Source organism: Perissodus microlepis, chromosome 5 (assembly GCF_051167445.1).
Source record: "Perissodus microlepis isolate ML-2025 ecotype Zambia chromosome 5, ASM5116744v1, whole genome shotgun sequence".
NCBI classification, from domain to species: domain Eukaryota; kingdom Metazoa; phylum Chordata; class Actinopteri; order Cichliformes; family Cichlidae; genus Perissodus; species Perissodus microlepis.
In genome coordinates, this window is record NC_140465.1 from 24,906,270 (window position 1) to 25,050,448 (window position 144,179).

Sequence of the window (144,179 nt, forward strand, 5' to 3'; positions counted from 1 at the left end):
CTTTCTCTCTTTTAACATCTTTGTAATATGCCTTAAGTGTGTGTAATGGAAGACAACAAACTATTCTTTTCAAAACTATTTTCTCAAAACTGTATATTTAAAATCATGTGATGTTACTGATATATGAATCAAATGACTTTGTGACAACGTATTTCAGTTTGACAGCTCTTATTACAGCAGCAGGTAGAGTATGTTGTCTGTCAGCAGGAACCTCATGACTCCTTTGGAAAATATTAACCATAATAATTAAAATAACCATCTTGAGCCTCTTGAGCATACTGGTGGATGATGATGTGGTGTAGGGGCTAAAATGGGGGGTGGCAAAGGGGCCACAAAGCAGAGCAGCAGTGGCACTGTAAACCAGCGAGATGGGGGAGATGGGTTTGTTTTTACCTTATATACTTTATTTCCGTCTATATTTGCACCTTTCATTAAATCATTGCTCCAATTTCCCTTGTTACAGATAATAATGGGCGTGGCTCTAGATTTTTTTTACAGTACTCTAAATTGGGTATGGTTCATATTATTGTCTGATAACACAATTCTTCTAGATGTAATAGCAAGAAAGATCTTGTTATCAGAGAATATATGGCACTGAAATTAATGGTTTTCAATTTTATTGAAAAACCATAATAATCCATCCCCAACCACAACTGGTTAATGATGAGCAGATTGAAGACAAGACATCCTGTGGAAGAGAGCCAGAGATTAATAATAACTAATGATTAAATACAGAGAGGTGTAGAAACACATATTGAGTGAAAAGGGTGAGTGAAGAAGAAACACAATGCATCATGGGAATCCCCCAGCAGCCTAGACCTATTGCAGCATAACTAAGGGAGGATTCAGGGTCACCTGATCCAACATTAACTATATGCTTAATCAAAAAAGAAAGTTTTAAGCCTAACATTAAAAGTAGAGAGGGCGTCTGTCCCCCGAATCCAAACAGGAAGCTGATTTCACAGAAGAGGGGCCTGAAAACTGAAGGCTCTGCCTCCCATACTTTTAAATTCTCTAGGAAACACAAGTAAGCCCGCAGTCTGAAACCAAAGTGCTCTAATGGGGTGATACAGTACTATAAGTTCATTAAGATAAGATGGAGCCTGATTCTTCAGGACCTTGTATGTGAGGAGCAGGATTTTGAATTTGATTCTGGATTTAACAGGGAGCCAATGAAGAGAACCCACTATAGGAGAAATATGCTCTCTCTTTCTAGTCCGTGTCAGTACTTTGCTGTGCATTTTGAACAGAAGGCTTTTCAGGGACTTTTTAGGACATCCTGATAATAACGAATTACAGGAGTCAACTAGCATCAACTAGTTTTTCAGCGTCTCTCTGAGAAATGGAAAAAAAAACAGTCGTACATATTTGTTTAATATCTGCATTGAAGGACATATTCTGGTCAAAAATGACTCTCAGGTTCCTCACAGTCTTACCGGAGGCCCAGGCAATGCCATCCAGAGTAAGGATCTAATTAGATACCTGGTTAGATTTTTAGTGCTGAATACAATAACCTCAGTTTTATCTGAATTTAGAAGCAGAAAGTTAGAGGCCATCAATCAATCAATCAATCAATCAATCAATCAATCAATCAATCAATCAAGGCTTTATTCGCCACGTGCAGGTTGCCCTGCAGTGAAATAGGACCCCCCCCCGACCTTACACACACAACACAGACATCACATGGGGATACAGGTTGGAGATCGGTAGCGTTACAGAAAAAACACTGAAATATACACTACAATGGGAAAGTACAAGAGGAAAAAAAGAGACGTCTACTCATGCTGGGCTCCTGGGAGGACAGCATGAGAACAGGAAACAAAAAAACTCCTCTGCACAAAAGAGCACATAAATGTCCACAGCACAGCATTATGGAACACGTGACAAGCCACAGGGTCGGGTGGGGGGTGAGGAGTAATCCGAAGCAAACACAGCAGCCATCCTGCCCAGCGCTACCATTCCAGTGCGGACTCAAACCCGCCGTGTTCCCAGGAGGGAACAAGCATCGAAGGCGTTTGGAAAGGGAGGGGGGATGAGTGTGTGCATATCAGTGTATATGTATGTGTGTGCGTGTCCAGAGTTCAGCTGAGACAGTGTCCTTCGCCCTGCCAGGCTAAGTAAACAGTCTAGGAACAGACTAAACACCGTCGTTATCAGGGTGTTTTTGTTCGGCGCCAGCTGCAGTCACAAGGCTCCAGCCTTGTGACTGCAGCTGGCGATCATTTAAGACATTCCTGCAATTTAATTAATTGCTATATGTTATCTGGCTTCACGGATAGATAAAGTTTAAGTGTCATCTGCATAGCAGTGAACATGTATGCTATTCCTTCTAATGATACTGCGTAAGAGAAGCATGTATAATGTAAACAGAACTGGTCCTAGCACCGAACCCTGTGGAACTCCATAATTAACCTTAGTGTGTGAAGAGGACTCCCCATTCACATGAACACATTGGAGTCTATTAGATAGATTACATAGATACAAACCACTGCAGTGCAGTACCTTTAATACCTACAGCATACTCCAATCACTGTAATAAAATGTTATCGGCTACAGTATTAAACACTGCACTGAGGTCTAGCAGGGCAAGCACAGAGATGAGTCCACTGTCAGAGCCATAAGAAGATTATTTATAACCTTCATTAAAGCTGTTTTTGTGCTGTCATGAGCTCTGAAACCTGACTGAAACTCTTCAAATAAACCATTCCTCTGTAGATGATCAGTTAGCTGTTTGACAACTACTCTTTCAAGAATTTTTGAGATAAAAGGAAGGCTGGAAATTGGCCTATAATTACCCAAGACAGCTGGGTCAAGTGATGGCTTTTTAAGTAATGGTTTGACTACTGCCAGCTTGAAAGCCTGTGGTACATATTTCAAATTACCTTTACACTGGGCCTGATTACAATCATAATTTTTTAACTTTTGAATCATTTATGACTAATCATAATTCCATTTTCATATACTGACAACATTATTTTTAATAGCTTAGGTTAAATTTCAGACATCAAGACTTAAGGCAATCTTAAATTAGCTGAAATTAAAACATCTGAACTGAAGATGAGACCCGGTAGAAATACACAGTGGAATTATCGGAAATCCGTAACAATTCGTTTGTAGCCATCCAGAATGCAGTTTCGAGAGGAAAAAATGCAACAGTGGATATTTGAATCTGAACGCCCTATTCAACATGTCTAAAATGATATTCATCCTACAAGGAAATAAATTACAGATATCTTCAAAATATTACCAGTGTTGCTATTAAATGTTAAAACTGCTTGCCATGGCTACAGGGGCCTGTGCATGTCTAATAAAGGGCTTATATCATACCAGTAATGTATATTACTAACACATGTCAGTTTCAATCTAAACAGAAAAAAAAATGCATCATGCCAATTATTTCACCAATCTTAAGTCCACCGCCCACAACATCCTGAGAGGCGCCCTGATCACAACTAAAAACACCTGTGCCTGTGAGTGCAGCCCTCAGTACTTAATGGATTTCAGCACTTTTCCAGGTCTAGTCTGGAGTAGCACATACCTTCATTGAACCACCTGTCCTGCAGATGTTTTTAGGCTAACCCTAAACATGAAATACAACTTCCAGAGGTTAAAAATCAACAGTAAGGGTTAGCATGATAAATCATAACTACTGCATAAATCTAACACACATTTTAGTTTTTCTACAAGCAATTGTCATCGAGGGGGAGCTTTCTGTACACCACTAGTAACATGCAGGTAAATATACTGTTTCATGAAGCGATGTGCTATAGTGAAATCAGCATTATATGATTAGTCTTGTTACAAATTAATTCCTGTTTTATTCTGGTCACAGTTTTTGTTGCTCCACTAAAGTGGTTGAGGGCCATAAACTGGAATTATAGTTTAAAAAGGAATGGTATTAATTGTAAACTCAGATTTACAAAGTCAGTAACAGTGACCAAGAAATGCTATATGAATTCTTTGAAATATCATACACGAATCACACACAGGCTGAGGAAGAAGACTTCTGGGAAGAGAGTTAATAGGATCAACTGATCCTGTTTTATTATCAAAGCCATTTAAGATTATTTTATATTTTTAAAGCAAAATGATCAATAGTCAAACTCAACTTTTTAAAAAAAAAAAAACGTAAGTCGTTGCCATGGTAAATGTATCTAACCTGGTTTACAATTCTCTGGGAGATTTTGAATTTTTTCCACTAGGTTGTTTGACGGAAACATGTCAGGTAAATTAAGGCTTAATTTAAGAATAAACTGCAAATTCCAAGAAGATTACATGAAATGCAGTACCTCTGTTTACTCAGTCGCACAGCTCTGGTTATAATGGACACAATGACATAACTGCTCTGTTTGCACTTAGCGTAATCACTGTGCCTGTAGCCAGCTATGAGGTCACTGATGTTTGGACATCAGTGAGCTGAAGTGCAAATCAAATGTAAAATTTTAAAAAAAGGAAAAAATTGTTTGTCCCTGCATTCTTTAGTCTTCTTTTATACTTTAATGTTTGTTAGTTTGTGTCCGCTGTGCTAATAATGAGTTGTAAACATGGGCACAGGCATAACACCTTGCTTTAAGAGCATTTCTTGTATTCTCTACAGCAATCTGCTTGTTTCTGATCTGCCAGACTACAAACCATTCTGTAAGACGTTATGCTCTTATCTGTAACAAACGTTTAAAAAAAGTGTCCTGATACAGTGTTTGCTATTTGGCTTTTTACTAACATTTAAATATCTATTAACAGCCAGGGTTGAGTTTAAATCTGGAAAGGTTTGGACATATATAAATAAAATACTGGGTCTTGATTTCAGCCCCTCAGTTCATTCTTGAAATAATATAGTTTACTCATTTTCCCTTTCTTCTGATTGGCTGCCCCTCACAAACACAAGCCTTGAGCAGAAGGTGGGTGTGGCCTCTATACTTATACAGAGGCGATCGTGGCTCAAGAGTTGGGAGTTCGCCTTGTAATCGGAAAGTTGCCGGTTCGAGCAGTCTCGGTCGTTGTGTCCTTGGGCAAGACACTTCACCCGTTGCCTACTGGTGGTGGTCAGAGGGCCTGGTGGCGCCAGTGTCCGGCAGCCTCGCCTCTGTCAGTGCGCCCCAGGGTGGCTGTGGCTACAATGTAGCTTGCCATCACCAGTGTGTGAATGGGTGGATGACTGGATATGTAAAGCGCTTTGGGGTCCTTAGGGACTAGTAAAGCACTATATAAATACAGGCCATTTACCATTTACAGCCAGAGCCGTGTATCAGAGATTACCATGTTCATTTTATGAAGAGTAACTGAGCATTTAGAGCAGGCTGAAACCTGAACCTTTGGCTCAAAAGGATTAGTCCTCATTTCTGAAGACTTTGGCCATGCATGGCATAGTACATGCATGAGAGGAAATAAAAGACAGTATGGTACACTCCCCCATTACGGAACATATTTTCAAGAGAAAACGATTACAGTCCATCACCTTCAAGTAGTCATCAGTGCTAATTCTAAAACATGCCCAACACAAACGCCAGAAATTGAGGGAAAGCCGACAGCAGTGTCACACAAAGTCCAGTCTGTCTCTGTCATAAGAGCTGCACCGTTTTTTGTTTTTTAAAATAAACTTTTAAACATTGTCATTGTTCAAAAGCTGTTTTTCAGTATATTCAGTCCTGCCCAGTTCAATAATGTCAAGGGAGAAAAAAAAACTCTAAGAATGAGGGGGTTCTTCCCAAGGGAAGGACCTATATTAGAAATAAAATATAAAATTGCGTTAATATTAAATATATTAGATAGAAATTTCTCTTTCACATCTTTTATATTGTACTGATGATAATTCAGATTGTTGAAAAGAACTGAACAGGCATCACATCCACCTGTTTTTTTGAGGGTTTTTTTTTTATAACAGTTCACTCCAAACTTTATTTACAGAGACAGGGTGTCTCTGTATTCTTTCTGTCTCCAAAAGTTGATTCTGTTCATCTGGACGTAGCATTTTGTGGGAGAAACATTTCGTCACTCCTCCAAGTGACTTCTTCAGTCTCAGCTGACTGCAGGTTTCACCAATCTTATAAACAGTGCATTTGCATAATGACTGAAACCAGCCCACTGAAGGAACAATGGGCTGGGAGGTCAGTTCCTTAATCTTAATTATGCAAATTCTCATGACCATTGATCAACAACCACTGACCAAAACCCACTGATCAAAGACCACTGATCAATGGCCATGAGTACCATTCACAGAGAGTTGGGGAATGGCTGCAATCACAGCATTGTAAGATGGTGAAAGATGTACCCTTGGGCCCCCTCCTCGATTCAGAGCTGGTCTTTCCCTTTTCACGTAAATGGCCTCCTTGACTCCGCGCTCAAACCAGCGTTCTTCCCTGTCCAGGATGTGTACATCCTCATCCTCGAAAGAGTGTCCACTGGCCTGTAGGTGTAAATAGACTGCAGAGTCCTGGCCTGACGAGGTGGCTCTCCTGTGTTGTGCCATCCGCTTCGCCAGAGGTTGTTTGGTTTCCCCGATGTATAAATCCTGGCAATCCTCCTGGCACTTAACAGCGTACACTACGTTACTCTGTTTGTGTCGGGGGACCCGATCCTTGGGGTGGACCAATTTTTGGCGCAGCGTGTTTTGGGGTTTAAAAGCCAAAAAAAAAAAAAAATGCGTCTCAACTGCTCCGATACTCCTGACACATATGGGATCACTACAGGTTTTCGCTTGGGCAGCAGTTGTCCTTCTCTCCTGGATCGACTGGAGCTTTCTTTTGGCGCCTTTCCAGCTTTGACAAAAGTCCAGCTGGGATAACCACATTTACTCAGGGCCTTCTTGATTTTATTGATCAGTGGTCTTTGATCAGTGGGCTTTGGTCAGTGGTTGTTGATCAATGGTCATGAGAATTTGCATAATTAAGATTAAGGAACTGACCTCCCAGCCCATTGTTCCTTCAGTGGGCTGGTTTCAGTCATTATGCAAATGTACTGTTTATAAGATTGGGGAAACCTGCAGTCAGCTGAGACTGAAGAAGTCACTTGGATGAGTGGCGAAAGGTTTCTCCTACAAAACGCTACGTCCAGATGAACAGAATCAACTTTTGGAGATTTACTTTCCTGGATGATTGAGAATGCATCAAGATGTATTCTTTCTAGCTAAAAATAAATAAATAAATAAATAATTTAATAAGCTACCATCTCTCCTTTGGACTTTTTAATGTCTACAGTCTCAGATCAACACAGCCCTGCCCTCCAGCACATGAAAGTGGTATAGTATGATGTGATTCCATATTAGCTTCTTGATGAATGTGGGTTGTTGGTATTGAGCCTGGTTCGATGTGCCCCTTTTTTAACTTTGAGCACCTGCCCCTACAAACATCTCTGCACGGCTCTGATCTCAGGACTAACACAGACAACCATTCACACTTATAGCCAATTTAGAATCACCATTAACCTAAGATGCATCTCTTTGAACTATGGGAGCAAGCCAGGCTACCTGGGGAGAATATGGCAAAATCAACACAACTGTGTGGCCATTTTCAAATGGAGAAAATTGCACACTGACGCACACACTGACTACTTCCAAATGGACCTGTGCACTTTCATCAGGAATAGTTTGCACATTGTTCCGCTGCACCCTTTGCTGGCTTAATGATGCAGCAGTCATTCTGTTATTTACTAGAGTTTATATCAATGTGTAGATCTTTTCACTTATTTAACTTAATATAAGACAAACTTTTATTAATCCCACACGTGGGAAATTTGTTGGCTTAGCATAAGAATACTTATATGCTTTTGATTAAAATAATGGTTGTAATGTATCAGCTACTTCCATTGATGTAAGATTTTACTCAGATCCGTCCTTATGAGAGACTTGCTCCCAAATACACCAAAACGAGGGCACAGTGCTATATCTCTCATTTGTTTACCATATTTAATTGTTCGACTCATTATGTTGTATGTCAGTAAGATTTGCACAATCATGCAAATGCTTGTGTTTCATTTTGTACAAATGGGAACAGCCTTTTCAGCAGGGATTGGAGGCTTGGCTCAGCTCCTGCAGCACGGATGTCTGCTTTGGACTTTGTAAAAGGTCAGGATACAGTCTAGTTGCAAAAGCAGAGTTCCAAGCAGTAACACTGAGACGAGTCTCCAGAGTGTCACACAGTTCAAAAACTATCAAACACTGCTGATATCATTCTCTGGTTTTGTCTAGCATCCATTACAGATGTCAAAGTTAAAATAAGCTTTTAAATAAAAACAGCATGAGGTGTCTCCTTTAACTGGTCCTTTTTGACAACATTCAGTTAATAGGTTGCCAGCGCCTGCTTAAGCTGCTCTTCACACCACTAAAATAATGTATTGTTGAGTTAGGACGGCTAACAGCTGTGCTTGAAGTTGGTCCAAAAAGTAGTTGTTGCTGGATGACCTGAGGTAGCTCTGGACCTCAGCACACCAAACAAAGCAGCAGATGTTTTGTCTTTGTTTAACCTTGAAGTCGAAACACACTGTGAAGTTGCGGGCTCTGTTCACACTGTTTTTCAAAGTTCGGCTTGTCTGTTCCTGTTTGTCTTTATTTTGTTGTTGTTTCCTTTTGCGCCTACATTTCTTTTTTTTTCTTTTTTTTTTTAAACAGACTGTTTGTTCTGCATTTGTGGTTCTAATTTCTGAATTTTCCTTGAATGCAGCACATATTCTCACGACTGAATCGGTCTGTTGAGCAAAAGATATCATTTTCATTTTTTCTGAAATTATACTTTGGCTTGTGAGTTTAGCTTTCCAACATTAAGTGATCATGATAATCGGATCACATGACTGATATACAAGGATTACTCTTACCCTTCTGTGCCTTAACAATTGTGCAAGAAAATTGAACTTTTAATATTTAGTCTTACTATAATACACAAATCTCTGTCTGTCTACAAATGTCTCCTACATGATCAGGAGTTAACCAACCAAACTTGGCACACAGATGCATCTTAGGTTCACTAAAGTGCTGTGAAAAAATATTTGCCACCTAATGATTTCTTCCTTTCTTTTATTTTTTATTTTTTGCATCTTTCTGATCTTCCTGGTTGCCATTTCTGTTTCTGCTGTATGCCCCACAGCAGTGAATGCACATTAATGCTCATATGTCACAGCATGAATGCACAGCTAGATTAGATCTCCCTGTTTCTGTATGTATACTCCAGTTTCCTGCTATAATCTCTAGTCATTTATTTCTCTGTGACCTATAATGGACTAGGAGCTTATCCAGGGTGAACCCTGCCCTTTGCCCTGTGTCAGCTGGGATATAGGCTCCAGCACACATACACATAAGAAAAAAAACAAAGAAGGCATATTTTTAGTTTTGTATAACAATATATTGGGGGGGGGGGGTTGACATTGTAACTGTAACTTTTTAAACCATTACCTTACTCTTTAATAGCCTTTTTTTTCCAAACAAGCCTGTAATTACAAAGTGTCTAATCTGCAAAACTTAAACGGCAGGGAAGCTTCAAACCTGCAAACTGAACCAAAAGAAGTTTGCGAGTTTCTCAGACTAGCTTTAAATATGAAAAGTATTTTTAAATGGAGCAGAAATCAACCAGATCCCAATCCACTGGGCACAAGGCTGATGGAATGGTTTGATTATAGGGCGGAAACAAGAGTTATAGACAGCACTGTTGGAATAAAAGATGTTTTCAATAAAAAATAATGCTCAAGAACAAAGTAAACCAATATAGAAATGACTGGAAAAGGGTTTAGCTGTTACGGGCCATGAAGTGCAGTGGCAGGTAATCTAGAAATGACTGATGATACAGCAAGTATAATTTGACTCTATGAACAAACAGCCGAGAGGCTGCACTTTACTACCAGGTTCTCGGTTTCCAATAAAAAGGCAGCTGCACAGTAGAGAAAACTCATGTGTCACCACAGCGGAGATCAAACAGCAGGATGTAGAATACGATGCTTTTAGGAGAAACATTTTGGGATCAGCAGGGTGGACTAATTCCTGCCAAGCGTCGCCATTAATAAAGTGAAAAATACCCACGCGTGCACATCAGAGACAGTTTTAAAAAGACAAACTTCAGGAGTTATCCAGAGTATTAAGCTAACACAAAATGAAATAACCAAAGTCATTATTCATTCCTTTTGCTAGATATTAATTAGTTTAATGATTGAGTATATTATTTTTTCCATCGAGTAATCAGATAAGAAATACTTTTATCTTATTAATGAGCAATAATGAATAAAAGAATAACAGACAAAAATGGGTCTTTCAAATTGTACTGCTCATTGGTTTCCATGTTCACAACTGTAATTGCAAAACTGTAAGTTAACTACATACAACATATCTCAAAAAACAGTTTTATTGTGTTCACATGCCATATTAAAATTGCATTTTCAAAGAATATATGTTCTTAATTCCAAAAATAAATAATCAGAAGTACAGATTCAATTAAATTAAGGCATAAAATAAAACAGCCTTTAGTCTTTTCTTAGAAGGCTTCCTTTCATTAGCAGGAGAAAAAACAGAACCGGACATAACGGTATCTCCTCATTGAGGCACATTTGGTGTGTGTTCACGTGCATGTGTTTGCAGAGTAATTTACTCTATTCAAACTGACGTCTTCTGTTATCATTATGGATATCTTCACATGAGAGTTTTCAGAACAAACCCTGACCTGTAAAGTGCCATTTGCATTTTTCAGTTAATGGACTTTGTTTGCCCGTAACCTGAATGCAAGCTTTTTATATTTCTCCTCATAATGTTCTTTAACAATCAGAGAGAAGTGTATTAAACAAAAAGAACCTGGCTGTGAGGTTGAGTTTAAGTCTTTGTTATGACATTTTTTTCTAATGGTAGGGTGCCATAAAAGAGGCTGTCTGCTTTCCAATGTTTTTTTGGCTGACACAAAGTGGAACGGCTTAGTACAAACCAGAACTGATGGCAGCCAAGAGCTGGAACCTAAATCACAGTCATTTCAGTTTTGTGGAAAATGTAAAAAAAACATTGTCAAGGATTTTCTTGAAACCTGTGTAGCATCTCTATTAAAAGTTGAAAACTCATTTTAAAAAAATAAAAAAAATAAAAAGACTGAAGCGGCAGAAAAAGCAGATATACAACATCAGATCAGACATATGTTATTATGATTCTGTCAGTTTAACACCTTTTCACTCCATACCAGCATAAGTGGTGAGTTTCATGGTTGATCAGTCATTCAGAGAAAACAGGTGATCACCTGACTGGAGCTGAAACATAGCCAAGAGACGGTCCGCACTGTGGGCAAAGCATCAATTTTTGTCAAAATACCAAAATCCATCAACCAAAGTTCTGCTGTTAGTTGAAAAACTGGCAAGAAGCCTTCAAGATCTAAGCTTAAAGTGAGAGCCTTAAAGTTCAGCTTGACCATTTATCTTTCTGCTTGTAGAGAAAATATAAAACAGGAAAATTAGAGCATGATGATGGGATACTTGGAATAGGGATCCTTGGTTTACAGCAGGGGTGTCGGACTCCAGGCCTCGAGGGCCGGTGTCCTGCAGGTTTTAGATCTCACCCTGGGTCAGCACACCTGAATAAAATGATTAGCTCATTACCAGGCCTCTGCAGAACTTCAAGACATGTTGAAGAGGTCATTTTGCCATTTAAATCAGCTGTGTTGGATCAAGGACACATCTAAAACCTGCAGGACACCAGCCCTCGAGGCCTGGAGTTTGACATATGTGGTTTACAGGATTCACAAAAGAATGTATTTTTAACTAATCTGGCCATGAACCAGATGTGCTAGAATGTCACTGATTATAATTACATATTATATAATAATAATCTGCAACAAAAAGATGCATAAATTAGATTTTCAAATTTAAAGCATTTTACAACCAAACTTAAACTAGTAGTAGTTTTATTGTCTATCCCTAACCAGGTACTTTTCCCCCATACCAATAAGTTATGCTAGTATAGTTATTATAATACTAAAGGCTCATTAAGATGCTTTGGTTGCATAAATCTAACAAAATAATTTAAGTGCCAAACCTGACCGAGTAATTTTATTTCAAACAAAGACATTGTGGTTCCCCGACCTAACCAAACAACAATGTAAAACACAACTTGTCTAACAGTCACACCAAAGAAAGTGTAAAAAAATTATTGGACTCATCCTGGCTTAAAACTGTTGTATCTGCTGTGATAGGCAATATGAGTTGATGGTACTGTGGTTGTATTTGCACAGGTATCTGGCTCCACAGAGTGGATGGTTGTTCATATGCAACACATAAAGATGTGTTTCCATGTGGTCCTCTTAAGAAAAACAACAACGTGCAGTGATGGTGCTGCACATAGAGATGGTGCTGCACATAGAGATGGTGCTGCACATAGAGATGGCAGAAAAGTGGGTTTAAACAGGAAATGGTTCAAGAAAGTGTGAAGGTGGAAAAAAATAACATCAAAGACCAAAAAAGCAACATTAAAAGTAGAGACAAGCTGCAGGAGACAGTTTTTAACATTCATTTTTTTCTGTCTTGACTTCTTCAAGCTAAAGGACCACCAATAATGCAAACACAGACAATAATAGCCCACAAATGAGTTGCTGTTCATATTTTTGACGCTGCATCGATCCTTCTAAAGCTCGGAAGGATCGATGCACTACACCACTCCAAATGTCAGCGTTTTCACGTTTTAAAACTGGAAAAACTGAAACTCATATCCAGGTAGATATGAGTTTCAGAATTATTCAGTAGTCTGGTACATTTCATTTGTATTTCACAAATTGTTGCATTTTAATTCATGCATCACATGATATTTTATATATCTGTTACTATTCAAATGTTTTATTATTTAAAATTTAAGACTCATTTGTGCATTCTGAGTAATATGAATTTCTACCCCTCAATAGTAGCATTGATACAAGCCGGAGACTCAATGGATACTCAGGCTCAGTCTTGCGTCTTTTATGAATGATAGTCTAGTACGCAGTCCAACATCCTGAGGAAGGAATCTGTCTCTTTAGCCGCTAGCTGACTTTGTTTACCCACTTGCCTCTAAACATGTCTTTCTACTGGAATATTGTGGGTGTTTCAGTGCCTGTTTGCCAAAAACAGCTGCCTGCCATTCCTGCCAGAAATGAAGTTGAGAAGAGTGCTAAGCCTGAGCAGCAAATGAGCCATAAAACCAAATCTAGGCGTAAAAGTAGTTTAGAAGTGCTTTAAAGCTGCAGAGTTGATGATGTTATCATCATCAACTCTGCAGCCAATTCCCTCAGATTTCAAGGCTTCGCACGAGTTCTTTTACATTACACAAAATCCTTTGATTCAATCTCAATATCAAGTGGATCACTTGAGAGTTCAGATGAGACATTTCTTCCAATCACTTAAAGAAACATTGTCTGATGTCTGTTTTTCCACATTATAGACATTAAATGGAATAGCAAAAACATTCTGTCGTGTCCGTAGATGTCCTGGCGCACTTGATTGTTTACAAAATTATGTTACATGTCCTCAGGCAAGAAGGCTGTATAAATCCAAACAGATGACACGGTCGTTTGTTCTGGCAAAGGTAACTCCAGACCACGATATGTCACATTTATTTTCATCAGGTTCTGTTTAAATTTATGAGATCTGTCAGAAAAATAAAACAAATGTATATCTTTAAATAACTTACTGCAGCTGTTCTAAACATACAACAATAATAAATATGATGAACTGGAAAAAGAAAACAAAAAAAGGACAGCACAGAGGACGTCTAAAACATGCAAATCAAGAGGCAAAGCGAATTTTCTCACAGCCACCAGTTTAATCAAATCTGTGCATCGTTACTTCCTGTTAAAAGCATCGATTTTTTTTCTCCAACCCAGAGGTGGTGACTTTATTGCATGTTGTATGTAGATCAAGGACCGTATACAATGCTGACAGAGCTGGGTTGTTTTTTTCTTTGTAGTCAACCACATTGTGGTTCAAGAACCGTACTTGCCACTCAACAAAAATACTTCACTACAAGTAAATGACCTACATTACAAAAAAAACAAAACAACCGATGTCGGAAAGCATATTGGTTCAATTTATAACAAACATTGAAAGTCAGCACATTTTTATTTATTTATTTTTTAGCTGGACAGCGTAGGTATGGAAAACTGTAATCTGAAAAGTAACTGTAGTTGTCAGACGAATGTAGTGGAGTAAAAATTGTAATGCTTCATGAAACATTTAAGAGCTGGCCATACTTTCTGGCACCTCAGCATAATTGTGATTTTTTTCTGTTACACATCATTTGGTGTGATGAAGCAGAGCATCAGGAAGAGCATCCGTTTTTATTCACTATGCTTAGTCATAAATAAAATGTTTTACATGACTCAGGATCTCATGTAACCTTTGCACTTTTGCTCAAACTGAAGACTAAGCAATGTCACATTTTTTAAACCATTGCAGCTCTTTTAAAGGGCTCTAAGGAGCTTGGAAAGAAAAGCGTCTGGAGGTTTCACCTCGCATCCGAGAAGCTTCTTCAGTTCTAAGAGCAATTGGTTGAGAGTCCCAGATTTACAGTCCTATTGGGAGTGTCTCTATGGATCCTCCGCCTAATCACACAAGCCAATGTATGAAAACGGGTGCGGCTCACAATCAGCCAGGGTGTTTGCAACCCACACCATGTCTTCAAGAGACTTAAAGTAGTCCAGATGCTTTTCTTTCCAAGCTCCATAGACTACAATGACCTGGATGACTGAGAACCTTCACAGACATTTTAAAGGGCTCCTTTTTTCAGAAATGAAATTCATGATTGATGAGAGGATTCCTATTAATAAAGCCCAATCATAGGCTGCAATTCAGTCTTTGGAAACAATGGAGAAAGAAGGGGCTTGCTTTAATCTTCTACCGACCCTTCTCCTTAAACAAGTATCCAAATAAAGTCAGAGAGGAGCTGGATCTGATCCCAGGCAATAATGGACACAATGCAGGCTTGACCCTGAACAGGCTGTCAGTCCATCATTAATACAGAGAGGCAGACATCCAAACACTTCTACATTTAGGCCTGAGGGCAATTTTGAATCACTGATTAACTTAACATGTACATCTTTGTTGTAGAGGAAACCAGAGCAAGCTGAGGAAGCCCACACAAACACATGGTTGCCAGCACTGTGCTAACCACTGCACCGCTTTGCCACAGCTTTCACCCTCTATAGCCAATTTGGTTGGCTGTGGCTAAGGAGAATATGATTCCTACTTATTAGAAGGTTGATAGTTCAATCTCTAGATGAGTCTGCATTTGTAAGACTGCTATGGGTGGTCTTTAGATTACAAAAGTGATATACAAATAGCTATTTACTGTTTTTCCTTCTGTAACTTTGAATTTTCAACTCACTTCTGTTTAATTTTACACCACAATAAATTTGTAATTTTTTCGAGGAGAAACTCCGCTTACTCTTTCTCAAAAAATTCTTATTGCCTAATTTCTCAACAGCTTCAAAATTAAAACAATTATTGGATAAGCAGAAGAAAATAGATGGATGGATATTGCAATTAAACCCTATCACTTATGTCACCTGTTTACATAGTGACCACACCTTTTTCACCTTTTTTTTTTCCGCCCCTATCGACCTCTGTTTTGATCTCAGCTCCACAAGCTTCATGACTGCGTCTCGCTGGAGTTTGATGCTATTATGTTGACAAAATCTGTCCGCAGATTCAGAGAGACTTATAAACCCCTGTCAGAGTACTCAGAGCTGCCTTTGTAGGAGTTCCAGCAACAATGTGTGTTTCTAAGACCACATGTCATAATGACACGCTTAGATTCACAAGGGAGAACAATGATAGCAATCACAAATCCGAAAACACACCAGTTTGCATAGTTTGGTAAATATCTGTCGCAAACATTTTAATTCTAATAATCCAGATGACTGGAATTAGCATGTCATTTTTTAAAGATTTTTTTTAGGAAAGCATTTAAAAAACTGAAATGCCCAAAATGTTTTGAATGGAAAGATGTGCTAGTTATTCTGGATTATCCACATACTTCAAACGTAGCGGTTTTCGTTGGAACTGTATCCTCCAGAGGAAATAGTCCATGAGAAAACTGCTGTGTGAAAAACATCTTATTCAATTATCATGAAAGGCAGAAGCAGGGTGCTTCACAGAATAAGAACAGCATAATTACAGGGATAGCATTAATCTCTGCACACATGCCTGCTGCCTGGCATCTGGTGTTGCCTATTGTTCGAAGGCAGTTCCTCTTTTATTTAATTTGTGGTCTTAAAAAAATCCAGTGACATGGGCTCTGATACTGGGTTTTAATATTGATGAAATATAGAAAAATCGAAGACGATTCATCACAAAAAACTCCGACAGGAAAAAAACAACCTGATTCTCCGTTCTTTTCTAAATCTGCATTGTTAAGATAGCTTCCAATTCTTCAAAAATAAAATAAATATAAAATTATGCCCAAAAGATCAAAACATCACATCATACCAACATTTCCAAAGGTGAATTTATATTTATTTAACATGTTATAGAGTACTTACACTGCCACCTGCTGGTGAAATCAGGTTAGTAGCTAAAAGAAAAATGTAGGTGCTAAACGCTAAAATAACAATAATAAAATAAACACATGCAAAGCTGAACTAAAGCTTATTTCATTTGAGCAACAATTAAAGCCCTTACCATCTCAACAATATAACACAATAAGCATTAAAGGAAAGCATTTATTCTTGTGGGTAAGTCTTCTTCCAATTATTTCTGCTCTTTTTCTGTACCAGCAACTGTTAAATCTGCTAAGTGTTATTAAAACTTTTATTCTATCTGGTAATAATATTTGGGCTTCAGAAGAGATGCATCTGTACATCTCTTTAAGACCACAAATGCTTTGAGAATCGTCTTTCAGTTGAATCACCCAGTTGTAAATAGTTTACAATTCTTTGATGTCGCTACATTTCCTTTTTCTTTGTGTTAGAATTTGCAGAGCTTGTGACTTTGTGGTGAATTTCCCCTGCTGGTCATAACATTGGCAACAAAAATCAGTGACTGGTTAACCTGCGATGAAAGCTTTCCCGGCTTTCTTCACAACTGTTGGATTAAAGCCAGACGTTATAAAAGTATTGAAAAGTAGAGCAAATCAAAATGTGGGACATTGTTTCAATGTGTGGGATGAGGGACAATGGGTAAAACTGTTCTTTAGTCTCACATGAAGCGTGACAGCTGGTGGGTGTATATAAAATACTTTATTGTTAATCTATCAAATACCACTTAGTAGAAGAGCAACATATAAATTTGTTACCCAGGAAGTACAGATACTTGCAACTATACAACAGGATAAAAAAAAATAATAATAGTAAAAATATCCAACCATGCAATAAAAGTAGAATAAGCATATCAGAAGTAGAGGGTGCTTTGTGCATTGACCCAGGGGATAGGTGTCCTCATTAGTGCTTCTGAAGTGCTCCACTTTCCCTAATTTAAATCATTGAACTGGAATTCTCCACCATATATGTGTTGTTGGCATCTTTAGAGCATTTTCATGGAGTTATCTGCCAAATACTCTGGCCTCCTGTAAGGTACAGACCACACAGGACGTTTATGCTTCAGTTTTGGTTAAGTGAAATTCTGGCATTTTACCAGACTGTTATTTGTACCAATTAACAGGTATACATATGTGCATCGCACCCTTGGAGGCAACATGCAGGCATTAGCTGTAAACTTAGATCAGCTATTTACCCCAAATATGGTCGCTTTTGGTTCAACTGAATAAAACGTATAAACCATTTCATACACACTGAATTCTTAGCGTGAGGTTTACTTTGGAGAGGGCTTTAGTGTCTCTTACTGCTGTGTGTTTTATCAGTCCAAGCTCGTGTTTTCAGAACAGTCTATATTCCAATAATATCTCAAGTCATGTGTTATCTTGTGTCACAATTTGGCCTCGAGAGAGATTAAGGTCTCCATAAAACAGATTTAAATGAGCTCTTCCACGCCACTGGAGAACTTTTTTTTTTTAAAGCAGATCAGGTGAAACCTCAGGAGGCATTCAAAACAGCAGACTGACATTATACATGTTGAGCTTCCTTCATCCCCGTTTGCCCCAACAATCACCTTAAGGTCCTTTTATCCTGCCTCTTGATATTTTTTTTTAATCCAATCAGTCAAGTGACTCTGAAAATGATTTAAGTACTTAAATCTGCATTAGGTCTGCTGATCTGACATCTGGCTTGTGTTGTGTCAGCTAACTCAATTTTATGTAGTCTTTTTTTTTTTTTTTTTATAAACGTTGTGACTGATGCCTTGAGGACTTGTACAGCAGACGATCTTATCTGGATTTTCAGCTGGTAGGGAGCATGTTTGGACTGTGAGGCCAGAGCACAGTGTCTTTCCAAAAATTCATCATGTTATAATATAAAACAACTGCTCTGCAATGATGTCCATTACTAGCAGGAACAAAAGATTTACCAACAAGATAGTGGAGCCAACCACAGCTGTCAGACTAGGCACTATTGCATTCTGCAAATTCACCTTTAAGTAAAAGACCTAGAGAATGACAGGCACTGAAGCAGTTGAAAAGGGGGGGGGTTCTATCACTTAAAAGTGTTTCAGATATGCGATTAGCACAAGAGCTGTCACTGATTATTATATTCAACACATTACATATATTTAAAATGACGCAGAAGACATTTTGTGAGACTCCTAACTACACTCATTTTTTGGGGTTGGACACCCACACCCCAGGTCCCCCCTTTAGCCTGTAAGAAAATTTGAAAATTTTAGAGCGAATGCCTGTGGTTTAGCTGTGCTCGGGGCAATGAGCTGCGTCGGGATGTGGATTGCTTTAACTATGAGGCTTGAATTTATTGTTCATTTATTTTTTTAACTGGTCATTCCTGCCAACCTGTTAGGAAAGATTATCACAGTATTTATGCCATACAACTAAAAATTTATTTAAACCTCATTTAGGTCACAAGCAATTTATCTGCTAAGACCCTAGAAATATGGACAGGAGTTATACCACAGACAATGGTATGAGGACAGTTTTATCTTCATTTGGGAATTTTTTAGCAACCCTATGAAAAAATCCTCAGGACTGTAATACACACACACAAGTGAAGAATTTTTTAATTATCTGCTGCTCTACTCAAACATGGTAATACAGTAGGCTATCAGTTGGCCAGAGTGAAAAATGTACTTGTCAAATAAGGCAAAAAGGACTTGTTGCTTTTACTGTATATCAATCAATCGCGCTTGTGTGTGGTAACCCTCCAGACTCTGAATGAGCCAAGAATAACCCTAAAGGTTTGTTTCAGTTTAGTGAAAGATCACAGCATGGATTAAACTAAGAACTTTGTTATGGTTAGAACCTGCTTTGTCATAGCTGCAATATTAAACACAGATAAGGTTATGAAAAAGGCTTAATATCAATTTAAAACAGGCAACGAACAAGCCATCAGGTGTTTCAGCCAAATGTTTTCTTGACCCGACCTTTCAACCCAATATAAAAAGTCCCCCCTCCAGAGAGATGCATAACCTTACAACCATACGAGGAGAAAGAATTCAGAGTCGGCATGTTTTTCCTTTTTGTTTTTTAATCGTCACTTGGCAGTTTCAACATTAATCCATCACTTACAAGCAGGTAAAGCCTGCATTGAGGCTTTAACCGTTGAGGGGAAAAGACGGGCACTTCACCTTCACCGTGATCCATTTACACCCAGCATTACAAGAACCTGACTGGCCATAGTGCGTAACGAAAAGAGTTGAGAAGGTGGGGCACTGCAAACACTTTGGCCCTTCGAGTTGAATTACATTAATTACATCAAAAGGAAGAAAATGAGGCATCAAAAGGACTCCTAAATCAGGCAAAAACGTTACGTGCTTTGGTGGTACTTTGATTACTTTGGCTGCGGCTTGCCTCTTGACTTCAGTGATTAGTCTGGATGAGTGGTTATCGCTTCAGGACCGATCCCAGTTTTTTTTAAGACAGCTTGAGTGCAGTTTTCAATTAAGTGCTAACACATGTCATTATTAGTGTGAACACACTGGAATCAGGCCAAACATTTGCCTGGCTTAAGATGCGGGAGAAAAACCTGCCCCATCATGTTCCACCTTGAGCCGCTATGAGACAGAGAGAAGAGTTTAGATAGAAAAGCATGAGGATTTGTTTTATTCCATAAACAGAGAGGGAATGACAACCAGCAAGAGAAATTCTCTTTAACAGCAGTAGCACTTGATGGCGTTTTGGAAGAGTATGGGCGAGAAAGAGGAGAGATAGCCGAAGAGTTTGGCGTGTGTTGGTGTGTCAGAGCAGAATAAGACGAGATTAAAAAAAAAAAAAAAAAGCTTCCACAGCTTCATACATTTATTCTTTAAAAAAAACCTAACCATTTAAAGCATTTAAATGGAAGCTTTGGTGGTAAAATGGCATCCACCTAAAGTCTAGCTTCAACCAGAGGCGAGTCGTTCAACGCTCGCTAGTTAGCAGAAGCTACCGTTAAGGGTACCGTTTTCAAACGTCAGCATCACCAAATGGATTGCCAGATGCAACTTGTGAATTAATGTCTTTAGCATTTCATTTACAGGCTGAGGGGAAGAAAAATGTCTCTGTATCCCTGAATCACTGAGCTATTGTCCAGCCTAAAACCAAACACAGCACCCAGAGTGCAACATGGTTCAAGTGCTCCCACCCTCCAAACACCAACACCATTCTGGCCACACCTCTTCCTCTTTCTTCTCTTCTTCCCCAGACTTGCAGGGGAGCTCAATAACGATAGTGGTCCGGTTTGAAGGGCCCCTCGGTGGGCAGGCCCAGGTATTTGGCCTGCTTTTCTGTCAGCTTGGTAAGCTTCACTCCCAGTTTATCCAGGTGGGCAGCTGCCACCTCCTCATCCAGCTACAGGCACACAAATAAAGAATAAATGAGCAAAAACATGTTAAATAAAGATTCCAGTTATTTTTCTTTTTTGCCTATTCAGTTTTGGGGTTTTTTGCATTTATCCTTCATGCTTTAATGTCTGCCTGAAAATATTAACAAGCAGAAACTTAGAATTTCAGAAGAGATAATTTGTTTGCAGTGGTTATTTAGTCCCAGAGGTAATTTTTGGTCACATCTTAAGATATAATAAATTACTGAATAAAGGTATATAAAATTGCTCTTCACTCAAAAAAATAAATAAATAAAAATAAATTCTGTTTGAAAATCAATGTCTTTACACATCTAAAGAAATTTGACTTAAGAAAAAAAAAAAGATTCTAGTTTAAGTAAATATCTGACATTTCCTATTCATGTCCAACAAAGTGCAAAACAGATACAATGCAAGTGCTGCATAAGCATAAGCAGTATTATCACAGTGTATGTTCTGACCTTCTTAGGCAGGAAGTAGACTCCCAGAGGGTACTTCGCAGTGTTTGTCCACAACTCAATCTGAGCCAGCACCTACAGAAGAGAACTTGGATTTAATAAAGACTACAAAACAATTATAATGTCATCACTTTGTTTCAAAGACTTTGTTTCAAAGTTCCAAATGTTAATAGAATTCTAGTGTTACAGATGAAAGTTTACAGCATACATAATCATTTTTTTCTGTAGCATCGCTGACTCAGCCTGAGTACCTGATTGGTGAAGGAGTTGCTCATGACAAATGATGGGTGTCCCATGGCACAGCCCAGGTTAACCAGCCTGCCCTCTGCCAGGACAATGACGTGACGACCGTTCTTCAAACGATAGCGATCAACCTGAGGAGTCGGAGGAGAATCAGCAGCTGTGCAGGGACAGTTTAGACATAGCAGGAGACATCTGCTCATCCTTTGTGTTGTGTAACGTCTCCCTGTCCTCGCTTAGGCTTTACCTGAATATTTAGCCAGCTCCTACAACTACACATGTATCAGGGTGATTAAAAAAATGACAGCTGCAGTACATCTTATGTTAAGCTGTTGGTGGGAATAACTCTGAGTCCCCAATGTGTTTTAGAGTCTCAGTGTAAACCACCACCAGTTTCTTTCTGCCACCTTATGACACAGCTGCAACACCAACAGTTGGACTGTAACGCCTCAAGGGGCAGTTAAAAAAAAAACCTACCCCATATTGGGGTTTTTTTGTTTGTTTGTTTTTGTGCTTGTTTTCCATGTGGAGAACTATTTTGGCCACCCCCCCTCATGACTAACACACAAAGCAACAGAATACAGAACACTTCAACATTCACCAACATCCTATTAACAGTAATGCCATCTTAATATACATTTTAGTATATACTCTATAACCAAAAACACAGAATTCTCTAGAATCTTTAAGTAGCTGTCATTGTTCTTACCTGAGGCTTGACATTGATCTTCTCAGCAGCATTTTTGTTGAGCCAGCTGACATCAATCTCACAGTCAAAGTGTCCAATATTACAAACAATGGAGTCATCTTTCATTTGCTCAAAGTGGCTGAAGGTAAACACATTGACTTATAAGCCACTTTTTAAATGTGTAAGAAAACTCAAAAACAATTAAACTGTTTGAAAGACATGAGAGTTGGTCAAACATACTGTCCCATGATTATGTCTTCACAGCCAGTGGTGGTGACAAAGATGTTTCCTTCCTTACAGGCCTCATCCATGGTTGTAACCTCATAACCTGCAAGACAGAGGAGAAAAACACCGTTTCAATTACAGAAACCTGTTTAAAAAATACATTTTTTATATATATATGTGTGTATATGTATATGTGTGTGTGTGTATATGTGTATATATATATATATACATATATATATATATACATATACATATATATATATATATATACATATACATATATATATATATATATACATATACATATATATATATATATATATACATATATATATATATATATATATATATACATATACATATATATATATATACATATACATATATATATATATATATATATATATATATATATATATATATATATATATATATATATATATATATATATATATATATATATACATACATACATACATACATACACACATACACACACACACATAAAAAAAAAAAAAAAAAAAAAAAAAACACCCATCTCGCCCCTGCGGGCGGTTTATCCTTCAAGCTCGGGTCCTCTACCAGAGGCCTGGGAGCTTGAGGGTCCTGCGCAGTATCTTAGCTGTTCCTAGGACTGCGCTCTTCTGGACAGAGATCTCCGATGTTGTTCCCGGGATCTGCTGGAGCCACTCGCCTAGCTTGGGAGTCACCGCACCTAGTGCTCCGATTACCACGGGGACCACCGTCACCTTCACCCTCCACATCCTCTCGAGCTCTTCTCTGAGCCCTTGGTATTTCTCCAGCTTCTCGTGTTCCTTCTTCCTGATATTGCTGTCATTCGGAACCGCTACATCGATCACTACGGCCGTCTTCTTCTGTTTGTCTACCACCACTATGTCCGGTTGGTTAGCCACCACCATTTTGTCCGTCTGTATCTGGAAGTCCCACAGGATCTTAGCTCGGTCATTCTCCACCACCCTTGGGGGCATCTCCCATTTTGACCTCGGGACTTCCAGGTTATACTCGGCACAGATGTTCCTGTACACTATGCCGGCCACTTGGTTATGGCGTTCCATGTATGCCTTGCCTGCTAGCATCTTGCACCCTGCTGTTATGTGCTGGATTGTCTCTGGAGCATCTTTACACAGCCTGCACCTGGGGTCTTGCCTGGTGTGATAGACCCCAGCCTCTATGGATCTTGTACTCAGAGCTTGTTCTTGTGCTGCCATGATTAGTGCCTCTGTGCTGTCTTTCAGTCCAGCTTTGTCCAGCCACTGGTAGGATTTCTGGATGTCAGCCACCTCCTCTATCTGCCGGTGGTACATACCGTGCAGGGCCCTGTCCTTCCATGATGGTTCCTCGTCTCCCTCCTCTTTCTTGGGTTTCTGCTGCCTGAGGTATTCACTGAGCACTCGGTCAGTTGGGGCCATCTTCCCAATGTATTCTTGGATGTTCGTTGTCTCATCCTGGACTGTGGTGCTGACACTCACCAGTCCCCGGCCCCCTTCCTTCCGCTTAGCATACAGCCTCAGGGTGCTGGACTTGGGGTGAAACCCTCCATGCATGGTAAGGAGCTTTCTTGTCTTTATGTCAGTGGCTTCTATCTCCTCCTTTGGCCAGCCTATTACCCCAGCAGGGTACCTGATCACGGGCAGGGCGTAGGTGTTGATGGCCCGGATCTTGTTCTTACCGTTCAGCTGACTCCTCAGGACTTGCCTGACCCTCTGCAGGTACTTGGTGGTTGCAGCCTTTCTAGCGGCCTCTTCATGGTTCCCATTCGCCTGCGGGATCCCCAGGTACTTGTAACTGTCCTCTATGTCTGCAATGTTGCCTTCTGGTAGTTCAATCCCTTCAGTTCTGACTACCTTCCCTCTCTTCGTTACCATTCGACTACACTTCTCCAGTCCGAACGACATTCCAATGTCATTGCTGTATAGCCTGGTAGTGTGGATCAGTGAATCGATGTCTCGTTCACTCTTGGCATACAGCTTGATGTCATCCATGTACAGGAGGTGGCTGACAACTGCTCCGTTCCGTAGTCGGTATCCGTAGCCAGTCTTGTTAATGATCTCACTGAGGGGGTTCAGGCCTATGCAGAACAGCAGTGGGGACAGAGCATCTCCTTGGTAGATCCCGCACTTGATGGTGACTTGTGCTATGGGCTTGGAGTTGGCCTCTAGTGTTATACGCCACATCCCCATTGAGTTCCTGATGAAGGCTCTTAGGGTCCTGTTGATCTTGTACAATTCTAAGCATTCCAGGATCCAGCTGTGGGGCATTGAGTCATAGGCCTTCTTGTAATCAATCCAGGCAGTGCACAGGTTGGTCAGTCTGGTCTTGCAGTCTCGGCTGACTGTTCTGTCTACCAGTAGCTGGTGTTTTGCACCTCTGGTATTCTTGCCAATCCCTTTCTGTGCCCCACTCATGTATTGACCCATGTGCCTGTTCATCTTAGCCGATATGATGCCTGACAGGAGCTTCCATGTAGTACTGAGGCAGGTTATTGGTCGGTAGTTGGATGGGACCGGTCCCTTCTTGGGGTCCTTGGGGATCAGGACCGTTCGACCTTCGGTTAGCCATTCCGGGTGTCTCTCGTTAACTAGCAGCTGGTTCATTTGTGCTGCCAGACGCTCGTGGAGTGCAGTCAGCTTCTTCAGCCAGTAGGCGTGAACCATGTCGGGCCCTGGTGCTGTCCAACTCTTCATACTGGAGACCCTTTCTTGGATATCTGCCACTGTGATGGTTACTGGTCCCTGTTCAGGGAGGTCGCTATGGTCTGCCCTCAGATCCACTAGCCACTGAGCATTGCCGTTATGGGTTGCGTCCTTCTCCCATATGCTCTTCCAGTATTGCTCCGTCTCCAGCCTTGGTGGTGCTGTTCTCTTATTGTTCCCTTGCCACTGAGAGTACACCTTTGCTGGTTCTGTGGAGAACAGCTGGTTTATTCTCCTGCCTTCTATCTCTCTGGTGTACCTCCTCAAGCGGCTGGCCAAGGCTGTGAGTCTTTGCTTGGCAGTTTCCAAGGCCTCAGGTATGGACAGTTTGCTGTATTTCTTATGCACCTTCTTTGCCGCACCTTTCTGCAACTCCGTTAGTTGGCTAACCTCCCTCCGTGCTGCTTTGATCTTGCTCTCTAGCCTCCTTCTCCATGGATGGTACTGCCCCTTGTGGCTGTTCAACTTGTAGCCAAGCATCTCACTGATCACTGCTGCCGTATTGTAGATCAGTTTGTTAGTGTCGGTAATCGTGGTTGTAGGTATCGTCCGTAGTGCTGCATTAACATCATCTAGCAGACCTTCTGAGGGTACTTCACGTAATCTTGGTAACCGGCTACGGGGGATCCAGGTTTCAAGCTTGGCCATGATCCTATTTCTCAGGTCAGTTCCTCTCGCACTCAACGATCCTTCTCCTATCGCACTTGGGGCTATGTACCCAATCTCGGGTGGGGGTGATGATATCTCCCCCCTGACCTGGCGTCCTGACTCCTCCTTGCCGTAGCATTTATGTTGTACCTCGTCAATCTCTAGCTGTGATAGCAGTCCCTTCTTTCGAATGTTGGAACACTGAGCTACTAGTTGTTTCGCCGTCATACATATATATACACATACATACATACATATATATATATATACACACACATACATATATATAAATATATACACATACATACATACATATATACACATACATACATACATATATACACATACATACATACATATATACACATACATACATACATATATACACATACATACATACATATATATATATACATATACATACACACACACACACACACACACATACACACATACATACATATACATATATACACACACACACACACACATAACTGCTAAGTTACTGAGGATTACCCCGTGCATGGGGCTTTTTTTTTTAAATTTTATTTATTTTAAAGGAAACATATATAATATGCAAGTTTCCCAACAGGTTAAAAATGATTGCTCCCATTATTTAAGTATTGCACAGTTTTGTCATCCTCATCTACCTTCCATAGCAGCCTGAAGGGCATTGATGGGGTCAATCTCAGTGACGATGACACGAGCGCCGAATCCTCGCAGAGCCTGGACACAGCCTTTACCCACATCACCGTAACCTGCCACCACTGCAACTTTACCAGCAATCATCACATCTGTGGCTCGCTTGATACCATCGATCAGACTCTCCCTGCAGCCGTACAGGTTGTCGAACTTACTCTGTGGGTGGGAAACAATGTTATTACATGGAATAAAGAGGCTGTTCCAGACTGAAATGAGGCAGAAGAATACAAGCTGACAGGTTGGTGTTATTAACTCGAAATCTAGTTCAAACTCATTCAATTAGCCATATCATCACTGTATACAAAGTAATTCACCTCATAAACAGATAATATTTTACAACTACTCCATTATCTTCAAATCTATAGGATGGAGAAAAATAGATCACTACATAAATATTCACAAGGTCACACATTTTACAGACCAATTCAATCAGGCATATTTATAAACTACTTAACATATTTATATTTCCATGAATGAATAAGTCCACTAGCAAGGATGTTTATATTTTTATACGTGATAGGCTGGAGATTAAAAAGCTCAGGATTGCTCACCTTGGTGACAGAGTCATTGACGTTGATGGCAGGGATCTTCAGTTCGCCCTTTTTCAACATCTTGTACAGGTTGTGGACACCTGTAGTGGTCTCCTCCGACACGCCACGGATACCTAGAAATACAAAATTGCTTGAAAACCTGGAACTTTATATAAACTTTGACCGTGACAAATAAATCATGACCACAACTGGTCATGCACTAGACTTATTATAGATGTTTTCAAGCCACAAAAGAACAGTAACAAATAATGTACATAATAACTAAACTCTCAGTGGTTTGGTGTACCCTGTACATAGTTTATAGATTTTTTTGAGAATTTTGGCCATAACCATAAGCAACTGCTGGCTATCACTGAGAAATTAAGGACACTGCATGGTTATACAAAAACAATACAATCAGTCAGAAGGGATTCACACTTTGAAAGAACATTAGGTTCATTATTTCTAATGAACCTAATGCCGTTTTAAAACAAGACCTGAAACTAGTGAAAGATACCATAAACTCCTCTTGAAAGGTCATATATCAAGTGACCAGTAGTCATTTTTGCATCTTCAAATCCCACCAGCAGGAATGAAAGACATATTTTCCTTTATGTTTTACCATAGAAGTGCAGGATTTTTTACTGTGGTGAAAAATGAACACACAATGAAGAAAAATGTTCACAAACAACAAATAGAACATTATTGGGACTTTGAGGGTAAAAGTACCTCTCTCACTTCTTTAGTTGTAAAGCCACTATTATTCTGTATATACATGACAGCTGGATTTTAACAGGATGTTTGGTCATGCAGTACACCTTTGTGTGAAACTGTCGGTGGGAATAACTCTGAGTTCCCAATGTGTTTTAGAGTCTCAGTGTAAACTACCACCAGTCTCTCTCTGCCACCTTATGACACAGCTGCAACACTAACAGTTGGGCTGCAACGCCTCAAGGGGCAGTAAAACTACGTGCATTAAAGTGCAAAAAGAGCTTGAGCCCCCACCCCCCCTTCCCGTTTTAGCATTTTCCCACTACGCTTAAGATAATGGATCATTGACTGGAAACAAGTCTTGCACAATACCAAGAGCAAAACTATTGTAATACCATGAGCAAACAAGTCCAAGAGAGTTCTACATGAAGAACTTAAGAGCTTGGAAAACTTGCATGAAAAATAAGAATGCTTAAAAAAAAAAACAAAAAAAACATCAGTGTTCATATTATTAAAATAATGTGTTGCAGCTGCTGTATGCAGTGGCCAAAAGCTCAAAGAAAGATTGATTCATGCAAGATTTCTTAAGAATAACAATAGCAGCTTCATTTTACACCGTGAGTGTAGGTGCATAAAACCAACCTGCCAGCAATTTAGGGTACTTTGTGTGGACCAGGTTGGTGAGGTCTCCTCCATCATCCAGGATCATGTTGAGGGGCTGACCATCTTTGAAGTACAGGGTCTGTTCAATGCACCACACATACTCCTCATCTGTCTCACCCTTCCAGGCATATACTACAGATGGACAGAGATATATTTAGTAACGTGCTTTATTTCTAAAATTCAGGTGTGTATATTAAAAAGTCCTGACAGTTTTGTCATTTATTTAAAACAACACATGGTGCTTTGGAAAGATCTTAAGAGCATGTACTTCCTCCTAACTGTCACTTCCAAGATTTAAAAAAAAATTTAAGAATGCTTGCAGAAAATGAGTCAGTTCTGAGACTAATTATCCAATTCATTTTTCAACTTGTCAGTGTGTGTTACCTGGAATGCCAGCCTTGGCGATGGCAGCAGCAGCGTGATCCTGAGTAGAGAAGATGTTACAGCTCGACCACTGAACCTGAGGAGGAAGAGTGTGGGTCAGTTTAGGCGCAAAAAAATGAAGCTACAATCACACACACTAAACAGGAAATCACCACAATCTATGAAATAAATATTTACATGAACCCAGGTAACCTAGCTGTTGATGAACCTCTGTGCTAATTGATTTTATAAACAACGTGTAAAGTGACATGTTAATAAATAACAGCTTGCTGGCTTTGAGTGCATTTGACTGGTTTTCTGGCAGGATTCTTACTTGGACAGAAATGTGTAGATAACGGAAACCAAAGTCCAACTAAAGCAAGCTACAGCACACTGTGTACTCAACTGTCGGTGGGAATAACCCTGAGTCCCCAATGTGTTTTAGAGTCTCAGTGTAAACTACCACCAGTCTCTCTCTGCCACCTTATGACACAGCTGCAACACTAACAGTTGGGCTGCAACGCCTCAAGGGGCAGTAAATCAGTCACAATGACATGCAATGACGCCTGGTGAGAAAATCATTCAGCACATCTAGATAAACTTTAGCAGCATTCGTTGATTTTTAACTTGAGATTTTCCAATCATCACATTCACCCTTTCATAATGTAACATTGCATAATAAATCAGGGTAGGTTTTTTGTGCACATAAAACATGATTTTTCCTGAAGTCAAGTTGTTAGAAATAAACCTTAAGGCTATTACCTTATGAACAAATGTCACTCAATGCTGCCATCTACAGTTCAATACACTTACTAACAGTTTTAAATATGCAAAGTTGACTGTAAGTCAAGTCACCACCAATGCAGACAGAGTAAAACCAATTCAGGGAAGAAGAAAAAAAAAATGGGGAGGGGAGATTGTTATTTGCTCTCTACTAGGTCTCAGGGTGCAGGTTCTTGCAGGACAAGACCAGTTGTGGTCAGAGAGATAAAACCAACATGATAACAAGATACCACGGCCTTGAGGCACACAGAGGGGGAGAAAAGCCAGACTCCAGATGGGTTGTACCAATAAATGAATCAATTAATGTGTCCTCTACTGTAGTTGTCTGGAGGGTCTGCACAGTCTTATCGAAAAACAACAAAAAGGATTTTGACAGATCTATATGCATCAACTTTAAAGGGACCTACAGTTTGTTCTCAAAAAGACATTACTATGTCTAAATGCATAAAGTAAGAGGGCATATGTGCCCTTGCACAATGTAGGCGAAGTTACTGGAAGCTCTCTTGATAAATAAATACTAAAAGGCAGCTTTTAAATGTCACCTCAGCTCCGAGGGCAGTGAGGGTCTCGATGAGAACGGCAGTCTGCAGGGTCATGTGGAGGCAGCCGGCGATACGGGCTCCCTTTAGAGGTTTGGACTGACCGTACATCTCCCTCATCTTCATGAGGCCAGGCATCTCGTTCTCTGCCATGTCGATGGCCTTACGTCCCCATTCAGCCAGGCTGATGTCAGCTAGAAAAGAGACCGCAGGTTGTCAAAAGGAGTACAAAGATAAAACTGATTAATGCAATAAGCTTGTTCTCTGGTCTGGCATTCTCAGGTGGATGTTTTTTTGTCAGGTAAAGCCTCATATATGCATCAGACTTGGTCTGTTTATTCAAGTCCAAAAGTTTAAAACTTGAGTGTTTTTCTTTAAGCAAAACACCTGTTAACATAAATAAATAAAAAATAAAAGACAGTCATAACATTCATACATTATTTGTCTGGAGTGTTCCATTTTTCAAAAAGAACTAGTTGGGGGGGGGAGGTAAATGCCTAAAATCAGCAAATCAGCAACTCTGTTGTGTTTTAAACTGCAGTTTTACAAGTCTCAAAAAGGCAAATCTAATAGTTTTAATTGTACTGTCCAAAATACCAGCAAAATTGTGTGCAAGTTTAGCACCCTGTGCATACCCAGTTTTGTCTGCACAGATTTCTTATATAAAATTGTATAATCTTCTCTTTTCTAATAAACTTGTTGTAGGTGGAGAATTCACATGACCACAGCTGTGACATAACAGATTTGCACTTTTGTAGGTTTGTCTCTACACTCCCTTCTTTCATTTTCATAACAGCTGCTGTTGTACAAGTTGGCCACACTGAGGAAATAAAATCATGTCATGAACGGCATGCAATAGGGAAGTGTGATTATCCTTTTCAAATTGGAATGAGCCTAGTAATCTTTACAGAGAGCACATAAATCTACAAAAAGTCTGTTTGTTCTTGATCCTGTTTCTTTGTTAGCACTTCAGCCTCTTGTTGCTTTGTATGAAGTGCACTTTCAGAACAACCATGTGCCTATATTAATATCAAACCATTCCTACAAAGAGTAGAATGTGTCATGTCATGTACATTACATGTAAAATAAATATCATTTCTGACAACTCAATGCATAAATATTAGGATTCAACAATGAGGTTATTCAAAAGTGGAGCAGTTCTTACACCGAATCTGATACTTGTCTTTGCCACAGACAACAGTAAATTAAATCTTTGGCTTTTGGAGGGTTTTTTTTATTATTATTATTTGTTGCTTTTACCATTAAGAAAGCAACTAAATTTTTAAGTGTGTAAAATGTGTGAGGGACAACAACAATGATGGCCAAGTGGCATTAAAATTAAGTTCACTGATTTGTTTTCCCTACAATGCCATCTGCATATTTGAAACCTACCACTAGTTAAGACCTTATTTATACACCTAATTTTTCTTGCTTTTAGTTTTAGACTTAAATACACAGCAAAAATTCCAGATCTATAAATACATTTTCTGACCACTGTCATAATAATTTAATAACATAAGGCAGCACTACCAGCCTTGCTCTCAGAAACATGCTGCTTTGGCTTGTTACTGTAATCATAGCTGCCGACCCACTACAATAGCCTTCTGGTTAGGGCTGTGCAATAAATCACATTTTAACTTCAAATATAAACAATACATTAATTTTGAATGCTACAACAGAAAAACTAGTTTTGCAACAATTCGTTGTTTCAACTATGAATACACCTTTTTACTTGACAATGGCTTCCCCATAAAGGTCATGAATCTATTTTTTCTGTTTAGTTATAATTAGTAGTTCAAGGAAATAAATTAAAACGTGCATTTCTTCTTTCATAAGTTTATTAAACTTACCATTTCTCCAAACTTAATGTAAATTTGTAAAAGAATTGTTATTTATATATAATTACTGACCACAATGACTGTGTTATGATTTTTTTTTTTGTAATCAAGCAGCACTTGGGAAGGCAGTGTACAATACAAAAGACCGTACTGATTAAATGTTTGTAGTTAACTACTGATTAACCATTTGTAATTGTACTTGTAGTAAATGAGTGTTATTGCATATATTATTATATCACAAATTAACAGATTCGGCTATTGTGTTAAAACTCTTGACCCTTGGATTGCATGCGGACTTCGTCTCATGCCTATCAATTAGCGGGACATTGCCTAACAGCTTCTGTTTCTAGTCAGCTGCAGAATATCATCCACGACAGGTGTGGTTCACATTTGGTGCATTTCAATAGACCAATTGTCCATTTTCATGGCAGACATAGAAGCACAGTTCAAATTTATTAACAGCGCATTTATAGCAAATTGTGACTGAGAACCACGTCTAATTCGGGAACAAAACTATCAAAACAAACAAATAAACAAAAAAAAACTGTATTCCAATAGAGAGGCCTGACATCAACATTAGGCAAACACCACGTGTTGTGCTTCCGTTACTAGTTTGCAAGTCGCATTCAGTGTAGCATTGTCTATGCCTGTTCTTGTCACTCACGCAGAAACTGGCGGTGAAGCGCAAGTCATCACGGGAGGTGCAGTTTACAAACACAGCTCGAGCCAAGGGTTCTTAGCGACTCCGGTTCCACTGATAGACTACAACTCCCAGAGGCTTTGGGTGAGCTTTCTGTTCACGGAGCAGCCCATGCCCGATGCAAGTATGGCTGTTACATGTCGATTCATTCTCAGAAATGAATCAAAGTATGCTTTATTCACATACCGGGAAAAGGAAATCTAAAAGTTTACTGCTAAAATGACTAAGAAACACCAACAAATTAACTGGACAGCTTGCTAAACTGCGGTAATAACATAACACGTTTCACCACATGCTAGCAAGTTAGCAGTAATAGAGTCCAGAAAGCCCTGCAAAGTCTGGGATAAGTAAAAAAAAAAATTAGTCTTAGGCATATAAAACATTTATTTCGGCATACGGTTGGCTTCTATACTAAATTAAACGCCTATGGGAACCGTTACCCAACCTGCAAACTTAACGCATTACTAGCTAACTAACCGCGAACGTGCTTAGCTCAACTTGATATACAAGTACGGCAGAAACAATAAACATTGACACTGACCAACTTTGTAGGGGACTTTCTCAGACATGGTTGTTTTGTGGTGTTACGTTCCGGTAAGGTTGAGAGAAGCGGCAGCCTGGCCGACGGACAGAGGCAGAGAGGGAGGGACGAAAACATGACGGCTCGGTTTTTATCGTCGAAGCCTCATCCAGGCGAGTTCACTCGACAGGGCGACTAGAACGCGCTTCTCTTTTGAACTCCGATTGGTTGCAGCAGCTCCCGCCCCACGCGTAAACGACTTGATTGGGTAACGGGTGATGTGGGACGTCCAGAGGTCTTGAGGCGAGAAGGTTGAGTGTGTAAGCAAGTTCAGGCTGGACTCTGTTGGTGGTTTCCTGGTTTCTAGATAAGTGACAGTGTAAACTACTTTATCCGCGTAATGCCGACTGCGAAAGTTGAATAACATTTTGCACACAGGCAGATGCTTCACGGTTATTCCTACACATACTGCGGTGTTGGATGCAGTGGTATAGAGCATGCCACCACTAAGACGTGTTCTCTGTAGTGACAAATCATGCTTCTCCGTTCAGAAATCCAATGGATGAGTCTGGGTTTGGTGGTTGCCAGGAGAACTTGTCTGCTTTGTGCCAAGTCTAAAATTTGGTGGAGGGGGGATTATGATGTGTGGTTGTTTTTCAGGAGTTGGTCTCTGCCTCTTAGTTCCAGTGAAAGGAACTCATAATGCTTCAGCATACAAAGACATTTTCATGCTCCCAACTTTGTGGAAACATGTTGAAACAAGAAGGGGTCATCCCTGTTTCAACATGACTGCACACCAATGCATAAAGCAAGGTCCATAAAGACATAAAGAGCAACTTTGGTGTGGAAGAACTTGACTGGCCTTCACAGACTCCTGACCTGATAAAACCACCTTTGGAATGAATTAGAGCTGTGAACCACACCTTCTGATCCATCTAAATTCACAAATGTACTTTTGTAAGAATGGTCAAAAATCCCCGAAAATACACTCCTAAACCGTGTGGAAAGACTTTCCAGAAGAGTTGAAACTCTTATGGCTGCAAAGAGTGAGGCGACATTGTATTAAACCCTATGGGTTAAGAATGGGATGTCAGTCAAGTTCGTACGAGTGTTAAGGCAGGTAAGTGAATACTTTTGGCAGTGTAGTGTATTTATCCCACAGGTTTTTGAACTTTTTGGTTTATTCACACAATATTTTATAATATTTAATTATTTTAATTAATATTAAAAAATGTAATATGGTTAGGTAAAAGATGTGTTTTTTAAATGTTTTACTAATGAGATCAAGTGGTCAGTAGGATCATATGTATGCTTTGGTTCCTAAACTTTGACTAGCTTTCAAATCCACCGTAGTCCTGACATCTTTGTTGACATTTAAACCCTGCACGCTATGAAAATGTGTGAGATGTTTCCTTTATTCAGTTAATTACACTTTAATTTGAAAATATGTTACTTTCATTGTATCTTGTTGTTCAGGTCTATCTTTTTTTAAAACAATATTTTTATTAATTTTAATTTTCACAAACAACCCTTAATTACATAATATAATATGGTGTACAGTTCACAGCAATAAAAACAAAACAAAAACAAGCAAACTGAACACAGAACACCAGTTCAGATCCATACTAACAATACCTGGGGTCCCAGTAATAATATACAGCATGAGAACTCAAGAAAATCCTTGTAGTGAGACATCAGGTCCCACGTAGTTCAAGTGAAACAATCTGTCAGGTCAGTGGAGCCACCCAGTGTATTACAGCCTGTAGACTGGATTACCCAGCAAGTTCATACAACCACTCCCAGACAAAACCAGGAGTCAAAAGTGTTTAACCACTTCAATTGCCAAATGCTGCGTGTCAGAGAAAACGGAAATTGCCCGTTAAAAGTAGGGACACTAGTATAGGCTTTCAGACAGTGTCATCAAGTAGGCACTGATAGTCATGCACTTGGTTATTAACAGGAAAAAGGCCATAGCTGTTCAATCACAGATTGTGCATGGTTCACTAGAGGATATTTACACAACCGGAGCTGGAGAAGCAGTAATGGAGGACAAACAACTGAGCCATCTTTGTATTGTGAGGAAAACAAATTCCAATAGTGCAGATTAGACCTGATTAAGCAGCTTTGTGCTTATGCGTGCAGAGAATTTGACTGCAGTTTAAAGATACGTTAGGTCTAGAGTGTGCTGGATTCATACTATACAATATTTGTTTATGATAAGATTTGTCAGTTTAATGTTGTGAGAGCCATACATTTTTGTTCTGACTTGGCAGTGACGTGACAGTATGCACTGGTCTCTAAGCAAGGACCTAAGCACCTTCTGTAGCTGATACTATAGTTTTGTTTTGTTCTGGTAACATTTAGTGCATGTCTACAGTCCTGTATAATTTGTTCATGTCATGATATAGGATGTCTGGGATCTCTTGGTATTTGCCTAATGTATAAAACCTTCTTTAAAGAACTATTTAGGTGAATAATTTTCTTCTGTTTTGCACTTTCTTCCTGTGATACATCCAGATATTATGGATGATTCATTTTGCATTTTGAGGCCTGTATAGTAGACGCAGACATGTATAATATAAGGTGACTAGATAACTGGCATATAAAAATACCACTTGATTTCATTAGCTTGTGACTAGATGAGTGGCTTAAAAGCTCAAAGAACATGGCTGAGGTTTAATCTTCTAACAGATAACCTTGTGAAAGGAGGCCAACAGCTGTCACCTGTATTGTGGGTTGTGTCCAGATCCAATCCAATCCGGTTATCAATGGATATCTCATATTTTCAGTAGCAGTACTGCGCCATTAAATGTCTATGACACAGAATAACAGGTGCAAGCATTATAACCCTGGATGTTTTATCTGTTTTTTTGGTAATTCACTAGAGAAAACTGTAACATTTAACATAACAAACTTTTGTTTTTTTTCAAGTTTCATATCACAAAGTGTGATAATTTATAACATATCAAAAATCTCAGTTTTACCAACATTTTGATACCATACTCATTTTCTAACCCCAATTCCTTCTGTCATTTTGCATCATTTTCCAGTGTAAAGTTCAATTCAATTTACTTTTATTTATACAGTGCCAAATCACAATAACAGCTGCCTCAAGGTGATTTATATTGTTAGGTAGACCCTACAATAATACAACAGAGAAAATCCCAACAATCACAGGACCACCTCTGAGCAAGTGCTTTGGCGACAGTGGGAAGGAAAAACTCCCTTTTAACAGGAAGAAACCTCATGCAGAACCAGGCTCAGTGAGCAGTGGCCATCTTCAAATCAAATCAAATCAAATCAAATCACTTTTATTGTCACATCACATGTTCTGGTACACTGGTACAGCGCATGTGAGTGAAATTCTTGTGTGCACACTACACAAGCAACAGAGGTGTGCAAAATACAAGAAACATAAGGAAAAAAAACAAATATAAGAGCAGGACTGCGACCGGGTGGGGAGAGGGGAGGAAGACATGACAAAAGACATCCTGTGGAAGAGAGCCAGAGATGAACAATAACTAATGATTAAATGCAGAGAGGTGTATAAACACACAGTGAGTGGAAAAAGTGACTGTTGAAGAAATACTCAATGCATCATGGGAATCCCCCAGCAGCCTAGACCTACTGCAGCATAACTAAGGGAAGATTCAAGGTTACCTGATCCAGCTTTAGCAAAACGGAAAGTTTTAAGCCTAATCTTAAAAGTATAGACAGTGTTTGTCTGCCGAATCCAAACTGGAAGCTGGTTCCACAGAAGAGGGGCATGAAAGCTGAAGGCTCTGCCTTCAGTTCTACTTTAAAAAACTCTAGGAAGCATGAGTAAGCCTGCAGTCTGAGAGCAAAGTGCTCTAATGGGTGATGCAGTACTATAAGGTCATTATATAGATGGAGCCTGAATAATCACAACTTTGTATGTTATGTGCAGGATTTTGAATTCAATTCTGGATTTAACAGGGAGCCACTGAAGAAAGTGCAAATGAAAGAAAGCAGTCATACATATTTGTTTAATGTGCGCATTGAAGGAAACATCCTGGTCAAAAACGACTCCAAGATTCCTCACAGGTAATGGTAATGCCATCCAGAGTAAGCATCTGGCTAGATTTTTAGGACTACATACAATAACCTTAGTTTTATCTGAATTTAGAAGCAGACGGGTTGTTGGTGCTTCTCACTGTCACCCAGCCGTCCTGTGTTCCCGGTGGAGAGCTAACGGTGCCTACGCTACCTTTGGCTGCAGCGTTTATAAGGGCCTGGCTAGCTACGGGTTTTTCGAGGGTGCAAAGCCAAGTCTCCAATTCAGTGACCCTGGCCTCCAAAGCTGCAAATAGACTATATTTATTACAAGTACATTTGTTGCTAAAGGGGGCTGAGCAGTAACTAAACATCTGACACAAAGACCAGGAAAGTGCAGCAGGGACAGGTGAAGAGGCCATGCTGTAAGCGAGTCACAAAAGAAACAGTGAGTGAACACTGTGAATATAATTAGTGAGTGACTCAACAGAGAGTATGATTTGGATAAAGTAAGTGAAGATTACACTATGAAATAAGACATTATCTAGAAGTTTTTAATTGGCTACGCTGACAACCTACACAAAAACAGAACAGGAAGTGACACTCTATCAGAGTGAGTCAACATAAGTGATATATTTTTATACTTAACAATTTGGAGCCCTCAGTGCAAATTGCTAACATGCAAGTTGCATTTAGGCTCAGGAGTTGATCCCAAATACATCTGTTGCATGCATCTGTGTAAAGGTTTACCTGCATGGTAACTAAAAAGTTAAATATGATTAACACAACATAAATACACTGAAATGGAGTAGAAGGCAGGCAGTGTGCTGTGATACATGTACCTCAAACTGTTAATGTACTCATTGTTACTGCAGTCAGGTAAAATGAACAACTTTTGAGGGAAGGCAGGGTCTCCACAGGTTTTAAACATTACAAAACTGGACAGGTTGAAAGATGAAGGGGAAAAATAGAATGGTGACATAAACTCCAGATGTTTGCTGCCTGAGAAATATATAAAAGGTAAACTAATTCCAATACAGCAGTGCAGACACATTGAGTCTCAACTTTATTAAGATAAAATGTATGTAACCTCCCACATAAACAACAGTCATGTCTGTGACATGGAAATTTTTCAATGTCCAACCGTATTTTACAGCCAAGCTGAGCTAAGATGGCTACAGGTCACATTGTGGTTCTGATATTTGAGGTAAACAGAAAAAAATTATATATATATTATATAAAAATAAACAAAAACAAGCATTGGCATATGCAAGTTTTATTTCCCCGATTTTATTTTATTTTATTTACATGTAAGGATTGGGGTTGACCCATTCTTAAATGCATAACAACTGAGCATTTTTTCTAAAAGTTTCACCTCTTAATTAAAATGTGCAAATTATGTTTGAATTACAGGAGAAAAGGCAATCATGATCAACCCCAATTTGTACACTGAGAATTCTGTTTCCCCAAGAGAAAGAAGGACATGTAGCTGCAGCTATAAGTCAAGGGACAAGTGAGCAGAACTTGCTTATGTCACATTTGTAATCAAGATGACCAACATGGAACAAATGCACCCCATGCTTGTCACACAGTGCTGAAAAATCAATTCGTACTACAGGAGAGTTTAAATGGGGTGGGAATCTACCTCACCATCTTAATTTGACTAAACAAGAGGTCATTGTGTCAAGTCTCAAAAAACATCACACTCACACATCATCTTTAAATTCAACCAGCGTAGGACTTCAGATATAGTCACTGTGAAACCACAGACAGTACAAGGTATCAGGCACAAACGGATCCAAGGTGTTGTAGTGTGCCCTCTGGCAGCTTTACTGGAGTAACAAGTTGACTACATATTTCTGAATGACTGGTCATGAAGTTAGAGCAGCCTTATGTGTGCTTTTTCAGAATGAAGACCGGACTAAGCAGAAGCAGCAGAGGCTTTGGTGTCCTGAATATTGGTCATTATTACGGGCATAGCTACTAATTTGTAAGACTGAGGAAATGTAAAGAGTGCTTATGAGAACTGAATGAATTCAACTGCAGTTTGGCAAGTTTGAACTTGTTGTTGTAGGGCTGACTGATCTGATTTACTGGTTTTACTGTTACTGCTATCACTGGGTGATCTGTACCATTTGCCCTGCATGTTTGGCCCTCAGTACCCAGTTTGCTTGATTATCAAGCTCAGGCATGGTTTATTTTAGTGTGTCCCAACCAGCTTAGAGGTGTAAACATCTGGTTTGATTCTTACTGTGCACGAGCACACAACTCAAATGCTTTCAACATCAGCCATGTCCCTGGAGCACATATGACACATTGTCCTTTCTCATGCCCTAACTGAAAAAGGCACAAAGCAAACAGAACCAAAGATGCAATAGTGTTATGAAAGACTGCTTTCGTTGGATACAAGCAATGACATCAAGCTAAGAGAGTATAGGATAAAACAAAAAACAGAGATGGAAAGTAGTGGAGTAAAATATGAGGAGCAGCAAACAAAAAAGCATAAACTGTGTAGCACTAGCAGTAAATCATGCTTGGTAGCTTATGACCTCTAAAAAGCTTTTTTTTTTGGTGGTGGTGGGGTGTTCACCACATGCCGTTATTAGTAGGATGCAACTGATTAGATGACCCAGATGTTTTTCTTATTACAGTTCAGCAGACAGAGGGACGAAGACATCAAATCTTGGATCCTTCCATTAAAGGATTTAATGTAGTTTACGACAGTAGCAGGTCTGTAATTTCACAGTGACGTTTAATGAGAAAGGCCTACACGTTTTAACTTTTCTGCTGCTTTTGGTAGCAGCAGCAATGGCTTGCTGTCATCTTTGTAGAAGAGCTGAGAGATGACGATGCAGGAAGCAGAAAAATGATTTATTGTCTTTTTTTTCACCCCCAAAATGTGTTGAATTTTCACATTCGAAACAAGCCTTTAAGCCTGTTACTCCACACACCCTCCCAAAAAGTATGCACCCACATGCTCATACACAATCTTTGATACATAACCACAGGCTGCAGGGCATGAAGTTATTTTCCCTCTATGCCCTTTAGAAAAAGAGGAGTGCACAGCTGGAGCAAAGAGATTCATTCTGTAACATTAAACTGAAAAGAAAAAAAAAAAGCCCGGGTTCATTTCTTTTGAAGTCATAAAAATATGTGCACAAGTGCATACTTCAAAGTTGGGGTATGGTTAGATATTGGGAAGTAGGCTTTAAGACAGAGCAGCATGCCAGCAGCCAGCTCAGCAGCCTAGAGTCCCCATCTCTTTTCCAGATGCCTGGGATCAGTCTGGTAGCAGGGAGAAGGCCACTAGCTAGCTAGCAGGGCAAGCCAGCTCAGTTAGCCGCCCAGGCCTCGAGGTCTGCCATCTCGTCCTCGTCTTCTTCCACCTTCTTTTTGGCTAAAAAGGAAAAAAGAAAAACAACATTCAATTTTAATTTGAAAAAAAGTATATTTTAGTCAAATGGATGGTGCACTAAACTGAACTAAAACTAGTTTTGCTTTTTTATGTACCATTATACCTGGTTTGGATGGAAGTGATGTAGACGGTACACTGGGTAGATTTTCTGTGCCTCCAATCTCGAGAAGATTTTTGTCCAGCTCTTCCTGTTCCAGCTCCTCCAGCTCAGCCATGAGTTCATCCTAAACAGAGAAAAGAACAAAATGAATCAGATTTATGTAGATCAAAAATAACTAGACAGAAGCCATTTAGTAAGACAGCAGATGTAAGATATGTATATATTTTCTTTACAAATCATTTAAGATCTCAGTTTTATTTTCTAAAAACCAGACTGAAAGAAAAGCATTTCAACCAGTAACTATCAGCAGTGGCTCCAACTCACTGCTTAAATGAGGCAGCAACTACAGAGACATTATAGGAAAGAGGCAAGTCACTCACTGTGTAGTCACATTGTCACAGTAAAAATGTAAGTAAGTGTGTTTTGACTTTTTTTATTAATGTTTTCATGGGACACTGTATCTATAATTACTGTAACATTTTGCTGTGACATTCGTTTGAAAGAAAAATCTAAAACATCAGCCTAAATTTAGGCTTTTAGTTTCTGTAGGCCTCATGTTTTTTGTTGTTTTTTTTCTGTTTTGCTCTCACCTCATCATAGTCTTCCCCAAAGCCAACTGGTCTAGAGATCACATCTGAGATTTCTTGGGCAACCTCCTGTTGTTCTGTGATTTCTGCCATCAGATCGTCTACTTTGTCGATGTCCCTGTGAAACAGGTGAGTCAAAGATGGCATGTAAATGTTAGTAAATATAATATAATTATACATTCTACCACCATGTAGCCGCTAATAATAGAAAAAGAACTAAATTTACACTGCCAAGTACAACACACACGCACTTTTTACTATAAATGAATCTGAGGGCACAAATCTGAAGAAAAGGGAAAAAAGGAGGAATTATTGAAGGGAACAAAGAAGGGGAAGCAAAATGGAGAAATAAAGTCTCATGACAGAACATACGGGGAAAAGTAAAAAAAAAATAAAAAAAAATAAAGAAATAACAGAAATCCTGTGGCAAATAAAAGCTAGAACAACAGATAAAAAAATGAGAAAAAAAATGATGAAATAACAAAAGACTCTTTTGAGATACTGCCAGAACTTCTCTCATACATGTTTTCGTGTGCGGCCTTCATCGCTTTAGCTGCCATGGCCATGTTCTTGAGCACTTCTGTGTTAGTGTTGGCGTTCTCCAGAGCTTCCCTCTGGAACTCAATAGTGGACAAGGTTCCGTCAATCTGAGCCAGCTGCTTCTCGTAACGCTTTTTCCTCTTCAAGGCCTGTAGAGCCGCTGGACAGGAAAAAACAAGAAGGGGAAATAAACTTAGCTTAGAAAGCAGCACAAATGCTCACCAGTATTCTATTCTTTTTTTAAATTAAAAAACAAACGAAAAACGAACAGTACAAAACATATAAATGTTGCTTATTTGCCAAATACTACTGTGCAGGCCTTTTTTTTCTTCCTATACACAACTGATCATGAATCACAAATGGGATCGATAAAGAATTTGACCTATAAGCAGAGTCACTATTGGCTAATCGGTATCATTGAAACCTTATCACCATCCCATGACATCCAACATTACAATCAACAACGCAGCAGCAAAGCTTGCTTTGTGCTGAAGTGCAGTAAATGGTTTCATGCTGTCATCACGAAACAAGACTCAAACAGATAAAATCCTGTTTCAGCCAAATCTCTGCATGAAGTCACAACATGCTTCAGTCAGAATTTTTAGGTTTGTAACTCACTGAATTTCAGCAAGTCCTGCAGCTCATCAAGCTCACATAGGCCCGGATCAAACTAAGTTGGAAAGCACAACATTTGGAAATCCGGTGATGGTTCTTTGATTAGCTGAGAGGATTAAAAAAATAATACATTTATGTGTGTGAGTATAAATGTGTATTTTGGTTCCTATGTTCTTCAAGGGAGTGGGGGTTAAATACAAACAAACACTACAGCCACACACCTATACTGGGAATTCCCCTTAGGTGCTTACATAGGAAATCACCTTAACAATGGAGCAAGTGAAACTTACAACTGACTCAAATCTGCTGAGTCACAAGGAACTAAGAAAAGAGGTCAAAAAATTTCAGGACCTTTTTTTCCAAGTGCATATCAAATTGAACTGCACTTGTACTGGAAAAACAAAACAAAACATCCACATGAAAAGCACACTCAGCAGTAAACACATTCATATCAATTCAAAATGTTGAACAAAGTTGTCCAAATGTGTTTATTACTTACAAAACAAAACTGAAATGTTGCTGTTGTACAATTACAGCAGGTTTAATACATATTACAGCTCAGTTTGATCTCAAAATCTGGTGATCACAGATTTGTGAAATCTGAAAGAGGTCCTGCACTATTTTATAAATATAAATTGAATGAATGAGTGATTGATTTAATTATTGAAATACTTACTAAGGGCCTTTCCAAGAGCCTCAAAATTATAATTAATGTCAAACAATCTTAAAATTATTGAGTATATTCAGACTTTTTGAACAAACTACAACTGATGCAAAGTAGAATAATCCCTATAATGGAAAGGATTTGAGATTTTCTTTGTGACACACTAAAAAATTAATAATTTAAAAAACTATTCAAGATTTCTGCCCATGTATTGCAAGGCAGGAAGCATGATGGTAATTCTTCTTCTTCCCAACTTTAGCTAATATATCTAATTAGTCTATTTTTCATTGTTATTAGTCATTTCATATTTAGTCATAGTATATCCTAAATTAAAGTAAATATAATCATATTGCTTCTATATTACATTATAAGGAACCGTATAAACAGGAAAAAATGAAAATAAGCCCTTTCCTCTTAGCATTTTTTTCATTTCCGAGCTAAATAATAATGACAACAATAACATCCATATTGGACAATTTCTAAGACATGCTAAATGTTCCTCTAAATAGCAGAAGATAACCACATTAATAGGTCAAAATGTCCACATATGAGAATGTTTAGGTTAAAACCATTAGTCTTTCTACCACCTGTATAATTCTATTCTTGGTCACATTGCCCAGGAAAAAAAGGGCCTCCGATACCTTGCATATACATCTTAAATTAAAGTTATGCATACAAAATAAAACAGTAATTAGTACAATACTCAAGATTTAGCACAATACCAACATTTTCATATATTTCTCATAGAATCAATTCTAACAGTAATCTGTGATTCCAAAAAAATCTAATTTACCCCACAATAACTTTAAATGTCAAGGTAATTGTTTAAAACTCTCTAAACTAATGACATTCCTGTCAGCTGCAGGTATAGTTTGTTCCGGTGCTAGTTCACAATTCTTAATTTGTCATTATTAAACTGCTTGTTTCTTTTTGCGGTTTGAGAGTGAGGATGAAGTGGGTGTGGTTTGTTTCTAAGGTTACGTGACCACTGTTTCTACGGTAGCACATTTACATACCACAGCCAAATATAATAGAGGTGGGGCTGGTGTCTAGATACTTTTAATCGTTGTTTCACAATAAAAGAAAAAGGGAAAAAAATACCTGTTACTTTTACATCTTTACTACTTAACTTACAGATTAGAGTAGATGAAGGCTCTGCTTAAAGGGGGATATTTCTTGCATATTCCTCAATAAATGCACTGGGAGTGTAAATCAGTCAACATACTTTAAAACCATATAACTGTTAATGTGACAATTCAGTTTTATGGGCTCTTTTGCATGAGATACACTTTGATGATGATGATAATGATGGGTAGTAATCTAGAGTTAGAGGTTTATGCAAAATGTGAATGTAATATTTCCTCACTTTTGAGGAAAAAAAAATGGGAGAGGACAGCTTCAGTGCAAGACAGGAACTATTCATAGTATGCAATCAAAATATGAAGGTTTGAATACAAAAATTGATTATATGACACACAGACAGCAAGGCTACATTTTACAGGAACATTTCACCACCTGTCCACCTCTTTTCTTTGAAAAGCCTGTCAATTATAATCCACTAAACCTTGCTTCGTGGCCACAGCTGCCATATACCACCAACACACACACATCCACACACATGCACACCTTTAGCAATCTACTTTGTGCCTGGCCTTTTCCACTAGCAGCCAGACAGCAGCTGACAGTTTCCATTTGATCAGATTATATCAGCAGCCGGACCTATTCCTAGACTGATAACATCATTAGCCAACATCACACAAATCATTATCACATTATGTGGGTTGCAGAAATGCATTCAGACTCCATGTTTCAGTCTCAGAGGTCGCTCTAATTGGGTGACGTTTTGCTTTTCCTGCCACTCTGCTTCTTTTTAGTGACCATCAGCAGTGTTCATGCAACAAGTACAATGTCGAGTCCATTTTGGTCTATGGCTACTTCAATGAAAAAACATAAGTGTCCGTGTGGAAAGCGACATCCTGAGTATTATAGACGAGACGTGGTGAATTAAATCACTAATTCTTCAGTAATGTTAATAGGAAGAAACATCCATTTAGTGGTAGGCTGCCAGTAAACCAAATAAAGAAGTAATAGAAAGTAGAAAATGTGGAAGAAAAAGTCAGAGGTCCTCCTTGAAGTACAGTAGAAAAATGTAAAACCAAGCAGTGAAAACAGTGACCATGAATCTAAGAGTGCAATCTTGCAGCTGCCAAGATTACAGCAGGGTTGGTATATTGTCATGAGGAATTTATGTATTGTGTATAATCAGTCACCCCAAAGATAGACGGAGACTGACTTATGGGATGAACTATGTTGAAAATCAGGTTTTGGAGATGGAAAGATTTTTCCGATTTAGATCACACTAAGAATTTAAAAATTACTTTTAGGTGACAAGCTCACAGTGATAGTAACTAGTGTTAAGCCAATAGTCTACTTTCTGTATTTGCAAGCATGTAAGGATCTGCTTGGATCTTCGCGCCATGACAATCAGATCAACCTGTCATTTGTCTAACTGTTCTACTGCTACTCAGTTTTGCAGGCACACATGCGGTTGACACCGTTTAACTGTAATGGCTGCACAGACATTCACTCACTCACTAATAATTATGTTCTTCAAATATGTATCCATTTGATATACTTATTTAAAATCACAGTATAAATTTACAAAACTGTGAAAAGTCTGTCACTGTAATAGGAAGGTTACAGAGAAGATAAAGATACTAGTCTTAAAAAAAGTAATGTATTTAAAATGTGGATATAACTTAAAACTGTAACAGCGCATACTGCGGTATGGGAATGAATCTATGACTGACAATGCGCTTTATATGGTTACATGCCCAAGACTGAAGGGTGATATACTGTAGATTAAAAAAGGACACAGGGCTAAGAAAAAAAAATGGACAGAAATTAATTGTAAGGTATGACCTGTTCCAAAAACAGCTCCAGGCAAGGCTTCCATTTTATAAGACAAACCCAAAGTTTGGTGTTATTTAGCAGTTTGTTTGTTTTTTTTAAAAAAGACACTGTCTGTCAAGAGAAAACAATATGAATATGTTAGGTTTTGTAAATATTTAGAACAATACCTGGATATATATGCATGCAAACTTAGTTACCCTCATAAACATCAGTTTAATATTTGGCTGCCGGAGTCTTCGAACCTAAACGTTACAAACTTTTTGTCTCTTGTTTATTTCATTCCTTAAAGTTTTTTCCCCCCCTTCAGTTGTTTTATACGTGCCAGCCAAAAACTAGACATTTAAATATGGAGTCTTGTAGCCGGGTGGACAGACTTGTTTTCAGGTAAGCAGCGTTTCAACTAACAACTTCCCTCTTCCTTCTGTTGAGTTAGCCTCAGGCTAACTAAGAAACTAACTAGCCATTCTGACAATTTCATTAAATCCGACGCAGTTTACGAGCTTTTCCTCACCTCGTTTGTTTTTCGTGCCGTTTTTCTTCGCCGTCACGAGCTCCTGTTCAATTTTCTTCTCTAGGAAATCCTGTTTTTTGGCCAACATCTCCTCGGTCTCTCTGAGTCGCTGAATAGCCTCTTGGGGTGTCGGCGCTTTCCCACCCTTACCCCCGCTTCCGAATATCTTGTTAAATAGCGACATGTTTCTAGCTTAAATGTAAACTTTAACTGGTGGGTTAACCGTAGATAAAGTCCGCTGACTTTCTGATACCACTCAGGTAAAAAAAAATAAAATGTGCGTCCCTCCCTGTTGCCGAGGCTGTTGTTGTTTTTGTCTCTTCCGCTTTCAAAGCAGGCCTCGTGATGTCATTACGTCAGCGTGACTCATGCGTGGAACTATGGGGAATTTCACAGTTGAGCAAACTAATAAATGCTCATTGTGGTTATTACCAGTCAGACGTTACATAACCTGTTTTAAAACACTGTAATTGGAAAAGAGTGGTTAACACATAGAGACAGGGAGTCATTCAGAATCAGATTCATATTATTTATGGGCAATTTAAAATCATCAGTTAACCTAACATGTAGGTCTTTGGACCGAGAGAGGAATCCAAAATACTCAGAAAGAGCCGATGGAGTAGTAAGAAAATCAAAACACAAGAAAAAGCTCGTTCCGTCTCATTACTTCTGGTAATATTGGCTAATTTTGTAGTTACAGTATTCTGCCTTTGCGGGGCAGTATTGTGACACAGGTGCAGATTTATCACTGATTTTATGTTAGTCATTTTATGTTTTTGATGCTATTGCAACTTGTCAACACAAGAGGGAGTAGTAACGCTACTTGGTACTGTCTCAACAGCCACTTAATCAAGGTTCAGTGGTGCTCAGGTGTGATGAGATGGGACCGAGGCAAACGTTTCTTTTTCTTTTTTCTTTTTTTTAATCTTGTATCATTGTGAATGAGTGGATATCGTCATGTATACACTCCACACCAGTTGGTGGCGGTATTGCACCATTTTGCTGTTTGCCAACCGCCAATAAAAATATAAGGAAGAAGAATCATCATGCATGGTCTTGTTAGATCCTTTTGGGATAGTCTAAAGAAAATTTACTATGCAAAACCTGAGCTTGATGCAAGTGGTATATGGACGTTGTTGAAATTAGAAGAATAAATAATACATTGGTTTTTTTCAAGGACATTTTCAATGGACAATTAATGGACAATTTTGTAAACCACTTGTCATCTCATCATCTGTGGTAATTGATCTTCAACTGGCGAAAGTTATGCCCCACGCTGAGTCTGAAGTCAGAGTTGTGAAAGATTTATTTGTTTTATTAATGTGGAATAGAGTCAAAGAGACAATGAAATATGCCAAATATGCTCCAGTCATTAGTCATTTATTAGGTGAGACAACAGTGGCCGAGGACTTAAGTACTCAAATACAAGCTATAAAAGGTCAGCCCAAATCCTTCAAAAAACTACGCCTCCCATGACGCACTGTGCTGTACTTTTCCAGCTGCAGATGTGAGTGACCTGAACGCCAACCAATCATGCCCTGAGTTGTCTGAGGAACAGGAGGTGAGGGGCTAACCTGAAGGGAAAAAAACCCAAAACCTGTCAGATACATGAGAAAGATAGATAAACAGATAGATAGCCAGGTCATACATGTATGTATTTTTCTGGAGAGGTCAGAGGTCGTGTAGTCAGGTGCTGGGGAAGCTCCACTTTGACTGCCTTCTTCAGCTTCACACTTTCCACCTCATACTAAAATGCACATAAGAAAGAAGTTAGATCCACATATGTGGAATCCGGAGACCTTAAACAATATGAATGTTGTGTTTATTTAAACATTTGATTTGTAATTTGTGGGACTGTTTGTAATAATTAACTGTATCTAAAAGATAGGCATAGGCACTAAAAAGTCACCCCCTTTTCCGTGATATTTCAAGCTATGTGTGTGTGTGTGTGTGTGTTTTAAAAAAGATGGATCTGACTGAGAAATCAAGGTTGAAAAAAAAAAGCCTAATGAGAGAATGCAATCTGACACCAAATGAGAGGGGCCCCTTTACTTTAGTTTTATTTGATGTCCATTTAACTGATGTCTGACTTGAGGGAGTATTTCTTGGAATTTCTGTCAGTTTTTTTCCACATGTTGTGGACTAGAAGGGGATCTATGATTGTACCCTAACCAGTGGACAGGTGTTAAAGGTCCTGTGCTCCACTGGTCACCCTTCATTCAGTAAAATGAGTGGTGCTATCTGTGGTTGTCTTTACCTCCTTGTAGGCTTCAGACAGGAAGCCCCACTTGTTAGGCCAAACTTCAGCCGAGTGTTTCTCAGCCTTTACATGCGCTTTCCTAACACACAAATACAAATATGTTTGGTTTTTTTTTAAAATCATATGTGGTACCCTGCATCATACACCAGTGGAAAGAAACAAGTCGTTCTTCTAGTTTCAGCACTGTCTGCAAATCCAGAAAGAGCTGAAGGTCTCACTCCAGTCAGAGTAATGACTGCTTTACATGCCATTGCTCAAAGAAGACCTTCCTAGTAACTCAGCAGATATGCAAGAACATATTTTTTATAAAATTTGAGTAAAATCAAACATAAATAACATACTGTGATGATTTACCAGATTTCATCCTGATGCACATAGTTGATGGGTTCAGATGTTCGCTGCGGCTCTGCCATCTCTCCTGACCAGCGAGTGTTCGTGTGTCAGACTGTGTGGCCTCTTTCGCTCTGTCCAGATAATGTTTCATCTGTGTGTAAGCCTTGCTGATAGGCCTGTTTACTGTGGTCATGGAGACAGGTTTCCCTGACACATATACCTCTGCAGTTTTCTCTGTGTGCGTGCGGCTGTGTGTGAGTGTGTGTGTAACCCTGGTGACAGTGGGATGGATGAAGCCTTGGAGGGTTGCTGCAAGCTCAGACAATTTCGTTTTTAGTATCATACTAGGTTAAGCTGCTAAGTAGCTAACATGAGCATGCTAACATTCTCAAATAAAATGCTGTTCTTGCAAAGAGCTAAAGTGACCCCAGCGGTCTACCAAGAAGCCAGATTAATAAGCTAGTGAGTTACTGTATGTTGGAGTTAAAGTAACCATTTTTTGTGTCACGAAAGTTTTAACTGGCGTAATCACTAAAGTAACTTAAACTGAACACATAACTTGTTGGGAGCAGGTCACGTTTAGAGCAGAGGTGTCAAACATAAGGCCCAGAATTTACCCAGCAAAGAATCCAATCTGGTCCACTGGGCAGTTTTGGACTATGTGAAGAAGAAGGGGATACATTTTGGACTTAACTGTATTTTTGTAAGTTTTACAACTTTTCCTGCTGATAAAGACCGCCCCCATGGCCATTTATACCACAACAAAGTAATTAAATAATAGTGTAATTGAAGTGTTTCTCTCTGTACTATATATATATATATATATATATATATATATATATATATATATATATATACATATATATACATATGACTTATTTAAAAATTATTTTTTAAAGAATCCTTCAGTTTGTATAATTACAGGACAGTCTGGGCAACCAGAAACCTTTTCTGTAATTTTTACCCATTTATCTCTTATAGTTTAAATACAAAGAGTCATGCTAACAGACTTCTTTATCATGTAGAAAAACTGAGATGCACTCTAAATGTGCTGTAGTGGTGTAATGGGGAAGGCTTTAGGACTCAGTATCCAAAAGTCTGTAAACCCCTTTCCAGATGCCCGTCTCTTTGCACCAGAGGGACCGAGAGCCCCCCTTCCATGACCTGGCTATGTACATCTGACATTGGCCTGAAAACAAAAGTGCCTCATTGAGGTAGGCTCGGGAGTTTCTCCAGTCTGACAAGGCTGTGAAAAATGGACAGAGATATGCTTCATAATGGTATCCATGGTATGCGTGCGTATCTACGTTAACTCCCTGTACTACCTGACAGTTGGTATCACAAGATTAGTCTCGAGACCTAGTTTTCCTTCCCTGCGGGCTTGCCTCAGCTAACCTAAGGGCAATACCTTGAAGGGTAACAAAGGACATGTCTGGTGTTTGAAGAATCCGCTGTTTCAACTCTCTACGCAGCATATCATCATGAACATGTTCAATAAACTAATCCCTTAACATTATATCACTGTGGAGTTAGCCTCAACTAAAAAACTAACAACAATTCAAATTCCCACACAGTTTACAAACTTATCCTTAACTGTTCCCTAACTGCAGACAAAGCCTGTTGACTTTCTGATACCACACATAATATACAAATTTATTATCATGCTGGTTTTTATAAGGCTTTATAAGAAACTTGAGGAAAATGGTTAAAATGAGTGGTAAGACCTCAGACCTGGAAACAACTCTAATGGCCATCTTTTACAGTAGTGATAACAGAGCTTCGATAATATTTCTTTATAATATAATAATATAATATTTCTTACTCCAGCCAGTGACATTTAATTGTATCAATAATGAAGTCTCAATCTCAGGGGTGCACCAGCAAGGACATCTGGCATAAAGTTCTGCCAAATTAAATACCTGCTGTGGTGATTACTCATGAAAAGGAACAGCTAAAACTAGCTGCTTCTTCTTCTTCATTTTACATATTAGTGTTTGTAAAACTGCACTGACATCAATGCTGTTTTTACTTTCAGGGTTGAACTCTGTTTTTTAACATCTGCCATGTTCATTTTTATAAGAGAGAAAACAAATATGCTCAAACTATACATTTTCACAATTTATTATCAATCGGTTAGAATTTCAGATGAGTTTTACATGGTGCCATGGACCCCCGCCTCTCCACAATGCTCCGAGAGACAAAGGCTGCCACACCCAGGCAGTAAACACTTTTACTTTGTGTGAACAGAAACAGAATGTTAACATGACAGATTTAAAGTTGGAGGAAAACTTTAGGTCTGATATCCAGCTCACGTTTCATCTCCTGCACCCCCCTGTCTCCCTAAAAGGAGATGGCACTTCTCACGTCACCATTCTAGGTTGGTGTCTGGCCTGTAGACTCAGAGAAGGGTGAAAGAGGGGGGAAAGAGAGAGAACTCCAAAACACCTGAATTTATAGACATGCTTTGGTCTGGCCTTAAAGTTTTGTACCTTCTGGTGCCACCACCAGTCCAGGCAGACACTCCCCCTCAAACTCCTCAGAGAAGAGGCTTCTCCCTGTCATATTTGTTAGTGTCTGAATGTAACAGTTGTCACAACCCGGCTCAAAGGAAGTGCCAAGCAAGTGGGAGACCACACACAGGCTTTTAAAGGCTGTAAGATATATTTAATGAAAATAAGGTGAAGAAACTTAAACACAATTGAAATGATATAACAGCCATAACTGAAGCCTCAAATAAACATGATGGATGCCAGGCGGAGAGAGACAGTCGCCCATGGTTCAGTCAAGATGTCTTTATATGCTGGGACTGGCCTTCTCAGGTGTGCTGCATCTATAATTGGGTCAGCTCCATCTACCTGCAAGAAACAGGTAACAGAAAAGCCAAAACACAAGGCCAGCCCACTGGCTGTCACACAGTTTAAATCCCAAACTATTCTGCAATACATATCTGTGTGCAATAAAGGATAAAACATAACTGTGTGATACAACTTTTAAAGTAATTGTGTAATATAGGTTAATGGGGGTAAATTCTAACAAATCAAAAGTTTATATGAACCAATTAAATACACTGAAGCTTTTTAACAAGAAGCTCATACAGCAAAGAATAATAATTAAACTGTGTATTTAATTACACAAAGTCAGAAAGTCATTACTGAACAATTACCTAACAGCTTTAACTATTTGGACATAATTTTTCAAGTTGACTTTCACATTGCAAGCTCACAGTGACCGTAATGGTGTCACTTGTTTTATGTAGCTGCATACATAAAACAAGTGACATGCTGTATGGTGATTAAAACTGAATTTAACTATGTCACATTAACTGTCACTGACTGTAATGTTGCATAAACATAAAGTAAAAATTTTAAAGATTCATCGATCAAGGCTACTTTTTAAATATACAATATACTTATCAAAGTTTTCTTCTATGTTGAGTTATTTAATTTTGTTTTGTAACAACTATTAGAGATGATTTATTAAAAGATGATATATTAGTTTATAGAGAACCAGAGAATTTTGGATCAGAGGATTTTCTTCTGTAATAGATCAGTCCCAAAGACAAAGTTAATGCTCCAAAGAGCAAAGCACAAACTCCTCCAGCTAGATAACTCCTTTCAGATGGTCTCAAGCAAGAGTCTGCAACAAAACACCAACAGAGATATTCATAACTGTTAATAATGCAGTGCTTAAATAAAAAAAAGGACTCTGTGAATTTATAGAAAAATGCAAACAGCACATGACTAAAATGATCTTGTCTGTCCTCACCCCAGTAAGAACTCTTGGGCTCCTTTAGGCTAACATGCTCTACCGTACAGGTGACTCTGTCCTCGGGGATAGGTGAGCACTCCAGATAAGAGTGAACCTGATAGGTACAGTCTCCATTTGTCATCACTTCACTTATGGTCACTCCCTCAGTCACTTCCTGTCCATTCAGGTACCAAGTCACAAGGATGTGTTTGGGGTAGAAGTCATAAACGCTGCACACGAGTATTGTGTCATGGCTGGAAGTGTGGTCTCCCTCCTGGAGAGTCATGCTGGGTGCAGCTGAAATCAGAAGGTCAACAGCTTTAATGATGAAATTCATCATTCTGTAAACCAGCGATAAATAACTGGTTATTTATTTTAGTTAATCAATGTATTTGTTTGTAACCAGGTTAAAAATATCATCTATTAAAATGCTTTGAAATATTAAAAACATATTAATAATCCATATGAAATAATGATGGTTAATGTATTTAGAAAATGTTTTGAAATTCCTTAAAAGAGCATTTGCATTATATAGCGTTCATTTGTACAACTATCTTGTTTTATTGTGAAAAGCTTTGAAAGAGGAAGTGAATGGTGTTGTGCCTGCTCTGAGAGATCTTGTAACGGAAAGTACGAGAACTTTCTGCAGGCTTGTATGACTGGACTATCTGCTCGAAGGGTCTTTGTTGATGCGCACATTTTGCAAACTGTCTGTGAGAAGTCACATTTTTTCCATTAGATTTTGAAGAAAACTCTGCACTTCCAGTACTAACAGTACTATCTAATTTAATGTGTTTGAATATTTACCTATGTTTTCCTGAACTGCGTTGAATACTGCATCAACATTATTGACACAAGTCAGTTGTTTCTCTGCTTTTCTCTGCTCAACATCAAATTTGTCTTCATTAAACTGAGATGCTGTGATTAATCCAGCCGGCGTGAGGCCCGTCCACTTGCCGACTGTGCTGTTGTACTGCATCGTAAACTCTTTGTTAAAATACCAATCGATCAGATACTCCACTGTCTTCGGGTCTCTGGAGTGCATAACACAGCAAAAGTCAGCAAACATGAAGTAGCCGTCTTCATCAACAGAGCAATCTGAAAGGAAAAGAAAGAAGTGCTGTAGAAATTTACTACAATCAAGATTTTCAAGCTCAGCCAACCCTCAACAAAGTTTCCAGCCAAAACAGCTTCCTCATATTTAAATCTGAACTGTTATCAACCTGGTGGTGTTCCCTGTAAGAAGAGACAAGTTCTCTTTCTTATCAGTGAGCTGGTGCATCTGTGCCCTTGAAAAGCAGAGATTCAAAACTGTTTTTTTGCTGCTGTGCTCAGATATTCTCACATTGGATAGAACAGGTTAAATCCAAGTCACACTCTGTTCAGTTTATTATGTTCATTAATGAAAGTCTGATAAGAACAACAACAACAAGGCTCCCTCTGTGTTTTAATAGGAAATTAGAAAATCTTCACACTCAAACCCCTTTATGTTGATGTAACGTACATCACGAGGCTGACCGTTTCCTCATTTTATAGATTCCTGTACACAGTGGCATTGTATTCAGCTTCTCTTAAAGGTAATTATGGAAAAGTCTGTCAGTGTGCATCTGAATATGGCATAGAAAACATACGTAACTGCCTGAGCCGGACTTTTAAATAAAATATACTTTTCACTTTGTACTGAGAAGCTTTGTGTGAAAAGGCAACATTTCACATCATGGCAATGATTTTTTAACCCAGTCTGAGTGAGAGGCCTGAATCACTGTCAGTTCTATAGTCGTCTCACTAACAAAGAAATACTATTAAGCCAAGAAGCTGTGCAAAAAAGTTTCTTCGGATACTGAATAATGATGGGATGTGGAAAACGTGAGACACATTGCTGATATTTCTTAAGCAGACCCCTATGTGTTTTGAAACTCATAAACTTTTTTAAGATAAAAGGAAAAGCACAATATTTTAATGGGTTTTCATGCAATTGTTTTGTAGATTCAGCCCATTAGAGATCGCATTTAGTCCCTTGTGAATGACAGTGAGTTTGACACCAGTGGTTTAGACTGAAATACACCATAACTGAATGAACTACCATCAAATTTTGAGTTTTAAACACTGTACCTGCTAAACACGTGGTTATTTTACGTTGATGCTGCACTAATGTGTTCCTCAGAGCTGCATATGTGTAAAGTCTTATTGATTGCATGCCTTTAAATGTGATCCAAAAATGCTAAAGGACATGTTACATTTTACAAATCTATCAAATGGCCGTGCAGATGTTGAAACTGTCACTACTACTGCATGAAATGAAAAACACTTAAAAATGACGTACAATGTATATGTGACTTGATATCTGTAGATAAAAATAAAGAATTACTCACCCACCACAAGTGGAGAGAGGAAACATAGCAGCAGCAGGTACCTGAAGCGGTTCATGTTGAAACCAAAATGAGGCGTGACTGAGGCACGAATTCAATTACAAACCAGCCTGTGTGCAGTTTTTGAGCGAGTCTGTTCTTTCAGCTACACTTAGAGTTTCAGTTCACTCCGATTCACATTTTGTTCTGTTCACTATTTCTTTCCAGACATTTCTCCTAAAATTGTTTTAATAAACATTACTGTGTAACAGTGCAAGCAGTTTAACAACCTTTAAAATGTATAACAATACACTGAAGTACTTTGAAGAATTGTACTGAAGAATTTAAAAAAATGTAAAATTCATGTGCATTTAATTAATTTTTCTAGTTTTACCTGCTAAAAATTGTAATGAGGCATTCAGGGTGATTGTTTTTTTACAGGCAGTCATTGACTACAAACTTTTGATGAACCAGTTCATGAAAAACATTCAGACGTCTCACACCACATTGTAACCACCAGTAACAATAATTTGAAAGCAGCAGTTGTCAAGGTAAAAGAAGAAAACACAAAAAACGAGCCAGTGTATTCCTATAAGTGGTCCTAAACTGGGATACAAGTGGAGGGTTGGGCCATGAAGGACATTTGGTGTAAAATCTTTGTTAAATCACATTTGGATCAGTGTGGCTGGATCAGACTGGTTTGGGTGATTAGGGATAGAGATGGGACTGCAAGTGAGAAACATGTTGAGTTGGTGAAAGGGGTATTTTGAGGAGCTGATGAATGAATATAATGAGAGGAAGAGGAGATTTGATGGAGTAAAGACAGTGAATGAGGAAATGCAGAAGATTAGTATGGAGGGCAGCTATGAAGAGTGGAAAAGTGGTTGGTCCATAGGATGTACCTGTGGATGTATGGAGAGATCTATGATAGTGTGGTTAACTAGATTGTTCGACACTATTTCACCAAGTTTAGTGGTGGAGAAGAAGTTTAGTGGTACAGATGAAACAAACAAACAAAAAATGATATGCCTAAAGCTGTAGTATGTACTGATGCATTAAGTTATTCACCCATCCAATGAAAATATGGGCAGGAATTGTTGAAACTAGCTTAAGAGAGAAGTTGCCAATAAACAAACAGCAACATGGATTCATGGGAAAAAAGAATGAACCTACTGCTGTTTGTTTGGAGATTGTTAATGGAGAACTGCATTGTGTCTTTGGGATCTCAAGAAAGCATGTGATAGGGTGACAAAAGAGGAATGTGTGGTAGTATATGAGGAAGTCGACAAAAGAATATCAGTGCATATCATAGTCATGTACTGCATATCAGTACATATATAAAGACACTACGACAGAGGTGTACGGTTGTGCTACAGTTACATTGTTGCTACCAGTAGGGTCAAGCTGGCAGTTACAATTAATCAGTTACAGTATTTATTATTTATCACTGCTTTCAGTGTAATATTTATAGATTAATTATCAACTTCAATGAATGAATTCAGAACTTACACATATAAACAAAGCACAACAACAATATTGTAATGTATTTTCTTTAATTAAATTAATATGTGTAGTATTCTCAGTCACATATTCTTCTCTTCAGGTGATCCAGATATGTAATGTTACAATACAAAGAGTTTAACATGCCCAACTTAAATCAATGACCGACTTAACTCTATCTGTACAGCCATTCAAATGTAATAATTAAATCCAATTTAATATAAAATAATGCAAATCCCAAGACAGGAATATGCTGTTGCAAATCTTGACATCAACAGCAGACTGCTGGAGTTTGACAGTCAGTGATTTTGCGAAAATGGCTCAGCTCTGTAATGTGTTCTATGCATCATAGACTGATTAGATGCTATTTGATTCATTCATATTGTGGAGGTAATTTTTCTGAATTAATCAGTCTTTAAACTCGGCATACGCTATGCAATTTTGGGGTGTCTCTGACAAAAGGAAAACTACGTGAAAGCATCACCGTGATGCCTTTTCTTGCAACTTTAAAACAGTCAGGCATCCAGATATGCAATCAGTTTTTTACTGCAATAATCATCTGTCTTATCTTTGAAGAAGACAAAATTACATTCTTTTTCCTGTGCTGATGGACTGCCCCCTACTGTCCATTAAAAAGAATGCAGTTTTCAGACACTTCAGGCTCAGAAGCTATGCCCATTTTGCAAATGCATTTATAATCAACTCTTAAATGTGATATAATGTCAGTGTTTGTGAAGCTACACGGAAAACACTAATGAAACAAACAAAGAGATCTGTTCTTGTGCTTTGAAAGTTGTACATAACATTTTTTCACAGAAAGTTCAAATTGCAAAGAAAAAAAATGTAAATGGACAGTGATTAAATTGGGGTGTATTTTATAACACAAAATCTGAACTGAAGAAGCTTCTCGGATGAGAGGTGAAACGTCTTCAAGCAACTTAAAGAAGTCCAGACGCTTTTCTTTGCAAGCTCCTTTGACTACGATGACCTGGATGACTGAGAACCTTCACAGACATAACACAAAATCATTCAGTGTGTAATAATATAAAATTCAATTCATAACATATAACTATTAAGGGTAGTAAGGGTACTTTTACATCACTTATAATATCTTTACTTTATTTTTTAATTTTTTTTTTTAACTTCCCTTAAAAATGCATCAGAGCGCTGCACACAAGAAATAAAAAAACAAAGCAAAACAAAACAAAAAAACTCTGTAACAACATATCTGCAATAAAGTTAAAAAAGGCGAGATTTTAATTTTCTCTTTGTTTTTTTTAAATCATTATATGTAGATTTAGTTTATAGAGTATTTGAAAATGTTGGATCAGAGGATTTTCTTCTGTAATAGATCAGCCCCAAAGACAAAATTAATGCTCCCAAGAGCAAAGCACAAACTCCTCCAGTCAGAAAACTCCCGTCGGACTGTTTCAAGGAATAATCTGCAACAAAACACCAGGACACATATTCATAATGATTGATATACAGTGCTTATATATATATATATATATATAAATAAAAGAACACTATCAATGTGCAGAATGATTGAATTTATCAACAGCATTTTGACTAAAATGATCTTGTCTGTCCTCACCCCAGTAAGAACTCTTGGGCTCCTTTAGGCTAACATGCTCTACCGTACAGGTGACTCTGTCCTTGGGGATAGGTGAGCACTCCAGATAAGAGTGAACCTGATAGGTACAGTCTCCATTTGTCATCACTTCACTTATGGTCACACCCTCAGTCACTTCCTGTCCATTCAGGTACCAAGTCACAAGGATGTGTTTGGGGTAGAAGTCATAAACGCTGCACACGAGTATTGTGTCATGGCTGGAAGTGTGGTCTCCCTCCTGGAGAGTCATGCTGGGTGCAGCTGAAATCAGAAGGTCAACAGCTTTAATGATGAAAGTCATCATTCTGTAAACCAGTGATTCTTACAATGTTGCAATGTGATGCCTGGTTTGATATAATTCTAAATTGTCATGAAACAAATAAATCTAAACCAATAGTCTTTGAAAATGCACTTAATTCTTTTTTTAAATGCAAAAAAAGAAAAATTGAACATTTTTATCAGGTACTTGACATAAAGGTATTAAGGGAAAATCACAGCCAAGCAAATGATAAAGTACTAATGGAAGTGTTTAGATTTAGGCTCGTGCTATCATTTATAGTCCTGTTCACGGTTGGGGGTTTTGCTCTTCAGTTGAAATGTTAGAGTATAATTGCTGTATTACTGTTACAATAATGATTGTAAAATAGGAGGGTTATTACACCCATATTTGTTCTGCTGCTTTAAGATGATAAACTACATAAATGGATCCTTGCACTGTAATTTGGGATCATTTGTTTGGTAATTTAGCCCTTTTAAATACAGGAAGGAGTAATATGTTTACTTCCTATACTAAAGAAAAGGTCATTTCAAAAAAGGAAGGTTTAAGATTGTCCAAGTGTTTTGGTTTAGTGCTTTATCATTGTAATTCCTGTCATTAAACACTGTAACACATTGCATGAATATTTTTTTTTGTATTTGGAAGAAAATGTTTGTATTCTATATATATAATATTCTCTCTACTGATAGCAGCGCATACATCTAGTATTTGAATATTCACCCATGTTTTCCACAGTTATGTTGAATACTACATCAACATTATCGACACATATCAGCTGTTTCTCCACTTTTCTCTGCAGAATGTCAGAGCTGTCTTCATTAAACCGAGATGCTGTGATTAATCCAGCTGGAGTGAGGCCCGTCCACTTGCCGACTGTGCTGTTGTACTGCATCGTAAACTCTTTGTTAAAATACCAGTCGATCAGATACTCCACTTTCTCCCGATCTTTGGAGTGCACAGCACACCAAAAATCAGCAAACATGAAGTAGCCATCTCCATTAATGGAGCAATCTAAAAAGGAAAAGAAAAGGTTAATCAAAAAATTGACACCGATTTGTCTTTCTGTGCCTTAATTGCACTTTCAAGCTCAGAGAAGTTCAACCCTCAGCAAAGCTAGCCAAAAGAGTGCTTCCTCACATTTAGAAAAGATAAGGCCTCCTTTCAGCAGGGAGCTTGTGCAGCTGTGCTCTTGAAAAGCAGATTCAAAAGTTGCTTTTCACTCATTTGCTCAGGTATTGTCCCACTGGGTTGGACAAGTAAATCCAGGTCACACTCTGTTCAATGTAGTATTTTCATCAATCAAATTTAGATTTTTTTTTGCCAGTATAAAAGGAACTAAAGCTCGCTCTCTATGGCGTTATTTTTGTGCCACTATTCTGAGCGCACGTAAAAAAAAAATTGAGCGCACGTAAAAAAAATTTGCAGGTGCAAATGTTGCATTTTGAGGAGAAATTTATTTTGAGCAAAGAAAAGCTAAATTTGAGTGAACAAAATTCATTGCTGCGTGCGAAATGAATTTAGTTTATTTTGTGACCCAGAAAGAGAAATATTTCAAACTCCGCCACTCTGTACTCCTCCGCCACTGCCTCGTTTGAGTTTTGGACGAAATAGATTCTGGGATATTGCATTTCGTCATTTCGAGCTGATTCGAGACCAGAACAGCCAATCAGATTTTTTTTTGCATCCAAGTCTGTGATTGGCTGGTTTTTGTGGCACAAATATAACGGTGTACAGAAAGAGCTGAACGCGCATGGGCAGAAATGTTGAGAGCGCGAGCAACACATTGCAAGCAAGCGCAAATGCAAAAACTGAGCGAGAGGGGCTGCTAGTGTGTGTGTGTGTGTATGGATAATAGCAAACTCTGAAATACATTTTTTGCACCCAGCAATGAATTTTGTTCACTCAAATTTAGCTTTTCTTCGCTCAAAATACAATTCTCCTCAAAATGCAACACTTGCACCTGCAATTTTTTTTTACGTGCGCTCAGAATAATGGCACAAAAATAACACCATAGCTCTCTGGTAATGAATGAGTTTTGAATTTGCAGGCGGAGTCACTTGATCATTTTGAAAATGTTCACGTTGAAACTTCTTTTGTGTAAACATAATGTCCAATGTGACGGTATCTGTTTCTTCATTTTATGAATTCCTGTAGATAAGAACAGGAAAGCCAGTCAATCAGCCCCTGACTTTGCCACAGACAACACAAAGTGTCAGATCTGGCCTTCTGTGTGGCTTTGCAAAATGTGTGAACTGCGAAGACAGCTTCTTTTTAATAGTAATAATAATAATAATAATAGATTTTATTCAAAAGCACCTTTCAAGACACCTAAGGACACTTAACAATAGAATAAAACACATAGAACAATGACAAAACGAAGAACAATAAGAAAATAAATAAAATTAAACACAAGATCAAATAAACAATAAGTTCACGGTGAATGTGCAGATATGAACAGATTTTTGGGTTCTCTCCCACATTTTAAATCTCGATTCAGGTTTTGAGTTGAGATTTAAAATGGGGGAGAGAACCAATGTTTCTTATATCTGGGGGTAGAAAGTTCCACAGGCAGAGCAGCTGAAAGCTCTGCTTCACATAGCCCTGAAATACATAAAGAAGGCAAAGCCAGCTAGATAGAAGAAGAAGAAGATCGAAGTGAGCGGGCAGAAGAATAGAATAGAATAGAATTCAACTTTATTGTCATTGCACATGTCACAGGTACAAGGCAACGAAATGCAGTTTGCATCCATCCAGAAGTGCTTTAGCCATGATAGAGATATATTACAAATATATATTAGCAATAATATAGATATGTAAGTATATTACAGAAATGGGTCTATTAAGGTATATTATAATGCACACGGTATGAAGTATGTTATGAATATGCTATAACTATAAGTATGTACAGGCTGAAGTGAGTACAAGCTATGTACAGGCTATGAACAGGATATAAATATGAAAAACTATACAGAATATGAATAAAAAAAACTATACAGAAATATGAGCTATGCAGCTATACAGAAATGTGAACTAGAAGAAGTAGTGCTTAAGAGGTCAGAAAGGTAAGAAGGAGAAAAGTTATGAAGGGCCTTGAAGGAGAGCAGAAGAAGCTTGTACACTATTTGGAATTTTACAGGGAGCCAATGAAGTTCCTAAAGGATTTGGGTGATGTGCTGGTAGAAAAGGATTCTGACAGCAGTTTTGAACCAGTTAAAGCTTATGGAGGGATTTTTGGGGGAGACCACGCAAGAGAGAATTACAATAGTCAAGGCGGGAGGTAACGAGACTATGGACAAGAATGGACGCAGACTGGGTGGAAAGAGAAGGACATAATTGGTTAATGTTGCGTAGAGGAAAATAGACAGAACGTGTGAGGTCACTGATGTGAATGTAGCCTTAGCTAAATCAATCTGAAACATTATAAATGGTAAACCTAAAACTAAAGTTTTTCAAACTGCCTTTTGACAACATTACTGAAGAAAACACTGCACACCAATGAGACTTCATGTAAAAATCTTGTGGCCAGTGTATAAAAGTTGATGTATTTACTTAGACTAGAGTCAATTCGATTTGGCTTTAGATTGTTTCATTTCCCCAAATTCAAACATCTAAATGGGGAACTTGACGTGAGCAGAAATGCTGTCTTGCGCTGGTGTTACGAATCGTGATAACAACGTTTGTGATCACAGAGCCACACAACTGAAATTTATAGTCTGCTTCCATTCAAATAAATCCACTATGTTAACGTAAAAGACGTATGGCACAAAGTACAGCATGTACACCAGCACTGTGTAAACACTGGACTTTGTGGTCATATTAAGGTTAGCATATAAAATGCAGTACAGTCATAACCTTGTACTATATACTATACCTCGTAGTTTATAGTAACCTTTGAAATTGTGCTTATTGTAAATAGCAAAAATACTCACCAACCATAAATTAAGAGAAGAAACACAGAAGCAAGTACTTGAAGCGGTTCATGCTGAAACCAGAATGAGGCACCCCTGTTGCTGGTTTTTAAACCAACCGCTGTGGCGTTTGAGAACGACTCTTTCCTTTCAGATACACTTACAGTTCACTCTGAACCTGGTGCTGTTTCATTATCTATTATTCTAGGCATTTCTCCTTAAAATCTGTTTATACACCGACGATTTGCAACAGTAAAAGCGTTTTAAAAAACTTTCACAAATGAAACAACCTGCTGAGGAAAATAAATGTAAAGAACCCTTTTTAAAATGTCTGTGCATTTATTTTTTTTTCTATTTATATTTGCTATAAACTGTAACGTTGCGTTTAGACACTCACAGGGATTCTTTGTTGACCTCAAACAGTCACTCACTCATGATCATAAACTCATAATGAACAAGTGAAAAAAAATCCAGATCATGAAAAACAGTTTGACTTCTCACAGCAGCTGTAATTAACACTAACAAGAATGTGAAAGCAACAGCTGTCAAGCTGAAAGAAAGACTGTTCCTCTTTTTCTCTCTGAGAAGTGGGAAGTGGGCAGAAGTGTGTCGGTGAGTGCAGTAGTCTTGCCTCCTCTTGGCTCCTGCAACATCCTCGGGTCAGCTGCCACGCCTGTCGCTCATCTTCTCACTGGCACTGTGGATTTAAGGACTGGCTTTCCAATAGATTGTTGTCATTCCTGTATTGATAATTACCCTAAATTCAACTCGTGTTTAACTGCTGTTGGTGCTCCAGTTTCCCGTCTCTGGTAGTTTCTAGAATGTATTTCTGGTGATGTATGAGATGTATGGATTTCTGGAAAAGGTAAAATCTAAAGAAAACTACATTCTGTAGAAAAATTAAGGATGCCTACCTGCAAAGATGGGCAGTAACGAGTTAAAAGTAACGTGTTACTGTGATCCGATTACCTTTTTCAAGTAACGAGTAAAGTAAGAGATTACGATTGCAAAAAAGTAATTAGATTAATGTTACTTTCCCATAAGCATGCTGCATTACTGCATTACAAAACCATGATTTTGTTTGTGAGAGTGTCTTATGGCACTTGTGTGTGTCGTGACATTGGTGAGAGCAAGAGACGTGTAGATCAACAATGGATAATATGGAGTACGGGAGAAACCAAGCACACCATTGTTTTTCTTGTGACATTACCAATAAGTTTGATGTGTCACATGGCCCTCATCCTATTGAAAAAACAAAAGTTGTATCCAAGATGGCCGACTTCTAAATGGCCACCATGGTCACCACCCATCTTGAGGAGTTTGCCCCCTCACATATACTAATGTGCCACAAACAGGACTTTAATATCACCAACCATTCCCATTTTATTACGGTGTATCCATATAAATGGCTTCTGTTTTCATCCCCAATAGAAGATTCATCCCCATGAAAAGTCAAATAAAAGTTCCCTCAATATCTACCTGCTCTGAGGTACATGTCTGGTTAGTCTCTGTATTAGATCTCTGCTTGAGCAGAGCAGAAACAAATGCTGCAAATGATTTTTCTGCAGTTTTTGGATACAATAACAGGTCTATAGGTCTACAAATGAAATTCATACTCACTGAAAACAGAGATATTGATCTATTGGAAAACAATGAGTAAATCTGTGATATGAGGTAGTGACTTTATTTAGGCCTACTGTTCTGAAGAAATGACTCTTTTTGTAAGTTATGCAAGCCTCCTTTTATCTATTGACTAAAACCAGTGATTCTCTTAAAATGTGAAACTCCTATTTAAGGCCACCAGATGTCACTGCTGACCTTTCAAAAAGTAAGACCAACTTTTTATTTATCTCATGGTTTTAGCTCTCTCTTTTGCGCTTTATGCACCAGGGCTCAGTTTTTGGATTCTGACTTTGACTAAGAAGCCCTTCATCTCAGTTTTCACATCTCACATGTTTTAGTGAATCCTAAAAATAACAAGGAGCATAATGCTTCCTCAGTGCAAACGTTTGGCTTACTTCAGCTGTTTAAAACTGCACTCTTTTTGTATATAAAGAATACTAAACTTGCAGTATATTAAAGTATATACTGCTTTAAGTTCAGTTCTATATATACTAGAGCTAAAATATATACTTTTTAAATGTGGGTATGCTGATTGCCTGTCTAGTGTAGGGCTCTGTTTTGATGATACAAAGTTCACCAAACTCTAGAGTACAAGAACAGTTATGGGAAACTGATCCACAAACCATCAAGAGATTAGACATGGAACAATTAAGAAAGCAGATCAGCATTTAATGCAGTTTCATATGAGTCCTTAAAATAGTTGCAACCTTATAATCTATTGATGCTTATTTTTCATCTGTCCTCTCTCATATGCACGCTTTTGGTTTGTGTTCATTAATATTTTCCACTTTTGAATTCTAGACCAATGAGTCATTGGTGGAGCGAATTATTTTGACTCATCCACATTAGGTTATCAAATTTACATTAAAAATAAATAAATTTAGATTTCACATTACTGATGCAATGTCCTTATATGGTTCTAATATATGTCATTATATGGACCAAATATTCATTATATGGACCAAATATTCACTGCAGACACCAAATCTACTTCCAATACTTCATTACAAAGACATGCTGTTAGTAAATCATTTGTTTTTACTAACCTTTGGGAGTTTGCATGTTCTCCCTGTGTCTGCGTGGGTTGTCTCCAGGTACTCCAGGCTTCCTCCCGTAGTACAAAGACACGCAGTTAGTGGGATTAGGTTAACTGGAAATTTCTAAGATGAAAATTAAACGACATAAAAAAATCATGGTGATTTTTCTGATTGTAACTTTGAATGAACTTATCATTCAAAGTCATGAACTTATAAGACAGCTAACATCACAAAGTGGGAGATTTCTAATGAAACAAATCACCTTTTTTTCATCACTGCAGCTAAATTTACAGTACTGCAACAATCATCTCTCTTACCTTTTGAGAATGCAATGTCTTTTTTTCCCTCCTTTTTGCAATTACAGACTCTGCCAGCCTTATACCAGAACAAAAGAAATGCAGTGGGAAATCATATTTGCTAACAGAATTTGTAACAAGACAGCTAAAGGTTAAGCTAAGTGAGTGGCCGTTTGAATGCGCAGTATTGTGTGGTCTAAAAAAGTAAGAAGAAGTGGAGAAGTAATGGAGGGAGACAGAGAAAGAGCAGGGTGTTCAATCCTAAATGTGTTCTGCCCGGACAGCCACATGCAACCATCTGCACTAACACAGTTAGTATTACACAGCCTGATTCTGAAAGGAGACACAAAAAATAAGCAGCAGCAGCTTATGGCATCCACCACACCATCAAGGAGGAAAGATTCAAGTCCCAACAGCTGAAATAAAATGCAACAATTAAATGACCCTAATAGCAGTTTACTATAAAATCAAAATAAATATTAAGGTATGTAAAGACAACATTTAATTTTCAAAATGGTGATGTAATATCGAAATATCAAAACTGACTTAAGGCTTAATAGACAGCCATTCACACACCAGGAGTGGAGACTACAAAGAACTGAAAGCAGATAATATATACACAGGAGGGAATTGTGGGCAGTGTGAACACACCTGTGAACTCAGCTGAACAAAATCTAACTGACGAAACAGGGGAAACAAAACTGAGCGTGATTCACACAAGACGAGGAACTGTCAAAATAAAATAGGAAGTGACTAAGACTAAACTTAACACAGAGACGGGAAAGAGGGGGAGACAGAAGGATAAAACACGGATAATTATGGGAACAGGAAGGGATACATTATGCAAGACAAAGATGAGACTGGGACAGACTGGACAGGGAAAAGAGGAACTAATATAATCAAACAAGAACCAAGAAGTAGAAATAACGAAGTTTAAAGGCACTCAAGAACTTGAACATAAGTATCTCATAATTCCAAAGAAATAAATCAGAAGTCCAGGACAGGGTCACACTTTGCTAAGCCATCCACAGGGCTGAAATCAACCCTGTAGCTGCTTGACTCTGGTCTGAGGCCAGTATGCTTGACATCCTCACTACAAATTCATACAAAAATAATACAAAGTCATACAGGAGGCATTACAGAAGGCCTTTTCTCTATACCTGGAAATGACCATTTAATTTGAATATCTTTTCCAAAATCTTCTCTGTTGTCACTCATTACTGCACCTTTGACAAATAGCGTTTTCTCAACAAAGACCCCCAGTGCTATCGGGTGTGTGCCTTTACGTCAGTGCACTTGGTACTTTAACCCCCTCTGATGCAGCTGCTGTTTGCTGTAGAGTTCGACTCACGCACTGAACAGTTCAGACCGAGCCCGAATGACACATTTCAGTCTGTTTTCTATCGGCTGCTGTCACTCTGGTGACGCTCTGACACTCTGATCACCTTTGACACATGCCACCCAACAGATCCTTTTAGAAATTTTAACTTGCAAAGGTCTTTCTTGCATTTTACAAATTATTTATTATGTATCTTTTTTGTAGTCTCTTTGGTGAAAAAACAGAAAAGACATTTTGTTGATCACCAGAAATATACAAACATCATTCCCAGCAATCAAAATGCTTGATTTAGGTCATTCTACTTGGTACCTGATTTCAGCTAAATACTTCTGATATTTGCACTGCAGGACGAGCAGTAATACTATGTAAATGTGTCTTTTTGTAAGCTATGTTTATTAGGAAAACCTTTTTCACTTTGGTCATTGCAATTTTGGTTCATTTTCACTTTTTAGCTCATTTGCTATTCCTGCAGCAATGCTGCAGTGCCCAGCCATCAGAAAGTATTTGATTTGATCTTTAAGTCACTGGTCTTTTCAACTGATTAGCTGTCTGTAGCTCATAAATCCATCCTGCCTTATCTGGACCTTCTTTCTTTACAGATAAAACTATTCAATAACTTTCATTCTCTCACCACTCAGTGACATATATTAGCTCTAGCTATGCTATAGGATTTGTAAGATAATCACAGTGGCAGTACAGAGTTAAACCAGCCAGCCAGCTGTTTTTCTAACCCCTTGTCTTATTCAGGGTTGCAAACAGGTTGGAGGCCTCTCAGTTGCCATAGATCGAAAGGCAGGGAACACCCAGTCTACTGCAGGGCTAGAGTTAAAAACTGGGACATTTATTTATTTATTTATTTATGTATTTTGCTTTCTTAGTGTAGACCTTTGCTAATAGTAGAAAAGCACCTAAACAACCTGCAGTCTCTCATTTTGGTAGAACACATGGCAAATGTGAGCAGGATATCTGATATGAGGTGTTGACTGTCTTCACCAGTCAGCACGCTGCCAACCACACCACAGGCAAAACTGGAGATAGCATATCTGTTTGTGCCAATTTGCCCTGTTAGTGAATGTTTCCATGATATATACACTGTATACTCTTGTTGCATAGATGATGACATAACAGCTCAAAGACATTGTGCTCAGTGATGTTTGCACTCGTAAACATCCCAGCCACCTCATGCTGATGGTGGCACAAAACATCTGAGTTTTTGATTGTAAAGAAAAAAAAGAAATTTTCCACAATCACAGCCTTTTCATCCTTTCCACCCAAGTTTTGTTGCTGGCTTTTAACTTGAGCAAAAACAGAAACCAGGTACTGTAAAGTGAAACGGTGATCTGCTGAACATGCATTTGTTTTGCAAGGTGAGGAAATGAGTTGGAAAATAAAAGTCTCTCATTTATTTAAAACATTGTACAGGCACTAGTCAGAGACACACAGAGACCTCTGAAAAATAACAGTGTCAGCTGTTCACCAAGTCGCTGTTATTGATGAATACAGTCGGTGCAGCACTATCAGTGTTCTTGTCCCAGAAAGCTCATAAACAGACTGCTTCTCTCTCTCTTTATCTCTCTCTCTCTCTCTCTCTGTCTCTCTGTCTCTATGTCACTCCAAAGGTATTGTAAGTTCTGACATTACTCACATTACTCACTTAAACCTACCATGTTTGTCACTGTATAAACCAGTGGTGAATTGTGACACTCTATAAATGTCAGTGCAGCACCACTCGTAGCTATTAAATGCTGGAAACCTAGACCAGCCATATACAGAGTTTTTTTTCCTTCATAAGGAAGGGATTAATCATCTTGAGCCAAGCTCTTAATGGTAAAGTTTACCTCGATGTCATGGAAGCAGCTAGTCATGAATCATAAATGGCTATTGCCTGAAGCTTTTCTCATCTCACTGTGGCAGTTTCCATTTATGATATTCCACTCTGCAGTATTTAAAATTCATCTGTCTAAAATTCGAGTATTTATATACATATATTGGTTAATTAGACTTGTTTGACTAATGTGTTCAATGAAGTGCTTCATAATCAGTGAGAAACAAATTGCAGTTTTTATGACTGCAATTTGTTCCTCAATGCAGGCAAAGCAGGCCTACTTGTTGTTCCTAGAGTATTTAAAGTGGAATGGGAGGGAGAGCCTTCAGTTTTCAGGCCCCTCTTCTGTGGAACCAGCTTCCAGTTTGGATTTGGGAGACAGACACTATCTCTACTTTTAAGATTAGGCTTAAAACTTTCCTTTTTGCTAAAGCATGTAGTTAGGGCTGGACCAGGTGACCCCGAATCCTCCCTTAGCTATGCTGCAATAGGTGTAGGCTGCCGGGGGATTCCCATGATGCATTGAGTTTTTCCTTTCCAGTCACCTTTCTCACTCACTATGTGTTAATAGACCTCTCTGCATTGAACCGTACCTGCTATTAATCTCTGTCTCTCTTCCACAGCATGTCTTTTATCCTGTCTTCCTTCTCTCACCCCAACCGGTCGCAGCAGATGGCCGCCCCTCCCTGAGCCTGGTTCTGCCGGAGGTTTCTTCCTGTTTAAGGGAGTTTTTCCTTCCCACTGTCACCACAGTGCTTGCTCATAGGGGGTCATATGATTGTTGGGTTTTTCTCTGTATCTATTATTATAGGATATACTGTACAATATAAAGCGCCTTGAGGCGACTTTTGTTGTGATTTGGCGCTATATAAATAAAATGGAATTGAATTGAATTGAATTGAATGACTATTTTGACAGTGAAGGTATCCCTGTATCTATAATAATACATCAGGAGATAAAAGCTTTAGAAAGCTTTGCCCTCTTAGGTAGGTTGGGATCTGTAGTGTATTAAAGGACATCTTCAGTTTACACTAAACTATTGTTTATTGTATTGAGAATTTTTCCTCAAAGATAAATTCTGAGGTCACATTTGCCCTAAGAGCTGGGACCTTCCCCTCAAGACAAAAATAATTCTGGATACTGTTTGAAATAGAATGAAGATTTAAATCTTATATTTAAAAATAATTTGACAGAATAAATAGTAAAGGAAAGCACTGCAATGGGTTCAGGAAGACATGTGAAAACCACTGTCAGCGGGTAGCTTGTCACTATTGCCCAAAGTGCAAATTAAAGTCTACCATGCAAAGAAAAACACATATATAGACACGATCCAGCAAAGCTGCCGTCTACTCTGGGTCTGAGCTCAGTCCGAATGGACTTGGAAAAGGGTAAAATTATTCTGAGCAATTAAAATCTGAAGTTATTTTTGACACCATGTCCTCTGAGCTAATGAGGAGAGGGCTCACCAAGCTTGTTACCAGCACACAGTTGAAAAGCCAGCATCTGTGATGATATGGAAGTGTATTAGTACAGGTGGTATGGGTAACTTCCACATCTGTGAAGGTCCCATTAATACAAAATTATATAGAGAGATATTTTGAAACAATAACTGCTTCAAAAATCCAGATGACATATTTTTCTGTAAAGGTGAGCTTTTAGCAAGACAAAGCCAAACTCCACACTGACAACACCATAGCTTTGAAATAAAAGATGCCAAACTTGCAGGCCTGCAGCAGCACCTATCACCCACTGCAAGCATCTGGCACTTTATTAAATGAAGAAAACGTGGAGGAGGAGCCAAATATATACAAGGGACCTGGAAAACATTTAGCCTCAAACCTAAATCACTTCAAATGAATAAACAGGTTCCTCATTGATTTCTTGATGTGTAAATGAACTAGTTTTTGCTCCCATTGGAAGGTGACAACTTATCATCCTAAAAAGTGATGTGTCTGTCATCTGTTCACATACAAAAGATAAGATGCATGAATGTTTGTTTGCATTATGTTAAAGCAGCATTAAATGATTTTCTTGACCTCTTGGAGCGTGTAGCACAAGCTGAAAGCAGTTCTGACACATTATCATTTTTTTAAGTTTGCAGCATGAACATGTTAACAAATACTCAGGAGAAACATATTATGCAGTAGAGTTGTGTTTAATTATTTCAAAATGTAGTTTTGTTAAGATCTGACAATATTAGCTTCCATTCACTTACATCCTGTTGCTGCAGTTTTGTTCAGATTCCATTCGGTTTGAGCTGTGCTGATAATATGAGCGTCATTAAAGTTGAAGATCCTCTGGGTATTTTTGTTTTATGACAGCTGACAGTTCATTGAATAACTGAACATACTGTTCATGAAACGCTTGAGCTGCAGGTGTTACACAACTTTAAGGCCCATTGTCGATGAGTTTCCTTTTTATTACATCTTGTTGTCTTCAACCTTCAGTCGGACCCCGTGTGAGGTTACTCCTGTTCGCCGTGTGAGGTTACTCCTGTTCGCTGCTGTTTCTATATAACTGCTCAGATGTATTAACATTTGTCCACTTGGCTCTACAAACCATGTTCAGGAAAATATCCCCCCTTAATTGCAACACTATCATGCATTCAGTTATATTTAGAGACAATATCTACACTAAAAGTAGCACTCCACTCCTATCAGTACTACAACAACAAGTACTAAGTTTAGCTACAATTGCTATAACCACTACTGCTTGCCTTTTCCTATCAATGATGATGGTACTCCTTCTGTAGGAGTAAAGTAGGTTAATACTAGAGCTACTACCAGTACAAGTACAATTATACTTACTTTATTAGTTTAACAAATTGTTGCAATAATTTTTCACAGGACTCTATAGGGTCTGTAGAGCTAATTAACTGATCAAGGTCAGATGGTGCGATGCTTAATGGTCAAACTGCAAAAAACCCAAGAGCTACACCTCAAACCTTACAGGTCATGTTAACGTTCATAATATTACAAATTAACAAATATTAAACATCTTGTTTAAATGTATTACCAATCTGCAGTTTGCAAAGGTTCTGGAACAATATCTTTTGGATCAAAGTGGACAGGTTTGGACATAATGCACAGCCGCAAAAATAATAGCATATTAGCGTATCACCACCAGCATCTGTCAGTATGGTGGAGAAAGGGTGAAGATTGGGGCAAGATCTGTAGCCATACTACATAGGAATCATAGCCCCTTGTGGTCATTGAGTCAACCATGAACTCTACTGCACGCCGAAGTATTGCAGAAAATCAAATCTGAGACCATCTGTCCAACAGCTAATGTTTAGTTAGGACAACAATCCAAAGAAGACCAGCAAATCTACAACAGAATGCTGTGTCCGGAAAACAGCCGTGCATAAATGAATGCCCACTAACTTCAGAACTCAGTGGTGTGAGAGACTGCTAAAGTCATGAAGAAAATTATTACTTCTAATCATTGGTGCTAAAGGTGGTTTTACAAGCCTTAGACTCATAAGCTGTTATTAATTATTCACAGGATTAGACTCCTATGAGACTGCACACTTATACAAGCTAAACCTGTGTACACTGCAAACAATCCAAGCCAGTCTTATTGTCACTGTTATTAAGCTTGTCCCTGTACTGTGACCAGGCTATATCATTGCCTACCAACTGTTACCTTTTTGAACTGTAGCACAGTTACTGTAGAGCCTTCTGGTGCTTTTTGTTAGTCAGTCTAATACAGATGCAGACATTTCAGAGAAGTTGTTTTTCTACTTCAAGCTATAATTTTGTTATAATTCATAGATTATATTACATTAAAGTAAAAATAAAAATAAAGTAAAAATGCAATATTTTTTTTCCAAATCTCACTCCTGGCTGGCAATGAGGATAATGAGACCTGTTGTACAAAGTTGTCCTATGTGCCATTGGGTCATTTTAACATCATTCATTTTGGATTCAGAATAATCAAGCTGAGTGAAACTCTACTTTCTGTCAGTGTTTAACTACATATTTAATCTGAGATGTCTTTAAATAATATAAAGAAGTGCAATTTTAACAGTAGATCTCAGTTTATGTTTGACACCCCTGCCTTACAGGAAAGGAACTGTGCAAATCAATGCAAAGTGGTTCTGAGTAATAACATTTGCAAACACATCGACTTTATTCAGCAGTTCCTCTGAACTGCGCACACGGGCGCATGTTCCAGTGACCCACCATTGATCCCACAAAGGCGAGCCTTCGCCTGACAGCCAATAAAAGGAGGCCAGCCAAGGAGCCCCCGTCACACACAGTTCTGGCAACACTGAACCCTGAACTTACATCATCGAGTAAAGTAGGCCAAAGTTCAACTGCTGCAATCGTCACAGGAGGTTACACACTGGCAGAGGCAGTGGATTTGGTTTGCTGCTTCAGGGCAAAAGTTTATTTTACACTACAAAATGCTGAAAACTATGTGAGCATATATTACTGTTTATTTCAGAATTTTAAGATTGAAATCTTGTGCTATTGTCTCAGCCTTCTTTTTGATTGGATGGCAAGAGACTAACTGTTATCATTCTAAATATAAAATGCATTTGTCCAGGCGGTCTCCCCTTGGGTTTTCCCTCCAAAAACATGTGTTACTCAGAAAGAGAGACAGAGGGAGAGACAGCCACAGCAGTGAAAGCATAGCTACCTGCCTCTCTTTCATATCTGAGCCAGCTATCAGCGATCAGCGGCAGAGGGAACCGGTTATTCAAAGACGACATTACGTCCTGCTGCTGATTAATGATTCACCAGCAGCCTGTTACACACTGTGTTTTTCACATCTGCAGGGAACAACAGGTTCACCCAGCTAACGCAAGGGCCAACCCCCCCCCCAACCCCTCCTCCCTGACACACCTCCTCACCCTCTCCCTCCCCCATTCTAACCCCCACCCCCACCCCCCCACCCCTCCCTCACCCACACCCCTCCCCACTCCCTCCCTTGTCTTGCGAGACACCCCAGGGTATAAAAAGGACAAAGCTCTCCATAGGAGATACAACTGACCAAGAAGGAGAAACAGTCCTCAACTCTCCTGCAAACAGGCAACAGGGACACCTCAGCAGATGAGACCAAGCTAAAGCCTCTGCACTCCAGGCAAACTACTGAAGGTAACCTACTGCTCTTTCTTTTCAGTGGGGCTCATATTTAAAGTGAGGAGGGTAAAATAATATGAGGCAAAGTAATGTGAGGATCACTGCAGAATGAGAGGTATCTACACGGGGATGCTGTTGCATCACCCAGAGTTTGATTTCTTGATGTTGCAGCAGCGGAGCACTTTTTTTTTGAGAATATGTATGCACAAAACTGACTTTTTAAAAATTCTTTTCCCCCCATGTCTCTCTTTTATCCCAAATTTTACTCAACCTTGACCATTTTTCTGCTTCATTCTTTTTTTTTCATTCTTCTTGGTCTGTCCTCATTTTTCTCTTTCCTATTTCCTATTTCCGAAACTTTATCCTCCTTTTATGTTTGTCCTCTTCCTTGTCACCATACTATTCACCCATATTATTCAATTCCAACATTCTCCTACCATCTTCCTTTTCCCCCCTTTCCTTTTCAAACCCCCACTTAAATCTTTCTTTCCAGACTTCCTGTCACCTTTTTCCCTCAGTCTATCAGCTCACGCTCTCTCCAGAACCTTCACCATGCCTCCTCAGATCCAGTCCCAGAACCAGAGTGGTCCCAGGATCCTGCAGGGTGATCTCAGTGCCCTCAGTCCAGCTGTAAAGGAGTTTTTGGAGACCAATATGACCCTGTGCCAGCCAGAGTCCATTCACATCTGCGATGGCTCAGACGAGGAGAACCTTGCCATCCTGACCCAGCTGGAGGAACAGGGGATGATCAAGAAGCTCACCAAATATGAGAACTGGTATGTTTGTTACACTCAGTGGTTTATGGAAGGCTTTCTTTTTTAAGAGACTTATTTAGTTATTTAGTTAGTTATTTTTTTATGTGAGTGAGAGTTTCAAATTGAAAAACAGGAGAAATTATTGCTAACGATAGCTTTTCTTGAATATAGCTTGGGTTGTTTTTGTAGCTGGGACAGTGGTGCTTTGGTGCAGCTGGGAGATGCCCAGGGTTGTTGCTGTTGATAATGACAACACACATCATTCTGTCATCAGCAGCTGTTTAAATATAAAACATACCTGGAAAATTTCTACTTCTTGACAAACCAGTAGGTCTAGGTAGCTCAATCACACCATTCCTTTTTACCAGCTGATATCAAGAAGACATATTGATTATTAATAATGATTTGTGGCTGCTTTAGGAGATTTTAAAATCGTTGCCTACTTTAAAATAAAGTACAACAAATTAAAATTGAAAACAAAAGCCCTAAAGTTTTCAATATTTGTGCACTTCCTTTTCTTCTTCCTCTTCCTGCAGCTGGTTGGCCAGAACTGACCCGAGGGATGTGGCTCGTGTGGAGAGTAAGACAGTTATTGTTACCCAGGAACAGAAGGACACAGTGCCCACTCCACTAGGAGGTGGAATCAGCCAGCTGGGCCGCTGGATGTCCCCAGAAGAGTTCGACAAAGCCATGGCTCAGCGGTTCCCCGGCTGCATGAGAGGTACCAGAGACGAACGTGTTTCATAAATGCTATCAGTTCTTAGTAGAAAGGATGACTCAAATATAGGACTAGAAAAACTTGAGAACTTGAAACTAAAATCAAAAGTTTTCACTCATCAATAGTACACTGACTAAATGAATACATTTTTTCCCCTTTCCGGGACCCCATTGAGAATCTAGACAAGTATATCCACAGTGCAGCAGGTACTTTTTAGAAAGAAGAAACACTATCGGAGACTATTTTTACAAGTTACACTGCCTTTAAAGTGTTTAAATGAGGTGGAGGCAAATTTTCTTCTTTTTCTGACTGTCTGTTACCTGTGATTGTCTCAAATACCAAAAACCTTAAAATGATATTGAAATAACATAATAATAAGAACATCCCTGTCTGTTTCTATCCTCAGGTAGGACCATGTACGTGATTCCCTTCAGCATGGGTCCAGTAGGTTCCCCTCTCTCTAAGATTGGAGTACAGCTGACAGACTCTCCCTACGTGGTGGCCAGTATGAGGGTGATGACTCGTATGGGGAAAGCTGTTCTGACCGCCCTGGGGACTGGAGAATTTGTCCGCTGTCTGCACTCTGTCGGCTGTCCTCTGCCACTCAAAAGTATGTCAAAAACTGATCGACTCATTCTCATGCATACTACTGCATATTGCTACTGTTGTACTATGAGTATGAATCAGTTACTACTCTGATTACTGTTGCTCAATAATATTTTCACTTATATTTTAGTTACACAATAGCGCTTTTGCCACAAAACTGCTAATAGACCACTGAAATGAACAAATGTACTAATTTGTCTTTCAGAGCCTCTGGTGAATAACTGGCCCTGCAACCCTGAGCTGACACTAGTCGCTCACATCCCAGACCGCCGACAAATTATCTCATTTGGAAGTGGTTACGGAGGAAACTCCCTGCTGGGAAAGAAGTGTTTCGCCCTTCGCATTGCCTCACGCATCGCTAAAGAGGAAGGCTGGCTGGCCGAACATATGCTGGTAAGAAATGAAAATGAGACTGTCACTTAAATTTTGGATTCATCCACATTCTGTTCATTTTCACCAAACCAAATATTTCCTGTGTTCAGATCCTGGGCATCACCAACCCTGCTGGAGAGAAGAAGTACATGGCAGCAGCCTTCCCCAGCGCCTGTGGAAAAACAAACCTGGCCATGCTCTGCCCCACGCTGCCTGGTTGGAAGGTTGAATGTGTGGGAGATGACATTGCATGGATGAAGTTTGATGACCAAGGTAAAGGAAGGATGTCTTTTTCTGAAGGAAGGTCTTCAAGGATGTACAAATGTCAAAAATGTCATAAATCCAGTACAGCGGACTTTAACATTTCTAATTTGTGTGTTCACCCTGGTTGTAGGAAACCTCAGAGCCATTAACCCAGAGAATGGCTTTTTTGGCGTTGCACCCGGCACCTCAGCCAAGACCAACCCCAATGCAATGGCAACAATCATCAAGAACACCATATTCACAAATGTTGCAGAGACAAGTGACGGTGGTGTGTACTGGGAGGGAATGGACCAGTCACTGCCCGAGGGAGTTACCATCACATCCTGGAAGAACAAACCTTGGCGCTCAGAAGATGGTAAGCAGCTCTTCGATTTTAAGCAACAGCTCACAAAAGAAGAAAAAGAAGCAAGACTACAAGATGTCTAAGATTTAAAACCAGTATTTAAGGTGGAAACAGAAGTGTAACGAAAGCAATTTTCAAATGTCTCGTAACAAGAAAAAAAGCTTTTAATCTTTAATTGTTAGACCCAAACAATTTCAGAGTACAAGATTATATTATAAAAAAAATGGGGATAAATAGCAGAAAGATCATATACTTTAAAACTGAGAAGTGTGTGAGTGTCATAAAAGTAAAAAGTTCTTAGTTTCTTTCTTTTTTCTTCTTCTTCTTCGTAGGCGAGCCCTGTGCTCATCCCAACTCTCGTTTTTGCACTCCGGCAAGACAGTGTCCCATTATTGACCCACAGTGGGAGTCTCCAGAGGGAGTGCCAATAGAGGCCATCATTTTTGGTGGGCGTAGACCAGAAGGTGAGAAGAGACTACAAAAGATGGAAATGAATACACCCGTTGCCCTTTGATTAAATACATGAAATAAAAATAATACATAAATACTTCTCAGAAAATAACTGGATAATGAATCTGCTTATTTTCAGGTGTTCCCCTTGTGTATGAAGCTTTTGACTGGCAGCATGGTGTGTTTGTTGGCGCTGCCATGAGGTCAGAGGCCACTGCTGCAGCCGAACACAAAGGTCAGCATACGATAGTGTCCTTTTTTGGTATGAAAGACAATCAGTGGATGTTTAAGGAGTTTCTTAGATGATGATTTTGACTTTTGCCTAATATTCTATAAATTGTTTTAGACTAGCGACAATTTAATCTGAAATTCTGCTAAAAAAAACCCACTTTCAGAATTCTTGAATGACAACAAATAACACATTAATGTCATTCGCTTTAACATACAGTGTACTGACAAATCTCTCATTACTTTTTCTTCCAGGCAAAGTAATAATGCATGACCCCTTCGCTATGCGCCCCTTCTTTGGCTACAACTTTGGCCAGTATCTCTCTCACTGGCTGAGCATGGCTGATCGCCCCGGTGCCAAGCTTCCTAAGATCTTCCATGTCAACTGGTTCCGCAAGAGCCCCACTGCCGGCTTTCTTTGGCCCGGGTTTGGTGAAAATATCCGCGTTCTGGACTGGATGTTCAGACGGGTGAATGGCGGGGAGGGCGCCATGCCATCAGCAGTGGGCTACCTGCCTTGTAGAGACTCCCTAAATCTCCAGGGCCTTCAGGGACATGTGGACCTGGATGAGCTGTTCTCCCTGGATCAGGAATTCTGGCAGAGGGAGGTGGATGAGATCAGGAAATACTTCACCACACAGGTGAACGCTGACCTGCCCAATGAGGTAGCCCAGCAACTGGCTCTCCTGCAGCAGAGGGTGAAGCAAATGTGAAGAGGAAAAAGCCACATGTTAGCAGCTGTAAACAATTGTAGGGTTAATTCTAGACTACAATGTTGGCAATAATAGAATGACATGTAAGACATTCTGGAAATTAAATTAAGTAACTGGGAAACAACATCTTAAAATTATAGAACATAGTATGAATAGCTAGATTATCTCTTTAACATAGTCTTAATTTATAGTAAAGCCTTTATATCCTTAAGAAAATGAGCAGTTTTCCTTACAGCATTTGGTTATTACCACTGTGACATTCTATAATCTGCTTGGGCTGTTCATTACAAAAAATCCATGCAAATCATGGAGAATGTAAATCATGAAACTGTAGGAATAGTAAAGATAAACCTTCCTGACTATGCTCATTAGAACTATCTCAGCGAGATAATATCAGTAAAGACTGCTACATTTCCATGCATCTTCATCTTCATTTGTAGTAGCAATATTTTTTCTTCTGTTGTTCCAATGTATTGTCCTATTGTCAGAAGTCTTCTATTTAATAATAACTTATTGTGAATGCACATCTTACTGTCATTGTCATATCGAATTATATGACAGAGACAGAGTCTATGTTAGCTCAGGTCTCACAAAAGGGAATTTTGTATTATTTTTGCCTTAATTTATTTTTATACTGACTTAGTATCACCTGGTTCTCTTGTGTTGTAATCTAAGCCCCCAATGAGGTGAAACAACAATAAAAGTATTTAAACTTACCCGTGGTTCTGTTTCATTTTTCAAGGATCTGGTTTTGTAAATATTATTTTATTTTGTAAGTGTTGGCGATAGTGTGGCAGAGAAAAGAATAAAATCAAGCATTATTATATCAAGCTGGTGCAACACCTCCATCATATCATATACACCTGCTAGGAATAAATAATAAGCATTTAATTGAGTTAAAAGTCAAAACTAAACTTCAACTAAACTACATGTATCTATATATCTGTAAACAGCAATAATCTAAAAAATAGTCTTAGTTTGTGCTAAAATATCTGAAATCAGTCTTTCAAATACTAAGAATGCCAAAACAAAGAAAACATGATTATATAATCAATCTTTGACACTGCTATTTAAAATAAGACTTTACACTTGGTGGAATACTCTTTCTTGGCAAGCAAAGCTGTCAAATATTTCATGCAGTTTACATCTACCTCTCCTCTTTTCAGATCTTCTCATAATCTTTTAGTTTAAAGGTTGTTGCTTGGAAACCACAGAGCTTCATTTCTCTCTATAGGTTTTCTGTTGGACTAAGACCCAGACAGTGGTTAAGGTGCTCCATGACTTTACTGTACTTCTTTCTTTGTTGCCTTGGCTGTATGATTTGGGTTATTGTCTTGCTGGAAGACCTATTCATGAGTCACTTTCAGTCCTTGGCTGAGTGATTAATGCCATGCAGTCACCCTGTACTTCTGGCACAAACACATTCCCAAAGCCTAAAGTTTCCATCTCCATGTTTTGGGATAGTATTCTCTGTGTCATCTTCAGCAAATGCAACCAGTAAATTGATGCAAAAATTGCTCAATTTTGGCCTCATCTACCACATCACACTCTCTCAAGGCCTGAACATGGTTCCTCCAGGATTTCAAACCATCACAGCACAATGTATTACAAATATTTTTCTTGGTAACTGTCCTCAGAGCTGCTCTGATATCTTTAACAACAGAGGAAATCTTGCAAGGTGCCCCACACTAATGATTATCGATAGTAATTTCATCTTTGTTCCATTTGTGATTAATCAGCTGTGATTGTTTTGGTTTTTTTTTTTTTTTTACTATGCTTCTTGTGCATATGTCTATTAGACTATAAGAGTGTGTGAAGTTTAGCAGTCTTCTTGCCGATGTTCTTAGATGGCTTTTTGTTTTTGCAGCATTCAAGATGTAAACAGGTCAGAGGTTCTGGGTGCTATTCATAGAACTGGTGCAATTAACTGTCAGTGTTGGCCAGAGATGGGCAGTAACGCGTTACTGTAATCTGATTACTTTTTTCAAGTAACGAGTAAAGTAAGGGATTACTATTGCAAAAACGGTAATTAGATTACCGTTACTTTCCCGTAGGAACGCTGCGTTACTGCGTTACTAAAACCGTGATTTTTTTGCGAGAATGTCTCATGACAGTGATGTAAGCGAGTGCGACGTTTGTGACAACAGCTGTGTGCAGATCAACAATGGATCATATATCGAGTGCGGGAGAGAGTATGAGCGTGCAGCGTTTAAAGCTTGGAAATACTGACCTTACTTTGAGTTTGATTCCATAAAAAGTGACAAAAACATTAGCATCCGTTGTGCATGGGAAGAAAACTTCTTTTTACACCGAAAAAACCCCCTAAACAAGCTCCGAGTGCGCAACGACGTAATGGGAAATTCACAGAGAAACTCACGGATTCTTCCACTGACCGCTGCGCCACACCTGCACCAGGGTAAACCTCCGCCTACCCAACTCCTGCTTTACAGGTGAAAATAGAGCAACAGGACTGCTAGTCTTTGATTTTATTTACTTTCTGCTGTGTTTTACTTGCATCTATTTGAAAGACTGAGTGTAAACACAAAAAATATTTTATTTTATGTGCTGGAATGTGCAGAAAATAGGTTTAAATGTTAAACTAATTTCTTCAAGTCAGAGAATGGTGCATATAATTTAATTTTTGCTTGATGCATAAAGTTAAAAGATTAAAACGGATAAAACAAGTTTAAAAAAAAAAGAGACTTTTCCATTTGATTACATTTTGTATGATGGATTATGCAGAAAAAGTAGAATTGGGTTGACAGATCTATCGCTTTATCACCTATTCAGGTTGTAAATCGTGTTTTTAAAAAGTAACTAAGTAATTAATTACTTTTGAAAATAAGTAATCAGTAAAGTAACGGGATTACTTTTTTGGGGAAGTAATCAGTAATTAGTTACTGATTACTTTTTTCAAGTAACTTGACCAACACTGGTGTTGGCTGTTAATGCTGAAGTTGCTGCCAATTAAACTTTTATTGAACAGTTTACTTTTGTTTCAGTTCATGCTGGTCAGTACAAGATCAAAGAATTATTTATCTTACATAAATTAGCATTCATTTGTAACTCTTGCATCTCTAATCCTGAATATTTTGTTGACATTCTATCATTTACTATTAAAATAAACCTACCACAGAATTCTAAGTGGCTAAAACAATGAGTTCAATTGGGAATCAATATGTATTTCCCTCCACTGTAGATCAGCTGGTCGGGGATACTTACAAGAAGGTCCTTGTTTTATTGTTCAACTAAATCCAATGATATTTAATCCTGATTTTTTTTGTCTCTTTTCAGATAAGGTTAGGATTAAAATATGTAAACATGACAGGTGACCCTGTAGTAGCATTTAGTTTTAGCTGCCAAAGCTCAGGCTGTTGGTGACTTCCCATGATGTGTTGAGCAAAATTTTTCTCTGCTCCACTCTTTTCAATGTATATGCCACTGTGTCATGTCATTAATTTTTGTCTGTTCTGTATGCAGTTGTGTATTGTTTGTGGTCTCTCTGTGCTGCTCTTTTCTTGAGCCTGATGAATGAGTGTCAGCAGGACTGACAAACTGGTGCGGAGGTCTAGCTCCGTGCTGGGATGTCCTCTGGAGTCTGTGAAGGCTGTGGGTGAGAGGAGGATGTTAGTAAAGCTGACACCCATCATGAACAACCCACATCAGCCTCTGCATGAGCCTGTTAGTGTGCTGAGCAGCTCCTTTAGTCACAGACAGAAACACCCTCGCTGCAGGAAGGAGTGCTTTCACAGATCATTCATCCCAACAGCAGTTAGACTCTATAACTCCTCAATCATGATATCATGAGTCACTGGACATTGTGGACATCACACACTTCATGCATAATGCACCTTTTTATATGTATGGACGTGTGCAGGTATATACTTATGTATATTTAGTTAGTACGTGTGTGTGTGCGTGTACATTTCTGTACTCATAGATATCTATTACTTGCATAGTAATAGTAGTGGTTGAATTGTTACATTTATGTCTTGCATGTCTTGTCTTGGTGTCTTATCTTATCTTATCTTATCTTAAACATAAATCATGATACAAAATGACAAAAACACAAGAAAACCCAAAATGCGGGGTCAAATGACTCGGAACCATGACAATGGGATTCTTCTTCCCCACCATCACCAAGTGCTACTCACAGGGGGGTTATCTGAACATCTGCTTTTTTTTCTTTCTTTTTTTTCTTTTTAGAATTTCTGTAGTCAAATAAAAAAGCTTAAATTCAGTTGCTGAATTTATATTGGTTTTGTGTGTTTTATACAGTGCTTTATCACAGTTACAGACACAAACAGTTACATAATATAGCCCACTGTATACACTATAGTCAGGGGTGCACATAAGTGGTCCGCAGGTGCGCATTCGCTGTCAAAATAAAAGACGCGCACCAGATAAGAAGTTGCAACGCGCGTTTGCGTACATATAAAAGGCACTGTTTTTGTCCGCTAGAGTGGGATTTTCACGGCATATTCTGCACCTCTGTGCGTTCATCATTTGTTTGAAGCCAGCTCACCTCCTGCAAACACTTTTCTGAGAATACGCGCTTCTTTTGCGGTTCGGACTCCTTCTGACATTTATTTGGAGGTTGCGTAAAGGAGCTTGCTTCTTCGACATCTTTAAGAGTTCTAAACAAATGTCTGTCCTCCTCCAGAAAATCTTATGTACGCAAACGCGCGTTGCAACTTGGTGCGCGTCTTTTATTTTGACAGCGAATGCGCACCTGCGGACCACTTATGTGCACCCCGGACTATAGTCAGTCTCTTGCTATAACCTCACAAAAAGCAAGCTAATCCTGTTTTTAACACGAAGGTTGCTACATGCAAAACATCATGTAGACAACAAGACAGTCTGTACCGCAATCAGGTCATCTGGACTGTGGCTGTGTGGGCAAAAGACCTGCAACTGACAAATAAAGGCTATCTCATCATCATCATCATTATCTCACATGTTTTTGTCCCATGGTACACTGGAGCTGTTGTGTAAGATATGAAGATAATGACAGGAACTGTAGTTAATCATCACTAACTTGTTTTTGACACTATCTCTGACTGAAATAATGTTTCTAAGAACATAAAGAGACAAGTAACAGAAATAAGTTTTCCACCAGAGGCTGGTTAACCAGTAAAGACTCATAATCAGTGACAGATCATCCAGAAGAATTATTGCAAAATGTCCCACTTATCTCCACGTATGAGCACTTAGACATTAAAAAAACACAAAAAAGGTTACTGGGGAAAGTTTTTGTTGTAGCATTTCCAGCAACCAAAGTGGATTTGCAGGTAAACAGGTAAACATTTTTATTCAATTAAATCATACAGTTGCAAGAAAAGATAGTTAAAGTTTACTGCTAAAAAAATCAGCACCACTTCAATTCACTTTTTAAGTTAAATCAAGGTGTTATTATCTAAAGAAGAAACAAGTTTCCATAAAGAATTCCCATCAGAATCCAGCTAACTAACTGCAGGATGATTGGATGTGAAGTCCATACAACTCCTGTAAATGTACATCAAATGTACACAGGACACACAGGTTAACAGACACATGACTATTTACTCTTTTGGCCTACAATGTTCCTAACACAACCAGCAACCTCAACAGGCAGAAATCACGACAATGCAGAAATGCTAATTACTGCAGTTTTTATAATGATCACTCGAGGCTGGCACCAAAAGGGATAGTTGGTAGCTGATGTATCTAATAGGCTTAGCCACCACAAAATCAAATCACTGATTGATCGCCTGAATGTGTCGGTTATCTGACAGTTCATATAGTGAACTGCCACAGGTCAAAAGCTCCAGTTTTGGTGAACTAAATTCTAGTGTCTGTGTGTTGAACCCCTCCAGTTTATGACTCCACATTGTCAAGCAGGCATGCAAGTGTTAGATGATAATTTAGCATTTTACTCTTTCAGTGTCCAAAGCAGAATCCAAAAACAATGTTTATGCGAGCTGTGAGGGATTCACAAAAGATACCAAATGGATGTTGCATTGCAGTTATTTTTTTATTAATATTGAAGAGCAGCTTTTTTTTCATTAAAATCACTTTCACACTCATTCTTATAAACCTGCCTTTTTTTCTTTAAATTGTTTTATATTTTGTATTATATGAGGTTTAAGGAAAGTGTCAGTTTCGTTACCTTACAGTGAACTCAGCCATGTTTTTCAATTGGAAAAAAAGTTCTGCACCATGCACAAAAACATCTTATGTAACATAATTTTGGCATAAACAGGATTGTTTGTCTGATTGTGTTGTTAGCGATTCATCTTCTTTGAGACAATGATTTATTCCTTATGTTCTGCCAGGACCGGACAAGTTGTATATTCTGGTTTTTCAGCAGTCTAATCTGAGGAAATAATTACCTCGAAACCACACAGAGGCATACTTCGACTGTATGTCTCAATCTGTTTTTGAGCAAAGCTCTTATCTAATGTTCTAGACTATGGAACCTATTTTTACATCTATAAAGTGCATTATTGTGGCCTATCCATGTCCATGCTTTTAATATTATTTGAATATTATTTTATACATGTAAGGCAATGATTGATTTTGGGTCAGCCATACAATACAGCTGCACAAAAATAATGAATAACATTTAAATGTGCTTTTTTAGTACACAGCAGAAACAGACACATATACTCAAGCTATTTTGTGCAAATATCAACTTTGATGTACATTGAAACTTTTGGTTTTCTCTCTGGTTAATTAAATGTGTAAATATGACAGATTTAAAATGCATTTCATGATGAAAAATGTTCCACATAGTTTGCTGATATGTTCAAAAACTTTACGGTGCATATTAAATTTGTAGTCAGAGTTGTTTGTTGTTTGGTTTGTTAACTTTAAACCTGCAGCTTGCAGAGTTTTTGCATGGCATGAATAAATAAAGTTCTGCAAAGACGCAGACTGACACAAAATTTTGCCAGGTGACACAAACAGAGGAGAATAGACGATGCTGTAAATGTGAAGTAAAAGCCAGCTGAGATTAGACTGTGGATGAGCCACTAACAATCTGCTATGGAGGACTAGCTTATTGTCAGTGTTTCAACTTCACTGCAGACACAAAAAGAAAAACAAAGAAAAGAGATTGAAACTTTGCTTCACAGTTAGACTCACTGGGTTTCATGATGGAATGATGGCTAACCCTGTCACCTCCCATCAAGAAGGTTCATGAAGGTTCTGGGTTTCACTTTTAATTTTCTCTCCGCAAGCCAACAACATATTTTAGGCTCACTGATGGATGTGGGCAGATGAAGTTCACAGAATAAGGTAAATGTATATGGTAGTGAAAAGCAGTATTCAATTCATTTCAATTAAATTTTATTTATATAAAGCACCAAATCACAACAACAGTCACCTCAAGGCACTTTATATTGTAAGGTAGACCCTATAATAATACATACAGAGAAAAACCCAACAAACCAATCATATGACCCCCATGAGCAAGCACTTTGGCGACAGTGGGAAGGAAAAACTCCCTTTTAACAGGAAGAAACTTCTGGCAGAACCAGGCTCAGGAAAAAATTGCCAGTTCCGAAAATTCACTAAGGAGTACTTACGTATTTATTTATTTATATGTAGGATGGTGGTTAGTGTCATAGTGATATTCACATTAATTGTCTTTCTAGCTAATATGTCATAATGAGGATCAGTTCTGTTCAGTTCACCTGCTGGAATTTTTTACCTTTACCCTAGGATATGAAAACACACGCACGTGCAAACACACACACACACACGCACACACACACACGCACACACACACACACACGCACGCACACACACACACACACACACACACAGGATTTTCCCTCTAGTAAGTGTCTGCTAAAAAGATTTAGTGATCTAGATCTTCAGTATGTATCTTTATACTCCCGTGTCTTCAGTCTGCTTTGGGCTGTTACAGCATATTGAAAATATTAGGTTTTGAAAAACAGAATTAAACTTCCCTTTTTAACCACAGGATCTGTATATAAAATATAAATAACAATAAAAATATTTATCAATTGTCCAATGTTAATGGATATACCAAATAGAAAACATTAAAAATGTGATAGAAACTGAGCCAGAGTGACAAAAAATACAGTTACACAATGACAAGTAGCAGCATCAGAGCGGAGGTGAGGCCTTATCAGTTTGGTGTGTGTTCTTGTTTGGTGGCTGCACAGATGACACAGTGACATCACTGCTGGGCCACTCACCCTCTCTGCTAGACGTCAGCAGGAATGCCTCTGCACAGTGATTGGTCCGTGCTCACAGGGAATTCCGATGACTCTACGTTTTGCTGAAATGTCCAGTTCGCATGCAACATCTGCCCACATAACCTCCCCAGTTTCATTTGTAGACTCCATCATGAAAATTCGATTTGCTTAGATGGATGACGATAAGGTATTCAAATGCTGTTTTCTTGGTTCAAGATATCATGTTTTACAGTACAGTACTTTAAATTTCAGGTCATGCCTTCCAGGCATTGTGTGTGAGTCATTTCTTTAACCCTCAGACCCAAGGATGTCTTTTAAGCCTCATAATTTGTGACAGCTTTAGTTCTTTTCAGTGGTCCTTTATAGTGAATTCAGTAGTTAATTTCTGCATTGACGGCATCTGTAGATGCTATCTCTCGCAACCCAGAGGGAGCAGTGTGCCTAAACACTGTGACTTGTTCCCTCCAGGTTGGGGAAAGAGGTTCATTTGATCTGGAAAGTTCATATATAGCAGCTTCTTATTTACAAATGATGAGAAAGCAGAGCATGAGATGGACTCGTTGACTGGTGTGGTGTGAGGAGTAATGGGGGCATTGGATTGGACCATAATGGTGAAGATAAAGCCAGCTTTCAATTTATCATTTGATCTGCACTGGGCACTTTATTAAGTACGTCTGTTAAACTCATCATTAACTCAAGTGTCTAATCAGCCATTGACATGGCAGCAACTCACTGCATTTCGACATGGTTAAGATGATCCGCTGAAGTTCAAATTGAGCATCCGAATAAGGAAGAAAAATGATTTAAGTGACTTTGAACTTGGCATAGTTGTTGGTGTCAGATGGGCTCGTCTGAGTGTTTCAGAAATTGCTGAGCTGCTATGATTTTCCCGCACAGCCAACTCTAGAATTTACAGAGAATGAGCTGAAGATGAGAAAATATCCGGTGAGCAGCAGATCAATGGATGAAAATACTTTGTTGATGCAAGAGGTCAGAGGAGAATGGTCTTTGAGCTGATAGGAAGGCAACAGTAACTCAATAACCACTTGTAAAAACCAGGATACACAGAAGAGCATCTCCACACCTCGACATCGACATCAGACCTTGTAGCAAATAAGCTACAGCAGCAGAAGACCACATCACACCACTCTTGTCAGCTACAAATAGTAAATTGTGTCAGACTGAGCAAAGCTGGACAACAGATGAATGGAAAAAGGCTGAAAATATCAACTTAATTTTATGAACAGCATCCAGATCATTTAATAAGCTACATTAGTCTTTTGAACATAAATGGCTCAATGAGAGGATGCCAAGGCAAAGTTGACAACTTGAACTCCCTTCTGCTAAATTCTGCACACAGATTTCAAAGTTTATTTTTTGAGGTGTTAAAGTGCCTAAATAAGTTCAGATAAGTTGGTATAGGAATATAGTGCAGCTTTTCTCTTTTTCACATCACTGCAACTCTGCTGCTTTTTCCACCCTTGTTCGACAAGTTGTACCACAGGGAAAAAAAGAAAAAACACAGGAGAAAGATCAAAAATAAATTTATGCCACCTGTCAGAAATTGATCTTTGATGTTTTTTTTAAATGACTTGCTATAAACGACGAAAGAAGAAAGGAGAAAGTAGTTTTGTGAATTCACTCAAATGATCCTTACATGATCCCTGGAATGACTTTCAGTAATCAACCCTCATTTCTTCATCACCTCATTCATTGTTCCATCTTCATTTTACGATGCACCCGTAACTCATTCAACCTTTTTCTGCTCTCGTAGGCCATAAAACAAACTGAATAGTGTTTGTTCAGTAGGCTGACTGCCAAGTGTGTAGCAAGACAGATAGTAGAAAGAGAAAGAGAGATAGGAGAATGGATGACCCTGCAGTATGAGGTGAGAGCTGATGTAGAAACTTGGCAGGAATAGAAAAGAGTGTAATCTAGTGTAAGTTGTTGAGTCATTGGAATCTGTTCAGTAACTGGTTCAGGTTCATCTGGCTGGAAGTCACTCAGTGATCAAGAGGCTGACAGCTGACAGCCACAGATCAAAGGGCAGAGCTGAGCCTTTAATGTCGACTGTGACAAGTTTAGTGCATTTTCAAGTTTACCCTCATTTTAGCCTCACCCAATCAAGTCTCAAGTCCTCCTTTGCATCTAAGTTAAGCTTTAAAACAACAAGACCAAGTGGGTCTTAATTAAATTCAGATAAATTCAAGCATCAAATCAGTCTAGGTTATTGTATTTGGCCCTGAAATCTTAGAAACATGGTGTCCAACCAAATGCTCACCGTAGATGACAACTGTGAGGAATATTTTCTCATCAGTTTTGACCAGGATATGTCCTTCAAGGAAATATGTAAGATTGCTTTCTATCATTAGAGCAATGTTCCAAAACTTAGAAACATCCTGTCCAAGGGTGACATTGGAAAATTTATCCATGCATTTGTCACTTCAAGGCTGGGCAATTGTAACCCCTTCCTATCTTGCTGTTCTAAAAGCCTTCAGTTAATACAGAATGCCACAAGAGTACTAACAGGGCCTAACAGAAATGAATGCAGATTTAAGGTGCTTCTGCAGTGGTTTCACATTACACAATTTAAATACAATTTTTTTGAAATGTTTTATACAAACATGTACAGGTGAAGCATGTAAATACGGATATGTTCATGTCAAGTCTCACAGTTTTTGAGATCAAGTCTCAAAGCATGTCTTACTTGTAGACAAGCATTTCTGAATGTGTGTTATTGCTACTTGTATTACATAAATGTCTGAATAATTGATGACATTGTACATAATTACAAATGTTTATAGTCTAACCATGCATGGTGGATGCCTTAAAACTGCATTCTTTCTATTGGTCAGCAAGGATCACTTTTCAGGTTGCAAAAAGATATTCAGTTGTGCATTTGGTTTTAAAACATCAAGATGGCAATGACAAAAATGTTCATTTTGAGCCTTCAAGTTAATTTAGGGGCTCAAGTTAATTTGAGGAACGAATGCATATTTTGTTTTTTACTTGTTTTGTCATGTTTTTGTTTTCTTTATAATGGAGAGTGCAAAAGGCCCGTCGGAGCCACCTCAACAGGCAAGGTGGTCTTCCGCAGGGAATTCTCATCCGCCATCAGGCCTTCCTGGCTTTGGTGATCCTGACACTGGTACTTTTTAAAAACTGAAAACAGACAAACACATTTCCAGCCAAAACACTCAGGGCGCTTTCTGCAGCTTAATTTAAAAGACCCAAATGAAAATGAAAACCTCAATAGCAAGGATAGTGAATGTCAAACAGCAGAGCACCAAAGTGAGGAAACCCAACCGTTAAACTGTGTTAAAACTTGCACAGGCATTTTATTTTCAACATATTTTCACAGTGCCATCATGCAGCAGACACAGCATGTTCAGAGTATCTCACGTTTTTACTAATATGCAAAGTCCAAAAAATAACATTTTTATAAAAAGTCTGACACACTTCCTCCTTTCTGTGCTTTCATGTATTTTCAACAAATACAAACAACACAATCAAAAGGCCTGAGTCTCCCTGGTGGACCAGATCAGTGAACACTGACCCCTTAAACACGAATAACTAGAGATAAAGTAAATCTAACAATCATAACCATGATGTGGCCATTGAGCCTTGAACTCTAATTCAAGTGTGCCATCTGCTGGATACATATTTACAGCAACTTAACTCTGCAGATGAAAATAAAATGTGTTTCAAGAGTCACACAACATTTAAAAGTTATGATAAGTTTTTTGCTAATTTGGATGCCACATGATGACAGTAGGATCATATTTGAGTTTAAATATCACAAAACCAATCATCCATGTTGCCCAGTACCTTCTGTCAGATCGATGCTTCAGCCTGAATCAAAGTACAGTCAACAGATCTGCTGCATGATGCTATCACATCAGCATGGAACAGGAGCTAATCTAAGGGATGTTCCCAGCAGCTTTTTGAAATGTGCATACAAACCAAATCTTGTATGTGTACAATGTGTCTGTGTAGGTGTGTGTGTCTGTGTGTGTGGTGGACGAATGAATGTGTGTCAAAGGCTCCTTTCTTGCAAAAAAAAAAAAAAAAAAAGCAAAGCCTCCAACAATTACTAAATACAAAATAAATAAGCAGAGGAGACTCGGGTGAATTTATAAAACTTTTTATTTGTTTTTTTAAATCGAAGGCTAACTGAAATGTGTCTGATTCATGTTCCGTGACAACAACAATAAACCATTGTCTTGTGTTTGTAACAGAAAAGAAAATAACAACATAGCAAACCCAGCAACACATAGACCATCCAATATAAATTAAAATAAACTGTCTTAATACACAAATAAGCAGTTATTATCACTGAGAATAAGCAGGCCTCTATATAAGTGCATGAGCCATGCTGTGACAGATAACAGATTGAAGTTAAACCCTCAGCTCCATGTTCATTCTTTTTATGAACCCGGTGCTAAGTTTGAGTGATGGGAAACCCAGCATTGCAGAGAACAGATCAGAGTTCCCACATTTTTATCTGACATCTGGTCCTGAGTGAAGATTTCACTCCAAAACTGCTGATTTCTTGTGTGCAGTTTTACTTCCCTGGACACAATTGCAGCATTTTATCATGCTTTTCTAAAACATTTGGACCAGCTGCACGTAGGAATCCTTACCAGAACAAACTGGTCTATTGTACAAGCCCCACAGTTTACATGCTTGCAGGATAAAACTCAAGGACAGGTGGAAGACTTCTACAATAGTCACTGCGGTGTAAGATACAGAGGCTTATTTAAATATGAACACATAACATAACTGCGAACAAGAGTGCTTTTGTATACTTTTTCTTCGACATTGTCAGAGGAAAGGCGCCACACAGCGCTGATTAAAAGAGCAGAGCAAGCAGAGAAAAATGCGATGATACAGAAATATGAAGGGAGAAAATGGTTTGCTTGTATGCCGCTCGCCAGTCTACTTGTGTTACTTAAATCATCCTTTCTTTTAAAACTGATCAAACATGTAGCAAAAACTGGAGGAAAAAAAAAAGATTTTTCCCCAAAATCGAAAAAAAATAGTTCAAGCTTGACTGAATGTTTTTTTCTTTACAGTGGTTTCGTCTTTGGAGATGTCTTAAATAATGTCACATATGAATCTGGACTGTGTGGTGTGTGATTCTTTGCAAGCAGTCAGAAATGTTAAAAGCAAATACTGCGTCTCATTAAATTTCTGAAGAAAAACATTAATTTCAGCTGTTTTTAGTTATAGTTCCAAACATATAGAGCAGCAATAGCAACAGTAATGTGAAAGACACTTTTCTGTTTGTTTTCACAAATTGAGCATCTAATATCGTGATTATGGAAGTCCAGCTTTACCAGGAAAAAGAAAAGGGAAGAGAAGTTGGAATGATAACAGAAAAACAATAGAAGCAACCACACAGGATTTGCAGATATCCGCTTTTCCACATGTTATTTTTTTGTAGTATTTTAAGGACTTTTGGTCCATTTTAGCTTAGAAACACTGAATGTTTTTTTTTTTCCTTCCATTTTTTTTTTCTTGGCCTGACTGGGCTTCCATACGTCACGGCTGTAACGTGTTAAGATTTTGTGCTGTCCGAGGTTTTGCGTTGAAAGGCAACAGTAAAGGATTTTTTTAAGTGTAAGTCTCCGATCATGCTGGACACCAGAAGGCACACATCTAGACGCTGGGTCGAGTAAGGAGACGCAATGATTAGTGGGTTACGAGGACTAGGTGCTTACATGAAGATTTATACTTGAACTTATAAGTGCGTGATACAAATGTGCTCAAAAAGGTTCCAATAAAAGGGAACTTTAGCTAGCTTTAACATAAGCTCATCTCAAGTGATGTTGATGGGGATCTGTGGCATCGATCCCCGCACCAATCGCACCGGTTTGCTCTTCAGACAGCTGCACACTGACAACTTTAAACTGTAAAAAAGGGCACTTAAAAGCAGAAGTACATTTTCTTATATTTACACATCCTCCCCCGAAATCTGCAGTTTTTGTGTGTTAGGTAGTTTTACACTCTCGATGTTTACAAAATGAAAAAAAAACAAACAAACACATTTTTTAATGATATGAACTTTTGAATTGAAGTTAAATCTTTTTGTTCTCAAGTGAATAAACATCATCAGCAACAACAACAACAACAACAACAACAACAACAATAAAAAAAACTGACATTTAGCACACTACGTTAAAATATGACTAATATCATCAAAAAGGCAAATAGTAGGTGTATTGCAACGATCTTTGCGGTGTCACTACCAAAAACATCTATCTTCATCATCATCATCATCATCACCAACAACAACAACAATCTCATCACCATCATCTATTCATCGTCATCATCTGAGACAGTGTGGCCTGGGATGATTGACAGCCCAAACTAGCCACTCACATTTTGCCCGTCTCAGCGCAGGCAGGCACACTTGTACGACATAGCAACAATACCAAACAACGAACGTTTCCAAGGAGACTCAAAGACCGCTGACCCAGCGGCAGCGAGGGCCGGTTCTGAAAGGAGCTCTGTCATTGGACAGCGGCCATCTCTAGGGAACAGGAAGAGCTCGTTCAGACAGGAAGAGGGAGAGGGAGGGGAGAGGCAATCAAGGTGTGTGAAATAAATGTTTTTGATTTGTGTGGTCCGCAATAACAAAAACCTCAGTGTGTGTGCGTGTGTGTTTATTGTGTGTGTGTGTCTGTGTGTGTGTGAGGCGTTTGGTTCTTCGGTGAGTTTGTTTAGTCTGCTCTGTGTGTGCCTTTATGTTTTTAGTTTTTGTCTAGACAGCTGGAGGTCTTTCACAGGGCAGGTGGGTGTACATTAACTGCACACACGCACAGTGATCTCCTAACACTTTCAGTATCTCCACGATGGATTAAAGCAACAAAAAATATGTGATCTGAGCACTGATTGGTTTAATATGTCTCTTTTATGTGACTCAAATCGAACTGAGTTTGAAAAAGAAACATAAATAAATAGAATTGACAGTTAAAGAAAAGCTCACAAACACTGGTGAACAAGTACAACTGCATGTAAACACACCAGTCTTTAGATGTAGGCAGCGCTAGGGTATTAGCAGCTGTGTATAAATGTGTGATCTGTTCTTCCTGTCAGCCTCCAAATGACTTTTCCCTCTTTCTCCTCCTGTCTTATTTTGTATTGTCAGCCAGCCCGGGTTTTCCCCTGAAATAAGAGATTGATTCTACACATTTTTCCAACTTCCTTATACATTTTTTAAGCTCCTATCACTAATATTTGTGGTCAGAGCCTGTCCAGCCTTCTCATACCCGCTGCAAGCCCTCTGGTGCAGGAAAGGAAACCATTTAAGGAAACAACTTTGTTCAAAAACAAGTATGAAAGAGAAAAATAGTTCAAAGTACCTTAGGACTGAGAACCAGGCTGCTAACCTCATTACAAGATCAAAGATTATTATTATTATTACAATAATTTTTTTTAAATGAGCCAATCATCTTTCTTTTGGGGCAGTAGATTTGTTAATTTATATAATATTATTTTTCTTTAAGTGATCTATATTAAATACAATGCAGCAGAGGAACACTACAGAGAGCTACAGACTTTAAAGATGACGGGAGGGCGAATCTTTTTTCTCACTTTTTGTCTTTACTTTTTGAGAGGAATTCAGTGTTTTCAGGTTTTAACTCTAAAATATAAGCATCTGTAAATCCCAGATCCTCGATGGATTTTTAAAAGTACTTCGCTGAGTAATGCTACAAGATGTTTTGAAGATCTTTCTGATATCATCAAAGACTTTTCTAACCAGCTAGAAGAGTCTTTTCAATTTGTTTTTGATTTGAAATGTTATAGTTTGCTATAGAACACGACTGCATCATTGCGATGTTAAAATGATGAGAAACAAGACTAGCATAAACACATCCAATCCATCTATCAAGCTGTAAACGTTTAGTTTGTATCCAGCAACTTAAAATAAGAGTTTACATTAATATCAAATTTACACAGTTTTCTATGGGGGTTTTTTGTGAGACACTCATTTTTGAAGTTTTTGGATGTAGAAATGTCACCGTTCTATTTAATGGAATAGAACTGAATGGCATTTACTATGAAGAGCTCAAAGCACCAAAAATTACATTTGAAATATTCTGCAGCAATGCCTCTTTCAAAAATTGTGAAGCTGTTAATCAAAAAACATCCACCAACATTTTTGTGAGCAGTTTCATGCAGGAAATATCTTCTTCGTACCAAAAGACACCCTCGCACCTGTGCAGCTTCCTGATATTACAGGTCAAATGAGGGACATCCATTCAATCTCCCACCAGCAAGAGCCTTTCATCACACGCACATGGTTGCTTTCTTCTGCACGTGGACATTTTTCAAAATTGCGGATCGGTACGAACTAAAGAGTTCCTGCATGAAATGGCTCACTGTAAGGTTTGTGGATTTTTTTTTTTTTTTTGAATAAACAGGTCACAATTTCTGGAAAGAGAAACTGCTGCCGTCTTTTTCACATTTTGGCACTTTAAACACCCCAAGCAGAAATTGCCATTTACTTACATTATATTAAAGAGAACACAGGCATTGCTGTAGCTGATTTCTCCAGAACTGGGCAATTCACACACCAGTTCAACACAATCCAGTTGGATAGGAATGACTACAAAAAAATTGGAAAAATACATAAATTTACAAGGTTTATACTGGGGAACAAGTTCAGCAGATTGAATTCTTTTTATCACGATAGTTGGTAGATGCTGCTGTGACTCATCATGGAAGGAAAGTACAGACAAAAAATGAAAGATTCACCATATGAGATTATAAAATGCCTTTTTTTAGCCTTCAGACTTTGTCTCTCAGGAGATTTGGCTACAGTTTGGTTCAGTCCCTGAAGAGGGCGCTGTTGCATAAAGGCAGGGCACTAGAGGGCGCTGATTTTGTCTGGATCAAGCAGCAGCTTTAAATACAAAAACTACAAATACTGATCAAGTAGCTCAGTCAGCTATCTAATGCAACTCTATTAATTCTGCACTCTTAATGAGATGACACAAGACGGGCTGCTATTAACACTCGTGCCACTTTTCAACACTTCAGTGTGTCTAGTTTCAACAACCAGCCTTGTGCTGCATTCAACACTCAAAGAGTTTGAGTCCAAAGCTTAAAAGAATGAGTTTATAATCAAGAAAATTTAAAAAATTCTCCTAATTATAGAATATATTTGTTAAAGTATATGTTCAGCTGGTTTTATGGAGACCTGTAGAAGGATAGTTGAGGATTTAAAGTCTGTATGTCTTAAAGTTGTTAAATCTCAAAATGATAAATAAAGTTGTTTTTTAATCCAGTAAATGTTAAAAGCTTTGGTCCACAACTCTTTGCATCTCTTTAAAAGTGCATCACTAGTGGTTGGAGAATCTGAATCTGAATCTAAAAACCTAAAAGGTTCTACTGCTGTGTTTAAGCTTTATTGGTTGGTTGGTCGGCACTGGCTGACAGAAGATTGTTGTCTCTTTCCTGGTGCAATAAAGTGCTCAGAGTGGCCTGCAAGAGAGAAAAACTTAGAGAGCAGATTGTATACATGGGTTGAAAACTTGGGAGAGATTCTATAATTCACAGGAACCAGAGGTACGTGACCAGAAAATTTGGTCTTTTGGGTGCATGGGTGACCAAAGTGGTGCACAGTCAGTGCATCAGATATTCAGGACCTGCTGGGCGACTGGCTTCCTTCCTGAGTAATACACTACAAGGGGGGTGTCATTGGTTTGTTTTCTCTCTTCTCATCCAATGAATAAAAATATCTGACATTCAAATAAAATAACAGGATTAAAAACTAAGTCTACGACATCCTACTCTACTTAACATCTATTGTTACATTAGACTGTCTCGATTAGTCCAGACATTTGTTGTGTCTGGTTAACATGAATAAACTCTAATGTGCTTCGCTTGTTTGGTCGAGGTAGTAATAGCCAGCTTTGGGATTGGCTAATGATTCGGCCAATAGGATGAGAGAGAGTTAAGACTTTCTGATTGGACCCACAGGTTGGATGCTGACTTGTGGCTGGCTCGCGGGACTCGGACATTTGCATAAACCAACGATTATTTATTCATTTGTATCAATGGTACAGTAACGGTTAATCCGAGTCCGTTGGGCCAAAGTCAGAACCTCCCCTTACATTTATCATGATAGCAGCTGCTGTGCACCGCTCGGTCTGAGCCTCACTCACCATGTTCTTGCTTCTCTCTTGTTTTTATGCCGCAATAGACAGAGCTCCTTCAAAATAAAAGTCCCAGAAACGTTCCATTGGCGCATACTAAAAAATAGTGCAATTCTTTTCAGCAATTATATAAATAACTTTAAATTCGTGCTTTTCACTCTAGGTTTGCATACATGTGTGTGTATATATGCTCCATGTGTGACGTATATACACGTCAACATGTACGTTGCAAAAGGTGAAAAGTTGGCACCCCAACCGATTACTGATGTTTGTATCTTTTTTTCCAAAACTAGACAACAAATTAAAAAAAAAAAACGCTAAACAAAAGTAACACAAAAAATGTACTCATAGGAATCCATCAAGTATAGAAAAATACCCAGACTTTCCCTACTTTCTGTCTCTTTTCGGTCATATTGCGGATTATTCTTTTTCTGCGGTGAACAATCTTGAACTTTGTGCAAGCGTTCTTTAAAACAAAGAACATACTTTTTTTTTAAAAGGAAAAAAAAGAAACAAGCATTTCAGTGGCAACTCCTGCATCGCTTAGGAAATGTAAGGCAGAACTTTTAGCCTTGTGCTACAACTCGCGGAATAAGCGAGTGTGCTAAAATGTTCCAGCGATGTGGCTAAAGCCTGGTGCAGAAGTGGAGTTTTGAATATGGACTAAATGGACACAAGCAGCGTGGTGGTGGGGGATTATCACATTTAAAAAAAAGAAATCCTACAAATGGAAGAACCAAGAAGATTGTAACATTTCGCCATTTGCTTGGATAGGAATTTTCATGGATGTGTGAATAAGATAAAGAAAAAGTTCAACGGAAAAAAACAGACCAAGTAAATATTCATTGTGAAAGGTGATTACGCAGATTAGTCTGACAGAAGAGAGATGAGGAGGACTTGTTAAGGGAAAGAATCATCTGCTTCCATCTCATTCCCTTCTAAATCTTCCTCTCTTTTCTGACATCAATGGTTCATCAGAAGACATGAAGCAGGAAGCTGCAGAACAGGATGTGCCAGATGTTCATGCGACTGTGCTCTGCAGGAGCAACGTGGTTCTGGGTTATCTTACCCAGAGAAGCCAGTGGGGAAACTGTAAAACTGACCTGCAACAACTAAAACTAACCAGCTCTTAAACCCTTCAGAGTGGATTTTAACAACTTCGTGATTTTTCATCATTCTCCACTGGCCATTACTCCAGTGGTGAGCAGATGTAATCCTGGTTGTCTCACTGGAAGCAGAAAGCAGCACTGTCACACCTGCTGGGGTTTCTGGGATTTCTCCTTTGTATTCCTTGTGTTCCTGTTGTCCACGCTTCCTTGCTGTTGATGCGGAGGTCGGAGCAGGCCTTGTATGAGCGAGGCAGGTGGTGCTTGTGAGGATATCACAGTCCGATTGTTATGGCTGGAGGTTACAGATGTTGGGTGGTAGTAGTGCCCAATCACCTCGCTGTAGGCTGGAGGAGCTCCTTCCACTCGAGAGCCCTGCTTCTGATGCCTGGACAAAGCCTCCTGGGCTTCCAACACACTGATGCCTGAATGGACACTTGGAGGGGGGGCCTGCAGTCTGAGAGCAAAATAAATGAATGAATAAATAACACCGATGAAGACAAGATGATGGCAGATAAAAAATGATTTGTTGTAGATTTTCAGCTAATCGAATTTCTGCATTTAAAACCTTATAATGCATCATAATTACAGAAAATGAAACATAATTAAACATTAGGCTGTAAAGAGAGGATGTCTAAAGCTCTTAGTCTCTTTTTCCTTTACTGTGCAGTACATCTAGTCACAGTTAGTACAAAGTTAGTACAAAGAACATAAACATTTCGATGACGCCTTTTATAAGCTGGATACGTCTCTGATAAAAATCCTTAACACAGGAATTAGTCAACACAACGACGAGTGAGTGATCCAAAATACAATAACAGACCACAGACTTGCTTATTGTTACCTGGCCTGCAGACAGGAGTTGGATGGATCGAGAGGGTGGGAGTCGAATACTGTACGGTTGGGTGGCGCTCTGACCGACTCGCGGTTCAGCTCCATTTGCTGCTCGGGGTCTCTGAGCTGCAGGGTGCAGGGCCCCTGGTACGGTGGGGGCTCCTCTCCATCTGAGAGGGAGATGGTGGGGGGAAGATCGATGAGGCTCTGAGGCAGGTAGGGATAAGTTGGCTGAAAGCGACTCGGGGCGTATGTGTGCTGGAAGCGCTGGGGCTGCAGCGGAGCCTGGGAGTGGCTGTGCTGTACTTCCCGCTGTATATAGGATGAGCCCCCTCTCTCCGGGGGGTGGGTGTTATACACCTGGTGCTGTGTGAGGAGAGATATTTAATTACTGCTGTGACTCTAACTAATGTTGGTTTAAATGAATTTTGTACTAAATCAAACTCGAAGACCACCACTGGTTGAAGCAGAACTCACCTCATTTAGACCACTGTTTGTGCCTGTTCCCTCAGAGGACCACAGACTTCCCTCCTGCGTGCAAAAAAGTCAATTTATGCAATTAAATAATAAAAATAATTCTTAATTTTTTTGCAGTTTGCATCTCTATTAGCAAAGAACAGCAGTAAGTAAAAGAAAATGTGGAGAAGAAGAGCATGAGAATGTCTGCATGGTGTAAACACTCAGTAGGCAGGGAAGCAGGTCTTGTGGTTGGCGCATTAGCCACTCATCTGCTGGCTGACCTCAAACCACATTTAGCACTAATTAAAAGTATAATTTATTCATCTGATTTGTAATAGTTCAAATTTCAATAAAATTGAGCTGGTTAAGACATAGATACTAGAACGGGAATATAAACTGCTGCTAATAATGATTTCAACACTGCTGTGTAATTTTTAGAGATGAGTGGTTGTAACTTCCTGTCATATATTAGTTCTTGTTTTAAACACTGTCACAAAGACTTTCCACTACGGATGGATGAGTGCGTGTTATTTATTAGAGGACGCTGTTTGTTTATATAAACCTGTCTGTGCAAAAGTGTGAAGCTAACTATGATCCCTGCTATTAAAGTATTTTTAAATCTAGGTTTTACTGCCTAATACTGTCTTCTCCAGTAAAATGTTGTACCTTTTACCCTGTGTTTGACCTTTTCCTACAGTTAATATATGAGCTGTATTGTGTAATGTATGTGCATAATTTGACACTGTAAGCTTCACATTCAGTTAACAAAGTATACATTTTTTCTGTGCTCATTTAAAATCAGCAGCACATATAGTTTGGTACAACATTGCCCAACACAAGTATGACTTAAAACGTTGAAATTAAGAGTGTACATGAATCTATAATGGACTGAACAATACTTTGAGCTCAAGCTGATTTTTAGAGGGTGTCTCGATGCCTTCGGTGTCACCGCTTGTAGTGAGGAGAAGACAAAAGTAGTTCTTTGCTTCTTTAAAAAAAAGTCTGAGAGGAACTTTTTCAACTTTTGTAAAAATATATATATATACTCTCTCTGGTGACAGTTTTCTTGCCTGCTTGTCTGGCTGCATGTGTGTCACCATGTCTGTTTGCTAATCCAAATTAACTAGGACACTATGACTCCCCTGAGCTTACAAGGAGCTCTATGTGTGTGTGTGTGTGCATGTTTGTGCTTCATTCTTTACTCATATTTTAAACTGAAACTGAAGCCACACAGATACACACACAGACAGTGATTCAGTGGAAGGTGATTCAGGCAGCACTAGTGAAGTCATATGTTTGAGGAAGCCTCAGGTGTAAGTCGGTGCATGTTCTTCAAATTGACATCGGCAAGTCGCCATGGCCCTTAATGAAGAAATGAGTCAGTGCGTTAGCGTTAGCCTGCAGCACAGTTTAATCACTGTGATCACATGCACGCCTCTGAAACTGCTTTTATTGTGAAACTGTCTGAAACAGATGCTAACTTCCTCCAGGAAGTCTGTTTATAAAGATGAATGACTGTAACTATAAAAGGTCAGCGTGGTTGAGGGGTTTGTTATATGTTTTATCTATTTGTCTTTATAAATCATTTCGTTCATTTTTCATATATTTCTTTAACTCTCTCTCTCTCTCTCTCTCCCTACATATATCTTGTTCATAACCTTGCAAAGTTGGATAGCTTTACTGGAAAATAAAATTTCACCTGTCGAGACACTAACTTTATTCCATGTCTTAAACAGACTGTGCTACTTTATTTCTTCAAATAATGAATTCATTTATCTTACATAATATCTGCCACCATTTACAACTTTTCATTTTCTGTTTGCTCCACATATTCAAACCGACTTTATCTGTCTCTGACACAGAAACACGTGTATGTTTAAGCTATGTAAAGGCACTATGGAAAAATGAGCGGTGTAGTGATGCAGTAGGTAAGCAAAGTTGCCGCACCCCCGCCCACTCATCTCACCAATCTGAGCCATGGTCTGAGTAACTCTCATCACTCAGGCGACTCACACATGGACTCTATACTCAGACCGAGCCCTTTGCACTACTTTCAAGCACTTTGTTCTCCAATGTCTGCCTTTCTACTGTTTTGTAAATGTTTCTCCTGCTTGTTATTTATTCCTCCTGTCTTATCATTTATATTTAATTCCTGCACAGAGCACCCATAATTTCATTGTACATGTACAATGACAATAAAGGGCTATTCTATTCTATTCTATAGTCTGGATACAAGTGCACATTTTGGTATATTGAGGTTGAATAAAATGAATTTCTTTGAAATGAAAGAAAACAGGCCTTAAAATACATTTTCTCTTCTTTGCTCAGTGTGTCAGAACTGTGTTACCTTTTTAGCAGCAACATGTATGTAAACCCAACTGAATAAAAAGTCTTGCACACATAATGAATGAGCTACTGTAAGTGCATAGCTTGGGCAACACATCATCATGCAGTCCTGGCATAAGTCTGACTTACGTTGGCCAGTGGCAGGTGTCTCCTGCGTGTAGGGGTGTGCCTCGAGAGAAGGGAGCGTGCTGATAGGCGGTAGTGGTTGAGAAGACAGGTGATGACCACCACCATCACCATCATGACTATTACGATCACCAGAATCTGGACGAACTCCAGCTGGGCTGCAGTGACAGAGAAACAAAGACTGACATAAGTACGAGTCTCAAGAAAGCAGAAAACAGTCCTCTGTGGCTCTTTGTACAATAACCCTGATGATGGTACAGTCACATTAACACTGTTAGGTCAGGTACGTCCCTTGCAAGGACATGAAAAGTGTATGATGACATCTGCCTATTTTGCATTATATTTGAAGATCTAATATTTCTATTTATTTATTTATTGGAAAATCCAATCATTGTCAGAGACTTTATAGTTGCCTCAGATAACATAATCACCATCCTCTTATTACGTTTTAGGGCAATAACAGTTAAGATCACGGCTCTCTAGTCTCATTCCAAGCAACTAGAAATACATATTTCAAAAGTTCAGAGCTTTCACAGAAACAAAACGCTGTTGTAAATCTTGATTTAGTTATTCAACTGAAATACTAATGATAATAATAACAAAATAACTCATGGCTGGATTTGAAAAATAGTATTGACCATTTAATCATTGGGGATGTTGGTAGTTGAGGTCAAACAACATGGAGAGAGCTAAAGTACATTAAACAGTATTGCAACATATACCCAATAATTACTGTGTAAAATATATGAGTTCATCATCTTTTTTGGTTTTTTAGTACTACTTGGAGTGCTTCATCACATTCGTGGTTAAAAATGACTTCAACAAATACGAAAACACACATTTAAAGCAGGCTGGTATAATTGATGTTATTAGAAGAAAAAACAGAGAAAGATATAGTCCTCATGTCAGGTCAGGGTGTTTCACACACACACACACACACACACACACACACACACACACACACACACACACACACACACACACACACAGCCAGACGAGGCCAGGCTGACAGACAGGGCCACCTTTGTTGAGAGACAGCCTGCTTTAAATACCCCCTAACCCTGCTCCACCTCCCCCATCATCAACACTGCCATTATCCACACACACAGAAACGGAGGCTTTTTTCTCACACTTTGTTTTTGTTTTGTTTTTTTCACAGGGAGCAGGCAGAGGTCAGGGCCAAGTCAGACACAAGAGCATAAAGTAACTAGCAGACAACAAACCAACCCTCCCCCGCACACCCCCTGCCCACACACACTCACACTGCATTCTGTTTTTCTCACAGTCCACACCAGTTCTCACAGTCTTGAGTTCCTCTTACCAGTAAACCATCACAGAAGATGAAGAAGTATAGAGTCAGATGACTCCTGCATCGCTGGATTCATTCACTTTTTATCACATTTATTTATATTAGCTCACAGGCTACACTAACATATTAAAGCAAAAAAAGAAAGTTTCAGAGACGCGCAGAACTCTTTGATAGAGAAGCAGAGTTTTAAAGAATCAATAGAAGTTAAAACATATACTAGTTTCTGGGAACTAAGCACCAGTTTTTTAACAAAACAAATCTAACATTTTATTTTAACCATGATTAAAAGCATCATTCTTCCCCTTCTGTTAGGCACTTATGCTTAGCACGTATGGTCTATATACACAAGAGGACCCCAAAGAACTCCAGGGAACGTGGTCAGAAGACCACTTAGGACAAACTTCTGTAAGACTTGCAGCTGCACACTTCCTGGGATTAAAAGGATTTTCACAACAAGATAACCCAAAGTTGGCTGAGATGATGCATTTAAATGCCATTTCAGTTGACCAACTGTCCAAATTTCCAAGATTTTTAATATGCAGTGACGCACACAGTAAACCTGCACACTCCCACATGTAAGAAAAACTTTAATTGACAATTTAGATATATACATATGTAACTATCTACAACTATCTGCAAATATGCTGATTCGCATGCATTTAAAAGGAAAAATGAACTTAAAGACTAAAGCGTGCTTGCTTAAAAATAAATCAGACTCTAGTGCATACAAAGGAATCTGATAACATACATCTTTTCATCTCAGATAAGAAACTCACCGCACAGCTGTGTCTGAACACAGTTGTCATGGTTGTGACTCTGTGATGAAGGTTGCATAGTCTCGTCACTCAACAAGCCTCACAAAAAAAAAAAGGTTGATTTCCAGAGGACAGATCCTGAAGATCTGCTACTGAGGGAAAAGTAAGAAACCAACGCTAAACCAAAACAACAAAAATAAAAGAAAGTAAAACAAAACTTTCCAAGCTACATATCCCGTGGATGCTCCAACACCATGTGTGTCCTCACCGGCCGTCACACACACTCTGAGCCTGGAGTAAGCTTTGTCTGCAACTTTTTCTCACACACATTCCCACACTGTCCAGACACACACAGGCGCACATATCGAGGAAACAGCTGACCAGACCCTTTCTTCTGCCCTCCCTCGCCACCAAAACCCAATAGCTGTGAACAAAAGGGGTCAGTGTGAGGGAGGAGGGGAGGCAGAGAAAGAGACAGAGGGAGAGGGGAGAGAAAAAGAGGGGGAGTGGTGGGAGCGTCTGGGAGAGGAGACAGATGGGTCAGTGGGATGGAGAGAATAATGATGAGATAGAGAGAGCGAGAGAGACATGGAGAGGGGAGGGGGAGCTGAGTTTGAAGTTTGAACTTCTCTGCTCATTAGGACATTCAAACACTGAGGCAATTAAACTCTTACAAGCAGAATACAATAGTTAGTACTGACTGCTTCATCATTGAAAGGATCGTTGTGGTCTGGTATGGTCTGTCATGGCACGGTATGGTGCGGCAGGGGTCAAGAACAAGAGCGCAGCTTTTTAAATATTATATGAAGAGATCGTGTATGAAATGATTCCCTGCAAATGTTGTAATTCACCCCTCTTTGACTCTCAAATCTATTTTGCTGGTGTACAGATGCAAAATATGGAAAATTGTGTCACCGTCCATAAATATCCAGACCTAAATTTAGCTGTAAGGCAACACCATCCCTCCAGGACAAAGCCCAATATGTTGTCTCCCACAAAATAACACTTTTATCCAAAATGCTAAGAAAACTAAGCAAAAGGCAAACCATGAGAATATTTAACCTCACACTAGTGAAGCCCCTTTTCCCTCGTATTACTTGGAAAATGTTATAAAAAATGTTTTAAAATTACCAGCCAATGTCAGGGGTTGTGGGGCCTAATTACATCAGTGGATTCAAGTGGATTGGACCCACATGTACAGTCGTGGTTTTTCAGTCCATCACAGAAGATCAGCTACTGTCACGTCTGCATCTTCTCTCTGTCTCTAAGTTCTTTGGGCAGAAACCAGAGCACCTGGATGTAACCCACACATCCACAGGGTGAACTCGGAAAGCCAGGTTGGTCCGAACCCAGGATCGTTCTTGGTATGAGGTGACATTGCTAACCACTGCACTACCATGCAGCCCTGTTACATAACGTCAGAGTTCCTGTTGACGTTGTGAATGCAGAAAAGACGGCTTGGAAGGTTTATAGTTACCAAAGAGGCCACTGTGCTGTGTACGGTATGTTGCGAAGGGAAAGGAAAGGGAGGGAAAGAAAAGTTGTGGGAGTTTAGCACCAGCTGAAAGAACAAGCTGTCAGCAGGCAGTGAGCCCACAGACACGCACACACACACACACAGTCTGGGTGGCTTCACACAGATGGCGAGACTGGCATCGCTGTATGTTTAAGTGCCTCTCTGTTCCTTTTTTGCCTTTGACAATAACAACAGTTCGCTTTAACAGGCAATGTGACTGTTTACAGATAATAATTTTAGTCTGTTTATGTTTGCTCATGTGGGTGTCTGTGTTCCTTTCCTCCCATGTCTGCTACAGTATGTCCCTTAATTTCTCCCTTTGATATCTTTCCGTCCTTCCTTTCAGTCCTTTTTTTCTCCTTTCTGTCCAAGGTTTGAACATTTCATGGCAACATTGTTCAAAAATTAAAAGTGGATTTAGCACATAAAGCCATACTGTTGCATTCTGGCACTTACACACCTTTTTTATGTGCTAATTTAGTTGTTTGCTTCCTACTGGATATGCTATCTCAAAACTGGTCATCTTAATATTATATTTATAGCACTTCTATTGACATATCTATAGCTTTGTAGTGACCTAGGCTTGTTTGACTCATTTTGGTAAAAGTACATATATGGCCAAATCTGATGTAAAGGGGGCCCCAACAGCAAAACCCATGCATATTAAATTAACAATATTAATAATAAGAAGTAAACATGTCCACCTTCTCCGTTGCTTTTAGTCTAAATAAGTAAAACCACATTTATTAAATCATTCTTTACAAAACACACGAAGAGCAGACTATAAGTGATAGATTACAGTAGATCTACAAGTATTTTGGAACTACAGATTTGTTTTTGGTTTTTTTTTAACTTTTTTACAGTTTAGACAACTTGTAGAGATAAAAAAAAATACTTTTAAGCTTCCAGATATTTCCACACCCGTGTAATATTTTGGCATCGCCACACCAGGGGTTCTGGCCCGTGGACCGAATGTTTGAAAGCTGCATTTACAGCCACAAGTTTGAGCCACTCTTGAGAGCCTTTCGCTGACGTTTTAATGTTTGTTATCCTGTTTCCTTTCAGCTTTTGCAAATTGATGCGTCATCATTCAATGAAAAATTCCTACTATTGCTATAAACACATACTCTGTCAGTCCGAACACAGAGCTCCCAAAACTGCGAGGCCAGCAGGTTGGCCAGCAGCGAGGCCAGCAGGTCGGCCAGCAGGTCGGCCAGCAGGTCAGCCAGCAGGTCAGCCAGCGGCTCTCCTCCCTTCCCTTTCTTTTCCGCTCTTATTTTGATTCTCTCTTTTCTCTCCAGTGTCAATAATGCTGCGTTTAGCTCACTCCTTCCATTCTGCATGCTAACTGTGTTTTCATCCACTTATGCCGCTCATTTTAAGGTGCATTTCCCCCACCCCGTGGAGATTTAAAATGCGCAGCCATTCCACCTCATTTTCCCCATTACCTCTTCTTCTCTTTTCTCTCTGTCATCTTATTCTTCATCCTTATTTCTCTTCTCTTTCAATTGCAGAAGCCTTTTTGGTATGCCAAAATTATTTTTAAAGCAAATGTGTTGTGCAGATGCACCACTGAAAAACATCCTTGAGGCTAAAACATGCTCCAGCGAAGATACATAATAACACTGTTTCTGTGGTATGCTACAAAAAATAGGTTTGTGCAAACCGCAGAGGCTCCAAAATCTCAGCTACATGCTCATATGTGTGCATTCAAAGAGACAAGAAAAGAAATATAAAACAAATAGGCAAACAATGATCAAGCTTTAGTGTATTTGATTTCTTCCTGGCAGACAAAAATGTGCACCGCCGAGTATTTGTGCCAAATGCAAACAGAAAACCGCATTCATGGGTTTATTAAGCCTCAGCCCACGCTGCATTGACAATTGCTAAGGTTATAAGTCAAAGAAATCCCTCTGCCCCAGATACATTTCAAAAGACACTGCTACCCTTGTTGACTCCATCAAACTCTTTTATTTTTTGTCTTTAAATAATGGACGGTGGACTGCGATCCAAAAGACGACTTCTCTACCCCTAACCTTCATTGTATTTCACACAAATGGAGTCTAAAAGAATCTCTTACTAATTCATTAGCCATCTGGGGTGCAACTGTATTGTGCAAAAGAATTTTTATTTAATCCTTGAATGGTTAAGGCGATATTTTCAGCTCACCTGTTTGTTCTGATCTGCAGTTTACTAAAAAAAATTGTCACATGTGTGATGGTGATTAAAAATGACTTAAATGGCTCATCCAGTTTCAAATTATCTTCAGTTGACTGACTAATTGAATCAGTGCAGGTGCTTAACCTTCAGCCAGATTAGACAAGCAACCAAAATAACTGAGAGGGTTCATTTATGACCCCTTATCTTTTATGCAGGAATATTTTTTCTAATGACGCCATTTGAGTTTATCATAGCTGCCGTCTTTCCTTAATCTATGACAGATGCCTTCTAATATATAATTGTATTGTATAATTGTTTTATTATTTTAATGCAATAAAAGCATCTCCAACTCGTCTCCATTAGTTGTTTTGCTGTTATTTGCCCCAAGGCTTCTGCAGCAGCACGTCTTACTATTCTAGGCCAATTAGCTATGCTTCATTGCTACATTGTAGCGATCAGACACTGAAAATTAGTGCACGATTTTAAAACGTGCATATATTTTCAAAGTGATAAAAAACTGAAAAGTTGAAGAAGTCAAAGTTTGACTTTATGACTGAACTTAAAACAGTTGAGAGTTACATTTCATTTTTTGTTTTTATGAATTTGATTATGCCAAAAAGAATTTGCAGCATATTAAAGATAATCTCAGAAAAAGATGGTTTGTGTAAAAACTGATCATCAAAATAAAAGCCTCATCCTGAGTCTGATTGCACAGCTCACATCAGCTAAGAGACTAAACAGAAAGTCTGTGGTGCTTTCTGGTTTATTAGGACTGAAACAAAAAAATGGTGTCAGGTTGAATTATGCAGGATTTACAGTGTTGCACTAAAATTCAGCATATTTTCTTTTTGAAAGATCAAGGTTCAGACCTGTGTCTTCCCAGTGCCTTATCTTCAAGGAAGAACAATTCTAAATAGCCATTTGAAGTTCCTTTAATTTTCCTTGTGCAACACTAAAGAAACATTTTCACTTCTCAGAATTGTTGCATGAGAGAGATTGCTGATCGCTTCCCTCCCTCTGTGGTGTTGTCTAGACAGGAGGAGGCTGCAAGCCTGGCAGGCAGGCAGACACTCCATGGTTAATCTAAAGCAATTAGCTCATTTGTCATCCGCTGCCTGCTCTCAGTCTATCTGCCTCCTTCTCCTCCTCCTCCTGCATTCAACTAAAGGTCACAAGCGGTCATTGCCGAGTCAGATGGCTCTGAGAGTGCAGACAGAGAGAGAGAGTGGGGAGGGAAAGAGAATTGAGGGAGGGGTGGTAGGAGAAAGGAAGACAGGGAGGAAGAAAATATGGTGGGAAGGAAGGAGGGAGTGGAAAGGAAGAAGTTGAAGAGTGAGGAATAAAGCAGGGAATGTGAAGGGAGGCAGAAAAGAAGGCAGGACATGAAATATATTAGCAAAGGAGATGGAAAATATGAGGTTGAAAAGCTTAAAAAGGGAGGAAGGAAGGCAACCAGAAAAGAAAATGTAAAAAAAAATCAATGATGAAAAGAGTTGAAAGGGAGAAAGGGAAGAAGAGAGAGAAGAGCTCGCTAATTCCTCCCCCCTTTCTCAGTCCTCAGATGACTCGACAGTCTGGGTAGTCAGAAATAGCACAGACAGCTGTGTGTGTGTGTGTGTGTGTGTGTGTGTGTGTGTGTGTGTGTGTGTGTGTGTGAGAGAGAGAGAGTGTTTGTGCAAGCTCCTATATGTGTGTGAGTGTGAGAGGCAGAGTTATAGGTCATAGGTTCACACAATTTTGCCTGCCAATTTCCATGAGAAAGGCTATAGGGGGCAATGGGTGGTGGTATATGTGTGTGCGTGTGTGTGTGTGTAAGGGAGGTTTGCACAAACACCCACACATACATACAAGAAAGACACACAAAATGATACACACTGTCTCTTCCCATTGACTTTGGAAGTCATAGTCATGGTGCAGCCAACAAGTGTGGGAACTTTGGTCCATAAAACTCCCACTGCTTGATTCAACAGTGGGAAAATAGAGACAGAAATCCGAGTGTGTGTGTGTGTGTGTGTGTGTGTGTGTGTGTGTGCAAGTGTGTGTGTGTGTGAGTGTGTGCATGTTTGAAGGTGTAAGTTATCATCCTTCCTCATCTTTCTCTAACCGTCATCCCATTTCTGATTCTCATCTTTCATTAGTCTTTGCTCTGAAAAAGGAAACTTCTCTCTCATCACGTCTTGTTTGGGACAACACGCAGTCATGTGTTACTTAAACCGAGCACACACACACACACACCCACACACACAGACTTTAGTGAGGGCAGGAACATTAGCTAAGGACTTCTGCTGCAGTGTAAAGTACAGGAATTTGACAACTGATGTATTGAAATACTAGAAAGTAAAGTTGTCAATAGACTGACCGACTGAAGCATTTTAAAGCCCAAAAGTGTGACGATTGCGAGTGTAACAGATGATTAACAAAATGTAAAACCAGAACTGTAACTTTACATGATCCACTTGCACAGTGTGTAATTTTACATTACCCAAAGCCTACTTTGCAAATGAGGACCAGATCCTGCTGGCTAGGGCATTGTTTTAGATGGTGGAAGAAACCGGAGCTCCCAGAGAAATACGTGCAAGTACGGAGAGAAGGTGCAAACGAGTGAAAGGCCCTGCCCGGGTTTGAACCCAGGAAGAAGTTAGAGGTAACAGCAAGCAAAATGTGCTGACATATGTACCTGAATCCATCTCAAATGGAGATTCTTTCCCTGTAAAAAAAAAAAAATGCATGCATGCAAATCAGATTTTGGTACGCATAGAGGTTCACTATGTCAAACCACTGTACTGTAATAATAATAATAAAACAAATACCGATATCACAGTCTATATATCAAATTTTAAAACTAAATGGATAAGGGAAAAAAAACAAAACAGCCATCACAGCCATTGTGATAAAGAGCATTATTTCACCACGTAAGTAACCACCTTATCTAAATGTTCAGTGCAGACATTTTACAACAAGACAAAATAAAGTAGAACTGGAGGATATGTAATAGGTGTAAGAACTGGGTGTATAGAATAGATGAGTGCTGGAGTGGAAGAAGGACAGAGAAGCATTAGTCTAAATTTAGAGTGTTAATCCAGGGAACTCCCATGTTAAATTGCAAGTCCCATCTGGAACGCTAGCTATGCTAACTCTAGCAGAGAGTAGGTCACTGACTCTGAGTAAACTAAATATCCTGACCATGAAACACATAAAGCATGCTGCCAGCTCTCACCAATACAATACAGGTGCTGTGACCTTTGACATTTTGACCTTCAGACTTTAATGACTTTTCAGAGTCCACCCTAATAACACATTTGATTTGGGTTTTTTTTTAAATAAGAATGATAAAATACAAAAGTCTTTGTTATTTAACAAGAACCACTGACAACTTTAATAAAACTGAATAATAATAATAAGGATTATTATTAGAAAAAAGTAAATGTGTTTGGATAGCATTAAAGGCTATAGTACTGAAACGTCTCATTGAGCAGGTCGCACTAATCAGTAAGTTTGGTGCTTTCATGTTTTATGCTGTTTTCACCTAAAACAATTGCAACACAGCTGATTAAAGTTCTACGAGTTCACAGCTTTTTGAGGTTTCTTGTAAAAATACTGGAAGAAGAATTACTTTCGTGACAGGTGGTGAATATACTGAGCTACAGTACTGTACATTAGCTTACTTACATTTTATTAAAAAAATGCAATTTTAATACCACTAATGCATTTTTGAAATTGTAAATAATTAGCTTTTTGGCTTGCTTTGGTTTTACTCTCTGTGATATGTATGCGTATGTCTGTTTTCTGAAGTTGGCCATGTTTTGAAGTTGCTATTAAAAAGATATAACCATGCTGTTTGTTTGACTAGCTCTCATCAGCATGTGGGCGGTATTTATTATAGTTGTCTTGTGTTTGGCATCTGTTGTCCAAAGGTTTTACAGAAATAACTCATTTTTTATCTTTAATTCTGCTATAGCAATTGCACTGTTTTCACCAAAATTATTACAGTAAAAAATGTAAAACTGTATAAAAGACATTATCCTGACCACACAGTTACAATCAAACAAAGTTACAGTTATGTTTCTGCATGTCTTAAGAATATTTGTTTTTTCTGGTTTGCAGGAGTCTGGCTGAGCTGTGGCACGATAAAGGAAATGAATAAAAATTAAATAGAATCCCTGCTGTGCTGACATCAGAAACATCAGCGAAATGGAAACAAAGCACAGACAAACGCAAACAACACACCTTGTGCTGTACTGGACACGCAAAGCCATTAATGTTAACAATGGAAAAAGTGACAGTATGTAAAGTCCAACAAGGAGACCGGAAATCATTCACTCAGTGTTCTCACACACACACACACACACACACTGCTCCTCTGTGTACTAGCTGACCTGCAGAGCATTCTGTCTGAAACATATGAAAATCAAACCTCATTATCAGCTGCTTGTCTGGCTCTGTGTTTGTGTGTGCGCGCGCGAGTGTATGTGTGTGTTGCTCATTATAATTCTAGCCAGAAGGAGCTAGACTACCCCTGTCGTCTCGCACCCCCGCACACGCAGACACACACGCACACAGATAGACCTTCGTTCACAAACACACACGGTCTTCATTTGAATGAGAAAGAGACAAGAAAGTCACGGGGCAGGTCACATTCGCGTGTGTGTGTTTATAATGGATCTGATCCAAAGTGACACTAGACATAATAATAATCATTAGCAGTGTGCAATCAGTGGCTGCGCGCACACAGACACACATTTACAGGTCTTCAGGTTAGCTAACAAAGTTACTGGTTCAATTCCTTCTGTCAGCAGTGGCAAATTTTTGCCAAAGTGCCCTTTAGCAGTACTATTACAGCAAAATTACGTTTACTGTTATATTGTCACATTTACTTTTGTGCATGATTAGTCTTTTCTGTATTCTACATCTACAAGCTTACATGGATAAAATAATTATTGTCCCTCATTCATTTTTTTTTTAAATTCAGCGCTCCTCTTTTCTTTGTAGCTGTGCACTTTTTGACCTTCTTTAAAAAAAAATCAGTTACTGGTTCAACTCTATTTCAAATAACTGAAAATGAGCCTTTGATCAACAAAATCTTTCTAGTGGGAATTAAAACGTTGAAACACACTTTGCATGGATAAACCTGCAGAGGGCTCATTAATGGTTAGATCATTAATGATTGCCTACAGTTGCCTTTTTCTCCACATTGCTAATGGTCTCTTGCCAGGCCCACTTCACGTCAGGACAACTCTCCCTCACTCTCCACATCTGTGCCGAGCCACAGGCCTCACTTGGACCCACAGTCTGGGCCCAGCTTCCAACATGATAACCCAGTGTTCCCACCACCTCCAGGTGTTATTCTCAAGTTTTCAGTTGAATTGAAGTTCGGGAAAGTCCCCTGTTAATAAATGGGTGTGTTTGTAAAGCCAATAGTCCTACGTAACTGCGTTAAATAATCACGATTTTATTTTAGTATACACAATTATTATTTCTGCCATAAAAGAGCAGTACAGATATCATGCATATTATAACTGGCATACACTAGGGGCTGAGAGCCAAGGATCAGTTTTCAATATGATATTATTACATTAGATTGTTTACAGTAACACATCACAGTACAGTGACACCCATCTCTTCACTTTACCCTCATTCATTTTATACGCTCCACCATAAGGAGTCTTTAAGTGACCTAAGACTGGCAGGGTAGCCCGTTTAGAGCTCCTGAATGCTTTAATGAAAACGTAAGTATTTAGCACCAGTGTGTTGATAACTTATCACAAGAGGACGTGATTCAATATGATAAATGTGCCAGTGCACGATATTTCTTTCATAGCTCCAGCTAATGACTCTTCTGAGATTATTGCTGCTTATTAACCAAATATTTGTTCTATAAAACATTAGAAAAAGAATCGCTGTCACATTTTTCTAGACTCCAGACAGCGTTGTCAAATGTCTAGCGGTGTCTGATTAACAGTTTGAAGAATAAAGAAATTCCGTTAATGTAAAAACTAGCACAGATCTGTCAAATGTTTCATGTTATTGGCCAGAAATGACTTCAATTATCCAAACAGTCGTTGATTAACTTCCTGTTGTTTGATTTAAATTAATGGTAATAATGAATTTCAATGTCACGATTTAATGTATTAAGTAATAATAATAGATTGCATTTATATAGCGCTTTTCGGGAACCCTCAAAGCGCTTTACAATTCCACTATTCATTCACTCTCACATTCACACACTGGTGGAGGCAAGCTACAGTTGCAGCCACAGCTGCCCTGGGGCAAACTGACAGAAGCGAGGCTGCCATATTACGCCATCGGCCCCTCTGGCCAACACCAGTAGGCGGTAGGTGAAGTGTCTTGCCCAAGGACACAACGACCGAGACTGTCCGAGCCGGGGCTCGAACCGGCAACCTTCCAATTACAAGACGAACACCCAACTCTCTACTCTAAGTAGTATTAAGATGCATCCTGTATACATGGATTGGGGAAATTGGGCTGATTTTTTTTTTTAATTTTGATGAGATGTTACTGATTTTTTCAGCTACTATTAGTTTAATCTTAGTCAGTCACTTTAGTGAGCAAGAATTTGTAAGTGTGCTAAGTCACTAAATGGGTTTCTAACATCTAAGACATTTTGAGCTACGTCCAAAAGCTGAAAGAAACCAAAAGTTTGCTTTTATCTGACAAAACAGTTATAAATTATTTTACTTGCGTATCCTCAATAGAGAACTGTTTTAAGCCATGCTCCAAAAACTTGTTGAAGATCCAAAAATGACTCATAGCATTAAATGTATCACAATAGCCCACTAATAGTGAATTTTTATGCATTTAGGAGAATATAAAATAAATAATACTGAGAAAAATTAGTGGTGTTTCAGTGATAAAGGGTCACTAAGGAGGTATGAATTTAGTGTAATAAATATTCAAGGACAAACCTGTTGTGTTCTGCAGGTGTGTGTATGCCTAAGATAAGCTAAAAGCAGTTATAGAGGTAATGAGTTTGCGATCAAGCCTGCAAAACGAGGCAAATGTGTGTATGTGTGTGTGTGTGAGCCAGGCATGTGGTTCCTCTCCAGCTGCCAAATCAAAACTCGCTCAGCCAGTCCTTTGCACACACACACGCGCGCGCACACACACCTGGCTAGACAAAACAATGTCTGTCTGACCCTGTGTGCGTTTTTGTGTGTCTGCATGGGAAAATCAATTCCACATTAATAAACAATGGTTAATGAATTAAAAGCACTTCTGTCTGCGGCTACAGTGAGTGTGTGCGGAACGCAAGCAAACACTGAGAACGATGTTAATGATTTACTGTGCACGAAAATCTGTTGTGCTCAGACTGGATGCCATGTGATTCAAGTACCAATCCCCACTAAAAGCTCTACTATTAAATATTTTGATATCAGTGATGAATTGGATGACTGAACATAATCTAAAATAGGTCACTTGTATTGATGAATTCACAAATTTTACAGCTCTTTCTTTTAAAGACTTGCTAGGAAGCTGTGTTCATAATTAATCTCTTTTAAAAAACGACACACCTGACAAGTTACACACTAACAGCTGAAGAGGTGGAGGCCAAACAAAGACTTAAAATAAGGAGTAGGTTTGCTCAGAAGGCTCTTAATTCTTACTTTCATTATATTTTTTTTTTCTCAATAATGAACAATTTTACTATTGTAGGGTCTACCTTACAATAAAAAGCGCCTTGAGGCGACTGTTGTTGTGATTTGGCGCTTTACTCATTTATCTGCTCAGGATCAAAGCGACGAAGTCCAAATTCCAAACATATTTGGTCTGCTTTTAGAATTAAAAAAACATAAGAAGCAAACGCTGTCATTTCACAAGCAGCAACCTGTTGAAGTTTAAGGTTTCATGATCTATGCTTCAAGAATAAGTCATTTGGAAAAGTTGTACTATTTTCCTTAGTATCTTCTAAGACTTTTTTGTGGTTTTGAAGTGCAACCAGACTATTTGAGGTTGTATTAAAAACCAGAAAGCCTATCCTAACACACGTTTTGCTAATTTTCTTAAGTTAGTAGCAATTCCCCTCCCAGGCAGTCGCTCCTTTTATTTCATTGAAGAATTGTAACAGATGCCAATACCTATGATGATGGTGGAATAATAATGTAAATGCTACATTTCATGATCTCTGTTTACATTAACATGCTCCATTAAGGAAATACTGAGCCATTTGATGACTAAACACATTCTTACCCTCCCTTGACCAACACTGCCACCTTCACTCTCTTTATAAACTGCAATCCAACAACAGCAACAAGTGAACACCTGAATGCTTCCTTTATTATTCAGGTGCCGTTGAGCAAGAAACCGAAGCCTCACCTGCCTCACGAGAGCTGATTAGAGGTGAGTCTTTAAGAAAGAAAGTGCACTCTCAGAGCCTGGTGGCTAAAACGTTCAAAAACACCTGGCTCTCAGAGTGCACTTTCTTTCTTAAAGACTCACCTCTAATCAGCTCATGTCCTTTCTTTATCCTCCACATGAATCAACATGCCTTTGCTTTTGTGCCTTTGCGTGTGTGTATGTGTCTGTGCGCGCGTGTGTGTGCTAGAGATGAGGTAACCTATAGTTTAGACAAAACAATTTTCTGCAGAAACCCAAACAGCATGACTGCAACAAAGCTGAAACAAAGAACTGCATGGAAAGTATAAAAAGGAAAGAATGAGCAGGAGCGGGGCGGGGGGAATAAAGGGTGAAAATATTTCACCGTCTGAATATTTTGTGGTAGACATGTAGAGCTCTAACGTTTATTGCAAGAGACATCTGGCAAAAACCCAACATACACGTGGAAATCTGTCTGCGAGAGAGCAATGATATTTTCCCTGTACTTACAGCCGACAGTGTTTTAATGCTGTTGATGTTTCTCCGTATCATCAGGGTCAGAAATGTTTACCATAAGAGGGTGTGTGTTGTGAAAGCTTAATGGATGGATGGATGGCAAACAAGCTGGGAAACTGGCTCCATGCCTCCAGAGCACAAAATGATATGGGCCTCACATTAAGGTGTGCATGCCAGCTGGCAAAGTCTACCGTCTCCTCACTGAGGAAGGTGTGGGAAGCTAGTGGACACAATGTGAGCAGCGATTGTGTTTCTGATGTAGCCAAGAATCTGTCAGCGCAGGTGTGATGGGAATTGTTTGTCTTTTTTAAAGAAACTAGCTATTTCAAAGTTTGTCTCCTGTAAGAAGACTCCTTCCATACTGTGGTGCATTTAGGAGACAAAAAAAAAAAACAACAACTTCTAAGAAGTTCCTTAAACCTTTCAAGTTGAATTTTCACTTCAACTGACTCCAAAAGGTCTTGTGGACTTTGTGTGGGGTAGCCAAACACAAATTTAAGTCTGATGCCATGGAGCGGCTGGACACTGAGTCATGGCTAAAAATAGTAAAAAGAACAAACCTTCATCAGACATGTACATCCGATTAAGGCAACATGTTGTTTTCTTTTAAATTTCCTGTTTTCTCATTCCTACCCATCATCATCAAGTCTTGTGGTCCCCATGCTTACATGAAGAGCACAATCAAGGCCGTCACGAAGACTTTAATGGACTAAAAATTGGTATGTTTATGTAAAACAAAAACAGCTGTCAGGCTGAGACACCACAGATGCTGGAAGCTCAGTTCACAGATTTTTCTGCCACTTGTGGGCAGCAGAACTATCTAAGTCCTTCCAAAAGCAAGTCTTAAAACTCGACAGCCATCTCAACAGCTCATCTGGATAGCATTCAAAGTAGTATTATTACCTTTATGGTTGCCGAGACATAAAAACTGCAAATACAGAAACGTGAAACAGTCTAATATTTGCTAAATCTGACCAAAAATAAAATTTCAAAAAGCTTTCTTTTTCTGCTGAAAAATTCTCCGACAGTGTTTTCATCTTATATAGTTTTGATGAATGTATATAATGCGATGGCACTTTGGGGATTTTCTTCAGTGGGAAATCATAATATTTTATCAGAAATAAACACTGAGCAGAAATTTGGAGAAACATTAGGCAGAGTCTTCATGTTAATGTGCAGGTCTGCGCGCCCTTATACAAATAGCATTAAGTGAAAATTTGTGCTGCAAAGGAGCCTGAAATTTGTTTTACATTGAACTCTTTTGCAAAGTGGTGAAATTTTTTGAGATGGGCCAGTGCCACCCTATGTGACCCCCTGAACACACCCTTGATCATAGGATGTTAGCAAACCATTGCACCGTTAGTTGCATCATTATTTATTTGGGGATATGTTTGTGTTTGAAATTCACTTTTTCCTCTGCTTGCTTTTTACAGTTTAAACATTAAATATTTAAATGCATTGAAATGCACTCTGTGAAGTCTCCGGCCATTTAAAGCTCTTTTTCTTTCTACAGTCTGTAGTAGTGCAGACATAGCTATAAAAAGCTGACTGAAGAGCACCGAGGCTGCTTGTTTGTTTGACCAACAGTAAGTTCAGTTCTATTCTATTCTCAGAGCACATTAGTTTATAGGTAAACCCCTTACTCCTTATAACCCCTTTCTAAAAAAGCGAATAGATTCCACCATAAGCAGGCTTAGGTTGCATACTTTTCCCCATGATCAACTTTTCGATTTTTCCAATGATCAAAAATCTGGGGCCAACATTTACATGTTTAGCTGCTCTGTAGACCAGGAGATCTGCTTTGGGCTTTGAAAAACACCATCGAATGTGAACAAAAGGCCACAGTGGAAAGGAAAAGATGTGTTTTCCGACTGAGCCAGCTTAGTGGGGATGTAGACTTGGCTACAGTGCAAGAGCATGATTGTAATATAACTTTGTTTTGATGTGCATGTGGGCTTTTATTTTCTCACCTTTTAGCCCTAAAACCATTAGAATCACATCCTTAATGTGCATCTGAAGCGGAGTACAGGGGCTGTCTGTGTGCTTTTCTAGCCTGCTGCTCTGTCTAGACACACTGCAATCCACTCAGTGTGTACGTGTGTAAATGTATGTGCGTTTGTGAAAGTCAGAGAGTGAGGGGGTTACTTAGCGTTTAGGTGGAGCTTGGTTTGTGTCTATGTGTTTGAATGGTTGAATATGTAATGATAATTATTAGCAATATAAACAGCTAGGAGGAGTCACGGTGGCATTCTGTGTGTGTGTGTGTGTGTGTTTGAGGATGCAAATGACGTGGTCCCAGCTGTTTCCTGTGAGCCAGAGGGCAAAGGAGGCAGACGCGTTCTCTCTGGAAGTCTGAGTGTGTGTGCGCACAGGGGTCAAGCCCATGGTCATGAGCGTCTGTGTCGCGCGGGTGGGGGGAATGGGAGTGTATGTGTGTGCTTTGTACACTGAAGTGTCTATTGTCTAGACTCTGTCTAGCAGTGAGGGCAGCTGATTGGTTGACAAATCATTGTAAATGTCGCACAAAACGTCTTTGTGTGAAATCTACATCACGGATTGCTTCCGAACATAATGTAAGGTATATCCACACAAAAGGCCAAAATACGTATGTGGTGACTTATGTAACTCAAATTCTTTTTTCACATTTGGTGAAAATCATCTATGCTTTCGTCTTTTTTGTAAGATGCTCTCCAGTAGTTGACAATCATCCAAGTTTAGTCTTGACTCTTTCATGAACCACATACAGCCCAGTTTAATCTCAAGTGGGCTAGATCAGTGAATCAAGGAAAAGTAGCAATGAAAAAAACACTGTCTAAATTTTTCCATTTGTTTTAGAAGACACTCTGACTTCATATGAGCCATTCATTTCAAGTCTGAGATGTCTTCAGAAAAGTATGTGGAATCTCAATAATATGTGTCCGTCTTCCATATTCACTCAGGCTACTGTCACCACAAAGGCTACTGTCATAAATCAAAGAAACACTTTGCCTACCTGGCTTAACAACTTTGCTTTGGTGTGGTAGGGCAGGCCACACGTAAGGTCTTTGTCAGTAAGAAGGCTGTAAAACTGGTGATGATTCAGACATCTGGCTTGAATGATACAGTATGAAAGACTTTCACGACATGATTCATTCTTAGACACTGTCAGCGCAGTGCTTCCTTTTTCAAAAACACAGAGAAAAGTTCAAAAGTTAAGACCTGCTTCACTGAAATTTTCAGACATTGAAAACCATCCAGTGGGTTGTTTTGGATCTTCTGGCTGGCTGGGCATTTGACACTCATGGTTTAGACTTCTAACCTTAAATTTTAAGCAATAATTTCATTGAGCACTGCAGTTTCGAATATTTTCTCAGACTAGGATGTCAAACAAAATGTGTGTTTAAAACACTCATTTGTTCTCATTTTTTGTTTTCAGCATGCAGATTTTTCATTTTTGGAGCCTGCTCCAACCCTGTGCTGAGACTTGGCTATCTATATTGATCTGTGGCTTCCTGCAGTCAGCATCAATATGTCCAGTTGCTATATTTACTGGTAGCTTTGTCAGCAGGTGGAGAGAAACAAATCAATCAGTCATCAAAGGTCTCATAAATATATCTGCACTTAAAAAAAACAAACAAGGAACATAAAACTGAATTCATTAACATAATATAGTTAGTGAGGAGAAATATGGGAGAAGGCACACAAACAACCAAAACCAACCCCCTCCGCTGTGACAATGAACCTTTCACCCCTCCTCCTCCCTGCCTTCTCCTGACCTGACCCTTGACCTTTGCCCTTAAAGATACTCAGACTGTTTCACTTCACCCACTGCCTCCCAGCAGATGCAGCACGACATTGGTTTCAAATGCAAAAATGCCACCATTGACACAGCAAGCATTTGCATACATCTGAATATCCGAATGTCTAATGAAAATCTGCAAACTGAATTACTCATGGAGGCCTGTGACATAACTTAAACATAATCTTGATATTTCTTCCCACAACGTCTGAAATCATTCAACTACTTTCATGTTTCTTCAAGTTAGGTTAATGTGAAAAAGCAGATGGTCCATCAGGAGAGTCACTAACCTTTTAAGGTAAAAATATTGTTAAATGTTAATTAAACAAGATGACTCATAAACTACAGTTTTGATGACTTTCATTCTGAGTATCACTCTAATTCGTTTAACACCAGAGATTCCATATTAATGCCATAGGGGTGCGATTCTAAAAGACTAAATAAACATTGATCTTAAGTATGAACAGATTCAATTGGAGAAACTTTGTAATTGAGAAAACAAAGGAAAACAATTCACCAATTTACTTATGAAACTACTGACTTGTCACTCAGAATAGTCTCTACATGACATCACTTTTAAATTCCATGTAGACATCCAATCATACGCGTGCAGAGGTGACAAAAACACAAACTCTTAAATATAAAAAATAATAATAATTGAAATTTTCTTTTCAGCAGACAAGCCTGCGTTCATGATCTGTTCCACATTAGCAGGTGACACCACGCTCTTAAAAGACCAGACAGACAAATTATGACTCAGACCAATTAACAAAAGCCAAGGGACACTTTAATTTCTTCTCAACACGTAATCAGACATTAACGTTAGCAACTTCCTCTGTCCCAGACTAATTAATAAGAAAACAGTCTTTTTTAAACTACACTGACACACAACAATTTAAGTATTTAGACCAGACAGTCATAAAGGATTATTTTTCGTTCTCAGCGTAATTAACGAAAAACAAGAGACAATCTTTTCCACATTACTGTGTGCGAGTCTATGCCTACAGCAGGCAGACAGTCATTGCCTTTATTTATAGAGCCAGCCTCTTGGACCTCAGACAGTCTCTGTATGGATTTATTCACACAGAGAGACAGACATATAGGGCTGGCTCTGACTTCAGACTAATTAATGGGACAATATGGGTCCAACAGCCTACAAGAGGCTCAGCTGAATGCTGACTGGTATGCAGATAATATGCAAAAAGCACACACTCACACAAACACAAACTCCCCAAAGTGTTGCTGACCCAGACCCCCTAGACACACACACACACTGCATGCATCTACATATATGCATGATGAGAACATGCTGATGACTTTTTCGAGCTGTGTGTGTGTGTTGTTGGTGTCTAGACCAAGAAACAATGAACAGCTGAGAGGCTGAATAAAAAGGAACGAAAGGATTTAAACAAAGAATGAAGGAAAAAACACTTTAAATCTGCAACTGTGTGATATTTAATCGAGTAATTGTTGAATTAATAATGTTTTTTGTCTTTTTGTTTTAATAAAAGAAAAATAATTTAAAAGTAAAACCTGACTATGTTTACTTTAAACATATTTATTTGTGTGTATATGCATATATACATCCTCGACCCTACGCAAGCAAAAGCTTTTTTTTTTTGGTGACTCTTAATTTACCTACGGATGATATATACGTTTAACGTGACGTGAAACAAACGGAAACAGAGACCATAACAACGTTCCCACAGGGAGATGCTGAAATAAACATAAAATACATAAACCAACCAACATATAAACCAAATTATTTTACAGTTTTTGAATGTTTTATTCAGACTGGTTCACCCATTAACGAGGAGACAGGGTGCACATTTAAACATTATAATAAGATTACAGCATCATAGTTTTACATTTAAAATTCAGTAAAAAGATGTTACAGTCCCTGATAATGCATTGCTTTAGATGGAGAGACTCTTGAGGGATGGCTGTTATGAGGAAAGGCAGCCCAGAAACTTTACCAGCAGCACACATTGTTGTGTGCCTCAACTTTCGGTCTTTCACCCGCTATGGAAAAAAAGGCACATTTGGACGTTTCTTGCATTAGAAATTAAGTATGCAGGTTGATACTCATCTTCTAGTGGCGACTCTTGCTATCTTCTCTTGGAAAGCTCATTTCAAATTTTTTAAAAGTTCTCTGGTTCTTCAAAGAACCATCACCAACTAAGGAACCTCTACTTATGCAGATTTTTAAATTACAAAAGGCTCGGTATTAGTATTGACTTTGCAAAATATAAGTATATATATCTACTGTGAAAAGACTGTCAAAGTATAACTGACCTGAGGTTAAAGCTGCCTGATACCTATATAGTTGCAGCTCGGGAGGTAGAGCAAGTAGTCTACTAAAATAAGGGTCAGTGGTTTGATCACCATCTCCTCAAGTCCTTGGGTAAGATACTAAGCCCCAAATTGCCACTGATGCATCCATTGATGGTGTGAGTGTGATAGGTAAGTGTTTAAAGTGATAGAAATGAATGATGTTTGAATGGGTAAATGTGGTTTGTAGTGTTTTAGGGCTTTGAGTGCTCAGCAAGAGTAGACAAGCACTATAAAAACACCAGTCCATTTACCTCCCATAGATTTCAGTCCAGACTTCATTGAGAGCAATGCGTCTCTCTAACATCTCTGAAAACCCTCATTTAACTTTGTCAGTAACTGATGTTGTTGTTGGGTCGCATACATTTTGCTCTGACTGAATTTTCAAGGATAGTGTGATGGAAACCTGAAAGATTTTAAAATGAAAAAGACTTTTTCTGCTTCTAGGGAACAAAAAAGGAACTAAATAATAATAAAAAAAAAAAAATACAAAAAAGAAACTGATAAAGGGCAAATGATTCCTCAAATGATTAAATACCATAAATATTAAATATACAAATTTGGTTGATCTCTATTAAAAACCACTAATGAAAATGAATCAATTTGACATATCCACCACTAGAATTTTAAAAAATGCATGAAATTGAATACAAACAGGAGGTGAAATGGAAAATTCAAGGATGAAACAAGCAAGGAGGTGAGAAACCTTGGAAAGAGGCAATTTCTCACCAATTCGCAGTAAATAGGAAATGCTATTCTTTGTGCCCTTAAGCAAGACACTGAACCCAGTTACTCAGGAGTCGTGCGTTATCGGAAACTGAACAAAGAGGAAGCAGATGTGCCAACTTTTTGTGGTAATTCTTTTGAAGACAAATTACTATCTGTATATCGTACACGGGATTAAAGCGATTCTGTTTCTGGGACGATGCCAGCTGTCAGTCACAGAAAAATGAAACACAAAAGGCAGAATTTGATCCACGCCAACCCATCTTCTTTAGCTGCGAGAAAAGTCCAATAAGGAACGTTATTGTTTATATTGTTTTTTCTTTCTCAATCCCCCCTCAACTGACTGCTCACACAGAAATACACTGTCACACAGGGAGGAAATTAACAGACAAACGCAGACTAACACATGTGCACGCGTGCGCACACATGCACACTCACACAGAGGACTGAGACAGCCAGACAGAGCGGTTTACATAATAAGTCTAGGAGGCCAGCCAGAACAGACTCAGTCATTTAATTTCCATGATTCACTGAGTGAGTGAGAAAGGAAGAAAGAATTTAACTCTATTTTCAGCACTTTGCTGAAACCCTTTCCCTGAAATAATACACTGTTTAATTATTCTGAAGAAATAATCAGTCAACAGGCCCCAAACATTGTGCCAATATAAAGGTGACAGATATGTCAAAAGGAGCGTTATGCGTCATTCCTGTGTCGCTACCACAGTTTACAGTAAAACAATCAAAGACAGACTTCCATGCAGGTTGCCTCAGGATATACTTTCGTGCCAAAAATAATCTGTCAAAAGCAGAAATGGGAGAAAAAAAAAATGAAGCTTTTTTTCCTGTTTTTTAATGCACATCATGTCTTGGGCCACATGGAAGCTGCAGCCCAAACAGGATGTGGGAGGGATTTTCATTTTAACAGCGTGACACATGATAGTGACAGAATGACGGGATGAAATTTAGATGTGAGATTGTCACGCTATACATAAAACGTACATGTATTGTTGTTGAATTTGGTGCAAGTAGGTGCAATTATCCAAACTAAGATCAGGAGAGAGTAATGTTCTTGTCACAGAATTACGAGTGAAAACTGGATTATTTTGGTTGTGGTTAAGGTTAATCAGAGTCATCACTTTTACTGGTTTACAACACAAACTTCATATAATTAATTCCTTAAGTATTGTTCAGAGTCTGATCTAGTGTGTAGACATTTATAACTGTAAATAAAGGAGCAAATATGTCTTGATGATTTTCAGATTGTATATTACTTATGTTGCCACCCTTGCAGTTAGTAGAGGGAACAAATATTGAAAGCTAAAGCCTGTTAATATTACAAGTTGTCATTGTTTCATTACCAGATTTAGTAGAGGTAATTCACTGCTAAATGCAAGAACAAAAAATCAAGAACTGTCTTCAATGAACCTGTTAACAGCCAAGAAGTCACCAGCAAACCACGTTAGCTTGCATTTCAGCAACATGCTAAACAAGCATAGTTTCAAAAAGCAGAAGATGTCATCTTGCAAATTGACTGTCTTTCATGCATTTCAACTCCTCTTATCTCCAACCAGATGAACAACATTTCCTTATGAAGGGTTGTTGGGAATTTAACCCTAACACTAAAAGGTTCACTGGCGATCTGGTGGATGCTAAGAGGTTAAAGTACAATGTGATCAAATAAGGGTTGTTGCAAGGATCAACCTTGTGACTGAACATGATGCGTGGTCACATTGTGTCCTTCCTCCTGCCAACGTTGGTGTCATCCTCCTCTCCACTCAGGAACTCTATGACTGTTTTTCTCAAATTCATTAACCAAAAAACCCACACTCCTACCCTCCAGCTGAACTCACACATACTTCGACACACACTATTGATAACATTTATGTCGGCTATAGAGTCAGACTGAGGACGTGTTGATGTTAAGGCAGCCAGACATGTAGTAACAAATGAATAGCGAAACTGAGCTACTGGTAGGAAATGATTCTTACAAGCTGATACCAGCGATGACTTCACTCCCCCTCTCCACATACACACGGCTAGTCTGTGAGTAATGCTGATGTCATGTGCTTTGACTACCAATATCTGCTGCTCAGAACAGATGTGTTTTTGCATATGTGTGTGTGTGTGACTGCACAGGTACACGAAACCCTACAATTACAACTTGTGAGACAAAGGAAGGATGCGTATGAGAGGAAGGGAGACAGATAAATGATAATCTGAGGTGACTCAGAGGATCTGCAGCTCTTTCACAAATCTCAGATGAATGCTTTTATCTAAATTCAGTGACTTAAAAGTATTTAAATGCTTCAAATGCAGCTTTGAAGGTACACGGTATGGGATGCCAAATTGGTTTGAGATGCATTATGTCTTTAGAACTCAGCTAGGACAGCTGCTTTTCACTTAATTTCATTTCCAGTGGTCGTCTCAAAGTGTCTATAAGAAATACTATTTTATTTATCTGCTAGTTAGATGCACCATTTGTGTTGGTTAATGCAAAATTAACACAACCATGTTAACGTCTTTTATAAATCTCAGAAAGAGATATAAAAACTTGGACAGATTAAACTGAAACTTTCTGATTTATACCGCTCAAGTGAAATGACTAAAGATGGGGTTTTTTTTAGTTTTTTTTAGAGGTGAACTGAACCAGGCAGCCTTAATATATGCAGCAACAGATATGTCAGGTGTCTGCTATGAAATCTGTGCTTTCTTCTTCAGATCTATTTTTAAGATCTTCAGAGGTAAAAAATTTAGGGAACCCCTCCTTTTTCTATCATGTCATCCTTTGATCACCGCATCAAGTGCATAACGGGGATTATCTTTTACTTTGTTCTACTGTGCTTTTCATCTTTCCTGTCACACTCCGGTGCTTACTGCCCAGTACAGCTGAACGAGCTTAAATGTGATATTGTTTTTTGTTTTTTAATAAAAGCCAACGCATCGTTAGTTTCAGTCTGTCAACTCCTACACAATCTAAAATTCACCAGAATGTCTTTTGTTCCGTTCTTTTTTCCTCTTATTTCTCCTTCACTTCCTCTGTCGTTTTCTTTTACAGACACCTTATTTGCTTTTTCCAAAGTTTTGACATTTTCTTCTTGCTAACTTCTCTCTCCGCTGTCTCTCTAGTCTGCTCAGTACTCTTCACTGTCTGCCTCTTTGGTTTATCTGTTTCCCTCCTCCTGTCCTCCAGACTAAACATCACGTCTGTTTTCAGACAGAAGAATTGAGTATGCGCCTCTGTCTGCATTCTTATCTTGCCTCTCTGTTACAAGTTGAGGCAACTATGGTTATCACATGGCTTGATTGCCATAACCCCTATCAACATTACTACATGCTTACATGGACTTACTTTCTTAGAATTCTAGTTGGGAGATTTCGATCGCAGACTGGTTCTAAGAATAAAAAAAATCCTATTTATATTACCAAAACATTTCATATGACTTACAGCTGTTGCATTTCTACAGCTTGGATCGGCATTACAGTGCTTTGTCAAGTTGTGCACCAACCCAAACTGATGATTGAACATTTTAATGCGCTTGTCATGCTAGTTGCCGTATTTTGCTGATATTTACAATAGTCTGCTTATACTTCTTACACTTAACGTTTTTACCTGCTTAAACAACAAACAATGCTATATGAAGTAATACCTGCTAAAGAGCTGCTAGCTAGCTGTCACTGGGAATGAACCAGCACTGAAATCTACCATCACACATTACATTTTGTACTAAAACTTGCTGTTTGGAGTGTTTCATATATGTCTAACCATAATAACAGCCAGAAAGTTGAGGGAACACATCGTGTCATCTTAGCTATGTAGCATGAGAGCTAGCTGGAAGGGGATATGTCATTAGAGTGTCTAGCTGCCTGTCAGGCATGCATTGTGGAATAACTTGGGTGTTTTGTGCATTAAGAATAAATTGTAAATATCTGCAAAGTGCAGCATATGAAGCAAATGTTATTTCTTGGTAAGTGCACAACTTTCTACACTATACTGCTGAAATCTATACATCACAAAAGTAACTCCATTGAGGCCACTGACACACTGACCTTTCTAACTGTCACAAGTATACCATTTGTATGTTTTCAAGGCATTGCACATAACTTTATTTATCATGCATTTACAGAATCAAAGTATATTCAATATGCATTATTGTTGGGAAACCTGGTCTGACAGCATCTGCTTGGGACTTATGTCATCTCAACGTGGCAGCATGGAAAAATGACAGGTGACACCATCATGAACCATTTCTGCACAAAATACATTAGTCACCGTTCTCCATTATCATTGCTTCTAAATTTTAAATGAGAAAAACACAAAACTTGTTAAAATATTGCTTCAACCATCCAGAAAAATCACTTTCAGGAGAAATTAAGCCTTTTTATTAATGCTTCAGTTTAGGTCTCTCACACATTGCTCAAAAGGCTTTTCAGTTTTTAAAAGGCAGCAAATCACATCATCATCTAATCGCTCATTTGGATTAAGCTCTGCAGATGTGATTGCGAATAAATATCTTTTAGTTTTGATCTATTTGTCAGATCAAATAAGACTTCTAATAACGTCACGTCTGGCTTTTTAGCACTATTTCTGGCACTTTAAAGGATGTATGATTTATCTACCGAATAAAAACTAAAAGTAATAATTTTTACAATTGTTACAAATACATCTTCCCAATTATGAAGGTGAACTTGCAAATGCTTAATCATTTCATCAATAACCATTTCACTGATGATGTGATTTATACTTTGTCTGGTTCTTCACTATAACTCGTTTTTATTGTCTGTTGATGCAGATGTTGTCTGTGGCTTCTGTGTGTGTGTCAGCAGGATTACACAAGCCGAATTTGATGAAACCTGATGGAGAGGTGGAACATGAGCAAAGATGGAGGCTGTTCGGTTTTGGTACAGATGCAGAACATTTTCTTTGAAACTGACCTTGGTGGAGATAAGCGTAGTGTGTAGCTTGCTTGTTTAAACCTGCAAAACTGCAAAGATTTGTTTGCCCTAGATCTTAAATGTTTAATTCGTCATACATGACAAGATTTGGATAGGTGGTGAAACAAAAGACATTAAAGGTGCTGTGGAAAAGGAAAAGGCCATCTATCTGAAACTGCTGCTGGAACCTCAAACATGATTAAGAGAGATATATTGCTTTACTTGTGACAATCATTGTGATAATATAGGGTAAGGGTAAGTAAATAACACCCAATACAGACTTGGTGATTGGTCCATGACTATCTGGTAATCACTGGTCGTGAGGGAAAAATCAGCATTCCCAGCCTTCTTAGCTACCAATTTCACCTAGTGAGAGCCAGAAACCTCCAAGAACCAATGCCATCCACTTGGGAAAAAAACATTTTCCCTCAGCAACTGACAGTTGGATCACATCCAATATGGCAGACCAACATCGAGCAACATGTGCATGACGTCACATTAAAAAACCTCAACAGGCTTAAATTGTTTGCAGTGTCTGTGTGTGCACTGTCTTCTCCAACAACCTGAACTGCGTCTGAAGCTGTCTGAGTGACACACACATGCACACACACACAGCTTTCATGTCTTAAATGACCTCACAACATTATGATTGTTTGCAGTTTTAATAGTAGGTGTCCCCAGCTGGAAAAGAACCCCATAACTTCACTCAAGTACTTTAATGAAGCACAGATTGCACTACAGTGTACTCTATATTTTCTGTGCAAATACTGTACTTTGTGATCCATGGCATTTCTTTTAAAGGTTTAGTTACATATTTTGAAGATTTAAAAACTATAGATCTACTAGTATATTCTTCTGTATTATCATAGATACAGCTGCAAAATTAAACTGAGAGACATACTCATGCATCAGGAACTATGATCCAGTATTATCATGTCTGCGATTTATTTTATTTAAATATACTGGGACTGTGAGTTTTACTCAGCTAAAAAGACCTAAATCACCGTCGTCAAACATGAATCAGGGAGTCAGATCCAGCTAGGCGAAGGGTCCCATGGACAGGGCAGTTAAGTCATTAATAACTCCAATATTACGACGCAATAGTAAGAACACATTTTATATATATCGACACAGACAGGGACCGCTGCTGCTTTACTGTCTTGCTAGACCAAACAGCACACAAAGATTCCGACACAAAGTATACGCCAATATAAACACACGCAGTGGAACACAGGGATTTCCCGGATACGGCCACACACATAAACACGCGCGCGCGCACTCTCACACGCGCGCGCACGCAGACGGGCGGCTAGACAGCCGTCTGGCTTTGCTCGAATGACGAAGCGACGACAAAACTTCCAACTCCCCTGCTTTGTCACCGATCAAACCCAGGTATTCCTAAGACATCAGCTTTCAGTGTCCCCCCAAGGTAACGTCCTGACAGTTTCGTCGCACTTTAAGTCTTACTTTCACCGTCAAAATCCAAAATGAAGGAGCAGGTTTTCTCTGAAACCCAAGTCAGCTGAGCGTTAAGTTCAAAAGCAGACAGAAAACGCCAACGGCTCAGAAAGTCGACCAAAAAAAACACAGCAACCCGAAACTGTCAAAGTTAGCTGACATGGCGAAGAAAACGGCTCGAAACAGCCAAGATGTGATATAAATTAAACCAAACAGAAGAGCTTTTTCATTCTGAGTCTTCAGGAAGAGATGGGGAAGCTTGCGGTTTTTGGTTTAACTTCAAAATGAGGCGTTATTAATCACAAACGTTAGAAAAGGAGAAAGGGTAACGCAATATTCACCACAGTTAATAATTGCAGGGAGTACCATGACACATATTAAAACTAACAGCAGATTCTAAACTGACTCAGAACGAAAGACTTAACTCCAGTCGTTTAAATAAAAGAAATAATGTGGAAAGAGCAGAGGGAAACAGAAACTCTTCAGAGTACCTGCAGCGAAGCTTCACAGACGCATTTTTAAGACACTTGAAAGGAAAAAGTGAGCGAGGTAGAGGCAGAAAAAAGTCATTACTCACTGATTTCCATGCTCTGGAGGGAGGTGTAGCGCTTGCAGTTACAAGTACAGGAGACATTGGCGGCGGTGGCGTTTAAAACACCCATCAAGTTTAACATTTAAATGCTCCTAAAATCAGACATAAATACTCCGGGACAGAGAGGACGAGTGGAGGAGGAGAGGCGACCGGAAGAGAGAGAGGAGACTAAAAAAATAAAATAAAAATCTCACAACAAACTCCCCTCCAAAAAATCCTCCTTTTTTCTCTGCTCTCTCTCCAATCTCCTCTCCTTTCCCTCCGGTCCTCCTCCTGTCTCGGTTCTCTCCTCCTCCTCTCTGAGGTTTCTCCTCCTCTTCCACGAAAATCTATCTATCTATCTATCTATCTATCTATCTATCTATCTATCTATCTATCTATCTATCTATGTGCCGCTGAAGTATCGCAGCAGCCTTTAAATGTAGTTTCAACGTTGTAAAAATGTACTTGAGCTACTTTCAGTCCCTTACAACAAATCAGCTTTAGAGGATCCGCGTTTTGCGCCGAGTGACCGGCGACTAAACTGCTGAGGGAGTCTGTCTGGTCCTGTCTGTCCCCCCCCCTCTCCGCTCTCTCTCTCTCTCTCAGTCTGTCTCTAGGGATTTCTCTCGCTCTCCCTCGCTCTCTCCCTCGCTCTGGCTCATCTGCCAGGTCGTACAGGCAGGGAGGAAACCACAGATAAAGCAAAGATCACACATTTGCCTCCCTCAGAGAGGCAAACCTTGCAGAATCACATGACCCTTATTTCATATTATTAATACTGTAATCATAAATATCTTTTTTTTTTTACTGATCCATTTTATTGTCATTTTTATGTGGTCTAAATGTACCAAGGGGTTCTATTTTGTACATTTATGCGCGTCATTGTCATGATTTTTAATCATAAAGATGTTTCCCACCGTGTATATGTCGACTTCTTGTGCAACTTTTTTCTTTTAAATATTAAGATAATGGAAATGTATGTACGCTTTGCTTTTATTGTCATTTGTTAGATGAGTTGCCCAAGCAGTAATTTGACATGCACAGCTGCAACAATCTAAATATTCTTGAGTATAAAAAATATCTGCAAGACTTCTTTTTTCTTAAATCAGACTCACAGCAGAAACAAAGGATAAAAAAGAGAAAACAGCTTGACTGTGATGGATTCATTGTAATTTGTTCTTCATTAAAATATTACACAGTCACTTGTTCATCTATATTTCATTATGACAATGAGCAGAAACTAACAGACCAGGGTGATTGTCTAAATAAATGTGATTTTGTTCATATTTTAAACTGCTTTGATTAAGAACACTGACTTATGTATGAGGAAAAACAAGCAGACAGCCATTCAAAATAACTTTTAGTCACATAGGTTGGTCACTTAAATAATGTTGCATGGAACCTTTTTTTTTCCTTTCATTTTTCATTATGGAAGTGCAGGTATCAAGGAAGAAATGTTGCTACTAAAACTATGCAGAAAACATTTCCAAGGTTGTCATTCTCAGCAGGTTAGACTATTGGGTGCTTTTGCATGCAAATACAGCAGCCTGAGTCCTCACTAACACCAAATAAGTAGAACATATTAGTCTAGTCTGTGCTCCATAAATCACCACACAGCTTTCTGCATTTCAAAGGCTAGATTTTAAAATCCGGTTACTAGTTTACAGAGCACTAAATGGACTCAGGCCCAGATGCATCTTGATTTTGCTTGTGCCTTAGATGATATTATGTTTCTTGAACCCTCTCGCCATCAAGATCCTAGCATCAAAACAAAACAAACTTCTAGTTTTCATACTGCTCAGCAGTGGAATAAACTTCCAGAACACCTGAGAAAACTGGGAGTTTAACTTTACCATTTGGGAATAAATGAGAATAGGATCATGTCTGCTATCATCTGAACTTTTTTATTTTTTTTTCTGCAGTTTTCTGTTTTTATTGCGGGTTTTTTATTATTTGCCTCTGCAAAGAACTTTTAATGGCTTTGTGTCTGAATGGAGCAATACAGATAAACCTGCCTTACAAATATGTGCAATATGTTTAAAAAATGTACCAGCAAATTACTTAATATTTAGTCTTGAGGACTGTGCATACACATTTGTGCTCCCAGATTACATCATTTCTGCTTTTGAATTAAATCATGTGTACAAATGACTAATTTGTGCTCTCGGATGTGTGCAGCATGCGTCCCCTGAGTCAAGTGACACAATTCTAAAACCGTGCACCAATTTATGGTCACGGATAATAAGCAGAGTGCCAATTATTCAAGCTACTGAAGTTGCATAATTTGTCCTACTGAATTACTGATTTGTGCTTGCAAATTCACAGAATGTAAAATTCAATGCACACTGACAAAAACAAACAACTTGAAGTCCAATTACCAGAGTTTTTAACAGACTTAAATATGTGTCGATATGTGACTAAAGCCCCACTTAGCATACATGGTAGTCTGTGAATTATCCACTGATGAAGACTGTGATGCAGTTGAAATCTCCTTGAAATTGATTCCACTGCCATATACCTGTGTTGTCTTGTTATCCTTATTTCAAACTGATCTAAAGTTAAATGAAGGTAAAACTGCCTTATGTCGAGTAAGACGTGATGTGTCAAGACGTGATTAATGCCTTTCATGGTACAGGTGTGACATACAGTAGCAGGTAACTTACATGTGGATATGAACTGAAGCTAAACGACTAAGTAAATGACTGAGGATAGATCAGTAAACTGGTTTAAATGAACAGTGTAAATCCTCAGTTTATACAGTTTACATTCAGTGTTTACAGCAGAACTTTGAAAAAAAAAAAAAAAGATATAAGTATTACAGTTACCAGCAATATAAGCATTTCGATATGAAAGCCTGCCCTTTAATTTTAAAAGAATCATAAGCACATTTTGAGGATTTATAACAGACCTAATCACTTACATATCCACTTTTAACTTCATCAGCTGATGCCTCAAGAAATGTAATTTTGGATAAATAACAGTTTTCCATGCATGTTATTAAAATAGAGAAACATGATATGATATAGTAATTTCAATAACAGATAAAAGCAGGAATATTCATTATCAATTATTTCTGTCTTTTTTTGCAGCTTTTTTAGATAGTGTGTGATTGTAGGACAAACTTCATTTTAAAAGCAGTGAGTTAGCCCTCAATGTCAAACCACAGCAGCTGAAATTCAAAAGATTCTGCAGCAGCTTTCCAGCCTTTCTTGTGTCTGCTTGTTTTTCTACCCTCATTCTGTTGCTCTCGCTAATGAAAGAGGCAAAATACGGGTAAAATGAACTTCAGTAAAGCTGTAAATGACAAATACACAAACCCACACCATTTAAAGCAGTTTTTTTTAACACTGTGTTGCCAAAATTTGAGCTCACCTAACTGACATGCAGGCAAAATCCCATTAGGAATATGATATTACTGCATGTGCATCCATATACACACACACATATATATATAGCCTTTATAATATTCATCATTCCAAAAGTCCAATAAGAACTGATTCAAAATGTTGAATATTAGTGTTGCAGCAGATCGACAGAGCCAGACAGCATTACGTCAGCCCCCATGACTGACAGGCCCCAGGGACCAATGAGGCTAGACTGTAACAGGATGTCTCATCTGAGTCAACTGCGTCTAATTACGCCTGCTGAAGTTTATAGCTGCATGTTAAAGTGGTTTTATTGCCCAGCTGGACTCCCCAAAGCCCTAATCGTGTAGACAGAAAAAACTTAATCACCCAAAATACATTGCTCAATATGTACAGAGGGGAAAAAACTGAAGGAGGAAAAAAATGCAGCAAAAAATGTATAGATTAAAACATGTTACAGTTTGCTGTGAATATGAGCAGTGAGATGAACAGAGCAGGAGGCAGCATTTTTCCAAAGCTCTGAAATGGAAAACAGGTGGTAAAATGCTGGAAATGTTGAATTATTTAAGTTTTCTACTTCTTGATAGAAAATGGCACTGAAGATGTATTTGTAGATGAGATCATAGCTAACTTAATAATGGGTCATCTCAGCCAAATTAGAGAAACTATCTTAATTTATAATAGATAATCAAGGTAAAGTAAAAAAGGAAATATACAAAATTTCAATACCTCAAACACCCCAAAGGAGTGCCCCTTTCATTGTAATTTGTGTAAACTGATTTTTAACATGTTTACCATGATATGTTATGGGACTGTATTCAATTAAACAGTCTCACTATCCTTTGTGTCATACTGACACCGAAAAGCAACTTAAATTAGATAATAAACTAAAACCAGGTCAGTCTATCCATCTAATTAAATCAAATCTGATAGGATTACAGAGCATCACTGTCCAGCCAATAAACAAGATGTGCCATGTTAAAAAGTGTGTAGGGCCTCTGCTGCCCCCTGCTGAAGACTAGCGGCAAGGCTGCACAGAGATGGGACTAAATCATGTTATATGAATGGAAAGAGTAAAGCAATTTTACTCAAATCGCTTTAAGAAATTTTTACATTTGTTTGTACAGTTATAACAGTACAAATAATCTGCATAAAGACAATAAGCTTTAAAGAATTCAAATTAAACCTTAGTGGTGTTACAAAGCAGGAATTAGACAGACGTCTAACTACTGAAGAGATATCACAGGCTATCAAAAGCATTAACAGTGGTAAAGCACCTGGGCCAGATGGCTTTCCGATTGAATTTTATAAAACCTTCCAAGACAAATTATTAATTCCACTTTTTAACATGTATGAAGAAGCGTATCAAAATGAAGCTCTCCCACCCACTCTGAGACAGGCAATGATTACTTTGATACTGAAACCTGGCAAACCCCCTGCAGAGCGTTCATCATTTAGACCAATAAGTCTGATGGGGGTTGACACTAAAATACTTTGTAAAGTTTTAGCAAGGAGATTAGACCCCTATATATCACATTTAGTTCATAATGATCAAAATGACTTTGTGCCAAAATGTCAAGGGTTTCACAATATAAGAACGGTTCTAAATATAATTCACGAGAAATTTGATGCTAAAGATACAGCATTATTATCACTTGACGCTCGTCAAGCTTTTGACAGGATAGAGTGGTCATATTTATTTACTGTTCTCCCAAGATATGGATTTGGAAACAATTTTCTCAAATGGGTTAAACTTTTGTATACAAATCCCGAAGCTAGTGTTTTAACAAATAACATAGTTTCTAACCCTGTTACATTGGAGCGTTCCACTCGCCAGGGGTGTCCATTATCTCCAATGCTATTTATCTTAGCTATAGAACCCCTGGCGATGACAATTAGAATGAGAACTGACATATTTGGTGTCCAGTTAGGAGATCAGGAGCATAGATTGGCTCTGTATGCTGATGACCTGATAGTGTTTCTGACTAGGCTGTCCATTAGTATACCAACATTAATGCAACAAATGGAGTTATTCGGACAATTCTCTGGCTATAATATAAATGATTCAAAATCCTCAATCCTATTTCTGAACAAGGATGAAAGGCTAAATCCTATTATACAAACCCCGTTTATTAATGCAAAAGAAGGATTTGTGTATCTTGGAGTTAAAATCACCCCAGACATTGATACCATTGTAGCAACAAACTATGATCCTCTGATTAGTGAAGTGGAGGAATCTCTAAATAAATGGATGACAATGCCCATATCAGTGATTGGCCGTATAAACATGATTAAAATGAATATATTGCCCAAATTTTTATATCTCTTCCAGTCACTTCCTCTGCCTCTTCCAAAAGAATTCTTTGATAAACTAAACGGTATCTTTAATAGATTTATTTGGAATAATAAAAAACCTAGACTAAGACTTCGCTTGTTGTACCTACCATATGAAAGAGGGGGGTTACAACTCCCTAATCTTAGACTGTATTACTGGTCTGCACAACTGCGCTCAGCCATGTTCTGCTTTTCCACTGAGACACCCCCGGCCTGGTTACAAATTGAACAAACATCAGTAACAAATCTTCAGTTAAATCTGTATTTATATTCTGCAAGCCTGAGCAATTTAAAAAAAATGACAAATAACCCTTTTTTAAAAAACACAATAGATGTTTGGTATAGGGCCCATCAGTTTATGGGAGATAAGTCTTCTATCTCTCGTTTTTCACCTATTTGGGGCAACACATGTTTTAAAGCAGGAAGAGCGGATGGGGGTTTCAAAATCTGGGCAGATAAAGGTGTACAGAAGGTGGCAGATCTTTATAAGGATGGCAACCTTCTTACATTTGATCAGCTATGCCAAAGATACAGCATCCCCAAAAAACATTTTTTTAAATATCTACAAGTTAAACATTTCATTATGTCAAAATATAAACAGATTGTATCTGAGCCACCATTATCACACTTGGAGAATGTCATACTTCAAAAGCCAGTGGGCAGAGGTCATATCTCTTCAGTTTATACAGCTCTGTTAACACATGATGGGGAATCTACCACTGACTAGTTGGACGGATGGAGGGCTGACATTAGGCTGACAGGAGGTGGACTGGGAAACTGCATGTTTAAAAGCCCAAAGACAATCAATTAATACAAGGATGAAACTCCTCCAATATAAGTGGTTGATGAGAACTTACATAACCCCAGTCAAACTGAATCGCTGGTCGCCTGTCATCCCAGATAGCTGCAGTAAATGTTTAGACGAGAAGGGCACTCTGCTCCACTGTGTATGGAGCTGTCCAAAATTACAACAGTACTGGAAATTAATCACGCAAACTTTATCTAAGATTGTTGGAGTAAATATACCTGTTGAAGCAAAAATGTGTGTGTTGGGTATATATCCAAAGAACTGTGACTTTAGCACCAGACAGATAAAATTAATTGACTTTGGCCTCCTGCAAGCTAGGCGCTTAATATCTTTGTATTGGAAGAAAGTGGACGTACCCTCAAGTCATATGTGGGTGAAGGAGATGGCATCATGTATTGTATTGGAACGACTCACTTATATTGTCAGAGGAAAGGGAGTAGATTTTGAAGAAATATGGTTACCTTTAACTGAGTTTCTGAGACATTATGAAGGGAATTAATTTAGAAAGTGATACTTGGTGCTGAGTTTTGGGTTTCTTTGTGTGTGTGTGGTTTTCTTTTTGTTTTTTTTGTTTTGTTGTTGTTGTTTTCTTTGTTATCTGTTTCTTTGTTTTTGTTGTTTTTATTTTTCGTTCGCGTCTTGCTTTGTTTGTTTTACCCATGCTGTGCATCGGTTTTGTTTTATTTTATTATTTATTTATTTTTATTATTATTATTGTTGTTTCTTTTAATTTATATTTGTTTATTTTGGGGACTATGTTCTTTAATATAAATCTCATGTTAACTGTACTATTATTCTTTGCTTGTTCTGTGATATAAAAGTCAATAAACATAATGTTTAAAAAAAAAAAAAAAACCTTAGTGGTGTTGCTGCCATAACTATCCTAGAGCCTATCCCAGTTGTCTTAGGGCGAGAGGCAGGGTACACCCGGGACAGGTCGCCAGTCTGTCACAGGGCTAACATATAGACACAGACAACCACTTGCACTCACATTCACTCCTGCATTCACACCTAAGGGCAATTTAGAGTTTCCAATTAACCTATCCCCACTAACTCCATGTCTTTGGACTGTGGGAGGAAGCAGAGTACCCGGAGATAACCCACGCAAACACGGGGAGAACATGCAAACTCCAAATAGAAAGACCCGGCCTGATGGTGGAATTGAACTCAGGACCGTCTTGCTGTGAGGCAACAGTGCTAACAATCAATCAAACAAATATCAGGCAGCTGACTGTGTATTTTAGAGAACGAGTGCTATTGCGCGAATATGTTTTCATTGTCTGACCTAAAGTGGACTGAAAATTAAGGATCTGTAAGTGTTCAATGAGTTCATATATTTTTATTATGAAATAATTCCCAAACCAGTTATCAAAATGGCTGCAAGTTTCAAAAGTAACAACACAACATCCAGCACACAGACATTAACATTAAAAAGCCAGGTGGCAATTTGGGAAAGCCCAAATATAGTCACAAAACATTTGTCAGTATTAAGAAAGACAAAATGGCATACACACATGGAAGATTATTAAAGAAGCTATTTGCATGAGCTGAGAAGTGCTTTGAGCTCTTAATTTAACTTCCCTCTACAAACTCTCTTGCAACAAGATGCAACCTAAATCATAAAGCCTTTTTTACCATCTCTCTTAGTATAACAGCAATTGACAGTATAATTGTGTCTTGGCATCTAAAACTGGGACTGGAAAATGAGCTCTGTGAAATAAAAGATATGAAAGAAATTTGTCACAGTGGCTTATAAATAAAAATCTGCCAGTGACATGCTGGTTGTTTACTGGAAGTCTCCTAGCCCAATACGCAGCTCCTGTTTTTGTCTGTGTTTCCTGTCGAAGGCCCTGACACATGCAGCAGACTGAGACAGTGATAATCGAGCTGGCGGTGAGTCAATTTACCGTCTGAGGGGGCTGAGTCACCAAAACGGACAACAGGTGTGGTCATTTTTCCTGTCTCTCTCTTTTTCTCTCTGTATCGTAGCCTTTCTTTGAAAACTGAAGTGGGTGAATCATTTGGTTAAGGACTTGCTCTTTTCCTGCTCGCCTGACTCTCTCTAAAGAGTGAGTGTATCTATTTATCACTGGTGCTCAGACAGAAAATGGCTCTGTATTAAAGGCAGGGGCTGCACTGGTAGGGGCATGTTGCTTCAGTGACTGGCGAGAAGATGAAATACAATCCAGGAAGGTTAGCTTGAGTAACACATCCTTGGGGTTGGCTTATCTGATGAAAAAAACACTGCACACTGCAGCACACTTTTTTCTTTACTGTTACAGAAGTTTACAAGTTTTTATGGCAACATTTATTTAATCCACTGTGAGACATGCAGTAGAATGAGATTTTATGTTTAAAGAGATGTATTTGCTGTTTGCACACAGTTGCACACTGATATGGACACCTTAATCTGGGTTGTCAAGATGGACAAAGGAAGTAGAAACCATGAGCCTTTGGGATTATCACAAACAAGATTGCATGTAAACTGGTTTGTGCTTCAAGTTCAGCCTATTCTCATTCCTGAGGTGTCAACTAATGCACCTTTGTCAAACCTCGTGTTTTTAGGCTTTGAGTAACATAACAAGTCTGTCACTCCCTGCATGGACGGTTACTGTTATGAAAGTGGGGGCAGAATGCCTAATAGGAAATGAACCATGGTCTTATGACTGATATTCTTGCAAACACCTATACCTATACCACCACCACCATTCATCTTACCTCAAAATCTTAATGTGGATCATGCAGTTATCTAAACTAGAACAACTCTCACTCAGTGCCCAATTTCGCCTAGTCTAGCACATCAGGGATCTAGTGCTAAAAGATGCCTTGTGTATTATGGTGTGCTGCAGCCAGCATGTGAGAAAACTGCTGGCTGAGTGCTGTGATTCCATAGGATAAAAATGCATTGTGCAAGTCAGTTTTGATTTCTTTTTTTTTTTTTATCCTTGAATCAGTCATAAGCCAGTGTACCCCTGCCAGTCCCAAATGGGAGGGTTGAGTCAGGAAAGACATACAGCATAAAATAAAACATGCAGATTATAATGAATGTGATTTGCATATGGATCAGTCAAGACCCAGGTTGGCAACAACCAACTCAATCACCAACAACCACAGAGAAGGAGAAGTCATTTTCTGAGGCATACAGAGAGAAGGAAAGCCGTGAATTTGGGGCTGAGAGTACGACCTTGTAGGTGAGATGTAAGGACTATGACTGGTTAAAGAGTGAGGGTTGGCTGATATGATAGAAAGAAGAAACTTAGATTTATTGTGTGGGCAGGAGACCAAGGTGAAAGGTAACCAAGGCCTGGAACACTGGAGGTGGATTCAAGTTGTGCTATGATGGTGTAGACAGGAAGAGAAATCGGGTGGGGGTAATCTTGAAGGAAGTCTATGTGAAGAATCCTATTGAGGTGAAAGGAATGTCAAGTGGCAACATGAGTTTGAAGCTGGATATCAAAGCAGCAATATTGAATGTTGTCAGTGCATATGGCAAGTTGAACGTCAGTTAGAAGAGACAAAGGAATTCTGGAGTGAATTGGATGTTGTGAAGAGTGTCTCTCCAAGGGGTAGAGAGTGATCACTGAAGCACACTTCAGTGTACATGTAGATGGAGGGAACAAAGGCGATGAGGAGATGCTGGGTAAGTATGGTGTTAATGAGAGAAATGCAGAAGGATAGACCGTTGGGGATTTTACCAAAATGTTGGAAATAGCTGTTGTGAAAATGTACTTCAAAAAGAAGGAGGAACATAGGGTGACATATAAGAGTGTAGAAAGTTGGAAACAGGCGGACTACATCTTATGCAGAAGGTGCCATTTGAAAGACAGGAGAGTGTAGCTAGGCAGCAACAAGTAGGATGTGATCTGTAGGATGACTTTGGAAATCAGGAGGAGGAAATGAAGGAAGATAGAGGATTAAATGGTGAAGTTAAAGAAGAATGAATGCAGTAGTGACTTCAAAGAGTTTTGAGACAGGCTTTGGGTGATAATCCCAGATGCCTGGGAAAGCACAACTGAAGTGGTAAACTACCAAGAAACTACCAAGAAAACACTGGCAGAGGAAGGATGAAAAGGAGACTTGGTGGTGAAATGATGAAGTACAGGTAAGTATCCAAAGGAAGTGCTTGGCAAAGAAAAAGTTGGATAGTCTGAAAGAGGGAGAAGAAAAAGACTTACACTGATTGACTGGTCAGAGAGATTGAGCTGGAAAGGACGTGCAATGGGTCAGGGTGATTAAGGATAGAGATGAAGATGTACTAACAAATGGAAAGAGCCTGTTGAGACAATAGACGGAGTACTTTGAGGAGCTAATGAATTAAGAAAATGGGAGAGAGATTAGAACAGGAAAGTTAGTGAATAAAGAAGTGCGGAGGCTTAATAATGAGGAAGTAAGGTAAAGAGGATGTGAAGAGGATGAAGACTGGAAAAGCAGTTACCTGCAAAGGTATGGCGATGTATAGAAGAGAGGATAGTATCATTTGAACCACATTTTGTAACAGAAGTAAGAAGTGGATGTATGAGGAATGAAGACGTGTACTGGTATAGATTTTCAAGAACTAGGGTGATGTGCAGAGCTGCAGTAACTACAGAGGGATAAAGCTGATGAACCATTCCATAAATGTATGGAAAAGAGTTGTTAGAGGTAGGTTAAGATAGGGTTACATCAGGAATTGACTCATAGCTCGTTCTTGTTTGCACTGGTGAAGAATAGGTTGACAAATTAGTTCAGGCAGAAGTCTTGGTGGAATATGAAGTTTGCAGATTAAATTGTGATCTGTAGTTCGATTAGTTGAAAAGTTCAAATTCTTGCCTCTAAACTGCTCAGAAGCAAGAGTGGGATGGTTTGGACATGCGCAGAAGAGGGCTAGCTGATAGACTGGGCAAAGGTATATTGAGCTGTGTTTAGAGGAAAAAGGTATAAACAGATTCATGGATATGGTGAAGGAGGATATGCACAGAGTTGGTGTGCCAGAAGAGGGTACAAGGTATTGGGTGAGATGGACACAGATATTCTCCATTTTCTCAGTGATTCTTGCACAAATTTGCGTCATGAATGAAGTAGTTCAGTTACTTATACCACCTGAAATGGTTTTCACTTCACAGGTGTGCCTTGTCAGGGTTCATCTGTGAAATTTCTTTCCCTCTTAATGGAGTTGGGACCATCAGATGTGTTGTGCAGAAGTCAGGTTGGTATACAGCTGACAGCCCTATTTGACAACTGTTAGAATTGATATTATGGCAAGAACCAATCAGCTAAGTAAAGAGAAATGACAGTCCGTCATTACTTTAAGGACTGAAGGTCTGTCAGTCCAGAAAAGCTTTAAACGTGTCCCCAAGTGCAGTCACAAAAACCATCAAGCACTAAGATGAAACTGGCTTAAATCCTTTAGCCACGTGCCATCCTATCCAGTTTGCGTTTAGTTGGACCTTCATTTATTTTGCAACAGGACAATGACCCCAAACACACCTCCAAGCTGTGTACGGGCTACAAATGGCCTGGTCTCCACAGTTGCCTGACCTAATGCCAATCAAGATGGTTTGGGATGAGATGGACCGCAGAGTGAAGGCAAAAGAGGCAACAAGTGCTCAGCATCTCTGGGAACTCCTTCAAGACTATAAGAAAACCATTTCAGGTGACTACCTCATTAAGCTCATCGAGAGAATGCCAAGAGTGTGCAAAGAAGTAATCAAATAATCATAATTCCATATATGTTCATTCATAGTTTTGATGCCTTCAGTGAGAATCTACAATGTAAATAGACATGAAAATAAAGAAAAATCATTAACTGAGAAGGTGTGTCCAAACATACACTTGGCCCTGTGGGTGGTCTTTATCCTTCTAGCTTGGATCCATTTGGTAATGGTGTTCCATTAGTGCATCATCAGTTGTGGCCATCTTCTCCTGATTTACACCTGGGTCTTTGTTCTTTCATCATGAGCAGTGGTTGTGACAATCAGTAGTTCTCTGCCACATTTCTTCTGCTTAGCATACAGCCTAAGGGTGCTGGAGTTGGGGTTTCACTCCAAGTCACAATATATATCTGATATTGAGACAAGGAGCTTCCTTGTCGTGATATCAGTCCCTTCTAAGTCCTCCTTTCGCCAGCTGATTATCCCAGTGGGATAATTGACAACCAGCAGGCCAAGGCTGTTGACTACTTTGATGTTGTTCTTCCCATTCAACTGACTTAGTACATGCAGTGCATATTCTCTGCAGGTATTTGGTGCTTGTGGCTTTCCTAATGGCCTATTCATTGTTCCCAATTGCCTGTGGATTTCCCAGGTACTTGTAGCTGTCCTCAATGTCTCCAGTGTTGCCTGAAGGTAGTCCTTCTTCATTATTCCACCTACTTTGTGCAATGTACCAGTACCACTGGCAAGAAAAGAGCCCCAGAGCATGATGCTACCACTAACATGGTTAACAGTTGATAGTGTTCTTTGGTGGGAAGGCCTATTTCACGTTCTCAGTCCATGAAAATGTCAAATTCTCTTCACTTAACTCTGGACAGTGGAATTATTGTTTCAACGATTTCCAGCGATTTTTTTCCAGACCTAGGCAAAGTGCTGAAACATCCAACAATTTTAAATAATTTTTTTTAACTGATGACTGTGGAATCTGCAGTTGTTTAGAAATGGTTCCAGCAGACCTCCCCAGCTTTTGTAAAACGGCAGTTGTCCTGCTTAGACTTTCACTGAATTTCTTGGACTTTCCCATTGTTCTAATTATTGGTGTTTTAATACTGGGAAAGAGAAACTGCCAGCTGTAGTCAACCATGAATGAGAAGTTAGTGATAAGCATGATAATTGATAATTATCATTTCCATCAAACGATGCAGCATCCTTTCATTCCTAACATGTTGCCCAGTCCATATCAGTATGGACTTTTTTTCCCATTAAAATCTGATGTGTTCCTTAATTATTTTTTGAGCAGTGTATTTGGGGTTGTATGTATATATTTGACCATGTTTGGCTTAGTGAAAAGCCAAAATATAGTCAAACTTGTGCACCCGATTCTTGTTTTGTAATATCATTAAAGATGTATTCTATACAATCATTCCACCCTGGAAAAAGAACAGTTCAAAGGAATCCTTAAAAGCATGAAAATACCATGACATTCATGACCATAATGAGTGTATGTTAGCTTTTGACCACAACTGTATATTCCCAATGATTCTATTCTGTCATTTAATCCTTTTTGTCATTTTCCATCGCTGCATTTTTTTTTCATCCTGACTGCTGTGAAGGCATGTTCAGGCAATGTATGTGTCAGGGAGCTATCACAACCCAGATTAAATTATTGTAGAGTAATTGCAGAAGGGTGGCTGCTCTTCAGTGGTTACACGGCAAAAACATCATAATGCTCACCCCCCAAAGTAATTTGGATTCCTCTTTATCAACAAATGTTTAGAGAAGTGCTGTTCTGGAAATTACCTTTTAACTGACTAATGTTCAGTACAAAACCTCTGCTATTGTTTATATATGAGGCATGTGAATAAGTGCCAATATTTAACAATATTTATACTATTCATATTATTTTTATAACTAAATCCAGTTAAAAAAAATTGTAGGCTTACCTGTTCTAAATAGCTTTAGTTAATAAACTGTATAATTCCTTGGGTAGTTCTGCTGCTCTTCACATTTTGTTTAGTTGGCATTTTCTCTATTTTCAATGTAATTTTTCCACCAAAAATCATTTGATATATTACTATAACAAAAAAAAAAACCCCACTGATAAGCGCTTCACATTTTAAGCAATGAATCAGTTTTGAACAACAAATTAAATTTCAGGTTCTATTTGAACACTTTCCTAATTGATATATATTCATTAACTCATTTGAGCTGTATTACATTTCTTCTTAAAGATTATTCTTTTTTGAAATTAGTATAGAAAATGAAAATGTGAATGTGGCT

General features: G+C 38.8%; 7 protein-coding genes and 3 non-coding genes across 11 annotated transcripts; 1 reads left to right on the forward strand and 9 right to left on the reverse strand.

Annotated features, from left to right (window-relative positions):
• Positions 1 to 19,479: 19,479 nt before the first annotated feature.
• On the reverse strand, positions 19,480 to 33,308 carry ahcy (adenosylhomocysteinase). Its single transcript, XM_084929026.1, has 11 exons — positions 33,154 to 33,308; positions 30,078 to 30,268; positions 28,774 to 28,849; positions 28,369 to 28,521; positions 27,037 to 27,149; positions 26,434 to 26,641; positions 22,437 to 22,524; positions 22,218 to 22,335; positions 21,520 to 21,642; positions 21,272 to 21,343; positions 19,480 to 20,800 (listed from the first exon to the last, which is right to left on the reverse strand). The coding sequence occupies exons 1-11, from the start codon at positions 33,179 to 33,181 to the stop codon at positions 20,669 to 20,671; spliced, it is 1,302 nt and encodes a 433-aa protein (XP_084785152.1). The 5' UTR covers positions 33,182 to 33,308; the 3' UTR covers positions 19,480 to 20,668.
• On the reverse strand, positions 21,837 to 21,969 carry LOC146387421 (small nucleolar RNA SNORA17). The gene has a single exon (XR_014800341.1). It is a non-coding gene; the product is annotated as a small nucleolar RNA SNORA17 (small nucleolar RNA).
• Positions 27,845 to 27,977, reverse strand: LOC146387422 (small nucleolar RNA SNORA17). Its single transcript, XR_014800343.1, has one exon. It is a non-coding gene; the product is annotated as a small nucleolar RNA SNORA17 (small nucleolar RNA).
• Positions 29,157 to 29,289, reverse strand: LOC146387423 (small nucleolar RNA SNORA17). Its single transcript, XR_014800342.1, has one exon. It is a non-coding gene; the product is annotated as a small nucleolar RNA SNORA17 (small nucleolar RNA).
• Positions 33,309 to 38,193: 4,885 nt separating the features above from the next.
• chmp4ba (charged multivesicular body protein 4Ba) lies at positions 38,194 to 46,842 on the reverse strand. Its single transcript, XM_084929028.1, has 5 exons — positions 46,492 to 46,842; positions 41,771 to 41,948; positions 41,252 to 41,366; positions 40,665 to 40,785; positions 38,194 to 40,543 (listed from the first exon to the last, which is right to left on the reverse strand). The coding sequence occupies exons 1-5, from the start codon at positions 46,673 to 46,675 to the stop codon at positions 40,479 to 40,481; spliced, it is 663 nt and encodes a 220-aa protein (XP_084785154.1). The 5' UTR covers positions 46,676 to 46,842; the 3' UTR covers positions 38,194 to 40,478.
• Positions 46,843 to 47,867: 1,025 nt separating this feature from the next.
• Positions 47,868 to 49,164, reverse strand: LOC146387425 (ciliary microtubule inner protein 1-like). The gene is made up of 4 exons (XM_084927234.1): positions 49,106 to 49,164; positions 48,749 to 48,830; positions 48,140 to 48,238; positions 47,868 to 48,065 (listed from the first exon to the last, which is right to left on the reverse strand). Exons 1-4 carry the CDS (start codon positions 49,162 to 49,164, stop codon positions 47,931 to 47,933), a joined length of 375 nt encoding a protein of 124 aa, XP_084783360.1. The 3' UTR covers positions 47,868 to 47,930.
• Positions 49,165 to 52,580: 3,416 nt separating this feature from the next.
• Positions 52,581 to 55,258, reverse strand: LOC146387426 (rano class II histocompatibility antigen, A beta chain-like). The gene is made up of 4 exons (XM_084927236.1): positions 55,204 to 55,258; positions 53,639 to 53,929; positions 52,850 to 53,128; positions 52,581 to 52,720 (listed from the first exon to the last, which is right to left on the reverse strand). The coding sequence occupies exons 1-4, from the start codon at positions 55,256 to 55,258 to the stop codon at positions 52,581 to 52,583; spliced, it is 765 nt and encodes a 254-aa protein (XP_084783362.1).
• Positions 55,259 to 56,730: 1,472 nt separating this feature from the next.
• On the reverse strand, positions 56,731 to 62,551 carry LOC146387427 (boLa class II histocompatibility antigen, DQB*0101 beta chain-like). Its single transcript, XM_084929029.1, has 4 exons — positions 62,498 to 62,551; positions 59,289 to 59,579; positions 58,274 to 58,552; positions 56,731 to 58,121 (listed from the first exon to the last, which is right to left on the reverse strand). Exons 1-4 carry the CDS (start codon positions 62,502 to 62,504, stop codon positions 57,982 to 57,984), a joined length of 717 nt encoding a protein of 238 aa, XP_084785155.1. The 5' UTR covers positions 62,505 to 62,551; the 3' UTR covers positions 56,731 to 57,981.
• Positions 62,552 to 73,585: 11,034 nt separating this feature from the next.
• Positions 73,586 to 78,848, forward strand: pck1 (phosphoenolpyruvate carboxykinase 1 (soluble)). Its single transcript, XM_084929030.1, has 10 exons — positions 73,586 to 73,698; positions 74,177 to 74,459; positions 74,975 to 75,159; positions 75,563 to 75,766; positions 75,968 to 76,155; positions 76,245 to 76,407; positions 76,529 to 76,753; positions 77,074 to 77,205; positions 77,331 to 77,426; positions 77,675 to 78,848. The coding sequence occupies exons 2-10, from the start codon at positions 74,236 to 74,238 to the stop codon at positions 78,130 to 78,132; spliced, it is 1,875 nt and encodes a 624-aa protein (XP_084785156.1). The 5' UTR covers positions 73,586 to 73,698; positions 74,177 to 74,235; the 3' UTR covers positions 78,133 to 78,848.
• Positions 78,849 to 90,467: 11,619 nt separating this feature from the next.
• On the reverse strand, positions 90,468 to 130,333 carry pmepa1 (prostate transmembrane protein, androgen induced 1). Of its 2 annotated transcripts, none has more exons than XM_084929031.1 (5): positions 129,766 to 130,333; positions 101,380 to 101,534; positions 98,923 to 98,976; positions 98,456 to 98,811; positions 90,468 to 98,068 (listed from the first exon to the last, which is right to left on the reverse strand). In XM_084929031.1, the coding sequence occupies exons 1-5, from the start codon at positions 129,860 to 129,862 to the stop codon at positions 97,756 to 97,758; spliced, it is 975 nt and encodes a 324-aa protein (XP_084785157.1). In that variant the 5' UTR covers positions 129,863 to 130,333; the 3' UTR covers positions 90,468 to 97,755. The 2 variants fall into 2 exon arrangements, with proteins under 2 accessions (XP_084785157.1, XP_084785159.1); XM_084929033.1 differs by lacking the exon at positions 129,766 to 130,333 and adding an exon at positions 103,462 to 103,833.
• Between the last annotated feature and the right edge of the window lie 13,846 nt (positions 130,334 to 144,179).

What these genes read in the sequence shown, in the direction of transcription:
- ahcy (XM_084929026.1), bottom strand. Translation starts at nt 33,181, where the DNA reads ATGTCTGAGAAAGTCCCCTACAAAGTTG. An exon ending in GTACCCTAAATTGCTGGCAG is followed by an intron (nt 27,150 to 28,368) that starts GTTGGTTTTATG and finishes TTGTATTTCTAG; the next exon opens with GTATCCGTGGCGTGTCGGAG. An exon ending in GAAGACATAATCATGGGACA is followed by an intron (nt 22,336 to 22,436) that starts GTATGTTTGACC and finishes GTTTACCTTCAG; the next exon opens with CCACTTTGAGCAAATGAAAG.
- chmp4ba (XM_084929028.1), bottom strand. Translation starts at nt 46,675, where the DNA reads ATGTCGCTATTTAACAAGATATTCGGAAGCGGGGGTAAGGGTGGGAAA. An exon ending in CGGCACGAAAAACAAACGAG is followed by an intron (nt 41,949 to 46,491) that starts GTGAGGAAAAGC and finishes TTTCCTGTCCAG; the next exon opens with CGGCTCTACAGGCCTTGAAG. An exon ending in ATCACTTCCATCCAAACCAG is followed by an intron (nt 40,544 to 40,664) that starts GTATAATGGTAC and finishes TTTCCTTTTTAG; the next exon opens with CCAAAAAGAAGGTGGAAGAA.
- LOC146387425 (XM_084927234.1), bottom strand. Translation starts at nt 49,164, where the DNA reads ATGGCAGAGCCGCAGCGAACATCTGAACCCATCAACTATGTGCATCAG. An exon ending in GTGCATCAGGATGAAATCTG is followed by an intron (nt 48,831 to 49,105) that starts GTAAATCATCAC and finishes TTTGTGTGTTAG; the next exon opens with GAAAGCGCATGTAAAGGCTG. An exon ending in TGTCTGAAGCCTACAAGGAG is followed by an intron (nt 48,239 to 48,748) that starts GTAAAGACAACC and finishes TGTGCATTTTAG; the next exon opens with TATGAGGTGGAAAGTGTGAA.
- LOC146387426 (XM_084927236.1), bottom strand. Translation starts at nt 55,258, where the DNA reads ATGAACCGCTTCAGGTACCTGCTGCTGCTATGTTTCCTCTCTCCACTT. An exon ending in CCTCTCTCCACTTGTGGTGG is followed by an intron (nt 53,930 to 55,203) that starts GTGAGTAATTCT and finishes TTTTCCTTTCAG; the next exon opens with ATTGCTCTGTTGATGAAGAC. An exon ending in GCCCAAGAGTTCTTACTGGG is followed by an intron (nt 52,721 to 52,849) that starts GTGAGGACAGAC and finishes GTTTTGTTGCAG; the next exon opens with ACTCTTGCTTGAGACCATCT.
- LOC146387427 (XM_084929029.1), bottom strand. An exon ending in CATAACTGTGGAAAACATGG is followed by an intron (nt 58,553 to 59,288) that starts GTGAATATTCAA and finishes TTCTGATTTCAG; the next exon opens with CTGCACCCAGCATGACTCTC. An exon ending in GCCCAAGAGTTCTTACTGGG is followed by an intron (nt 58,122 to 58,273) that starts GTGAGGACAGAC and finishes GTTTTGTTGCAG; the next exon opens with ATTATTCCTTGAAACAGTCC.
- pck1 (XM_084929030.1), top strand. Translation starts at nt 74,236, where the DNA reads ATGCCTCCTCAGATCCAGTCCCAGAACCAGAGTGGTCCCAGGATCCTG. An exon ending in GGCTGGCCGAACATATGCTG is followed by an intron (nt 76,156 to 76,244) that starts GTAAGAAATGAA and finishes TCCTGTGTTCAG; the next exon opens with ATCCTGGGCATCACCAACCC. An exon ending in ACCTTGGCGCTCAGAAGATG is followed by an intron (nt 76,754 to 77,073) that starts GTAAGCAGCTCT and finishes TCTTCTTCGTAG; the next exon opens with GCGAGCCCTGTGCTCATCCC.
- pmepa1 (XM_084929031.1), bottom strand. Translation starts at nt 129,862, where the DNA reads ATGTTAAACTTGATGGGTGTTTTAAACGCCACCGCCGCCAATGTCTCC. An exon ending in GACACCTGCCACTGGCCAAC is followed by an intron (nt 98,977 to 101,379) that starts GTAAGTCAGACT and finishes TTTTGCACGCAG; the next exon opens with GAGGGAAGTCTGTGGTCCTC. An exon ending in AACTCCTGTCTGCAGGCCAG is followed by an intron (nt 98,069 to 98,455) that starts GTAACAATAAGC and finishes TTTTGCTCTCAG; the next exon opens with ACTGCAGGCCCCCCCTCCAA.